At 42.6% G+C, this 128,677-nt stretch overlaps 1 protein-coding gene and 2 non-coding genes across 4 annotated transcripts; all 3 read right to left on the bottom strand.

Annotated features, from left to right (window-relative positions):
• Positions 1-10,246: 10,246 nt before the first annotated feature.
• On the bottom strand, positions 10,247-98,198 carry LOC110526152 (cytoskeleton-associated protein 5). 2 transcript variants are annotated; one of them, XM_036980429.2, is made up of 43 exons: positions 98,035-98,198; positions 95,660-95,760; positions 95,272-95,462; positions 94,636-94,842; positions 94,221-94,392; positions 93,122-93,355; positions 87,482-87,595; positions 87,290-87,394; positions 87,056-87,145; positions 86,264-86,428; positions 83,223-83,351; positions 82,290-82,430; positions 81,525-81,623; positions 81,233-81,343; positions 70,384-70,476; positions 69,886-70,071; positions 68,087-68,181; positions 67,927-67,984; positions 67,554-67,679; positions 67,150-67,283; positions 66,663-66,837; positions 66,246-66,359; positions 66,022-66,150; positions 65,602-65,796; positions 56,032-56,164; positions 55,602-55,690; positions 54,621-54,740; positions 53,105-53,254; positions 49,111-49,314; positions 48,332-48,467; positions 34,816-35,009; positions 31,767-31,942; positions 31,330-31,521; positions 30,707-30,827; positions 30,331-30,510; positions 26,374-26,561; positions 25,121-25,196; positions 15,728-15,916; positions 13,951-14,058; positions 13,737-13,811; positions 13,344-13,506; positions 13,130-13,236; positions 10,247-10,748 (listed from the first exon to the last, which is right to left on the bottom strand). In XM_036980429.2, exons 2-43 carry the CDS (start codon positions 95,714-95,716, stop codon positions 10,521-10,523), a joined length of 5,949 nt encoding a protein of 1,982 aa, XP_036836324.2. In that variant the 5' UTR covers positions 95,717-95,760; positions 98,035-98,198; the 3' UTR covers positions 10,247-10,520. The 2 variants fall into 2 exon arrangements, with proteins under 2 accessions (XP_036836324.2, XP_090094313.1); XM_090238187.1 differs by having other exon boundaries at positions 95,660-95,750; positions 98,035-98,170.
• Positions 48,743-48,851, bottom strand: LOC118965121 (small nucleolar RNA SNORD67). The gene has a single exon (XR_005052452.1). It is a non-coding gene; the product is annotated as a small nucleolar RNA SNORD67 (small nucleolar RNA).
• Positions 52,907-53,011, bottom strand: LOC118965122 (small nucleolar RNA SNORD67). Its single transcript, XR_005052453.1, has one exon. It is a non-coding gene; the product is annotated as a small nucleolar RNA SNORD67 (small nucleolar RNA).
• Positions 98,199-128,677: the final 30,479 nt, after the last annotated feature.

Below are 128,677 nucleotides of genomic sequence, written 5' to 3'. Positions count from 1 at the left end.
TGATCAAAATAATTGAGTAAAACACTTTCTAGAAATCGAAAGTAATCCGATGATGATTAGTTTCATGCCATGCCTTTTTCCCTTACAAAAACCAAAGATAACAAGAGAAGACAAGATGTTTGGTCTTTTTATAGTATGCATGTTGAAGGGATGTGTCATCTACCATCGTTCACATCCCACCACTCACTTCCTGAAGTTCTCAAAAAAATGAGTGAACCCTTACTCACCTCATTTTGTTATAGCATCTTTGGTCCGACGTGAAACCCAGAATGCATTGTATGTCAACAAACATGGCTCCACACACAGCTGGAATTAGCTTAGCTCATCATAATCAGTACAACCTTCAAAAAAAGTATTTTACACACAATGTCCCCATTACAATCTATGCAATAATCGGAATGATAATTACCACAAATTATTTTCTGATAATGATTTATTGATACAAATGGCGCGTGCAGGCAGTCAATCACGTAACCTCTCACTCCCACTCTGAGCCATTCAGTGTTGTTGTTTATGTATGGAGCTAGTGAACTAAGCTGTAGCATTAGCAATGTCTTTCAAAAGGAGACAACTCACAAGTGCGCACATTCTGGAGATTTAAAAAAAATTATGACAATGAGTCTGAAAGTCAGAAATCAGATCCTGACAGTGAGGAGCTGCCCCCCAGCTATTGAGAACGCTGAATCTGATGACCCCTTGACCACTGACAAAGTCCCAGATGCTGGTGAAGGAGGCAGACTGACAATGGAAGGAATACAGGAGTTCTGTGGTTGCTGGGAGGCTGCCAGCCATTTCACCCCTCCTGGACCTGCTGTTTGCCTTGATGAGTCCCAGTCTGGAGTGCAACGCCCCTTGCCATTTCCATCTGAGGCAGAGTGCTTCAAGTTCTTTCTGACAGGAGGTGGTGGGAGACATAGCAGAGACCAATCACAATGCCTTGGAGCTACAGGAGAAGAGAGAGCCAGGAGTCGGGGGACAACCATGTATACCTTCCTGGTGACAGTCCTTCTCATGGGGATAGTAAAGAAGAACTCCCTAGGAGAATACTGGAGCACAGATCCTGTGTTTGCAACTCCCTTCTTTGTCACCCTCTTTTCCCAAGAGTGCATTTCATCAACAATGCTAGTGCCATCCTAAATGACCCATTATACAAAATAAGAAATGTTAACAGCTGGCAGTAAAGTGGCATGACAAACGAGACATCCATGTCCTCTTCACTGTCCACACAGCAACTATGTCGGCCATAGGGAAGGTGGACCACCTGACGGGAGAGAGAAAAATAAAACCAGACTGCATGCTTGACTATAACCTCAAAATGGGGGCAGTGGATAAGGCGGACATGATAAACAGCTTTGTGGAATGCACTCAGAAAACAACCAAGTGGTATAAGAAGATCTTTAAAAAAAAATCCAGGGTAGCTTCAAAATGCAACAAGCCAATACTTCTTTAACGCAACTAGCATTGTTTTACAGAGCTAATAGAAGAATGTAACTAGCTACATAAGCACATTTGAATATAACACCATAAAGGTTAGGAAATTAGGAACGTTACCTCGCGTGCCCGCGGTTATAAGGAATATACACAAATATATTATGCTCCATACACAGTGAGCTACAGTAGAAACGGTATAACACGACATACAGAAACTATAACGTAATAAGGCACTTACTTTGATAGAAACGCAGTCTGGATTTGAACATGGGTGTCTGTAGTGACGTCTTTAGCACTGAGACGCTGTGCCACTTGGGAGTCATAAGGCCAGGGTAGCTTCAAAATACGACACATGCTAATACTTCTCTGACGCAACTAGCATCGTTTTCCAGAGCTAATAGAAGAATGTAACTAGCTACCTAAGCATTGGGTATAACACCATAAAGGTTATGAAATGAGTAGCATTACCTCTCGTGTCTGCAGTTATAATGAATATACACAACAATGTTATGCTACAGTAGAAACGATATAACATGACATGCAGAAAGTATTTTAACGTAATAAGGCACTTACTTTGATAGAATCGCACACATCTCCAAAGTTATTATTGGTAACGAAAACAACTATGACTGATGCAGGCAACAGACGGAAAATGTGAACACGTGTGTGCAGGACAGGAGATGAGCAAATGTCTGCAGACTTGAACTGCACTAACAATTGGGAAGTGTTTGGGGAATTTTGTCCAGGTCAGAAAGGTCCAAAAAATTAATTGGTCCGCAAAAGTAAAAATGACTAGTTTTATGTAAATGAATAAGGCGGATCACACCTCATTTCAAAATGTTAGAGAATAAAAAACTTGCTAGAAAATCATTTGAAATTGACAAATTGAAAACAGCCTATAAATAAAAACAGGCTGCGTGCCTTGGTTTGAAGGCAGCGCAAATTAAATGTACGGTTGCGTAACCATCACATTCTGGAATGAAGAGAATGTTCCTACATCATGTGCATAAAAAAATTCAAGCAGGGGCGACTGATAGAGAAATTTGGAACTCAAGCATGAAAGGGTTAACACTGTCCAAAGAAGGGCCAGATGTATACAGAATGGTGTCGTCTGCCTAGAGGTGGATCAGAAAATCACCAGCCACAAGAGCGACGACATCGAAATATGCAGAGAAAAGAGTCGGCCTGAGAATTGAACCCTGTGGCACCCCCATAGAGACTGCCAGAGGACCGGACAACAGGCCCTCCGATTGTTCATACTGAACTCTGAGAAGTAAGTTGCTGCAGAGCTGTTGGCCCGGTGGGGGTAGCCAGGTGGAAAGCATAGCAAGCCGTAGAAAAATGCTTATTGAAATAGGTGGTGACAGTGTTTCCTAGCCTCAGTGAAGTGGGCAGCTGGGAGGAGGTGCTCTTATTCTCCATGGACTTTAGTGTCCCAAAACGTTTTGGAATTAGTGCTACAGGAAGCAAATTTCTGTTTGAAAAAGCTAGCCTTAGCTTTCCTAACTGACTGTGTATTGGTTCCCGACTTCACTGAAAAGTTGCATATCGCGGGGGCTATTCGATGCTAATGCAGAACGCCACAGGATGTTTTTGTGCTGGTCAAGAGCAGTCAAGTCTGGGGTGAACCAAGGGCTATATCTGTTATTAGTTCTACATTTTTGAATGGGGCATGCTTGTTTAAGATGGTGAGGAAAGCACTTTTAAAGAGCACCAGGCATCCTCTACTGGCGGGATGAGGTCAATATCCTTCCAGGATACCCGAACCAGGTCGATTAGAATGGCCTGCTCGCTGAAGTGTTTTAGGCAGCGTTTGACAGTAATGAGGGGTGGTCATTTGACAGCTGACCCATTAAGCAGGCAGGCAATGAGGCAGTGATCGCTGAGATCCTTGTTGAAAACAGCAGAGGTGTATTTGGAGGGCAAGTTGATTAGGATTATATCTATGAGGGTGCCCGTGTTTACGGATTTCGGGTTGTACCTGGTAGGTTCATTGATCATTTGTGTGAGATTGAAGGCATCAAGCTTAGATTGTAGGATGACTGGGGTGTTAAGCATGTCCCAGTTTAGGACACCTAGCAGCATGAGCTCTGAAGATAGATGGGGGCAATCAATTCACGGGCACAACTGGGGGCAGAGGGAGGTCTATAGCAAGCGGCAACAGTGAGAGACTTGTTTCTGGAAAGGTGGAATTGTTTGGGTACAGATCTGGATAGTAAGACATAACTCTGCAACTCCGCCCCCTTTGGCAGTTCTATCTTGTCGGAAAATCTTATAGTTAGGGATGGAAATGTCAGGGTTTTTGGTTGTCTTCCTAAGCCAGAATTCAGACCTGGTGAGGACATCCGGGTTGGCAGAGTGTGCTAAACAGTGAATAAAACAAACTTAGGGAGGAGGCTTCTAATGTTAACATGCATGAAACCAAGGCTTTTATGGTTACAGAAGTCAACAAATGAGAGCACCCGGGGAATAGGAGTGGAGCTATGCACTGCAGGGCCTGGATTAACCTCTACATCACCAGAGGAACAGAGGAGAAGTAGGATAAGGGTATGGCTAAAGGCTATAAGAACTGGTCGTCTAGTACTTTCGGCACAAAGAGTAAAAGGAGCAGGTTACTGGGCGCAATAGAATAGATTCAATGCATAATGTACAGACAAAGGTATGTCAGGATGTGAATAGATTGGAGGAAAACCTAGGCATTGTGTGATGAGAGAGATTATCTCTAGAAACATTTCAACCAGCTGATGTCACTGCATGTGAGGGAGGTGGAACTAACGGGTTGGCTAAGCCATCTTGAGCAGGGCTATATGCTCTACAGTGAAGTTAGACAATCACTAACCAGAACAGCAATGGACAAGGCATATTGACATTAGGGAGAGGCATGTGTAGTCGAGTGGTCATAGGAGTCCAGTGAGTAGTTAGGCTGGCTGGAGACACGGCGATGCAGACAGCCAGCAGGCCGGGACTAGCAAGCTAGCAGAAGAGCCTTAGAGAGACATCGCGACAGAGGAAATTTGCCTGGCAACAGGGATTTTCTGCATCACATATTTTCATTATACACAGAAAGTTGTAGGGAAGCCCTACAGTAACGTACACACTTTGAAGTTCACTCCAACATGCACTAGTCAATCCATCCAAAACTCTGAACTTATTATAACCAGATCAAAAACAGCTATCCCCCAGAACCCTGTCATCTCTCACCCACCTTCAGGGGGGTCAATCTTAACCAGATGTATCCAGTTCTCAGGGGAAATTGAAAGAGAGCCTGTGACCCGACTGAGGCTTTTGGACGTTAAAGCAATACTCCATCTTAACTCCTCCTCCACATTTACTGGAGTGGTTGAACAGTGCAGAATAAAACCTCCAGGCAGCTTTTTTCTATGCTCAGGAACAGAAAAACAATGCTCAGGCATTTCTTTTACACCTGCTATGTTAGACTCTCTCACCTAACAAGCAGACCACACCACTCGCGCTGCAAAATAAATGTACACATACATGTTATTCAATCATTTAATCTGAACTGCTCGTACATCCACAAGAGTCTGACTAGCCAGGCGTTAAAATACAAATTGCTCCTATTTTTGACGCATGACACGCTACAAGTCCTGCCTCTCCCATCTCCTCATTGGTTTTTAGGAGGGTTACGAGGGTGATTGAAAGATGTACTGAGGTCCACACTCCAGTCCTGTTGGTGGTGGTAATGCACCTTAAAGTTGGTTGCCAACCGACATATAAAGTCCACAGAAGAAGACTAGACACCGACTACTACTAAAGGAGATTAATAGAAACCAGTGGCACAACTTTCACATGTCCCATGTCCACCCCCACATTCTGAAGTAGCATTTTTGTCCCCCCCCAGTTTTATCATTGGGATGTGATACAAAATGAGGCAACGGTGTGCTTTAGCCTCCAAGCTTTCAGGTAGGCTGTTTGGAGCGTTTCTTTTTCTTATTTATTTTCAGTCGGATAATGTCCCCCCCACTTCTAAAACCAAAGTTTTAAAAGCACGTGCATGAGGAGATAAAAACCCCTCAATGGAACGCAGATAACATGATTCATCATGGCAACAGCAGAAAAAGGGCTCGAACCTACTACTTCTCCCCAGTGCAGTTAGAAATATTAAAGAATGTGTATGCAGAATGAGTATATATTTAAGAAAAAAAGCAATACTGTGCCAGCAGCAAAAAATGTGAGCTGGCGTGGCATTAACTTGCTGACCGAGTCAATGCGTGAGTATTAATTGAAAAAAAGAAAAAAGTTTGAGTGTTCCACTTATTCAACACGTATGTGTATGAGCGTTTTAATATTTATGCAGGTGCGACCTACAGGCACAAAATGTACTCGGCAGCAACTGAAGATGAAATATACTCCAAACAGGTAAGGTATGATTTCATTACAAGCAATGGTGATGTTGTTTAGCCTACCCTACCAAATTAAACAGCATTCCGTGGTTACATTCAACATGTGATATATTTAAGTACTTTTTGTGCTTAGAAAATTTCACAAGCACAAAAAGTACAATTTTCAGCCATCCCAACACCGCCAGTGTTTAATAGTGTGTGAGTCTAGAAATGTGTGCTTACTGGATATCAAATTTGACCTCCATTATAGCCAATAGAAAAAAGGCTGAGGGCTGAAAAACAGAAGGGGGGGGGGGGGGGGGTCCACCACCACTCACAGAGGCTGAAGAGATGGCCCTCAGTCAAAACAGTGGGCGACCTATTGCTGAAGGCATCTCTGGAAGAAGCGCAAGAGTGGCCAGAAAAAGGCCATTGCTTCAAGGAAAAAATAAGCCAACACGTTTTGTATTTACCAAAAGGCATGTGGGAGACTCCCCAAACATATGGAATAAGGAACTCTGGTCAGATGAGACTAAAATAGAGCATTTTGACCATCAAGGAAAACGCGGTGTCTGGCGTAACCCAACACCCCTAGAACATCATCCCCACAGTGAAGCATGGTGGTGGCAGCATCATGCTGTGGGGATGTTTTTCATCTGCAGGGACTGGGAAACTGGTCAGAATTGAAGGATGACGCTAAATACAGGAAAATTGAGGGAAACCAGTTTGTCTTCCAGAGATTTTAGACTGGGACGGAGGTTCGCCTTCCAGCAGGACAATGACCCTAAACATACTGCTAAAGCAACACTTGAGTGGTTTAAGAGGAAACATTTAAATGTCTTGGAATGGCCTTGTCAAAGCCCAGACCTTAATCCAACTGAGAATATGTGGTATGACTTAGATTGCTGTACAACAGCGGAACCCATCCAACTTGAAGAAGCTGGAGCAGTTTCACCTTGAAGAATAGGCAAAAATCCCAGTGGCTAGATGTGCCAAGCTTAAAGAGACATACCCCAAGAGACTTGCAGCTGTAATTGCTGCAAAAGGTGGCTCTACAAAGTATCGACTTTGGGGAGGTGAATAGATGTGCACGCTCAAGTTCTTTGCCTTTCATGTTTGTTTCACAATAAAATATATTTTGCATCTTCAAAGTGGTAGGCATGTTGTGTAAATCAAATTATAAACCCCCCAAAAATCTATTTTAATTCCAGGTTGTAAGGGAACAAAATAGGTTAAAATGCCAAGGGGGCGAATACTTTCTCAAGCCACTGTATATGTACATTCATCCTTTTGCCAGTGTTACCTCAGTGACGCCCACCCATCCATCTTTGACACAACTTAGCGCACTGATTTTTCTTGTAGCGGTACAATTCTTTGTAATTGACTGCCGTTACTTTTTCAGATTCTTAGGTTGTCCTTCAGACATTATTTGAAGGTGACTCAGTTATATATTTTTTAAAAATGAGGCCTCCACACTTGTAAAAACCAAATTCAAATTAGGTGGGGCACTTTCTGGGTAAAGTTATACATTTATCTGTCTAATCTTCATCTACCAGTTACTGATGGTGTAATCTGTCTGGTGGAACCTGCCATATCAGACCTCCATGCAGTTGTAAGTACACTTAATACTCCAGATTTTTCATAATGGGTTAGAGTAGAACACACATTGTTAATTTTCATTACAGGAGGATGAAGACACCTTGTCAGCTGCCACAGAGGGAAGATCGAGTCCTATTGAGGTTTACACCTTAAAAATAACATTAACAGTTGATGATAGTGTTGTACCATAATAAAACTTGCACCTTTTTCTAACAGAGCAATGCTGGAAATTACAAATCAGGAAGAGGGTCCACCCACCTCCACAGCACAACATACCTCAGTAGGATGTTGTTCAGCATCGGCCCATGACTTGATGAAATTAAGTAGACCTGGCACTGTGTTTCTATAGTTCCATGTGAAACAGCTGTACAAGGTGTACTTGGATAAATAAATAGAAAAATGATATTTAGAAATTGACCACAAGGCTGCAGATGCAAAAGATAAAAATAGAACTGCTGGAACAGCAGTTAAAAAGGTGGGTGAGGTGCCCACAGGTGGATGATTTTACTTTTTTGAACATAAATATTAACTACTGTACTGCATGTGTGTACTTGCAGGAAATGAGGACGACTTCCTAAAAGGAAGGCAGTCTATTTTACACTGGGGAGGTGATGGGTCAATCAGAAATGATGGTAGCATAGTCTCTGACTGCTCTTCCATCTCGTGCGTCAGCGGGGTGGTCAGGATCATTCACTGGTTGAGTAGGACATTGTTCTCCAATTGTGGGAATGTTGTGGAGAACCACACATACCAATGTCACATGCCCTTTCTGGGGTGACCTTGAGCCTACGAAGGCACTGGAACCGAGCTTTGAGCATCCCAATGGTCATCGCTACCCTGGCTTGTGTTCTGCAGTGAGCCAAGTTATGTTGCTGCGGGCCGGGCTCAGGATCAGGGGTCAGCAAATAGGGTTGGCAGGGGTACCCGGTCACTGAGCAGGTAACCATCAAACTATGATAATACAGTGTAAAGTTTGAGTTGCAATAGCAGGAAACAAAATTGATTATAATAGGATAGCTATTTAAACTCACCACAGGCAAATCTAGCTCTCTGTACACTCACGAAAAACTTGCGAGTCATGCAGACCCAGGCCACATTGCTTCCATGTTGCTGATGTGGACTGCATCACATCACACAGATCTTCAGTGCAGAACAGTAATTAGCTGTATTGTTTAGTATCTTTCATTTGGAATGCTAAAGGCTACTATTTAGGCCTACCTGCACATTAATGCTCCATTTACTGAAGGAGCTGTGACAGGAGTATGAGTGCCATCTATGCAGCCAATCACACCTGGAAACCCTAAAAAATATACAATTAACTGATTAGTGCTTCAAGTCTCAAAGCTTCATACTAAATAAATTATTGCTTAGGCTGATACCTGGAATTGTTGTGGGTCTGTCCGACTTGGGAACACCACAAAAATGTACAGTAAATGTTTCAGTGGAAGAGTCATTTTTCTGACAGCCCAACAGACGGTTGCCTTGGAAATATGCTTAGCGTCACCGATGTTATATAAACTCCCGCTGGCCAAAAAAGTGCAACAATTAATTTGTTCCCGAACTGAGAGCATGTCCACGATGTGTCATATGAACGTTATGAGGGCTGAGAATATTGTTCAGATGAATGACTCGATTGTGCAGAAAAACAGAAACGCTCAAACAGATAATTAGGGAATAAAACATCCAAGCGGGGTCTGATCACTCTCTCCTGACGGTGATTTCGTGCTTCAATATCAACTGGCTCTTCAAGAAAAGGACACGCCATGTCTGACACCTTCAGTCTGCAGCCTATAGCTAAAGAATAGAAACTCTGCGTTAGTTGAAAATCTGCCAGCGAGCAGGTTAGCTTCACGGAATATGTTGCCATAGTAACCGACTCAGAGTTAAACTGAACTGGTTTTGCGAAACCAAAAACACAGAGTTCCCTTCAACTCTGAGTCAGCTGAGTTTTCACTAAACCCGCTTTCTGAAACAGGGCCCTGGTTGTCATTCCTGCAGTCAGTATGCCAATTGCACGTTCTCTCAACTTGGAACATGTGGCATTGTGTTGTGACAAAACTGCACATTTTAGTGGAATTTTGTGCCCAGCACAAAGTGTATCTGTAAGGATCATGCCGTTTAATCAGTTTATTGATATGCCACTCCTGTCAGGTGGATGGATTATCATGGCTCACTAACTGGGATGTAAACATTTATCCACATCTAAGAATGAAGCTTTTAGTGCATATGGAACATTTCTAGGATCTTTTATTTCAGCTCATGAAACCAACACTTCACGTTGCATTTATATTTTTCAGTGTACAATCTGGTCCGGTTGCAGCCACTAGACCTTATTTACATGCCAAGCAAAACGTCTTAAAGCACACTTTACAAGTGTCACAAACGGCTGCTCCAATAAGCCCCTTCTGGTGAACGAGAGGCTTGAACATTATTTGAAGTTCAGTTCATTGCGCATTATGGACTCTAATTAAATGAGCCTAAAGACTTGTTCTTTTGACTGAACGAGTCAAAGATCCGAGTCAGTAAAACAAGCCGAACTTCCCATCACTACTGGGCAGGGGCACACCACCAAAATGTACTTACTGTATAGCAAAACCCTGATACACAAACCCCACTATTGCGTAAAGGCTGATCATTTATCCATTGCCCAAGTTGATCCTTTCACAACAAAAATGTATACATTCATATAATTATTCCTTCGCACATAATTATTTTGGAATTGCCCACTGATAGGGCTTAAAGAACTATAAGAATGTGGTCAAATACGGCTGAAAATGTAAGATCTCTTGCTACAAGGAGTAAAAAATGTAAACGGTCACTCGGTTGGACCTTCACCCCTACCTTTTTCAGCCTTGACCATGAAGAACAATTCAAGATATTTGTCAAACTTTATTTATAAAACACAAAACATAATCCATACAAACATTCACCACACACCTCACCTTCATTGGCAATGACGGATTGCATACATCTCTCAAACACTCCATTTGTGCATTTGTCCTTTACTCCACCAGCATCCCTTAAGAGAGCAGACATCACAATTGCACCCTTATTGAACTATTTTGTCATTGTCAAGCCAAACGTGATGTTTGGCATGACAATTTCATAAGGAGTTGGCAAGAACAGAAACAGACTGGCACTCAGGCTAGTTTATTGTTGGTTGCCCTTGATCTTCTGTAGTCTCTTCATGAGGTCAGCTAGGTTGCCTGTGGAGCCAGAGTCAGCGGGCCGGGTGGGGCTCTGTGGGCGGCGCTGGTCTTGTGATTGGCGGTTGTGGAGGATCTGGGACATCTTGCTCTGGAGCACATCCATAGAGGGGGCCACGGGGGGCTTGGAGAGAAGAGCGGCGCGCTCGTCCTCACCCTCCCTCTGCTGAGGCTACACGAGAGGGGGAATAGGAGAGAAATCCACTCACTATTTACAATAACAGCAACAAACTACTAGAACAGAAAATGTTTTAGTAACCACATTTCCATCCACAGTTCATGTGAGTGAAGTGATATTGTACATACAATTTTAATAAAATCACAGATGGGGCGGAAACAGGCAGTTTGTATAAAAAATATATTAAAAAAAGACAGTATTTGTTCGTCATGGTGGGGTCTGTGTGTCAGTAAAATGTATTATGCGGGAAATGGCAGTGGAAATGCCTTTATGTGCAAATATTGATAAAATAACCACATCGAGGTACATTTGGAGTCACACGATGATATGGTCCACCCACTACGACTCAGAAAACCATGCAGTTAAAAATTAAGCTAAGGATTAAATAAATGATGATTAAATACATTTCACAGGGTGGTGAAAGTTCAGTGATGAGCTTGATGCTGCTTTCCAATAAATCGAGGGTCTTATTTTGGTGACATGATCGATGCTTGACAAATAAAATTCTCACTCTTATCCATAATCCCATGTTGACTAGCCAATCCGCACAGCCCACCCACACTACCCGTTGGGTAGAACACAGGTGCCAAGACCAGAGTAGGCACGTGCTATTTAACGCAACAGTTTGTAACAATTTTTTCTTTAAACGTTTATTATTTTTTTTAAATCGGTAGAGTTGAAAATGGGATGGAAATGCATTGAACTTCAAATTTTTTAGTCTGTACTTGAAAACTTAAGTAAAAAAGTACATTGTGTGCACTAACATCACTGATTTTTATCTGCAACAAATCCATTTGGTGGGAAAATGCTGATATTTTCTTTAAGGATTATAGATTATTCACATGAAAATCTGTCACCAATTGGTCAGATGTTGCTTGCAAATAGGGATGTTAATTGTTGACTGTAAACCATCTGAATACATGTTATCGATCATGTTTGTCAGATAGGTGACTTTGAATAATGTAGTCAAATTAAATAAGAGTGTTAATTCGCTATAAATCCTAATTATCAAAACACCCACCGCATACAGAGCATTATTTAACTGGAACATCACCTGTAGGCAGCGAGAGCTCGCAGCTCCTCAGCTGCGTGGAGCAAAATGCATTCCTTTAAGCCTGGTCCTTGTGCAACATTTCTAAATGCAATCTAGTGTGAAAACAGTTGATGGTTATCATTTAAAAAGTGGGATCCCGTTCCATTGTTACTATATTTATTTCTCAACTCGTAATATCAAGCAAATTGCACTGTTTTATAAACTGAGTAGCTTATCTGGCATGGTTAAAATTAAAATGGAACCACAGGGGGGCACCCTCTAGTCAGCATATCAGTGCAAAGGCAATACGGTGGGGTATCAGACAGACAACTGAAAATAACAACTCAACCCCCGTTAAATTCATTTGTTTTATGCTACAATATTTTTTCCAGTTGGAAAAGCTGATTATGTACAATTTGCCAATAGGCTAAAGTTCTATGGGATAACCTACTACTGTAAGCGAGCAATTTAAAATGTTTTACATTGGCCATTTCATTTGAGTAGTTGAATGTTCAATAATAGCTTCTTGACTGTGATATTGATTTTGTCAAGTTTCAGCTCTTAATGAAAAATGGCAGTGCCTTGTACGCACGCATTTGTATTTTCTGAGGGTCATGTAATTTTACTATTTGGTTGTTAACCCACTAGAGTTGATTGAATAAAATTTTAAAAAATGACCGAGCTAGAGCGGTGTTTGTCAGACCATGGAACATCCCAAAAAATTATTCTTGCAAAAGTCTTATTGCAAAAACTTCTGTCGCGTCCGAACGGTTTGAGCGAAAACTTATGACCAATTTGGAAAGGGGAGATTCTCACAAACATGGTGTTCTCAGTTTTGATCTACAAGTGTCACGGGACTAGTATGAACATAACCGATAACAGTAAAAAACAAAATAAACAAAATAAATAAATAAAAAATTAAGTATGACAACCCAAAAAAGGGGGTCAAATGTGTAAAAATATAAATTTCCTGAGTTTAAAAAAAATATATATCCTAGATTTAGGAGAGACACTCCAAAACCTTGTTTCTTATTATTTAATTGATTAGTAATATATTTGGCCATTTACAAATGTGTTATTCAAATTATTTCTATGGGCTTTAAGTAGTAAAGGCTGAAACCAATATTCCATCAAATGTTTTTTTTTATACCTAAAGGGGTCTTACAATTCAAAACTCAAATTGCTAAATGATCCATAGTACAACCATCTTAAAATAATTCCATATGCAATTTAGAACCCCCCCTCTCCCCATATTACACTAAAGAATTCACAGGTTAATGGGGGTCGGTTAGTCAGCAGCAAGATTTACCGGAATTTGCATCCCTTCTTGCAAATACTGTACCTTGTTGTTGTTCTCCAGGCCATGCAGCTGTCGGAGTATCTTGAGTCGCTCCTGGTAGACTGAGGGTCTGAGCTCGTCTCTGCCAGGAGTAGGCTCCAGACCCACACCTAATGAGGATAAATAATAGGTTAGAACAGGTTGTGTTGAGAAGCATGTGTGTGGACCTGTGGTGAGGGGCTATATCCTCTATGCCTACCCTCTCTGTTGTGTGTACCTGTGGTGGGGTATGGTGTCCTGGCCTTGTCTCCTCTCTCTGTGCAGAGTGTGTTCAGGCTATGCTCTACAAAGGTCTGAAATGTCTGTGGGAGCTTCTTCAGGTGGGAGGCAAGGTCCACCTCAGGGTGTCTCTGCTTAAACTCCCACAGCTTAGACACACCCTACATACACAATTAAAGAGAGTCATGCTGTCAGGGAAACACTATGGCAGAGCATAGAAAAACACAGACCAATAAAACTGGGTAGGAAGTCCCGCTCTCACACACACACACGGCTGATGCCAAACCAATCACCCCTAACCTAAGGCCTATATTTTGTAGATAACGTTCTTGGCTAGTTTGCCATTGGGTTAGATTGTCTGACAGTAATTACATGGGAATCTGAACCTCACCTCTTTGCTGTTCTCCTTGGAAGAGATCTTTTTGAAGATCTCCCCCAACACCTCTGCATCCTTTGATTTGGGAACCTTTTAAGAGACGACAAATAGAAGATATGAGGCTATATACTCAGGGAAAAGCAGCATTCAGAGTGTCCTTGATGGAAATGTAAAACCATCTGTCATGAGGGAAAGAGCCCGTGAACAAACTAGATGTGTAGGAGTGTACCATGTGTGCAGTCTCTGTGTCTGTCTTGGGAGACTTGACAACCCTCTTCAGATGAGCCTCCAATTCAGACTCAGTCTTGTCCTCAATCAGTGACAGATGATCCAGGATCTGTTCATGGAAAAGACAAACATTCAACACAAACAAACATCAAAACTATTGGGATAAATGTTGAAATCAAATTTTTGTAAAGGTATCGCGCCAAGTCCATGAACACCCATGTAATCATGACATAATTGGGCAATCACGAAGGCCAACAACCTGAGTAAACTGTCTGCATGTGCACCATCACGTTTATGTTTATTTTGTCCATCTACGATAATGACAGGTTAAAATAACTGTGAATCAATTATATTAATTTGGGGGCAGGTGGAAACACGCATGAAACATTAAAATGGACATTTAGCTAGTTTGTGTCCTGGGAGAAACACTGTGGTGTTATTTTACCTGAAATGCATTTGGTCCTTTGTTTTTGTATGACTGAGTCAAAATTCTACAAACAATTAAGCCACATAAGGGAAACCTAGTTAGTCATCTTTGATTAATCTCCTCGTTCATCTTCCAAGCATCCACGTGAACACCAATGAGTAGATGGGACAGGCGGGACTTGCAGTGCTCCGAGTGTCTCAAATAGCACCAAGATATATTTCAGTGTTTTGCAACAGGTGGTTGCTGACACACGCAAGCAATGTACATGCAATGAATAACATGTACACTTTAAATTGCGGTTAGGGTGTAAGGCACAGAAATTTTAAATAAGCAAATTATGAGGATCCAGAAGGAGAATCCAATGATGTTTAAATAAGCAAATTACTGTACATGTCCAAAAGTATGTGCTCGAACATATCATTCTGAAATCATGGGCTTTAATATGGAGTTGGTCCCCCCTTTGCTGCTATAACAGCCTCCACTATTCTGGGAAGTCAAATTCTGACACTGATCTTGACAAACCATTTCTGTATGGACCTTGCTTTGTGCACAGAGGCATTCTCATGCTGAAACAGGAAAGTGCCTTCCCCAAACTGTTGCCACAAAGTTGGACGCACAGACTCGTCTAGACTGTCAATGTGCTGTAGCGTGAAGATTTCCCTTCACTGGAACTAAGGGGCCTAGCCCGAACCATGAAAAACAACCCCAGACCATTATTCCTCCATCAAACTTTAGTTTGTCAGACTGCCAGATAGATAGTGAAGCACGATTCATCACGCCAGAGAATGTGTTTCCACTGTTCCACAGACCAGTGGTGGTGACCTTCACACCACTCCAGCCGGCGTTTGGCGGTGTGCGGCTACTTGGCCATGGAAACCCATTTCATGAAGCTCCCAACAAACAGTTCTTATGCTGACGTTTTTCCCAGAGGGAGTTTGGAACTCTGTAGTGAGTGTTGCAACCGAGGACAGACGATTTTTACCACTACAGCGTCCCTGTTCTGTGAGCTTGAGTGGACCGCCACTTTGCGGTTGAGCCGTTGTTGCACCTAGACGTTTCCACTTCACAACAGCAGCACTTAGTTGACCAGGGCAGCTCTAGCTGGGCAGAAATTTGATGAACTGATTTGTTGGAAAGGTGGCATTCTATGACGGTGCCACATTGAAAGTCACTGAGCTCTTCAGTAAGGCCATTCTGCTGCCAATGGTTGTCTATGGAGATTGCATGGCTGTGCGCTAGATTTTATACACCTTTAAGCAACAGGTGTGGCTGAAATAGACGAACCCACATACACTATATAAACACAAAAGTATGAGGATGCAAAGGGGAATCTAATAGCGTGTGTGCCAACCGTGGGCCCTGCCAGGCGGCAGAGTGTGTGTAGCAGAGTTTGGAGCGTGCGGTGGGGCATGTCAGTCTTGAGCTTCTGCAGGCGGTCTTTGGGGAAGAGCTTCATGAAGTTGTGCACATCCAGCAGGATCTTGTCCAGAGTAAGACTGCTTATGGTGTCTGGTAGGAACTTGATCATACGCCATAGACACTACACACACACAGAGAGAGAGAGAGGGGTTTAGATTACATACACAAAATCATATACAGGTCCTTGATGGCATGGAGCTCGAACTCAGTGATGTACTTGGTGGTGCAGACACCCAAGCACATCACTGAGACTGAGCTCCCTGCCATTCAGGACCTCTCAGGCAGTGTGAAAGAAAGGCCCAGAAAATTGTTAAAAACTCCAGCCAGCCTGTTCTCCCAACTTCCGCACAGCAAGCGGTACTGGAGAATCAAGTCGCCAACAGACCCCTGAACAGCTTCTATACCCAAGTCATAAGACTGCTAAATAGCAAAAGAAAACACGTAATTTGCTTACACACAATCTATGCTGCTGCTACTCGAACATACACTGAGTATAAAAAACATTAAGAACACCTTCCGAATATTGAATTTAGCTTTGCGCAACCCCTCCCTTTTGTCCTCAGAAAAGCCTCAATTTGTCATGGCATGGACTCTGCAAGGGGTCGAAAGCATTCCACAGGGATGCTGACCCATGTTGATGACAAAGCTTCCCACAGTTAAGTTGGCTGGACGTCTTTTGGGTGGGTGGACCATTCTTGATACATGGAAATCGTTAAGCGTGATAAAACCCAGCTGCATTGCAATTCTTTACACTCAAACCTGAGAGCTGATTGTCCTATATCGTGGAATTGAACGCTTTAGCAGGATTCTCTTCACAATTGGCTGTGACAATTGCAGCTCAAATGGGTGCAACTTTTGCTGACAATTTCAATACATTTTGGAAGGATGGGATCCACCCAAATCATTTTGGTTCCTGGATCCTTTCACAGCATTAAGGCTGCATTAATCCCTACCATTGTGTCGCTGAGTCATCAATGATTTAGCAAATGTATTATACCAGGGGCATTGGTAGACGATGTAAGTAACCTAATTTATGTCCCTCTAACTTCCCTAAATGCCTCTGCTGATCCTACAGCTATTGTATGGAGCAATCATGCGTCTACAATCATGTGCCCTAGTAGGAAGGGCAAGTCACCTTCCACTAACATAAATAACATGAGAATATCTACTTCTGCTAAGCTTCCCAGTAAAGCAATGAAAACAAGCAAGCATCCATGAAAAGTTCTCAAAATAGCCCACGTGAACACATATGGCTTAAGAAACAAGGTTCATGAAATCAATAACTTGCTAGTAATAGATGACATTGATATTCTGACCATCACTGAAACTCACTTAGACAATACCTAGCAAAAAAGTTACTAATAAGAATGCACCCATTAAGAAAATGACTAAAAACTTAAGTCCACGGGGATTTAAAAATGTTATGGTTGAGAGGGATGAGGCAAAAGGAACGGTAAATAAGTCTGGCTGCACATCCCATTAGCAAACATACTGAAAATGGAGAACTCGTGATTAAACTTTATATAAATAATAAACTACCATATGAAACAAAGAACTTACATTTTGGGAAAAAAGGCAAACTCAGCTCCATTAAATCAGAAGGCTCCTTCATTACAAAACAGACTGATATTGTAAACTATTATTATTATTTTTTTTTCATTGGCAAGATTAGCAAAATTCTGCATGGCAGCAACAAACGCTGACATTACACATTCAAGTATATCAGACCAAATTCTGAAAAGACAAGAACCGTAATTTCGAATTCCATAAAGTGAGTGTGATAGAGGTGAAGAAATGATTGTCTATCAACAATGACAAGCCACCAGGTTGACAACTTGGATGGAAAATTACTGAGGAAAAAAATTGCCACTCCTATTTGCCATATCTTCAATTTAAGCCAACTAGAAAGTGCCCCCTCAAGCCTGGAGGGAAGCACAAGTTACTACGCTACCTAATAGTAAATCCCCTTTACTGGCTCAAATAGCCGACCAATCAGATTGTTACTAACCCTTGGTAAAGTTATGGGAAAAAATGTGTTTGACCAGATACAATGCTATTTTACAGTAAACAAATTGACAGACTTTCATCGTGCTTATTGGGATGGACAATCAACAAGCAGAGCACTTACACAAATGACTGATTGGTTGAGAGAAATTAATAAAAATATTGTGGGGGCTGTTTTGTTAGACTTCAGTGCAGCTTTTGACATTATCCAGAAACGTCTGCTGCTGGAAAAACTTGTGTTGGCTTTACGAACCCAAACCGGCTGCGCGCGCGTGCGTACGCGCCATCGTGCATACATTTATTTTGTCCCCCCACACCAAACGCGATCACGACACGCAGGTTAAAATATCAAAACAAACACCCAATTACATTAATTTGGGGACAGGTCAAAAAGCATTAAACATTTATGGCAATTTAGTTAGCTAGTTTGCACTTGCTAGCACTAGCTAATTTGTCCTGGGATATAAACAACGAGTTGTTATTTTACCTGAAATGCACAAGGTCCTCCACTTCACCAATTAATCCACACAAAAAGGTCAACCAAATAGTTTCTAGTCATCTCTCCTCCTTCCAGGCCTTTTTTCTCCAGACTTTATATTGCGATTGGCAACTTTCATAAATTAGGTGCATTACCGCCACTGACCTCGTTTGTATTTCAGTCACCAACGTGGGTATAACCAATGAGGAGATGGCCCGTGGGTATCTACTTCTTTAAACCAATGAGGAGATGGGAGAGGCTGGACTTGCAGCTTCGATCTGAGTCACAAATAGAACTGACTATTTTAGCCCGTGGCAACGCAGACGCTCGTTGGCACGCGCGAGCAGTGTGGGTGCAATAATTGAATAGATTACTCAATTTATTTTTGCAACGCTCGCGCACGCGACACGAGCGGTGTAGTCAGCTTGTTATATTGACGATTAAACAGAGGGTGTTCTTTAATAAGCCTCTCCAACAATCCAGGAAGATTACTTTTTTCAATCTTTATTAACGACATGCCACTGGCTTTGAGTAAAGCCATTGTGACCATGTATGCAGATGACTCAACACTATACGAGTCAGCTACTACAGCAACTGAAATGACTGCAACACTACATAGATCTGCACCTAGTTTCAGAATGTGTGGCAAGGAATAAGTTAGTCCTAAATATTTCCAAAACTAAAAGGCATTGTATTTGGGACAAATCATTCACAAAACCCTACACTTAAACTAAATCTTGTAATGAATAATGTGGAAAATGAGCACGTTGAGGTGAATAAACTGCTTGCTTGGAGTAACCCTGGATTGTAAACGGTCATGGTCAAAACATTGATACAACAGTAACTAAGATGGCGAAAAGTCTGTCCATAATAAACTGCTGCTCTACCTTAACAGTACTAACAACAAGGCAGGTCCTACAGGCCCTAGTTTTGTGGCACCTTGACTACTGTTCAGTTATGTGGTCAGGTGCCACAAAGAGAGGCTTAGGAAAATTGCAATTGGCTTAGTACAGGATAGCAGAGCTGGCCCTTGGATGTACACAGAAAGCTATCAATAATATGCATGTCAATCTCTCCTGGCTAAAAGTGGAGAGATATAACTAGTGATCAAGTCTATTTGTGAGAGGTATTGAAACACTTAAAAAGCACCGAGCTGTGTGTTTAAATGACTAGCACACAGCTCAGACACCCATGCAGAGTCCACAAGACATGCCACCAGAGCTCTTTTCACAGTCCAAGTCCAGAACAGACTATGGGAGGTACACAGTACGACAGAGCCATGACTACATGAAACTCTATTCCACATCAGATAACTGATGCAAGCAGTAGAAACAGATGTAAAAAATAAACCTTATGGAAAAGCGGGGACTGTGAAGCAACAAACATAAGTGCATACGCACAAAAAATATATAAACTCAGCAAAAAAAAAAAAAACATCCTCACTGTCAACTGCGTTTTTTCAACAAAATTAACATGTGTAAATATGTGTATGACCATAACAAGATTGAACAAGATCCACAGATATGTGACTAACAGAAATTGAATAATGGGGAGGGGGGGGGGGGGTCAAAATCAAAAGTAAGTCAGTATCTGATGTGGCCACCAGCTGTACTAAGTACTGCAGTGTATCTCCTTCTCATGGACTAAACCCTATTTGCCAGTTCTTGCTGTGAGATGTTACCTCACTCTTCCACCAAGGCAAGTTCCTGATGGCCCTAGCCCTCACCCGCCGATCCAACAGGTCCCAGACAGGCGCAATGGGATTGAGATCCGGGCTCTTCGCTGGCCATGGCAGAACATGGACATTCCTGTCTTGAAGGAAATCACACACAGAACGAGCAGTATGGTTGGTGGAGTCATGCTGGAGGGTCATGTCAGGATGAGCCTGCAGGAAGGGTACCACATGAGGGAGGAGGATGTCTTCCCTGTAACGCACAGCGTTGAGATTGCCTGCAATGACAACAAGCTCAGTCCGATGATGCCGTGACACAATGCCCCAGACTATGACGGACCCTTCACCTCCAAATCAATCCCGCTCCAGAGTACAGGCCTTGGTGTAACGCTCATTCCTTCGACGATAAACGCGAATCTGACCACCCCGGTGAGATAAAAATGTGACTCGTCAATGAAGAGCACTTTTTGCCAGTCCTGTCTGGTCCAGCGACGGCGAGTTTGTGACCAAACGCGATTTTGCCGGTGATGTCTGGTGAGGACCTGCCTTTACAACAGGCCTACAAGCCCTCAGTCCAGCCTATTGTGGACAGTCTGAGCACTGATAGAGGGATTGTGTGTTCCTGGTGTAACTCGGGCAGTTGTTGCAATCCTGCACCTGTCCCGCAGGGGTGATGTTCGGATGTACCGATCCTGTGCAGGTGTTACGTGGTCTGCCACTGCGAGGATGATCAGCTGTCCATCCTGTTTCCCTGTAGCGCTGCCTTAGGCGTCTCACACTACAGACATTGCAATTTATTGCCTTGGCCACCTTCACAGTTCTCATGCCTCCTTGCAGCATGCCTAAGGCATGTTCACGAAGATAGATCCTGGGCATCTTTCTTTTGGGTTTTTTCCAGAGTCAGTAGAAAGGCCTCTTTGGTGTCCTAAGTTTTCATAACTGTGACCTTAATTGCCTACTGACTAAGCTGTTAGTGTCTTAACGGCCGTTCCACAGGTGCATGTTCATTAATTGTTTATGGTTCATTGAACAGGCATTGGAAACCCTTTACAACTAAGATCTGTGAAGTTTTTTGGATTTTTACGAATTATCTTTGAAAGACAGGGTCCTGAAAAAGAGCTGTTTCTTTTTTTGCTTAGTGAATATACAAACCTTTATTTAACTAGGCAAGTCAGTTAAGAACAAATTCTTATTTACAATGACGGCCTACCCCAGAAGACGCTGGGCCAATTCTGCGCTGCCATATGCGACTCCCAATCACGGTCGGATGTGAAACAGCCTGGATTCGAACCAGGGACTGTAGTGACGCCTCTTGCGCTGAGATGCTGCGCCACAGATATCGATTTTGTGTTGTAGATATGTGGTAGTGGAGCACGGGCCTGAGGGCGCACACTTAATGTGTTGTGAATTCTGTTATGAAAGTATTAGGTTTAAAAAAAATGTGTAACTACCTTAATATTGTAGGACCCCAGGAAGAGTAGCTGCTACCTTGGCATAATAAATACAAACCAGTGCACCTGGAACCTACTACCACACCCCGTTCAAAGGTACTTAAATATTTTGTCTTGCCCATTCACCCTCTGAATGGCACACACACAATCCATGGCTCAATTGTCTCAAGGGTTAAAAATCTTTCTTAAACCTGTCTCCTTCCCTTAATCTTCAATAATTGAAGTGGATTTAACAGGTGACATCAATAAGGGATCATAGCTTTCACCTGGATTCACTTTGTCAGTCGATGTCAAGGAAAGAGCAGGTGTTCATAATGTTTTGTACAGTGTATACCCTGATGCCTAGTCACTTTACACCTATACATATCTACCCTACCACTCCAGTATGCCTGCACATTGAAAATATTGTATTGGCACTGACCCTGTATTTAGATTACTTTGTGCTCGTATTGTTATTTCTTGTGTGTTTTTGTTCTACCAGACTATTTTTTATAAAAGTACTGAAATGTGATTACCACATTGTTGGGAAAGAGCAAGAAAGGCATTTTAATGAACTAGTCCACATGACAACTAAAAAAGTAAATAAATAAAACAGGACAGTGGAGAAAAAGGAAGCAATATAAAGTTGACAAATAGGTACAGTTGAAGTTGGAAGATTACATACACTTACGTTGGAGTCATTAAAACTCGTATTTCAACCACTCCACAAATGACTTGTTAAAGTATAGTTTTGGCAAGTCAGTTAGGACATCTACTTTGTTCATGACACAAGTAACTTTTCCAACAATTGTTTACAGAATTGTTTATTTCATCACAATTCCAGCGGGTCAGAAGTTTACATACACTTAGTTGACTGTGCCTTTAAAGAGCTTGGAAAATTCCAGAAAATTGTCACGTCTTCAGAAGCTTCTAATAGGCTAATTGACATAATTTGAGTCAATTGGATGTGTATTTCAAGGCCTACCTTCAAACGCAGTGCCTCTTTGCTTGACATCATAGGAAAACCAAAAGAAATCAGCCAAGACCTCAAAAATAATTGTAGACCTCCACAAGTCTGGTTCATCCGAGGGAGGAATTTCTAAACGCCTGAAGGTACCACGTTCATCTGTACAAACAATAGTACGCAAGTATAAACACCATGGGACCGCTCAGGAAGGAGATGCGTTCTGTCTCCTAGAGATGAATGTACTTTGGTGCTTAAAGTGCAAATCAATCCCAGAACAGCAAAGGACCTTGTGAAGATGCTGGAGGAAACAGGTACAAAAGTATCTACACTGCTCAAAAAAATAAAAGGGAGCACTTAAACAACACAATGTAACTCCAAGTCAATCACACTTCTGTGAAATCAAACTGTCCACTTAGGAAGCAAGACTGATTGACAATAAATTTCACATGCTGTTGTGCAAATGGAATAGACAACAGGTGGAAATTATAGACAATTAGCAAGACACCCCCAATAAAGGAGTGGTTATGCAGGTGGGGACCACAGACCACTTCTCAGTTCCTATGCTTCCTGGCTGATGTTTTGGTCACTTTTGAATGCTGGCAGTGCTTTCACTCTAGTGGTAGCATGAGACGGAGTCTACAACCCACACAAGTGGCTCAGGTAGTGCAGCTCATCCAGGATGGCACATCAATGCGAGCTGTGGCAAGAAGGTTAGCTGTGTCTGTCAGCGTAGTGTCCTGAGCATGGAGGCGCTACCAGGAGACAGGCCAGTACATCAGGAGACGTGGAGGAGGCCGTAGGAGGGCAACAACCCAGCAGCAGGACCGCTACCTCCGCCTTTGTGCAAAGAGGAGCAGGAGGAGCACTGCCAGAGCCCTGGAAAATTACCTCCAGCAGGCCACAAATGTGCATGTGTCTGCTCAAACGGTCAGAAACAGACTCCATGAGGGTGGTATGAGGGCCCGACGTCCACAGGTGGGGGTTGTGCTTACAGCCCAACACCGTGCAGGACGTTTTTCATTTGCCAGAGAACACTAAGATTGGTAAATTCCCCACTGGCGCCCTGTGCTCTTCACAGATGAAAGCAGGTTCACACTGAGCACACGTGACAGTCTGGATACGCCGTGGAGAACGTTCTGCTGCCTGCAACATCCTCCAGCATGACCGGTTTGGCGGTGGGTCAGTCATGGTGTGGGGTGGCATTTCTTTGGGGGGCCTCCATGTGCTCGCCAGAGGTAGCCTGACTGCCATTAGGTACCGAGATGAGATCCTCAGACCCCTTGTGAGACCATATGCTGGTGCGGTTGGCCCTGGGTTCCGCCTAATGCAAGACAATGCTAGACCTCATGTGGCTGGAGTGTGTCAGCAGTTCCTACAAGAGGAAGGCATTGAGGCTATGGACTGGCCCGCCCGTTCACCAGACCTGAATCCAATTGAGCACATCTGGGACATCATGTCTCGCTCCATCCACCAACGCCACTTTGCGCCACAGACTGTCCAGGAGTTGGCAGATGCTTTAGTCCAGGTCTGGGAGGAGATCCCTCAGGAGACCATCCCCCACCTCACCAGGAGCATGCCCAGGCGTTGTAGGGAGGTCATACAGGCACGTGTAGGCCACACACACTACTGAGCCTCATTTTGACTTGTTTTAAGGACATTACATCAAAGTTGGATCAGCCTGTAGTGAGGTATTCCACTTTAATTTTGAGTGTGACTCCAAATCCAGACCTCATGGGTTGATAAATTTGATTTCCATTGATGATTTTTGTGTGATTTTGTTGTCAGCACAATCAACTATGTAAAGAAAAAAGTATTTAAGAATAATATTTCATTCATTCAGATCTAGGATGTGTTATTTTACTGTTCCCTTTATTTTTTTGAGCAGTGTATATCCAAATAACCTGAAAGGCCGCTCAGCAAGGAAGAAGCCACTGCTCCAAAACCACCATAAAAAAAGCCACGGTTTGTAACTGCACATGGGCTAAAGATCGTACTTTTTCAAGAAATGTCCCCTGGTCTAATGAAACAAAAATACAACTGTTAGGCCATAATGACCAGCATTATGTTTGGAGGAAAAAGGGGGAGGCTTGCAAGCAGAAGAACACCATCCCAACCGTGAAGCACAGTGGTGGCAGCATTATGTTGTGGTGCTGCAGTTCAAAATAGATGGCTTCATGAGGTAGGAAAATTATGTGGATATATTGAAGCAATATCAAGACATCAGTCAGGAAGTTAAAGCTTGGTCGCAATTGGGTCTTCCAAATGGACAATGACTCCAAAGTTGTGGCAAAATGGCTTAAGGACAACAAAGTCAAGGTACTGGAGTGGTCATCAAAAAACATTTGTGGGCAGAACTGAAAAAGCGTGTGCGAGCAAGGAGGCCTACAAACCTGACTCAGTTACACCAGCTCTGTCAGGAGGAATGGGCCAAAATTCACGCAACTTATTGTGGGAAGCTTGTGGAAGGTCGCCCGAAACGTTTGACCCAAGTCAAACAATTTAAAGGCAGTGCTACCAAAAACTAATTGTGTAGGTAAACTTCTGACCCACTGGGAATGTGATGAAAGAAAAGCTGAAATAAATCATTCTCTATGATTATTCTGATATTTCACATTCTTAAAACAAAGTGGTGACCCTAACTGACCTAAGACAGGGACTTTTTACTCGGCTTAAATGTCAGGAATTGTGAAAACGGAGTTTAAATGTATTTGGCTAAGGTGCATGTAAACTTCCGACTTCAACTGTATGTTTTTCACAAATTGGAACACACATACCTTCATGATGAGTTCAGAGAATTTGGGGGAGCCAGCAGAGGACAGCAGGCTGTCCTGCAGTAGCACCAGAAGAGCACTGGAGAGAAAGAGGTGACAGCACATTAATAAACATAACAGTAACTGCCAGAATACCATCTGATACGTCTTCTTCAATTCTGCATCCTACAAGTGAATACACTAATACAATTTGATTGTTACAGGTCCGTTTTATCCAGTGTGCAGTAAACCACACAGGGGGGGGCATGGCCTTATTTCTATTACAGCACATTGGATGTGTTATAACGTAGGTGCACAGGTCGAGAGAAATGTAAGTAGTTAAGGTGACTGACAGTGACACATGCAATACCGCCTTGCACACAAGCCTGCATCTAGCTGATCTGAGGTGTAATCATTATTCCCAACAGTTGCAAATACACGTTCTATTGGACAAATTCAGGTCGGTCCCACCACGTTTTTGTTTCCTTCCGTTTAGCAACTGAATCGGCGGAATGAATACACCTGTGATCACCCGCACACACAGTTCACTTCCATAGCAGCCAAATACAGCATCACTTTACGTCTTGCATCTATGCGCTTTCCTCTTCTCACCTTCTCCCTTGGTCTTCAGTGCACAACACAACAGCCTGTGAGCAGGCGCAAAAACCTATCCAAGCCAAGCCTTCATACCATAGTGGCTAACCAGCCTACATTGTCACCATATTAATCTTAGTCAACAAACTAGATTTAAACCGCGTTAGTAAACCCACAATCCAATCCATGTGTACAATCATGCAGTAGTGTACAGCAAGCAGTTACACCGGCCGGCCCTGGTAACAATAAATTAATAAAACCAGAAGCTTATCTTGACCTGGAAGTTGCAGTGTTTGATAGCTAACAAATATAATTTATGAGTCAGGTTGTTGAGTCGGACAAATTAGCTGCATTAGATAAGTTCTGCTGCTTGTCTTAAGTTTTTCCCGGAAGTCATTATAAAATCACTAAGTCGATGGAAGGGGGTGAGAACCATGAGCCGCCTAGGTTTTGTATTGAAGTCAATGTACCCAGAGGACAGACACAAGTTGTCCTGCGGCTACACCATGGTGCTACCCTAGAGGGTGCTGTTGAGGCTACTGTAGAGCTTCACTGCAAAACAGTGTTTTAATCAGTTATTTGGTGACGTTAATATATTTAGTATAGTTATCTAAAAAAAGGAAACATTTAATGTTTCACTATTTTAATTTCAAAACCAGTAGAATTCTCCTCCCGACACACACCTGAGTATGTTGGTCTGGTCTGAGGTCTCGAAGAGTCGTCTCAGCAGCATGTTAACAGAGCGGATGAGCTGCTGTCCCTCCTGGCTCTCCTCTATCCGGGGGTCCAGCAGAACTGTCACCAGACCCTGGACAAGGTCCTTAAGCACCCCCATGGAGGCTTCCCTTGCCAGCCGCGCCACACCAAACAACTAGGGAGAGATGGTATAATGTACACTATTATTATAAGTAGACCCTGACGGAAATAATGTGCAAATATGTTGTTTTTGTCTTACTCTCAATCACCTTAAAATGCAGTGTATTCATGTGCGGCTGAACAAAGCCCAATTTATTCAACTACAATCTCTATCACATAAGTCTATATGAAAGATCTAAAACAGACAGAATCTTAAATATGAACAAAAATAAAAACAGGAATGGGAAATTATTTAATTAATTAAATGGCTACAACTATGTTACAGTTTAATAAAAATGTATTGAGAAACGCTGGCTGCGGTTTTTATTTTATAATTTTTTTTTTATTTTTTTTTTTACATAACTACTGCTCACTTAACTACAATATCTAAGTCTAAACCATGCTTGAAACTCCAGTTCTAACTGAATTTGTAAAACAATGCCACTCGCACAATTGGAGTAAATAAATAAGTCGGCAATGGAAAACTGACCCCCCACTAACAAAATCCAAAACAGCTTTTAAGTTCTCATGATTTCATTAAGAATCACTTCCCCTGATTGCTTGTCAGAATAAATGTTTCCCTACCTATGGCTCTCGCAACTTGAATGAAACACACAAGCCGACTAGGTATGTAGCAACTAATATGGCAGCAACTAAAGATTAGCCGACACCACATAAAACACTGGCTGTTTTTGTTCCAATGCAATGTGAAGGGAAGGTCCTGCTTGTGCAATAGCAATATCCATTACAGACAGGTTGTATAGCCTTCATAATATAATTGATCTAGCCATCTATAGTGGGGGGAACAAGTATTTGATAACCTGCAAAATCGGCAGTGTTTCCTACTTACAAAGCGTGTAGAGGCCTGCAATTTTTTATCATAGGTACACTTCAACTGTGAGAGACGGTATCTAAAACAAAAATCCAGTAAGTAATTGCAGCTTTTGCAGTGCACAACACTACGCAGTCAAAGCAGTACATTAAATAAATGGTATTAGTGCTCCAACTCAGTGTGCTCTTCAGTTATCTTAGGTCAACAATGCACTGCAGGATAGCAAGCAAACATGGGGTGTGCCTAACTGATGTGGACGTGTGAAGGCTGGATAAATGGGAGCAGCCAGGACCCTTGTAGTGATGCAAGGCTTCAGTAAATCCCTAATCCCCCCAAAATGCAAAATCAGAGCTCCCCTACCACGTAACGAGACGGAGAGGCCTCCTCTAACTCCAACCTTTTAGGCAAATGATTCCAATTGGAGGACAGTAGCAGCTTCTAATTAGTACAAGTTGAAGAAAATGGATAACCTATAATAGCTGTATTACATTTTCTATCAGACCTGGCTGAGATGTCTTAGAATACAGTTTATTTTGTTTTCTTCACCTATAATAAAAATACATTACCAAAGATATGTGGACACCTGCTCGAACATCTCATTCCAAAAGCATGGACATTCATTTGGAGTTGGTCCCCTCTTTGCAGCTATAACAGCCGCCACTCTTCTGGGAAGGCTTTCCACTAGATGTTAGAACATTGCTGACTGACTGACCTTGCTTCCATTCAGCCACGAGAGCTTTATTGAGGTCGGGGACTGAAGTTGGGCGATTAGACCTGGCTCGCAGTCAGCATTGTAAGTCACTCCAAAGCTGTTCGATGGGGTTGAGGTTAGGGCTCTGCAGGTCAGTCAAGTTATCCCACACTGAGTGACAATTATTTTACTGTTTTCGTGACATCCAAATTGGTAGTTATATTCTTGTCCCATTGCTGCAACTCCCATACAGAAGTGAAGGTCGAGAGCCACGCGTCGTCCGAAACAAGACCCTGCCAAGCAGCACTGCTTCTTGAGACAGCTCGCTTAACCCGGGAGCCAGACGCATCAATGTGTCAGAGGAAACGCAGTAAAACTGGCAAGTGCCCGGCCCGCCACAGGAGTCGCTAGAGCACGATGCCAGACAAACCCTCCCCTAACCCGGACGATGGTGAGCCAAATTGTGCGCTGCCTCATGGGTCTCCCAGTCGCAGCCGGCTGCGCCACAGCCCATGATCGTACCTGGATGTGTAGTGATGCCTCAAGCACTGCCTAAGACCGCTGCACCACTCGGGAGGCCCTGACAAACCATTTCTATATGGCCCTCACTTTGTGCATTTTCATGCTGAAACAGGGAAGGGCCTTCCCCAAACTGTTGCCACAAAGTTGGAAGCACAGAATCTAGAATGTCATTGTATGCTGTAACATTAGGATTTCACTTCACTGGAATTAAAGGGCCTAGCCCGAACCATGTAAAAATAGCCCCAGACAATTATTTGTCCACCAAACTTTATATTTGGTACGATGCAGTCGGGCAGGTAGCGTTGTCACGGCATCCGCCAAACCCAGAGTCATCCATTGGGATTGCCAGATGGTGAAGCGTGATTCATCACTCCAGAGAACGCGTTTCCACTGCTCCACAGTCCAAGTAAGCTTTACAACACTCCAGCCGACGCTTGTCATTGCCCATGGTGATCATAGGCTTGTATGCAGCTGTCGACGAACAGTTCTTGTGCAGACGTTGCTTCCAGCGGCGGTTTCTGTACTGAGTGTTGCAACTGAGGACAGATTTTATGCCCTACGCTCTTCAGCACATGGCAGTCCCGTTCTGTGAGCTTGTGTGGCCTACCACTTTGCGGATGAGCAGTTGTTGCTCCTAGACGTTTCCACTTCACAATAACAGAACTTAATTGACTGGTTCCTCTCTAGCAGGGCAGAAATTTTATGAACTGACTTGATGGAATGGTGGCATCTAATGGCGATGCCATCTTGAGTCACTGAGCGCTTCAGTAAAGCCATTCTACTGCCAAAGTTCAACTATGGAGATAGCGCACACAGCCATGCTATTATATACCAACAAGTGTGGCTGAAATAGCCAAATCCACCCATTTGAAGAGGTTTCCACATACGCTATATATACACAAAAGTATATTGTACCTACAACTCAATAAAATATTTGTTTAACCCCTTTGGGCTAGGGGGCAGTATTTTGACATCTGGTTGAAAAGGATGCCCAAAGTAAACTGCCTGTTTCTCAGGCCCAGAAGCTAGGATATGCATATAATCTGTCGTGAAAGACAACGATTCTCCGTGTTACATGGTACCATTTATTTACATATTAGGGTACCTAAGGTTTGATTATAAACGTTGTTTGACTTGTTTGGAGAAGTTTATTGGTAACGTTTGCGATTCATTTTGGAGGGAAACCGGTGGATTGTTGAATGAAGTGCGCCAGCTAAACTGAGTTTTTCGGGATATAAAGGACTTTATCAAACAAAAGGACCATTTGTAATGTAGCTGTGACCTTTTGGAGTGCCAACAGAAGATCTTCAAAAGGTAAGTCATTTTATTTTATCGCTATTTCTGACTTTCGTGGCGCACCTGCCTGGTTGAAATATGTGGGGCGCTGTACTCAGATAATCGCACGGTGTGCTTTTGCAGTAAAGCCCTTTTGAAATCTGACAGAGGCTGGATTAACAAAAAGTTAAGCTTTTTTTCTGATGTATGACACCTGTATTTTCATGAATGTTAAATATTTATATTTCTGTAATTTGAATTTGGTGCTCTGCAATTTCACCAGATGTTGTCGAGGTGGGTCGCTAGCGGAACGGCAGAAAGGTTCATTGAAACGGCTTCAATTAGGGCCAAATATGAACAATCTCAATTTAAAATTTCTCAATTACAGCAAATCATGCTATTAACAGAATTCATTTATTTATTTTATGACAGCCCTAACACACACACATTTCGTCCCATACTCACTGTAAGCATGTTTCCAATAGCACAGCTGTAAAGTTTGAAGATGTCCTCCCTGGGAAGGCGTGTGTCAGCCATGTGTGTGCTGTGGGCCAGACGGAGCTGGAGGGAGGTAGCGATGAGGAACTGATCTGTGTGACCAACCATCACCTCCGCAATGCTTTCCTGACGAAGCACCTCATCTATCTACAGGGGGAGAGGAGAGAAGGTAATTGAAATACAACTAAGTGAGGGTGAGAGAAAGAAGAGATATGGGTGAGCATGTGGGTGCATTCATGTGTGTATAGCCGCATCCAGGCACACGCGCACACACAATAGCACATACGTGTACACAAATAAACTAAACCTTTGGATTTGTAGCAGAACGATTGTGTGTGTGTACCTGTGCAAGGGCCTTCATGCTAGTGTTAATATCACCAGAGGCCACCTGGGAGATAACCAGGTTGATGGTGGAGGAGGGACCTGCGTGCAGCTCATCAAAGTGGGTGGGAACTGGGCGAAGCCTGTGGAGGAAGGACACCGTCACAGAGGCACAGGACGACAAGTGTAGTGCAGTGCTTGGGCTCTGACATGTAGTGGGTGAATGGGTGAGAGCGTATGTAACTTAGTTGGGCAAGAGTTGCTTGCTGAGTTGCAGCGTTTGTCAACTCAGACCTGGGTTATGAGATACATTACCAACACTACATTATCAAGAGTATGTAGACACCTGCTCATTTAACATCTCATTCCAAAATCATGGGCATTAATATGGAGTTGGTCCCCTCTTTGCTGCTATAATAGCCTTCACTCTTCTGGGAAGGCTTTCCACTAGATGTTGGAACATTTCTGCTGGGACTTGCTTACATTCAGCCACAGGAGCATTAGTGAGGTTGGACACAGGCTGAAAGCCTTATCCACTCATTTAAAGGTCACATACTGTCCACATACTTTTGTATATATAGTGTAACTGTTTGATGCACCAGGTCAGGCAGCTAACTGACAAAGGGGTGTGTAGTAAACTCTTACTTGGGCTCTGGGATGATAACAGGGTCTAGCAAGTCCCCTAGTTTGTGTTTAACCAGATCAGGCAGCACAACAGACGTTTGGTCACTCTCCAGCTGCTCCAGCAGATCCAGGTCCAGATGGAACTCCCCAACAGAGCAAACATGGGAGGGCTCAGCCTGCTGGGACTGGCCCAGAGCATTCAGACGGATCTGACTGGAAGGGGGAGAAGAACATAAGGGCAGACAAAAAAAGCGAAACATTTGAAATCACGTTTGTGCCAGTATTACTTAAATTAACCCACAAAGCTTTCATCTTTTTGTGAAAATATTTCAATGTCAAAGGAACACAGTCAAATAAGGTAGTAGAAAACATAAGTGAAAAGGTGGGTGAAGAGAATACAGCTCGAGATACAAGTAATGTATTCTCGGTACAGATTAATTGAGGGGAAGGTTGCATACCTGAGTTTTATAGGGGGTTGCGCTCTGTTGGAGGGCTTCTGTGGGAGGCTGGCATTGGGGTGAGTGGGCAGAGCCTTCTCTTCCCCCTGTTTGGGGGTAGGGGCTGTGGAGGCTAGGGTTTTCTTCGCTGAGCGTTTGATCCTCTCCTCCAACATGCTCATGTCCTTCTCCGACAGCTAAAGGAGGACGAAGCGCAGTCGGACTGATCGACAATGGCTACACAGCAGTTGGACTGCGCAGAAACATTGACAAATCACAACTCTGTGCAGAGCCCTACATCAACCGATCCCAAGAAACACTTAGGATATGACACCAACACTTGTAAGCACATAATTTGAATTAGAGGTGTGAGGTTTAAACCGCTATAAAATTCAATTCAATTCACAATGCAGAATGGTCCCATTTCGTATATGACCACCAGGGCTAGGCAATTAAATCTACCGCAGTCATATACCCTTGAAAGTGCCTTGGCTACGGCATGTTTGTCTGCAAGGGTACACTGCTGCTTTTTAAATGACGACAAATCCCGCTTCAAAAGCGACAGTAACGTACATCACTAGGCAACCAGAATTGTCAATCAAATAATCGAGCTGCTTGCGCACAGACCACTCTCTCCTAAATAAAGTACTTTAAAGTTAGTTAAATACTGTGACTTAACACATTTAGTATAAAGAAAACATCTGCTGGGAATCAACTAAGAATCAGTATTTTTGGAACAAGAGAAAAATGATTAGTACTTCTAACACAGAACACTTGCATCTTTCATAGTGAGGGCAAGGGCAATGTGGAGGCAGTTTAGCCACCAGGCAGAAGCCTGCACTAGGCTCATTTAAATAAACAATCAAAAGCTGTCTCGCAATTGAATGCTGTATTAACAATTTCTTGGCTTGGAATGTCCCGCAACTTCAGTAAAGGAAGGCTTATCAACAATGAATAGGATAAGATATTTTACATACAACAGCCTGAACTCACACAGAAGAGAAAGCACAGGCAAGCCCAGTTGCACTGATTTTAACAGAATTGTCTTATATATACAGTTGAAGTCAGAAGTTTACATACACCTTAGCCAAATACATTAAAGTTTTTCACAATTCCTGACATTTAATCCATGTAAAAATTCCCGGTCTTCGGTCAGTTAGGATCACCACTTTATTTTAAGAATGTGAAATCTAAAAAAAGAGAATGATTTATTTCAGCTTTTATTTCTTTCATCACATTCCCAGTGGGTCAGAGGTTTACATTCACTCAATTAGTATTTGGTAGCATTGCCTTTAAATTGTTTGACTTAGGACGTTTTGGGTAGCTTTCCACAAACTTCCCACAATAAGTGAATTTTTGGCCCATTCCTCCTGACAGAGCTGGTTTAACTGAGTCAGGTTTGTAGGTCTCCTTGCTCACCCACACTTTTTCAGTTCTGCCCACAAAGTTTATGGGATTGAGGTCAGGGCTTTGTGATGGCCACTAATACCTCGACTTTGTTGCCCTTAAGCCATTTTGCCACAACTTGGAAGTATGCTTGGGGTCATTGTCCATTTGGAAGACCCATTTGCAACCAAGCTTTAACTTCCTGACTGATATATTGAGATGTTGCTTCAATATATCCACAATTTTCCTTTCCTCATGATGCCATCTATTTTGTGAAGTGCACCAGTCCCTCCTGCAGCAAAGCACCCCCACAACATGATGCTGCCACCCACGTGCTTCGCGGTTGGGATGATGTTCTTCGGCTTGCAAGCCTCCCCCTTTTTCCTCCAAACATAATGATGGTCATTATGGACCAACAGTTGAATTTGTGTTTCAACAGACCAGAGGACATTTCTCCAAAAAGTACGATCTTCGTCCCCATGTGCAGTTGCAAACCGTAGTCTGGCTTATTTATGGCGGTTTTGGAGCAGTGGCTTCTTCCTTGCTGAGCGGCCTTTCAGGTTATGTGGATATAGGACTCATTTTTACTGTGGATATAGATACTTTTGTACCCGTTTTTTCCAGCATCTTCACAAGATCCTTTGCTGTTCTCCTGGGATTGATTTGCACTTTTCGCACCAACGTACGTTCATCTCAAGGAGACAGAACGCGTTTCCATCCTGAGCGGTATGATGGCTGCGTGGTCCCATGGTGTTTATACTTGCGTACTATTGTTTGTACAGATGAACGTGGTACCTTCAGGCTTTTGGAAATTGCTCCCAAGGATGAACCAGACTTGGAGGTCTACAATTATTTTTCTGAGGTCTTGGCTGATTTCCTTTGGTTTTCCCATGATGTCAAGCAAAGAGCAGCATTTTTTTGAGTTTGACTTGCCAAAACTATAGTTTGTTAACAAGAAATTTGTTGAGTGGTTCAAAAACAAGTTAATGACTTCAACCTCAGTGTATGTAAACTTCCGACTTCAACTGTATATTGTTTTTCCATTAGGGAATTTTCTTCACGTTAAGGATGCCGATTTCATTTTGACATTCACACCCCTAATTTGAATAGCAAGCAGTTTCATCGGAATACAAAATATGAACACAAGAACATAAAATGGACAGCGTTAACAATGTTGGCATGTATTTGTTAGCACATACAAGGGAGAGACAGTTAAGTCAGGTTGGAGGAGTGCTGTTATTTTCAAAGCAAGGACTTCAAAATTGCTTACAATTCCTCACCGTCAAGTTGCCAAAAAGAATCCTCTATCCATCGTTCTTGGAATTTTATGCTCCCTGAATGTCTAGCTTTCATTTTGGTGATCGTTAGCAAGCAGGACAGAAAATAGATGATGAACCTACATATGTTTATTTATTTTACTCAAACCACCAACATGCTGCATTGAAACGACTTGTGGCCGCGGGCCTCATCTTTAACACCATTGCACGAACATGACAAGTCTATCGGATGGTGGATGGCGGGTCAGATGGCCCGTGTACATACAGAACTAGCGAAACTCTTATGCCGTTTATAGACGTGATCTGTTGCTGGAAGTGACAATGTGTATGTTTGTGTTGTCTCACATCCATAGACTAACTCGTAATGTGGGTGTAGTTTAAGAGTGAGACTGCGGAGTGAAACCTACATGGCCGATGAGTTTGTAGACTTGCTCGCCGCAGACGTTGTAGACCGTCACCACGGTATTGAGGGCTGTGTTGCGGACGGACGTGTCTCGGTCTCCAATGTGTACAGCAATCTCTTTCAGGGACTTGGCGGCAGTCGGCTGGCAGACAGACATGCCGTAAAATCCAATGAGACAACCCAGCTCCTCCAAGCACTCTGAGGACGGGAGAGACAATTCCAGGGAGTTAGATTGATAGAGAACACCATCTTTGTAATAAAATGAGCCAACATTGCCTTTGAATATGAACATTGTGGTATGTAGTCCTGGGGTAGGTTAAGGCATTTAAAGTCATTTTTAATAGTATGACAAAAAAAATCCCTGTTTAAGACTGAGTCACATGGGTGTCCCCCCAGAGAGTATATAGGACACTAATTTAGTAGCTAGTTAGCCATCTAGCTAAGTGGTAGCTTCTTCCAAAAATGAAGCATTCGCTTGGTGACAGCAGAGAATCCCTTCCAGGATCAATAGCCTTGCTGGCTATTTGTTATGTCCATGCAGCAAACGGAGTAGCATTTGAGTTTCTTGTATAGTTAAGTCAGAAACTGTATAAAATGTTCGCAACGCGGTCGTTAGCATTCTACATGCACTTGTTAGCTTGGAAAACAGCAGCCCCATTGTGTTCATTGCTAGTATACCGAAAATCCCAGTAAGACATCTGTAAGAAGGTATGACAATCTGGATACCACCGAAGCCTATTAGCAGCTTACTAATGACATACAGCTATAGCAAGAGAACATTACAATAACTGATCAATTAACATAGGTCTACTAAACAAGACAATAGCAGAAATGGAAACAACTTACTGAAATGAAGGTGAGACCCTAGTTTCAAACTCCGGGTAAACCCTCTGCTTATACCTTTTGTAAGGCAGCAACTGTGAGCTTTTCCCATAGGAAAACAAGTAGCAGCCTTGCTACTACGAGTCACACGTGCACATTTCTGGTGAGAAATAGTGCACCAACCAATCCTTAATGTACACCCACTTGAGCAACAGAGATGGCTAAACCTCCATATTCAAAGTTTAGCTTGTTTACACAGGTCTGAAAATGAGGGCTGGACAAAATGTATTTGCATGCATCATGAACAAAATTCAAGGCAAGTCTTTGAATCCTTAACAAAATGCCAAATTCTTCCAGTTACAATCACAGCAGAGTAATTTTACAGAAAAGGACGTAGGATGATTATACAAAGTGTAAATACATATATATTTCACCATGCATTGTAAATATTTAGATACATCAAGTATAGGTTTGATTCCCATTCCTGGGGAAAAGAAAGTCCTACTGCTGGTCCTCAAATAACGCATACATGACGAAGTAAATCTTAACAGTGCATATTAAACATTTTAATGTACAGTACCAGTGAAAAGTTGACACCTACTCATGCAAGGTTTTTTTTTTTTTTACTGTTTTCTACATCATTGAATAGTGAAGACATCAACACTGAAATAACAGATGGGATCATGTTGTAACCAAATATTTTATATATTTGAGATTCTTTAGTAGTAGCCACCCTTTGCCTTGATCACAGCGTTGCACACTATTGGCATTCTCTCAACCAGCTGCATGATGTAGTCACCTGGAATAAATGTCAATTAACAAGTGTGCCTTTTTAAAAATACAGGTTTTTCTCATTGAGAACATTTTCCAAGAGAGACCTGGTCCAATAGCAGCAGAGGGAACAACGTTTCAGACAAAACTTACATACACTAACATTAAACAAAAACAGTACAACAATTACATAAGTTAAAAACATGAAAGTCTTGACTAACAGCTGTCGTAAAGACAATCACATACATCGATCAAGTGTTTAAACTCCACCAACGAAACTACTTGTTAAGTCCTTGCAGCAAACGGAGTAGCATTTGAGTTACTTGTATAGTTAAGTCAGAAACTGTATAAAATGTTTGCATTTTAAATCATAACAATGCATATTAACTTAAGTTAATTTGGGTAATTGATTTCGTTCTTAATGCATTTGAGCCAATCAGTTGTGTTGTGACAAAGTAGGGGTGGTATACAGAATATATCCCTATTTGGTTAAAGACCAAGTCCATGTTTTGGCCAGAAGAGCTCAAATAAGCAAAGAGAAAACAGTCCATCATTACTTTAAGACAAGGTCAGTCAATCGGAACATTTCAAGAACTTTTAAAGTTTCTTCAAGTGCAGTTGAAATAACCATCATGCTCTATGATGAAACTGGCTCTCATGAGGACCGCCACAGGAAGGGAAAACCCAGAGTTACCTCAGCTGGAGAGGATAAACTCATTAGGAGTTACCAGCCTCAGAAATAGCAGCACAAATAAATTATTCAGAGTTCAAATAATAGACATCGACAGTTCAGAGGAACCTGTGTGAAGCAGGCCTTCATGGTCAAATTACGGCAAAGAAACCACTACTAAAATACAACAATAAGAAGAAGAGACTTGCTTGGGCCAAGAAACACAAGCAATGGAAATCTGTCCTTTGTTCTGATGAGTCCAAAGGAGAGTTTGTTACAACCGCTGTGTCTTTGTGAGACGCAGAGTAGGTGAACAGATGATCACCCCATGCTTCACGGGGGAACCACGCATGCGGAGGTGGTAAGATGGTGCTTTGTTGGTGACACTGCCTTATTTAGAATTCAAGGCACACTTAACCAGCATGGCTACCACAGCATTCTGCAGCGACACACCATGCCATCTGGTTTGCGCTTATTGGGACTATCATTTGTTTTTCAACAGGACAATGGCCCAACACACACCTCCAGGCTATGTAAAGGCTATTTGACCAAGAGTGATGAGTGCTGCATCAGATGACCTGACCTCCACAATCACTCTGCCTCAACCCAATTGAAATGGTTTGGGATGAGTTGGACCGCAGTTAACAAAAAGCAGCCAAGTGCTCAGCATATGTGGAAACTCCTTCAAGACTGTTGGAAAAGCATTCCTCATGAAGCTGCTTTGAGAGAATTCCAAGAGTGTGCAAAGCTGTCAAGGCAAAGGGTGGCTACTTTGAAGAATCATAAATTGGTTACTACATGATTCCATGTGTTATTTTATAGTTGATGTTTTCATATTATAGAAAATAGTAAAAATAAAGATTAATTTGATTGATTGAGTAGGTGTCCAAACTTTTGACTGGTACTGTCTATGTAATATACGGTGCCCTGCATAATTATTGGGGCAGTGACACATTTTTTTGTCTATACTCTAGCATTTTGGATTTGAAATATGCCTGTACACGTACAGTATTCATACCGATCTGGTCGGCACAGGGACGTCGGCCCGCACTGAACCCGAATCAACACAATATATATGTAAAAATAAAATAAGACACTAGGCCTATAGGCTACGTCTACGCTGCGTTGTATACCATTGCCTCGTGAGGCCGGGTGCTTGCAGGCTGACTCCGGTCGTTAGTTGAACAGTGTTTCCTCCGACACATCGGTGGCTGGCTTCCTAGTTAAGCGGGCGTGCGTTAAGGAGCGGCGTTAAGGAGCGCGGTTTGCCAGGTCATGTTTCAAAGGACACATGACTCGAGCTTTGCCTCTCCAGAGTGATGACCAGATTGTTTTTGGATTGCAATTGGATATCACGAAATTGGGGAGAAAAAGGGTAAAATACCAACAACAAAAATTATCAATAAAAAAAAATAGCATACAAATGGTCTTCCAACTGCTTCCCTCACTCTGATCCGACCATATGTATATGGAAATGGTTGTCCTCTGGGCCATTTGGAATGGGTCTCTATATTGAAAAATGCATATTTGTTCGAGGAGGAAAGCCCAAGGTCCGTTTTGGAACGGATCCACATTTTTTGATTTCTACTTAGAAGGCCCAACATTATCCGTCACAACAGACAATGCCAGGAACATTGTGAATGTCGTCACAGAAACTGGACTTAGGCCACAAATAGGATGCTTTTTAATTTGGTGTTTTTAGCCAAATAAAACAGAAATTAACAAGAGTAACTGTTGGCATGTCCTTTCCCCGCTGTACTGTAACTGAACCGTGACCCCAAAATCACAATACGTACTGTACCAAACCATGGGTTTGGTGAACCGTGAAATGATACAAATTAATACGAAGTTAGTGGACTTCTGATACCAGTCCCCCCATTCTTTGGGAGCACAAGTATTAAGACAAATGTGTGTATTAAAGTAGTCAAAGGTATAGTATTTGGTCCCATATTCCTAGCACACAAAGATGACATCAAGCTTGTGAAACAAACTTGTTGGATGCATTTGCTGTTTGTTTTTGTTGTGTTTCAGATTTTGTACACAATACAAATTGTCATTTTTGGAGTCACTTACTGTAAATAAGAACAGAATATTTCTAAACACTTCTACATTGTGAACACTACAATGATTACTGATAGTTGAATGAATAATGTTGAGTGAGAAACTTGACTCACAAATATCATACACCCCCAAAGCATACACAAGTACGTGGACAAAACTTCAAATTAGTGGATTTTTCTATTACAGCCACACCTGTTGCTCACAGGTGAATAAAATTGAGCACAACCATGCAATCTTCATAGACAAACCGCGGATGTAGAATGGCCTTGCTGAAGAGCTCAGTGACTTTCAACGTGGCACCTTCATAGGACACCTTTCCAACAAGTCACTTGGTCAAATTTCAGCCCAGCTAGAGTTGCACCGGTCAACTGTAAGTGTTTTTGTATTTATTAAGGATATCAATTAGCTGCTGCCTTCCTGAGAGTAGGAAAAATTAAAGCAGTTATACAATAATAAAAAATAAACATTTCACAACAAAGTGTTTGTCATCAGGCCCCTACTCCACTACCACATATCTACAACACAATCCATGTGTATGTGTGTCTGTGTTGCTTCAGTCCCCGCTGTTCCATAAAGTGCATTTTTATCCGTTTAAAAAAAATCTGATTATACTGCTTGCATCAGTTACCGGATGTGGAATAGAGTTCCATGCAGTCGTGGCTGTATGTAGAACTGTGTGCCTCCCATTGTCTGTTGGACAGGGACTGTGAAGAAAGCTCTGGTGGCATGTCTTGTGGGGTATGCATGGGAGTCTGAGCTGTCGTTTAAACAGACAGCTCAGTGCATTCAACATTTCAATACCTCACAAATACTAGTAATGAAGTCAATCTCCTCCACTGAACCAGGAGAGATTGCCATGCATATTATAAATGCTTGCTCTCTGTGTACATCCAAGGGCCAGCCGTGCTGCCCTATTCTGAGTTAATTGCAATTTTCTTAAGTCCCTACCTGATGAGTAACCCCATCTTAGCTACTGTTGAATCAATAGGTTTTGACCATGACAGTCATCTCAACTTGCTCAATTTCCAAATTATGTATTACAAGATTTAGGGTTTGTCGAATTTGTCCCAAATACAATAGTTAAGTGTTGCAGTCATTTCAGTCGCTGTAGTAGCTGAAGTGCATAGTGTTGAGTCATCCACATAACTAGACACTTGCTTTACTCAAAGCCAGCGGCAAATTGCTAGTGAAGATTACTTCAATGGGCCTAGACAGCTGCCCTGGAGAATTCCTGATTCTACCTAGATTATGTTGGAGGCTTCCATTAAAGAACACCCTCTGTTTGGTTAAACAGTTAACTCCTTATCCACAATACAGCAGGGGATGCAAAACCATATGTTTTTCCAACAGCAGATCATCATCGATAGTGGTTTTTGTGGCGTGGAAACATCTAGGAGCAACAACGGCTCAGTCGCAAAGTAGTAGGCCACACAAGCTCACAGAACGGGACCGCCGAGTGCTGAAGCACTTAGATAGTCTGTCCTCGGTTGCAACACTGACTACTGACTTTCAATCTGCCTCTGGAAGCAACTTCAGCACACAAACTGTTTGTCAGGAGCTTCATGAAATGGGTTTCCATGGCCAAGCAGCCGCACAAGCCTAAAATAACAATCTTCGTCGGCTGGAGTGGTGTAAAGCTAGCCACCATTGGACTCTGGAGCAGTGGAGGTGCGCACTCTGGAGTGATGAATCACCATCTGGCAGTCCGACAAACACTGGGGTTGGTGGATGCCAGAGAAATCGCTACATTCGAATGCATAGTGCCAACTGTAAAGTTCGGTGGAGAAGGAATGTCTGTGCCTGTTTTTCATGGTTCAGCCTAGGCCCCTTAGTTCCAGTGAAGGGAAATCTTAAAGCTACCGCATGTAATGACATTCTAGACGATTCAGTTTCTTTCCAACTTTGTGCCAACAGTTTGGTGAAGGCCCTTCCCTGTTTCAGCATGACAGTGCCACAATGCAAAGCAAAGTATTTACAGAAATGGTTTGTCGAGATCGGTGTGGAAGAACTTCACTGGCCTGCACAGAGCTCTGATCTCAACCCCATCGAACAGCTTTGGGATGAATTACAACGACGACTGCGAGCCAGGCCTAATTGCCCAACCTCACTAATGCTCCTGTAGCTGAATGAAAGCAAGTCTCCTTGAATTTGCTATACCAAGGTTGTCAAATGCACAGGATACAGAAGGATGTTAACCTCTTTGATCTCTAGGGGCGCTATTTCATTTTTGGATAAAAAACATTCCCGTTTTAAGCGCAATATTTTGTCACGAAAAGATGCTCGACTATGCATATTCTTGACAGTTTTTGAAAGAAAACTCTGAAGTTTCAGAATCTGCAAAGATATTGTCTGTAAGTGCCCCAGAACTCATTCTACAGGCGAAACCAAGATGATGCGTCAACCAGGAAATGAGCAGAATTTCTGAAGCTCTGTTTTCCATTGTCTCCTTATATGGCTGTGATTGCGCAAGGAATGAGCCTACACTTTCTGTCGTTCCCCCAAGGTGTTAGCAGCATTGTGACGTATTTGTAGGCATATCATTGGACGATTGACCATAAGAGACTACATTTTCCAAGTGTCCGCCTGGTGTCCTGCGTGGAATTCGGTGCGCAATTGCCAGCTGCTTGTACTTTTCCATTTGATTGAGGGGAGAAACCATGCTTCCATGAACGATATATCATTGAAGAGATATGTGAAAAACACCTTGAGGATTGATTCTAAACAACGTTTGCCATGTTTTCAGTCGATATTATGGAGTTAATTTGGAAAAAAGTTTGCGTTTTGAGGACTGAATTTTTGTTTTTTTTTGGTAGCCAAATGTGATGTATAAAACGGAGCTATTTCTAATACACAAAGAATCTTTTTGGAAAAACTGAGCATCTGCTATCTAACTGAGAGTATCCTCATTGAAAACATCAGAAGTTCTTCAAAGGTAAATGATTTTATTTGAAGGCTTTTATGTTTTTGTTGAAATGTTGCGTGCTGGATGCTAACGCTAATGCTAACGCTAAATGCTACGCTAGCTAGCTACTTTTACACAAATTATTGTTTTCCTATGATTGAGAAGCATATTTTGAAAATCTGAGATGACAGTCTTGTTTACAAAAGGCTAAGCTTGAGAGATGGCATATTTATTTCATTTCATTTGCGATTTCATTAATAGTTAACGTTGCGTTATGGTAATGAGCTTGAGGCTGTAGTCACGATACCGGATCCGGGTTTGGGAGATCAGAGAGGTTAATAGTACAGTCAAGTGGTTACATAAATATTTATAATTATTAGATGAGGCTTACCAACACACTTGTTTAAACTGGTGGGTGATGGCAAGGAAATGCTATAACCACATCTAGCTAAGTGGATGGGTCATTATTGTCTAGACATGTACACATGTTCATGAAATATAATAGGTCGTAATCACCTGACACACGTGGCTAATTTGATGGGTCATGTAATAATCTGGCCAAAGTGGAGTCTTGTTTAGACATGTAAATAATAAACCGGCATAATCCCAACTCATATACTACCAATACAAACGGTCATAGCTGTAGTATGAATCTGGAGGTAGCTAAAGCTAACAAACTAGGTTCAATGTTAGCCAGCTAACATTAGGCTGTAATTAGCAATGCAAATGGCTTTCTGATTAGAATATTACTACACAGATCATACACAACGTTAGAAAGCAAGTTGGAGGCGTGCATGGCCATAAAGTCATGGGTGAACAGGGAGTAAAGGAGGGGGCTGAGCACACACCCTTGTGGGGCCCGTGTTGAGGATCAGTGAATTGGTGCTGTTGTTTCCTACCTTCACTACTTGGGGGCGGCCCCGTCGAGAAGTTCAGGACCCATTTGCACAGGGCAGGGTTCAGCACCCATGGCCCCGAGCTTAATAAGCTTGGAGTGTATGAATGGTGTTGAAGACTGCTGTTCATTGACTAGAGTGCAATCTTCGATAGGTATTCCTCTTGGTCAGATTGGGATCAGACAGTGTGCAGTGCGATGGCGATTGCATCGTCTGTGGATCTATTGGGGCGGTATGCAAACTGAAGTGGGTCTAGGGAACAATGGTTAAAATCTTGAAGCAAGTGGGGACAGCAGACTTGGATAGGGAGAGATTGAATATATCCGTGAATACTCCAGCCAGCTGGTCTGTCCATGCTCTGAGCACGCGGTTAGGGATGCAGTCTGGGCCGGCAGCCTTGTGATGTCTTACTCACGTCAGCCACAAAGAACCACAGAAAACCGGCCACGTTGGTGGCACTGTGTTATCCTTAAAACGGAGGAAGGTGTTCAGCTTGTCCGGGAGCAAAACGGTGTCCGCGACGTGGCTTGTTTTCCCTTTGTAGTCCGTCTCGTGTCTGAGCCGCTGAATTGCGACTCCACTGTCTCTGTACTGTCATTTTGCCTGTGATTGCCTTGAGGGAAAAACACACTATTGAACCATATTCCCAGTCACCTTGCCATGGAAAAATGCGGCGGTTCACGCGGTCAATGCCGCCATCTATCCACATTTGTGTGTTAGCCACAGTGGGAACATCACCACCAACACTTCCTGATATACTCTATCACCATGTCCGTGTAAACGTCAATGTTATTGACGAGGACGCTCGGAACATAACCCAGTCCAAGTGATCAAAGTAAGCATGGATTCCAATTGGTCAAGCCAGCATTTAACCTGTTGAGTCTATGGGGGCGCTATTTCATTATTGGATAAAAAAACATGCCCGTTTTAAGCGCAATATTTTGTCACGAAAAGATGCTCGACTATGCATATAATTGACAGCTTTGGAAAGAAAAGTGTGACGTTTCCAAAACTGCAAAGATATTATCTGTGAGTGCCACAGAACTCATGCTACAGGCAAAACCAAGATGAAACGTCAAACAGGAAATGAGCAGAATTTCTGAAGCTCTGTTTTCCAATGTCTCCTTATATGGCTGTGAATGCACCAGGAACGAGCCTGCGCTTTCTGTCGTTTCTTCAAGATGTCTGTAGCATTGTGATGTATTTGTAGGCATATCATTGGAAGATTGGCCATAAGAGACTACATTTTCCAGGGGTCCGCCCAGTGTCCTTTGTCTAAAATGGTGCGTAATCTTCAGTTGCGGTCATTTTCTCCTGGGATTCAGGACAGAAAGCACACTTCCACGAACGATATATCATTGAAGAGATATGTGAAAAACACCTTGAGGATTGGTTCTAAACAACGTTTGCCATGTTTCAGTCGATATTATGGAGTTAATTTGGGAAAAAGTTCGGCGTTTGGATGACTGGATTTTCGGGTTTTTTTGGTAGCCAAACGTGACGCACCAAACGGAGCGATTTCTCCTAAACAAATAATCTTTCAGAAAAAACTGAACATTTGCTATCTAACAGAGTCTCCTCATTGAAAACATCTGAAGTTCTTCAAAGGTAAATTATTTTATTTGAATGCTTTTGTTTTTTGTGAAAATGAAGCCTGCTGAATGCTAATGCTAACGTTAAATGCTACACTAGCTAGCTACTGTTACACAAATGATTGTTTTCCTATGGTTGAGAAGCATATTTTGAAAATCTGAGATGAGTGTTGTTAACAAAAGGCTAAGCTTGAGAGCTAGCATATTTATTTCATTTCATTTGCGATATTCATGAATAGTTAACGTTGCGTTATGGTAATGAGCTTGAGGCTGTATTCACGATCCCGGATCCGGGATGGCTAAGTGCAACTGGTTTTAATAGACCTTAGCACGAGTACTTCCTTTTTGAGTTTCTGCCTTTAGAATGACAGCAGCAAAACAGAGCAAGTACTACAGTCAATGTGTTGGTAGAAAGCGACAGCGCTTTTTGCAAATTTGCTTTGTTTAAAATCCCCAGCTACAATAAATGCGGCCTCGGGTTATGTGGTTTCCAGTTTGCACAAAGTACAGTGTAGTTCCTTGAGGGACGTCGTGGTATCAGCTTGAGGGAATATACACGGCTGACTATAACCGAAGATAATTCTCTTGGGAGGTATTACAGTCGGCATTTCATTGTGAGGTATTCTATGTCGGATGAACACAAGGACTTGAGTTTCTGTATGTTATCACAATCACACCATGAGTAGTTAATCATTAAACATACACCACCGGCTTTCTTCTTCCTGGAGAGTTTATTTTACCTTTCTGCGCAATGTACTGAGAACTCAGCTGGCTCTATGACGTGGACAGTATATCCTGAGAGAGCCATGTTTCAGTGAGAGTATGTTACAATCCCCGATGTCTCTCTGGAAGGAAATCCTCGCCCTGAGCTCATCTACTTTAATGTGCAGAGACTGAACATTAACGAGTAATATACTCGGAAGCGGTGGATGTGTCTGCATGCCTCGAGTCAGACTAGAAGTCAACTCCGAATACCTCTTCTCCACAGATTTCGTCTTGGAGCAACCTCTGGTATAATTTCAATTGCCTCCGGGGGTACGAACAAAGGATCCAATTAAGGAAAGTCATATTCCTGGTTGTAATGCTGGTGAGTTACCACCACTGATCTCCAAAAGATCTTTCCGTCTGTATGTAATAACAAAACATTTCCTGGGCTAGTAATGTAATAAAACAAAAACAAAATACTGCTTAGAAGCTAGAAGCAAAGCTGCCATGTCTGTCAGCGCATAAACTACAGACATGGATTGCACTTTTTATCCATGGAAATTTGAATACACAGAGATACCATGAGATCCTGAGGCCCATTGTAAGTAGAGGTCGACCGATTAATTAGGGCCGATTTCAAGTTTTCATAACAATCGGAAATCGGTATTTTTGGGCGGCGTTTTATTTATTTAATTTAAAAAAAATTTTACACCTTTATTTAATCTTTATTTAACCAGTTGGATTTAGGGGGCGCTATTTTAATTTTTGGATGAAAAACGTTCCCGTTATAAACAAGATATTTTGTCACGAAAAGATGCTCGACTATGCATATAATTGCCAGCTTTGGAAAGAAAGCTTCCAAAACTTTAAAGATATTGTCTGTGAGTGCCACAAAACTGATGTTACAGGTGAAACCCAGATAAAAATCCAACCAGGAAGTGCAGCATTTTTTGAAACCACCTCATGCCAATGACTCCTTATATGGCTGTGAATGAGCTACGAATGAGCTTACGTTTTCCACGTTTTCCCCAAGGTGTCTACAGCATTGTGACGTCTTTTTAGGCATTTCCCTTGAAGAATGGCTGTAAGGGACCATATATGGCATGTGGTCACATGGTGTCTCCCGCAGAAAACCTTGGGTAAAATACTGAGGTAGCCATTTTTCCAATCGCTTCTTATGAGAAACCAACTGCCTCGACGGATATATTATCGAATATATTTGTTAAAAACACCTTGAGGATGGATCCTAAACAACGTTTGCCGTGTTTCTGTCGATATTATGTAACTAATTTTGAAAAAAGTTTGGCGTTATAGTTGTAGCATTTTTCGGTCGATTTCTCAGCCAAGCATGGTGAAGAAACGGGAGCTTTTTCGCCTACAAAAATAATATTTTTGGAAAAAAGGAACATTTGCTATCTAACTGGGAGTCTCCTGAGTGAAAGCATCCGAAGTTCTTCAAAGGTAAATTGATTTAATTTGGTTGCTTTTCTTATTTTCGTGAAAATGTTGCCTGCTGCCAGCAGAGCCTAGCATAGCATTATGCCATGACAAACTTACAAATGCTGAAGACTCATGTTAAAAGGAACCACCAGCTTTCATATGTTTTCAGTTCCTTATTCAGAACATGAGACGTTAGCTTTCTTACATAGCACATATTGCACTTTTACGTTCTTCTCCAACACTTTGTTTTTGCATTATTTAAACCAAATTGAACATGTTTCATTATCTACTTGAGGCTAAATAGATTTTATTGATGTATTATATTAAGTTCAAATAAGCAAGTCAGTTAAGAACAAATTCTTATTTTCAATGATGGCCTAGGAAGAGTGGGTTAACTTCTTGACGCTACCCATCCCGTTAAAGGGATCATTTGTCAGCAACCGCTGAATAGCATAGCGCCACAGTCAAATAATATTTCTAAAGAATATTAATATTCATGAAATCACAAGCGCAATATTGCAAAACACAGCTTAGCCTTTTGTTAATCCACCTGTCGTCTCAGATTTTGAAATGATGCTTTACAGCAAAAGCAATCCAAGCGTTTGTGTAAATTTATCAATAGCACAGCATAACATTATGTACACTAAGCATTAAGTAGCTAGGTCACGAAAATCAGAAAAGCAATCAAATTGTGTTTTCACTCACGAGACTCCCAGCTACACAACAAATGTTACCTTTGTTCCATAAAGTATTTTTAAACCATAAATACCTCCGTTTGTTTGTCGCGTTATGTTCAGAAATCCACAGGAAAGAGCGGTCACGACAACGCAGACGTATATTCCAAATAATATCCACAGAAACATGTCAAACGTTTTTTAATAATCAATCCTCAGGTTGTTTTTAAAATATATATTCGATAATATATAATATATCAACTGGGTGTGTAGGTTTTTCAGTAACACCGGGTCAAAAAATGGCCGCGTTACTCTGTAGCGCAAAACTTTTTCTGAGCCCCCCCACCTATCCACTTACGCAATGTGATCTTTCACGCTCATTATTCAAAATAAAAGCCTGAAACTATGTCTAAAGACTGTTGACACCTTAGGGAAACCATAAAAAAGGAATCTGGTTGATATCCCTTTAAATGGATAGGCATGCATAGGAACAGAGAGGTTTCAAAATAAGAGGCATTTCCTGATTGGATTTTCCTCAGGTTTTCACCTGCAATATTAATTGTAACTCACTAAAATATTTGAAATTGTTGCATATTTCATTTATTTTTGTTCAGTATACATCAGAAAGTTAAAAAAAAAACTAATTTGAGATTCAAGCTGCAAAAATATTCTGCAGCCATTAGCCACCCTCCCCACAGTGAGCCACCAGGCCAGTTGTTAGACGCAATCAATTAGGTCATGAAAGCATGCGGAATGATGTGCAAGGTACTAAAGATATTCAATCACAACCTGTAACCGAAAATAAAACTGCGCATGCCCAAAGAAGTTCCGTAAAGTTTAACCCAGTGGTTTAAGCCAGATTAACCCAGTGTGTCTTAATACATTTTAGAAAGACTTACAATACCAAAATACAGATAAAGCTAGAGAAACATTCTAATACAAGGGGTAATGCTCTCATTCGATGCCCAGAGTATTATGTCTTCTCACCGGCTCTCTGTTTGGAGTTCTTGGATTTGGTTCCCTCCATGAGAAAAGGGAACATCCTGCTGGCAGGGTAGACCTTACACAGCATGCCCATGATGGCTCGCACGTCCTTCCTAACCACGTCTTTAGACTCCCCCACCTGAAGGGGAGGGGGGCAACAGAGCAAACAAATAAGTAAACACTCAAGAGGGTTAGAGTTGAAGACCAGTCAGGGCAGTTCAACTGCAATCTGTGACCATTTCCCCCTCTCCTATTTAACTAGGCAAGTCAGTTAAGAACAAATTCTTATTTACAATGACAGTCTACACCGGCCAAACCCGGACGACACTGGGCCAATTGTGTGCCGCCCAATTGTAGGAATACTTGTCAGATTAGAGTTGATAAACTTGAAATATTTTTTTGGGTGGTGGCGGGGGTGAGTCAGATGGTCCCTGTGGACATGGTGTCCCCAGCGAAGTGCGGGACGAGACGCCTGTGCCACTGCAACCAGCGCCACGATACAGTGCAATTTATCACGCTCACACCCCACCACAGCTAATTACATATGTTGGTAGCGAATAAACAACCCCTTATAGTATATAACAGATCTATACACAGGCCAGCACAGTACTGCTCAGCGTGAAAAAGTTATCAGTGAAACACAGGTTAAGTCTCAAACGCCACCCTATTCGCCTTGTAGCGCATTACTTTTGACCAGGGCCCATAGGGCTCTGGTAAAAGTATTGAATTATATAGGTATTGGGTGTAATTTGGGATGTAGCCTTGATACCCCAGTGACGGACCTTGAGGACGAGGTAGGGGATGAAGGAGTTGGCCTCCTGTTCACTGAGGTGGTAGTTGTGCTTGCTGAGGCTGAGGAAAAGGAGCTTCAGGTACTCCAGGGCCTTCATCAGCACACTGGTGTTTGTGTCAAAGAAGCGCAGCGTGTACCACTTCAGGACCAGGTCTAGGCAGGCCACCATTGCCTCGTGTTCTTCCTCCAGACACTGCCCAAGGGATGATGAGAGGAGAGAGAAAAGGTAGAGGGTTAACTTTATTCATTCATACATGTAGGATTGCTTCCAAAATTAAGGTAGGGTCACCATGATGTTTATACTGGTTATTTCCCACTATTCATCAAGTACTATGGAAATCATGTGCGGCTCAGTTGGTAAAGCATGGCACTTGTACCAGGGTGGTGAGTTAGATTCCACAGGGGACCAGTATGAAAGGTATGCTCTCACTACTGTAAGTCACTTTGGATACAATTATTTTAGTATTAGAAGGGATAGCTATGCCTCCCGAGTGGCACAGTAGTCTAAGGCACTGCCATTAGAGATTCTGGGTTCAAGTCCAGGCTCTGTCGCAGCAGCCGCGACTGGGAGACCCATGGGGTGGTGCACAATTGGCCCAGCGTCGTCCGGGTTAGGGGAGGATTTGGCCGGCAGGGATGTCCTTGTCCCATTGCGCACTAGCGATTCCTGTTGCAGGCCGGGCGCAGTGCACACTGACATAGTTGCCAGGTGTACGGTGTTTCCTACGACACATTGGTACGGCTGGTTTACAGGCATTGTGTCCAGAAACAGTGCGGCTTGGTTGGGTTTCGTAGGACGCACGGCTCTCAACCGTCACCTCTCCCGAATTCGTACGGGGGTAGCAGCGATGAGACAAGACTAACTACCAATTGGATACGATGAAATTGAGTAAAAAATAAAAAAATAAAACGGGCTAGCTATGGGATTCCGCTTTTATTGCCAGAGATGTAACCATACTTGATGTGTATGAGGTGAGATGGACAAGCACAAAATGTGGTTGTGGATAGTTAGATTAAGAATAATTTGATTAAAAAGTTTACATGCTTTGCAAGAAGAAAGATTACCCTAATCATCGTACTTACATGGACACACTGAAATCAGGCTACCTGATGGCACACTGATGAATGCAGAAAATAATCAAATCAAAAGAAACGTTCTACCCCAATGTCTGATTCGGAGTTTGGACATAAAGATTGTGAAAAGTACTTCTAAGACGCATACATTCAGTTGTTCCGAACTAACTTCACTTGTGCTAAAGTGGGAGGCTCACTCGGCTGGTGCTAGCATACGTGCAGATCAAATACACAGCTGGAATGCCGTTTAAGGTATATGTCCTAATAATATGAAAGAGTGCTCAGAAAAGCAGGTGTTTTAATCTGCATATTCTGATTAAGACAAGCAGAGTAAGGTGTCAACATGAGTGTTGCATAATCTACCTACTACCATAAATGTAATATCAAATTTCTACTGTGCATTAGGGTTTGGGCAGTATCCAGATTTTCATACCATTTCTGTAAAATACCTGGGAATATGGTATTACTGGAAGTGGACACAAGGGGCGCTATTTAGAAGACAAATATATATTTATTTTGTTACATAATGTCGGCAACAGGGATCTTGATCCAGGAGGGGATTCAATGTCTAGTCTGGGTACCAGTCTTTTTTAGCGAACATCCCACTTCATGTGGGTTCACAGCTCCAATCCAGATGTGTTGGTCATTGCCCTAAACTCTCTCCTGACTCCTTACACTAAGTCAGAATTTGTCCTGCTTGGTGACCAAAACTGGGACATGCTTAAACCACATGACCAAGTCCTAAATCTCTCAGATTATTACCAATCCCACAAGGTACAACTCCAAACACCCAGAAAAGGCTACTCTCCTGGATGTTATCTTTACAAATAACCCTGATGCGTATCAGTCGTGTTTTCTATAATGAGCTGCTTTTACAGCCTGTTTTACAGTCTGTGTTTGTAATGGCTGCTCAGTGAAATGACCTGTCCTGATTGGTCAAAAGCTTACTAAAAAAATGTAATGACCAAGCTTTCCTTCATGACCTGGCCTCTAAATTGGTGTAGAATCAGCTTGACCCCCTCTGTTGAAAAATCTTGGCCCTTTCTTTGAAGTCTTCAGTGATATTTTTAACATGCCCCAATAAAGAAAATTTGAATTAAAAATGGGTTCAGCCCCTGGTTCGACCATGGTCTTGCAGAGTAACTCCACCTCAAGAATTGCATTTGGCGAAAGGCTCGGCACACGCATACTCAAACTGACTGGCTCTCTCGTTCAGGCAAATGAGAAATAAGTGCACTCAGGCTATCCGGAAGGCCAAAGTGAGTTACTTTAAGGACATGGAGAATAAACTATCCTCCTCACAGCCCATGTCCCTTAATGTTGATGTGGTTGTTACTGACAAGCACATGGCTGAGCTCTTTAATCACCCCTTCTTTAAGTCAGGATTCCCATTTGACTCAGCCATGCCTCCTTGCCCGTCCAACATTTCCTCATCTCCCACACCTTCTAAACTTAAACTTGACCCCCCCAAAAAAGTACCCCAAGACTTGATCCTATGCACCACACTCTTCTCAATTGACATCAACATAGCTCAGGCAGTAGGAAGCTCTCATCCATTAAAATGCAGATGATACTCAGCTGTAACCAAGAAGCATGATCTTGACATCTAGCCCCTAGAAAAGCTGGAGCGGCATATCATTTGACACCTTCGATGTCTTAGTTATACATACGACATAGTTAAAAGCAGTGGCGTTACACTACATTTGTTTTTAAACGTTATATTGAAAATTAATCGCTGACATTTCGAAATACACATGACCAAAAGTATGTGGACACCTGTTGGTCGAACATGCCATTCCAAAATCATAGGCATTAATATGGAGTTGGTCCCCGCTTTGCTGCTATAACAGCCTCCACTCTTCTGGGAAGGTCTTCCACTATATGTTGAAACATTGCTGTGGGGACTTGCTTCCATTCAGCCACAAGAGCATTAGTGAGGCCAGACACATCCAAAGGTGGTTCGCATCCCAAAGGTGATCGAACCACAAAAACAGCCCCAGACCATTATTCCGCCACCAAACTTTACAGTTGCCACTATGCATTCGGGCAGGTAGCGTTCTCCTGGCATCCGCCAAAACCAGATTCGTCCAGACTGCCAGATGGTGAATTGTGATTCATCGCTCTAGAGAATGTGTTTCCACTGCTCCAGAGTACAATAGTGGCGAGCTATACACCACTCCAGCCGACGCTTGACATTGCGCATGGTGATCTTAGGCTTTTGTGCGGTTGCTTGGCCATGGAAACCCATGGCCATGAAGCTCCCGAGGAACAGCTCTGGTGCTGACGTTGCTTCCAGAGGCAGTTTGGACAGGCAATTTTATGCACTTCAGCACTCGGCGGTCCCGTTCTGTGAGCTTGTGTGGCCTACCACTTTGCGGAAGAAATTTGACAAACTGACTTGTTGGAAAGGTGGCATACTATGACGGTGGCATATTGATATTCACTGAGCTCTTCAGTATTGGCCATTCTACTGCCAACGTTTGGAGATTGTATGGCTGTGTGCTTGATTTTATACACCTGTCAGCAAAGAGTGTGGCTGAAATAGCCAAATCCACTAATTTGAAGGGGTGTCCAGATACTTTTGTATGCATAGTGTGCCCTGGTATATTACAAGCATACAATGCATGTAATTGCACTCATTGATTGATTTATCATGATGCTGGAGTATGTCTGTGTGTGTTTTGGTGGTGGTGTGTGTGTGTGTGTGTGTGTGTGAGCCAGACAGCCCATGTGCACATTGGTGTCCCCAGAGGTACGGGACACCTGTGCCCCTGCTACCAGCCACCTGACTAAGGGTGCAACGCATCACTCACAAATTCTACTATATCTGGGTCAGTATGTAGCTCACCTGTTATGGCGGTGAAAGCTCAGAGTTGGTACTAGAAGTCTATGTATGCAAATGGTCTCACCTCTATCATGGAGTTGATGGCCTTGATGTGGTGCTGGAAGTCATGGTGGAAGAGTTCCTCCTGAAGCCACTTGGCCACACAGGGAGCCATCTGAACCTTAAGCTGCTCCACATACTCATCGCGAGGAGACCCAAAGTTCCACTTTAACGTCTACAACACACAGGGGATAGATTTCACTCAAATGGCAAATGTGAACTACACGTCTGAATATTCACCACCAAGCACTTTTGCCCATAGATGCACAAACACTAGGACTGACCCAATTTAATTGACAGGCATTGGAAATATTTATTTTAGGCACACGACACCATTCTGAGTTGCGCCTGTCTCAGCCAACTGAATAATCCATTGCAGAAGACGCAGGGATGAAATTGTAAATTTGTAAAATTGTAAATTGTATATGGTTATATTATGTAATCTAATAAGTATATTATTTTATAAATGTGTTTTCAGAATTGTATGGTTTACTATACTGAACAAAAATAAACAAACATTAAGATTCTACAGAGTTAAGTTCATAAGGAAATCCGTCAATTCAAATTAATTCAGAAGGGTCTAATCTATGGATTTCACAACTGGGAATATAGATATGCATCTGGTAGCAGACACTTTAAAAATATTTTTAAAAAGGGAATCACACTGTAGCTCTGGATCGTGTCACGGTATCTCCGCATTCAAATTGCCCTAGATGTTAGTTGACCACAGTTTATGCCTGCCCATAACAAAACCCTACCGCAGGGCACTCAGTTCACAATGGTGACATCAGCAAACCGCTCGCCCACACAACGCCATAGAAGTGGCCTGCGGTTATGAGGCAGGTTGGACGCACTACCAAATTTTCTAAAACGGAGGCGGCGGCGGCGTAATGTAGAGAAATTAACATTCAATCCACTGGATATCCCTGCAGTCAGCATGCCAATTGCACATTCCCTTAAAATATCTGTGGCATTATGTTGTGAGACAACTGCACATTTTAGAGTGGCTTTTTATTGCCCCCCAGCACAAGGTGCACCTGTGAAATAGTGCTGTTTAATAAGCTTCTTGAAATGCCACACCCGTCAGGTCGATGGATTATCTTGGCAATGGAATGCAAGAAATAAGCTCATGAAACCAAGACTTTACATGTTGCGTTTATATTTTTGTACAATGTATTAACATTAATGCACAACATTCACTTTCATTTAAAGGCACTCAGCGATATGATGTAGATGCAGAAAGTAAACAGCATAGTGGGCACGATGATCAATTTCTGCTGTTTTGGTGCCCTGGCTAACCAAGCTGTGAATGACAGAGCGAATTCTTGTATCTCGCTTTGGCTCCCTCGAGTCATTTGTGTCTTAATTATTTCAAACAAGCTCAGTACATATAGTTTATTATTAAAAACACAGGGTGTGTATCTGAAAAATGTTTTAAAGAATTGACCAAATCGATTGGTTAAAAGAACAGGCGACTCTGACCAAGATCAAAAAGACCAAGATCTTTTTTGAGGTCGGGGACAGCCCTATGACATACACACCTTCAAGCTCTTCTCATCTTTGACACGTAGATCCTTGCCGTTGGGCACCATGGTGAAGATGGGACCAGACTTGTCCTCCTCTTCTTTACCCTTACCCAAGGGCTTCTTCCCAGCAGCAGCCTGGAGAGAGGTGGGGGATATAGGTTCAAAGGAGCATCAAAGCAGAGCGATGGGGGCCTGGAAACTGACCCTTAAAGGAATTGGGGAGGGCGTAAGAACAGTTGACTAATAGGCACGAACGCACCAAATAAGCACAGTTGGGAGTCTACCTCTAACACTGTGTGCCTAGAGAAAGAGAGATGATCGTGGTGGAGATTTGTGCACGATTTCGTTAATGGCAGTGTGTGTGCCATAAAAAGAAAACCATGTCCCCGTTCGAAAAGAAACATGCATGTCATCAACAGTAGCAGATAGTACCCTTTCAAGAGCATTTCCTTTCAGGCAGAGGCCTGAGGTACCTGCTGTTTACAGTTACTCCCCCAGGCTGAGCCTTTAGCTTGACTGGCACTAGGTTCCTTGTCCAGACTGGTGTTAATGCTCCTGTTGGAGCTCCTGCTGCTGTTTAGGGTGGAGTTCAACTCCTGAGACCTACACTAGCCATACAAAACACCAGGGTCGTGTTCATTTGGCATGAAATGGAACATAACTGATAAAAAAAACGTAGAGTACCTGGACTTGTAGTACAACAAATGCTAGATTTGCTACAGCTTGCCCTAATTAAGAAAACCCTCCATTCTGGATGACCACAGTCTTAAGTGACTGATTCTTCAAAAATAAATTGTTGATTAATACTTCTATGATCAATATAAATCAAGCACACTGCCTAGGTGGCCATCATCCAAGGAATAATTAAAGTGCAACTTTGGCATGTTCTAGCACCATGATCAAACTCAGACATGAGGTACAGTACATGAAACACAAATATGGATATTGGTGACGCTCCTAAAATGGTGAACACGAGAACAGCTTTGACTCACTCACCTTTCCTTTGGCCGGGAGTGCCCCTGGCTTGGCTTTCTTTGGGTCGGCAACTGCATATTCTTCAATGGGAGCCTGGGTTTTGCTCAAAGCTAAGGGGATGCGAGGGAGAGAAACATGGATTTAAAGAAGAGGCTGATAGCACAAAAAAATTGCAATTTTGTTAGAGATGCCTATGGGTCAGTAGAAGTTGAGTTGTTTTGCTTTTAGTGTTAGCTGTATTTGAGGTCTGGATTGAAGGAAAGAAAGCTAATCAATGTCTACTTATTGCTCAGGGATGGCCAACATCAAGGGCCACATTAGTTCTTCAAAATGAAACACTAAGGCAGGATAAAGAAATGTAACAGTCACGTAATTCACCACGACCTCATTCCGTCCGCCTTTTGCCCTTCCCTGGATTATATAATTCCTTTAGTGCTGTATGTGAACCCACCTGCAAGGGCTTTGGCCGGGTGGACGCTGGATACAGGCTTGGTGGGGGCAGCTTTAGCAGGACCAGCTGATTTAGCAGGCATCACATCCCTGGCCTTGTCCAGCATGGCAACCACTTGGTCCTTAGAGGCAGGCTAGACAAGAAATATATTAAATCATCAATTAACTTCAAGACAGTGTTAATTGCAAGCATATTGGGAGTGGTTTTAAAGATACAGGTAACTGCCAAAATAAAGGAAAAGCCAACACTGTCTTGATAGGGTGTTGTGCCACCACAAACCACCAGAACAGCTTCAATGCGCCTTGGCTTAGATTCTACAAGTGTCAATCTCCATGAGAAATTCCATAATTTGGTGTTTTGTTGATGGTGGAAAACACAGTTTTAAGACTAAGCGATATGGCCTAAAAATCAGAATATACAGTATCATTCAAGGGTTCCTTTATATATATTTTTTTACTATTTTTGACATAGAATAGTGAAGACAACAAAACTACAAACACATTGAATCATGTAGTAACCAAAGAAAAAAATGTTTCTCTAAATATATTTTATTTGAGATTCTTCAAAGTAGCCACCTTTTGCATTGATGAAAGCTTGGCATTCTCTCAACCAGCTTCACCTGGAATGCTTTTCCAACAGTCTTGAAGGAGTTCCCACATATGCTGAGCACTTGTTGGCTGCTTTTCCTTCACTCAACTCATCCCAAACCATCTCAATTGTGTCGAGGTCAGGTGATCGTAGAGGCCAGGTCATCTGATACAGCACTTCATCACGCCTTGGTAAAATAGCAGCCTGGAGGTGTGTTGGGTCATTGTCCAAAACAAATGATAGTGGGACTAAGCGCAAACCAGATGGGATGGCGTATCGCTACTGAATGGTGTGGTAGCCATGCTGGTTAAGTGTGTCTTGAATTCTAAATAAATCAATGTCACCAGCAAAGCACCGACACCATCACACCGCCATGCTTCAGTGGGAACCACACGTGCGGAGATCATCCGTTCACTTAACTAAGTCTCAAAGACACGGCAGTTGGAACCAAAAATCTCACATTTGGACTCAGACCAAAGGACAGCTGTTCACCGGTCTAATGTCCATTGCTCGTGTTTCTTGGCCCAAGCAAGTCTCCTCTTCGTACTGGTGTCCTTTAGTAGAAATTTGTTTGGAGCAATTGGACCATGAAGGCCTGATTCACAGTCTCCTCTGAACAGTTGATGTTGAGAGCTGCAACAATGCAAGACGTTATGTTTGGCGTAAAAGCAACACAGCTGAACACAACATCCCCACTGTCAAACATGGTGGTGGCAGCATCATGGTTTGGGCCTGCTTTTCTTCAGCAGGGACAGGGAAGATGGTTAAAATTGATGGGAAGATGGATGGAGCCAAATACAGGACCATTCTGGAAGAAAACCTGATGGAGTCTGCAAAAGACCTGAGACTGGGACGGAGATTTGTCTTCCAACAAGACAATGATCCAAAACATAAAGCAAAATCTACAATGGAATGGTTCAAAAAGAAACATATCCAGGTGTTAGAATGGCCAAGTCAAAGTCCAGACCTGAATCCAATCGAGAATCTGTGGAAAGAACTGAAAACTGCTGTTCACAAATGCTCTCCATCCAACCTCACTGAGCTCGAGCTGTTTTGCAAGGAGGAATGGGAAAACATTTCAGTCTCTCGATGTGCAAAACTGATAGAGACATACCCCAAGCGACTTACAGCTGTAATCGCAGCAAAAGGTGGCGCTACAAAGTATTAACTTAAGGGGGCTGAATAATTTTGCACGCCCAATTTTTCAGTTTTTGATTTGTTAAAAAAAGTTTGAAATATCCAATAAATGTCGTTCCACTTCATGATTGTGTCCCACTTGGCAAAAGGTCAAAGTTCAAGGGGGCCGAATACTTTCGCAAGGCACTGTATATTGTTTTAAAAATCACTGAAGCTGGAGACATCTCCCTCACTAGCTTTAAGCACCAGCTCACAGATCACTGCACATAGCCCATCCAACTACCTCATCCCCATACTATATTAATTTATCTTGCTCCTTTGCACTCCAGTATCTCTACTCGCACATTCATCTTCTGCACATCTATCATGCCAGTGTTTAATTGGTAAATTGTAATTACTTCACCACCATGGCCCATTTACTGCCTTACTTCCCTTATCTTACCTCATTTGCACACACTGTATAAATACTTTTTCTACCATATTATTGACTGTTTATTCCATGTGTAACAATGTGTTGTGTGTGTCGAACTGCTTTTCTTTATCTTGGCCAGGTCGCAGTTGTAAATGAGAACTTGTTCTCAACTCGCTTACCTGGTTAAATAAATAAATAAATAAATAAATAAATAAAATAAATTTAGGCAGGTTACCTTCGTGTTCTTGGGCACAGGAACTATGTTGGCATTACAGACTCAGATAGGGAGAGGTTAAAAATGTCAGTGAAGACACTTGCCATTTGGTCAGCCCATGCGCACAGTACACGTCCTGGTAATCCATCTGGCCCTGCAGCCTTGTGAATGTTGACCTGTTCGAAGGTCTTAAGTCGGCTGTGGAGAGCGTGATCACAGTCTACCGGAACAGCTGGTGCCCTCACGCACATTTCAGTGTTATTTGCCTCAAAGCGAGCATAGAATTACTTTAGCTCGTCTGGTAGGCTTGTGTCACTGGGCAGCTCTCGGCTGTGCTTCCCTTTGTAGTCTAATGGTTTGCAAGCCCTGCCACATCCCACAAGCGTCAGAGCCGGTGTAGTACGATTTCATCTTACACAGAACCCAAACCGTCTGCGCTCGTGCACCATTGTGAGCTATCGTGCACAAAACTATTTTGTCCCCCAACACCAGACGCGATCACAACACGCAGGTTAAAATATCAAAACAAACTCTGAACCAATGACATTAATTTGGGGACAGGTCAAAAAGCATAAAACATGTATGGCAATTTAGCTAGTTAGCTTGCACATGCTAGCTAATTTGTCCTATTTAGCTAGCTTGCTGTTGCTAGGTAATTTTTCCTAGGATATAAATAATGAGTTGTTATTTTACCTGAAATGCACAAGGTCCTCTACTCCCGACAATTAAGCCACACATAAAACAGACATCCGAATCGTTTCTAGTCATCTCTCATCCTTCCAGGCCTTTTCATCTTTGAACTTATATGGTGATCGGCATCTAAACTTTAATAGTAATACTATGACGACCGGCAAAACAGCTAGTCTCAGTCACCCACGTGGGTATAACCAATGAAGAGATGGCACATGAGTACCTGCTTCTATAAACCAATGAGGAGATGGGAGAGGCAGGACTTTCAGCGCAATCTGCATCAGAAATAGAAAGGAGTTCTATTTTAGGCCTTGGCATTGCAGACACTCGCTGGCACGCACAAGCAGTGTGGGTGCAATAATTGAATAACATGGATTTCTACATTTATTTTGAAATGCTCACGCACGCGACGTGTCCGGTCTGGTCAGCATGTAAGTCCTGTATTGACACGTTACCTGTTTGATGGGTCGTAGAACATAGCGAGATTTCTTATAAGCTTCGGGGTTAGAGTCCCGCTCCTTGAAAGCGGCAGCTCTACCCTTTAGCTCAGTGCAGATTTTGCCTGTAATCCATGGCTTCTGGTTGGGGTATGTACATACGGGTCACTGTGGGGATGACGTCATCGATGCACTTATTGATGAAGCCAATGACTGATGTGGTGTACTCCTCAATGGCATCGGAAGAATCCCGGAACATATTCCAGTCTGTGCTAGCGAAACAGTCCTATAGCTTAGCATCTGCTTCACCTGACCACTTTTTTTATTGATCGAGTCACAGGTGTTTCCTGCTTTAATTTTTGCTTGTGAGCAGGAATCGGAAGCATCAAATTGTCAGATTAACCCAATGGAGGGAAAGGGAGAGCATTGTATGCTTCTCTGTGAGTAGAGTAAAGGTGGTCTAGAGTTATTTTTCCCTCTGGTTGCACATTTAACGTGCTGATAGAAATTAGTTAAACCAGATTTGAGTTCCTGCATTTAAGTCGCCGGCCACTAGGAGCGCCGGCTCTGGGTGAGCGTTACTGTTTGCTTATGGTGGAATACAGCTCATTGAGTGCGGTCTTAGTGCCTGCTTCAGTCTATGGTGGTATAATAGAAAGTAGAGGTCGACCGATTAGGATTTTTCAACACCGATACCGATTATTGGAGGACCAAAAAAGCCGATACCGATTAAAAATCGGCCGAGTTGTATTTATTTGTAATAATGACAATTACACCAATTCTGAATTAACACTTATTTTAACTTAATATAATACATCAATAAAATCAATTTAGCCTCAAATAAAAAATGAACTCAATTTGGTTTAAATAATGCAGAAACAAAGTGTTGGAGAAGAAAGTAAAAGTGCAATATGTGCTATGTAAAAAAAGCTAACGTTTAAGTTCCTTGCTCAGAACATGAGAACATATGAAAGCTGGTGGTTCCTTTTAACATTTGTCTTCAATATTCCCAGGTAAGACGTTTTAGGTTGTAGTTATTATAGGAATTACAATACTATTTCTCTCTATACCATTTCTATTTCATATACCTTTGACTATTGGATGTTCTTATAGACACTTTAGTATTGCCAGTGTAACAGTATAGCTTCCGTCCCTCTCCTCGCTCCTCCCTGGAACTCGAACCAGCAACACAACGACAACAGCAGCGTTACCCATGCAGAGCAAGGGGAACAACTACTAGAAGGCTCAGAGCGAGTGATGTTTGAAATGCTATTCGCGCCCGCTAACTAGCCAGCCATTTCACTTCGGTAACACCAGCCTCATCTCGAGAGTTGATAGGATTGAAGTCAGAAAACAGCACAATGCTTGACACACAACGAAGAGCTGCTGGCAAAATGCCCGAAAGTACTGTTTGAATGAATGTTTACACGCCTAATTCTGCCTATCACCGCTCAGTCAGATACTTAGATACTTGTATGCTCAGTCAGATTATATGCAACACAGGACACGCTAGATAATATCTAGTGATATCAACCATGTGTATTTAACCAGTGATTATGATTGATAGTTTTTTTACAATATAAGTTTAATGCTAGCTAGCAACTTACCTTGGCTTACTGCATTTGCGTAACAGGCAGTCTCCTTGTGGAGTGCAACGAGAGAGAGGCAGGTCGTTATTGCGTTGGACTAGTTAACTGTAAAGTTGCAAGATTGGATCCCCCAAGCCGACAAGGTGAAAATATGTCTTTCTGCCCCTGAACGAGGCAGTTAGCCCACCGTTCCTAGGCCGTCATTGAAAATAAGAATGTGTTAACTGACTTGCCTAGTTAAATAAATCAATCAAAAACTGCAAAATCGGTGGCCAAAAATACAGATTTCCGATTGTTATGAAAACTCGAAATCGGCCCTAATTAAAATCGGTCGACCTCTAGTAGACAGCAATGGAAAGTACAGATGAAAACTAGGTAGATCATGTGGTCTACAGCTGATGATACTACCCCAGCTGAGCAATAACTGGAGACTTTTAGATATTGCGCACCAGCTGTTACATTGAAAAATAACTACTGCGCTGCCCTTCGTCTTACCAGACGCCGATGTTCTATCATGCCGGTGCATCATATAACCATCCAGCTGTATGTTGATAGTGTCGTCGTTCAGCCATGACTCAGTGAAGCATAGATATTACAGTTTTAAATGACCAGTTGGTAGTTAAATCTTCCGTATGGGTCATCAAATTTATTTTTCAAAGATACCGCTAGCAAACGTGCAATGGAAGGCAGTAGGGATTTATTTGATCCCCTGCGGCCCCTTGTTCTCCACCTTCTCTTCACACAAATGACAGGGAAAGAACTATGTCATTCACATCGGGCTCGTTAAAGGAAAAAGAGGATTCTGCCAGATCGTGCTGAGTGATCGCACTTCTGATGTCGAGAAGTTATTTTCGGTCGGTAGCAGCAACATTATGTACAAAATAAGTTTGAAAAAGTTCAACGCAAAAGAAAAAAAAAACTATTGGATAGGAACACTTAAAACGTCAGCCTTTTTTTCCGGCGCCGTCTTAATGGTGTGCATATTGCCCAGCCCTACGCCGTTTCAGGTGCCGCTGCAGAATGTACAATTGTGTTAAGATCTGGTGAGACTGCCATGGCATATGGTATACATAATTTGTGTGCTCATCAAACCAGTCAGTGAACACTCATGCCATGTAGATGGGGGCATTTTCATCCTGGAAGAGAACCCTCCCAACATGATAGAAAATGATTCACCATAGGTTGAGTTGAAGGTGATCACTCACAATATCTGTATTTATTGGCATTTACACTGCCTTCTAAGGGGTTGAGTGGACCTAAACCATGACAGGAAATCCCTGTACTGACAATCTCCTTAACCAGGAAGTGATAACGCAGATCACACCAATGGAGAGAAGAACTGAATGTACTTAAAATATGTCAGAACCCAAAGAAATTGTCCAAAATCCATGGTCAGTATTGCACATCCACATAGAGTGCTATCAGAAAGCAATATGTTTCCCACATTTTTACAGTGCCTTGCGAAAGTATTCGGCCCCCTTGAACTTTGCGACCTTTTGCCACATTTCAGGCTTGAAACATAAAGATATAAAACTGTATTTTTTTGTGAAGAATCAACAACAAGTGGGACACAATCATGAAGTGGAACGACATTTATTGGATATTTCAAACTTTTTTAACAAATCAAAAACTGAAACATTGGGCGTGCAAAATTATTCAGCCCCTTTACTTTCAGTGCAGCAAACTCTCTCCAGAAGTTCAGTGAGGATCTCTGAATGATCCAATGTTGACCTAAATGACTAATGATGATAAATACAATCCACCTGTGTGTAATCAAGTCTCCGTATAAATGCACCTGCACTGTGATAGTCTCAGAGGTCCGTTAAAAGCGCAGAGAGCATCATGAAGAACAAGGAACACACCAGGCAGGTCCGAGATACTGTTGTGAAGAAGTTTAAAGCCGGATTTGGATACAAAAAGATTTCCCAAGCTTTAAACATCCCAAGGAGCACTGTGCAAGCGATAATATTGAAATGGAAGGAGTATCAGACCACTGCAAATCTACCAAGACCTGGCCGTCCCTCTAAACTTTCAGCTCATACAAGGAGAAGACTGATCAGAGATGCAGCCAAGAGGCCCATGATCACTCTGGATGAACTGCAGAGATCTACAGCTGAGGTGGGAGACTCTGTCCATAGGACAACAATCAGTCGTATATTGCACAAATCTGGCCTTTATGGAAGAGTGGCAAGAAGAAAGCCATTTCTTAAAGATATCCATAAAAAGTGTTGTTTAAAGTTTGCCACAAGCCACCTGGGAGACACACCAAACATGTGGAAGAAGGTGCTGTGGTGAGATGAAACCAAAATTGAACTTTTTGGCAACAATGCAAGACGTTATGTTTGGCGTAAAAGCAACACAGCTGAACACACCATCCCCACTGTCAAACATGGTGGTGGCAGCATCATGGTTTGGGCCTGCTTTTCTTCAGCAGGGACAGGGAAGATGGTTAAAATTGATGGGAAGATGGATGGAGCCAAATACAGGACCATTCTGGAAGAAAACCTGATGGAGTCTGCAAAAGACCTGAGACTGGGACAGAGATTTGTCTTCCAACAAGACAATGATCCAAAACATAAAGCAAAATCTACAATGGAATGGTTCAAAAAGAAACATATCCAGGTGTTAGAATGGCCAAGTCAAAGTCCAGACCTGAATCCAATCGAGAATCTGTGGAAAGAACTGAAAACTGCTGTTCACAAATGCTCTCCATCCAACCTCACTGAGCTCGAGCTGTTTTGCAAGGAGGAATGGGAAAAAATGTCAGTCTCTCGATGTGCAAAACTGATAGAGACATACCCCAAGCGACTTACAGCTATAATCGCAGCAAAAGGTGGCGCTACAAAGTATTAACTTACGGGGGCTGAATAATTTTGCACGCCCAATTTTTCAGTTTTTGATTTGTTAAAAAAGTTTGAAATATCCAATAAATGTCGTTCCACTTCATGATTGTGTCCCACTTGTTGTTGATTCTTCACAAAAAAATACAGTTTTATATCTTTATGTTTGAAGCCTGAAATGTGGCAAAAGGTCGCAAAGTTCAAGGGGGCCGAATACTTTCGCAAGGCACTGTACATTACAGCCTTATTCTAAAATTGCTTAAATTATTTCCCCCCCTCTCAATCTACACACAATACCCCATAATGACAAAGCAAAAACAGGTTATTTTACTGATACCTGAAATATCACATTGTTTGAAGCACCTTCGGCAGCGATTACAGCCTCAAGTCTTCTTGGGTATGACACAGGTGAGGAAAAACTTTAGCATTTGGGGAGTTTCTCCCATTCTTCTCTGCAGAGCCTCTCAAGCTGTGTCAGGTTGGACGTGGAGCGTCACTGCACGGCTATTTTCAGGTCTCTCCAGAGATGTTCGAGCAGGTACAAGTCCGGGCTTTGGCTCGGCAAATCGAGATTCAGAGACATTTCCCGAAGCCACTCCTATGTTCTCATAGCTGTGTGATTTGGGTCGTTGTCCTGTTGGAAGGTGAACCTTTGCCCCAGTCTGAGGTCCTGAGCGCTCTGGAGCACGGTTTCATCAAGGACTTCCGTACGTTGCTCCTTTCATATTTCCCTCGATCCAGACTTGTCTACCAGTCCCTGCTGCTGAAAAACATCCCCACAGCACAATGCTGCCACCACCATGCAACACCGTAGGGATGGTGTCAGGTTTCTTGGCATTCAGGCCAAAGAGTTCAATCTTGGATTCATCAGGCGAGAGGATCGTTGCCATTGGTCTGAGTCTTTAGGTGACTTTTGGAAAACGCCAAGCGGGCTCTCATGTGCCTTTTACTGAAGAGTGGCTGCCGTCTGCACTATCATAAAGGCCTGGTTGGTGGAGTGCTGCAGAGATGTTTGTCATTCTGGAATGTTCTCCCATCTCCACAGAGGAACTCAGGAGCTCTGTCAGTGACCATTGGGTTCTTGGTCACCTCCCTGACAAGGCCCTTCTCCCCCTGATTGCTCAGTTTGGTCAGGCAGCCAGCTCTATGAAGAGTCTTGGTTGTTCCAAATGTCTTCCATTTAAGAATGGAGGCCACTGTATTCTTGGGGACATTCAATGTTGCAGACATTTTTGCTACCCTCCCCCAGATATGTGCCTTGACCATATCCAGTCTCGAAGCTCTACAGACAATTCCTTCGACCTAATGGCTTGGTTTTTGCTCTGACATGCACTGTCAACTGTGGGACACTATATAGAAAGGTGTGCCTTTCCAAATCATGTCCAATCAATTGAATTTAGCACAGGTGGACTCCAATCAAGATGTAAAAACATTGATGATCAATGGAAACAGGATGCACCTGATCTCCATTTCGATAAGGTATTTATTTTATTTGCAATAATGTCTAAAAACTTGTTTTCACTTTCTCATTATGGGGTAGTGTGTGTAAAAAGCAATTTTTTCAATTTAAAGTAAGTGAAGGGGTCTGAATACTTTCCAAATGCACTGTACATACAGTAGACTAAAAACAAGACATGCACAATTGCTCTCCTTAGTCCCCTACCTTCAGTTTGCCTGTGGCCTTGTTCATCTTGTCGAAGCCCAGGTGCATCATGAAGACAGGCAGGACATCCTGGGCTCGCTTCCTTACGTCAACGTTGCGGTCCTCCAGGCAGCTGAACAGGGGGGGCACACACAGCATGAGATCGGAGGGCACTGAGCGCATGGTGGGCAGATGCACTGCCAGCCAGCCAAGCACCTGAGGAAGGAAGGAGCGGGAGATTGAATCAGGTGTCACTCAAGAGTTTGGCCAATTTTTTTTAACAGACTGTTTTAGAGGGCGCCTCTGACCATTCCCTTTGAAATGACCTGCTGCAAATAAGAAATACAGGGCAACAAATGTAACAGCTGTGACATGATGTGTACTAAAATCTTCAAATCACAAACCCTATCCATAACACCCACCCCCTTCCCCCACACTCACCTCCTGTCTGAGGAAAGGATTCTCCCTCTTCAGCTCTTCAGACAGCTCTTCTCCTTCCAGCCACTCCTTCATACCAGTCTGCTCCACCCAGGAGTTCAGGGTGGCCATGGCCGCAGCACGAACTGTGTTCTGGGGAAAGACAATGAGAAGTGTGGGTTTGACCATACTTGTGTGCGCGTTTCAGTCTGTGATAGAGATAAGGGGTGTTTGTGACATGTGTGTACCTTAATATCCCCCAGCACAGTGATGACTGGTATGCCCAGGGTCTTGACATGCTGTTTGAGGGCAGGGCCCATGGCAGTGGCCATCTGCTGCATGATCGACAGGGTCTGCTGGACCTGAAACAGAAAGACGCACACGCGCAGAATCATTTAACTGGTCACATGATGATCCCGGTCAAGGCAATAATGACGAAGCACTGATTATGTATTTTAAATTCATGTCAATTCTGGAGACATTGAAATGACACTCCCAGCAGTAGTCCCCCCCACACACTTCTGACATGCAATTGACATGCAATTGAGATCAATGATCATCCGCATGTAGGCCTAAGCGACGGTACGGTTGTGGTCCCGCATCTCTGCAATGTAAACCCATTTAAACACTCCCATCTAGAGAAACACTCAGGATGTAACACTCACCAGGATCTTGTTGGAGTCACTGAGGCGTCCCTTCAGTGTGATGGGCAGGTCTCCCAAGCTGGGCTTGATGAACTTGGCCTCAGAAAGAACTGCAGCCACCTCATTCAAACCCTCCTTACGGATAGTCCAGTTCTTATCGCCCACCTTCGACACCATGTCCTCTGTGATCTTATCACTACAGAGAAACAGAACATATCAGAAGAGCCATTAATAATAAATGGTGCTACTCACGCACTCATAGAAGCAGCTATTGCAAAGATAGAGAAATTCTTTAGTACAGTGTTTCCCAACCCTCTTATCAAGGACCATCAGATGTTACACATTTTTGTTGCAGCCTTAAACTGGCACACCTGATTCAATTAGTCTACGAATGATCAACCCCTTGGCTAATTGAAATTGGGTGTGCAAGTTTAGGGCTAAAACAAAAAAGGTCTGGTGGTCCGAGGTTAAGGTTGGAAGTACTGCTCTAGTACATCGATGTGCTAACCTGATGTCAGTGCGAGGCAGGAGGTCCATGATGTCACCTGCAACCCCTTCTTCCTTGGTCTCTTCTCCCTCCTCCTGCCCCCCTGTCCTTTTGATGGCGCCTCTAGTGGGGGCAGGAGGAGTCTGGCCCTGCATCTGACACAGCAGAACCAAGATGAATCAATCACAGAGCCCATATGGAAACAGTGTAAAATAAACAAGTTGGCATTCTTGCACTGATAATATTTAGTGTGAAAATATTTTAGGCATTTAAGAGGCTATAATTCAATTTCACAATAACAAAAGTACGTGATAGAAAGGCACATTATTTGGTAGATACATTTAAGGATAGATAAAACATACCAGGTACTCCAAGTGTCAAGTAAGCTAGAGATATTTATGAAGATGTGTCAACTAGAATACTACCTTCTCAAACTCTGCGTCGATTTGAGCGAGCAGTGCTGCCTTCTCGTCCTCAAAGAACATACGCAGTGAGGCGCCCATGTACAGGTACATCACCCCCAGCAGAGAGATGGCTGCTGCTCGTATAGCCTGCGACACAAGTTAAAAAGGCAGTCATTTGTTTCACCGTTTTTAAATACCTTAATTGTGAACCAATCCATCTACCAGAGCTCTATAAGATCAAGGAATAAAGGACCCAAAAATGTAAATCTAAGGAAATGTTAAAGTAAAAATGTTTTGAACCATAATCCATACAAACTGACTGACTGCTTCCAAATAGCAGCAGACAAATAAAGCAAGACAGACTCAACAAACAGAAATCAGCAGTAACACTCACAGGATTGGAAGCACCCAAAGCAGTCTTGACATGGTTGATAAAAGCTTTCACATTGATTCTGGAAAAGGAGAGGACATGCTTGATTAATTCAATACCATGATTGAGACACGAAAACACTGACAACACTCCAATGGAATATAAGACCTGGGTGATAACTTACCCTGTGAAGCCAAATTCCTTCATGGCATTGGCCAGCCAGTTCAGTGTCTCAGCTTGGTTTTTCGGGTTCTTCTGCGCAAAGGCCAATGACACAACCTGGAGTAGAGGTCGAGCGATTAATCGGCAGGACCGATTTCAAGTTCATAAGACTTTTTGGACGTGGATTACATTGCAATCCACGAGGAAACTGCGTGGCAGGCTGACCACCTGTTACACAAGTGCAGCTTGTGGCTGCAAGGAGCCAAGGTAAGTTGCTAGCTAGCATTAAACTTTACTTATTACTAGGTTACCTAGCTTGTCCTGCGTTGCATATAATCAATGCGGTGCCTGCTAATTTATTATTGAATCACAGCCTACTTCAACGTCACCAAACAGGTGAGGATTTAACAAAAGCACATTCGAAAAAAGCACAATCGTACCTAACCATAAACAATGCCTTTCTTAAAAGCAATACACTGAAGTATATATATTTTTTACCTGCATATTTAGTTAAGGAATGCATGTTAGCAGGCAATATTAACTTGGGAAATTGTGTCACTTCTCTTGCATTCTGTGCAAGAAGAGTCCGGGTATATGCAGCAGTTTGGGCCGCCTGGCTCGTTGCGAACTGTGTGAAGACCATTTCTTCCTAACAAAGACCGTAATTACCCAGAATTTCACATAATTATGACATAACATTGAAGGTTGTGCAATGTAACAGCAATATTTACACTTAGGGATGCCACCCGTTTGATAAAATACGTAAAGGTTCCATATTTCACTGAAAGAATAAAGGTTTTGTTTTCGAAATTTGACCATATTCCGGATTTGACCATATTAAAAGGCTTGTAATTTCTGTGTGTTTATTATAATTAAGTCTGATTTGATAGAGCAGTCTGAGCGGTGATAAGCAGCAGCAGGCTCGAAATCATTCATTCAAACAGCACCTTGCTGCATTTTCCAGCAGCTCTAAGCAATGCTTGATGCAAAGCTCTGTTTATGAGTTCAAGCCCATCAACTCCCAAGATTAGGCTGGCAATACTAAAGTGCCTATAATAACACCAAATAGTCAAAAGTATATGAAATACAAAATGTATAGAGAAATAGTCCTATAAAACTACAACCTAAAACTTCTTAACTAGGAATACTGAACCACCAGCTTTCATATGTTCTCGTGTTCTGAGCAAGGAACTTAAACGTTGGCTATTTTTACATGGCACATATTGCACTTTTTCTTCTCCAACACTTTTTGCATTATTTAAACAAAATTGAACAGGTTTCATTATTTAGAGACCAGAAAGATGTTATTTATGTATTACGTTAAAATAAGTGTTCATTGTTCAATCAGCATTGTTGTAATTGTCATTACATACTTAAACAAAAAAAGAATTACATTTTTTTATTTTTTATTGTCCGATTGCTCGGTTTCTGCTTTTTTTGGTCCTCCAATAATCTGTGTCGGTGTTTAAAAAATCATAAACGGTCGACCTCTAACCTGGAGTGGTCAGAGGGGTTAGTGGATTTGTCTGCAGTTTGGTTCAAAATAAATCAATGGTGTCAGTTAATATCAGTGAGAGAAAAAACAATCGACAAACTGCATCAGTGGGTAACAGTTTGTTCACCCGAATCATTCTCTCCTTTCTTGAAATAATCACTGACCAAAACAAAAGCACATTGAAGCAAGCCATTGGTTCCAGTTAAAATACTTGGCATTCACAGACCTGGACAATACATTCATTTTCCTTTATAGTTAAAACGTTTTTTTGTTGTGTTCCCTAATGAACATGACCCTGGCCATGTTCAGTATATCCAGTCTATTACCTGTTCAGCAATCCAGGAGAGAGAGCAGGCCTCTCCTATGGCCGTTAGGGCATCCTTGGCCTTCCCTCCACACTTGACGTCTCCCATCTTCTCCACCAGGGCATCCAGCACCACAGAGGCAGACGTCTTAGAGAACCTGCCCCTCTGGGCCACCACTGCCACCACCTGGAGCTTTAGCTGCAACACCTGGAAGCATGTCACAAGACTGAACATTTTGTAGCCTGTTTTAGCGCACATGAACAAACTAATTTTAAATCCAGTATGGAGGTGAAATCGTCCTGTTGCCATGTTTGGACAGTTGATATTGTGAATCTACTATAAAATAGATAGTTTTGATCGCCTGCAGTGGGTCTTATCACTAGCCAATTACTATACCATTAAATATCATCTTGCTTTGGCAAGAGGCACGGTAAACGATTATAGAGATCCAAAACCTTTAGGCAAAAATCTACTGTCTATGGACAACCCCCAGTTGAGTGGGGTAGGTTTGTTAGGTACCTGGAAGTTAGTCTCCTTCCAGCCAGGTTTCTTGGCCAGCATGCGGACCAGAGCCTGACATGGCATCGCACCGATGTCCATCTGCTCCGCAACCTGGAGGGGAGAAGTCAGAACAGAGGGGTTAGCATTCACTTATAAAGGATGTCTTTGAATGTGTAAGCCTGGTGTGGCTCTCAATTAAGCATTAAGACCAGCAGGGTTGTGGTATATGGCCAATATACTGTACACCACGGCTAAGGGCTGTTCTTGTACCAACTCAGTGGCCTTCTAGGTAGTGTCCGCCCTGATATTAGAAGGTTAGGAGTTCAATCCAGAGTCATAGCAAATACTGTAAAAAAATGGTTTAAATAGCGGGAACCGGGTTACTGAGATCTCCCAGCCAAACCTACTCATTTCCCAGGATAAATGGGGAATTATGAACATCATGACATGAATTGGAACTTAAAATGTTATGCTGGCTTCCATAGCCTTCTCTCTATTTGCATGATTAATCACAATGCATCTCATGACAAACAAAAAATGTACTATTGTGACAGGTAGGTCTACATTTGCTGCAGCATTGCTTATGCTACCAAATTCATATAGATGTGAGTTATAGATCTGTCACTCATTTAAAACAAGTCTAAGAGGGGGTAGATAGTGTTCTGTGTGCTATTTCAGTACAAATGTGTGTCTTACTTCTTTCGGTTTTGTACACCAGCTTCAAAACAGCTGAAAATACAATATTTCACATCGGTTTAGATTGACAAAACAAGCAAGTATAGTGTAGTCATTGTACATACTTAAATTAGGTGAACTATGAATTTTTGCAACCAGGAAATGGCAGAGCGATTTCTGCATTGTGCAGATGCAGTTAAGCTGACATATGGAATTGTTTTAAGGTCATACCATGGATCATTTAGCGATTTGATTTTGTATTTTAGGACCCCTCTACAAATCCCCAAAATGTTTTGGGATAAAATATTGAATTTGGCCTCTACTACTGTAGCCCATAGAAACAGATTAAATAGCACATTCAAAAATGGCAAAAAAAAAAAAAAAAAAAGTGAAATGGGAAAAATATATTTACTTATTGGGCCTAGGACAGACCTCAAAACCATATTCCTTAGTGTCTTTTTTGCCATTTATTCATGCATCTGTCCTAGGCCCAAGTATTATTTATTTTACACATTTAACCCCTTATTTTTGTTGGCATAAAACTACCTTCATACAAGTCCCATGACACTTGTGGGGGTCGTAGAGCAAAACGCAGTACACGATCGTGTTTGTGAGAATCTCCCCTATTGTGGTAGGCCAAACCAGTCGAAGCTACAGAAGTTTTTGTGAGGAGACAATTTTTGGAAAATCTCCTGGTCTCACAAACAGAGCTGTAACTCTGCCACTTTCCACCGCAGTATCGGCTGATTAAACAGCATGATCATTACACAGGTGCACCTTGTGCTGGGGACAAAAAGACACCAAAACATGCAGTTTTGTCACAACACAATGCTACAGATGTCTCAGGTTGAGTTAGCGTGCAATTGGCATGCTGACTGCAGGAATGTCCACCAGAGCCATAGCATTTAATGTTGTTTTAAGAACTCGGCAGTACTTCCAACTGACCTCACAACCACAGACAACGTGTATGGCGTACACTTTCGCAGATGTCAACATTGTGAAGAGTGCTCCATGGTGGCAGTGGGGTTATGGTATGGGCAGTCATAAGCTACAGACCACAAACACAACAGCATTACATCGATGGCAATTTGAGTGCACAGAGATACTGTGACGAGATCCTGAGGCCCATTGTCGTGCCACTCATCCGCCGCCATCACCTCATGTTTCAGCATGGCCCCATGTCGCAAGGCTCTGTACCCAATTACTGGAAGATGAAAGTGGCCCAGTTCTTTAATGGCCTGCATACACACCAGACATGTCACCCAATGAAAATGTTTGGGATGCTCTGGATCGACGGAGTGTTCCAGTTCCTCCCAATATTCAGCAACGTCGCACAGCCATTGAAGAGGAGTGGGACACAACCTGGTACCACCTAGGGCTGTTGTTACAGTGACTGTATTACTACCACACCGGCAGTCAAGACTCCTGACTACAGTCAAATTCCACATGACTGTTTACTCACGGTAACTAGGCTCTCCAAGCTCTGATGGTCATTAGTAGCCTACCAAACTTGCCTGGTCGTCAGCACTCCATTGTCCCTCTAATCACTGACAACACACGTTATCGATAATCAAAACACTTCATGAGAGCCCAAGAGCTAATGTTAGGCAACATTTCTATATGCTATGCAATTGAGTGAGAAAATATTTTTGTTGGCTTCTATTTTTAAGAGGATCTTATCAAATTTCTATAGGCTAGGCCTACCACATTTATTTCTGAACTTGCCTAATATTAAGCACATTGCTCCTCTTTACAACAGGACAAAAGCCTATCTGGCCGGCATGAAAATGAACTACGGGAAAAGTGTTCATTCACTATTTAAGTGCATAGATGACATGCATTTTCCCCCCTGCCCAGAGACAGCAGCATGATAATGGTCCATTCTAAATGAAAACTGATTTCACACATTTAGTATATGTAAAGATTAAAATCAAGAAAAGTCTGATGTGTGACAATATTATCACTTGAGAATGATGCCCAGCTTGTATGCATTAAGGCAAAAAACAACAAAGCATTACATGCATAACCACATTGGCGGTCCCTTGAGAATGGTGTTTGCTCGCATTGCTGCACTTTATTTGAAGAAATAGCTAAATAGTTTATCAACATTTTAAGCTAAAACAGCCTGATCTGTTGCATCAGCGTCATTTCTTTTAAGGTTTTGATAATTGGTTGTATTCACTTGGGATCTATAGCATCCCACAAGTTTCCAAAAGTATGTTTGGAATATTTATTTATCATACAGGACAAAGAAGGACCTAACTCGTAGCTACAAAATGTAAAGAAAGCAATCCAATGTCATTTGTTACCTAGACTTCACTGTAAATGACAAAAAAAATACACTAATATTGCAGTTAGTCATGACAGCCTTTATAATAGAATGCTTGTGAACACACAATCTAAATATTGCACTTGGGGGAAAAAAATCTTTAAGTAGAAACGGAATGAAACAGGCATTACATTTTTGCTTTTTTATAGTAGACATCAAGCAAGTGCACAAGGATACGTGTGCAAAAATAACGTTCACCGAGTAAAACATTTAATAATGCCCCCGCACGTGTTACTGTCAAGTTAACACAAACAATATTTGGGCTACACTGCACATTATTAAATTGTACACTTTCTGCCTGTGGACATCTGTTCTACCATGTGTCAGCAGAACATGATACCCTTTGTTGGCATAATCTCATTCAGGCAGAGTACACCTGGCATACCCTTTTTAATCCACTGTATTGAAAAACTGAGAAAGGGGTAAAGTGTGTGGTGTTTCTTTCAACTCTATAGTAGGCTGGACAATAGAACGAGTCCAAATTCACCAAAGGCTGAAAAAATGGCAATAGAGCGTTGGCTAAACTGGAACACAAGCGCGAGCCCAAAGCAAATTAATCTAACGGTTCTCAGAGCCAATTTTGACGAGAATTATGCTTAGAAATCCATTTTGCCCAAAAGGCACAAAAAAAAAGTGTATCCCTTTTTATAGTACCACTACAATTTGTTCTAAGGACAAAACTGAAAAAAAAACACTTGTATAGAAAGTAAACATACGCACCTCTATGGTGTCAAATGCGCTTATGTCTGCATAAGGAGGAAGTAGGTTAGGACTATTTTTGTTTCTAGCGATCGATGACAACGAGATACACTGCCCAGCCTTACATAATTAGAAAGAGATTATCCAGATTAATGGGGGGGTTTCAAATAATGGTACATACGTAAAGAAAGTGCTTTTTAAATAATGAACTAAATCTATGGTGTTTTTGTATATGCGTATGGACCATCAGTTTAATTGTTATGCTGTAAATGTTTTATTTTTGATTGTAATTGATTAAATGAACTAGCAAATATGTTATATTAAGCATTTGAGGAATTACCATTTCAGTAAGTATATACACTTTATTCAGTGACCGTAGGTATATAAAGTTTGATAGTATGATCCATTTTTTTTTTTTAAACAAATGAACTGCAGTAACTAAAATCAACCCAATAGATAGGAGCATAAGACCACAAATGACATTAAAGATCAGTTCTCCCTGCATGTACAACTTCCCCAAACCCTCACAGAAAAACTACCGACGCACACTTTCCTGTCCCTTTCCACACTGCAAATGCAAGAGAAGGACCGAAACAGCATTAACAGATGATCAAATTACTATGATTCAAGATCATCATTTTCATGCTCATGTTTTGAAATTATACTTTATTACTATTCCAACAACTACTATCAATAATCCTGAACATTAATTCAGTCACCTCTGGTCGAGAAACTTATTTTCCTATTACATTCACTGACAAATTCATCAACCATGATCTAGCCTTCTCGCACAAGTAGCCAGCTCCACAAGCTCTGCCAAAAGCTTGTGCTGTCTGCGGCAGCGATCACCCTGCCGTCTCGTGCAAACGAAGGGCACATGGAGGTAAATTTGTTAACTGCGAGGGTTGCATGATGTAAATGATTTGTGGGCTGTTGAGGCAGTCTGTTTTCTATTACTGTTATATGAGTTATTAAGATTACATATATACTAGAGTTGAGGTTAGCGCATTCCCTCCCAAAAGAAACACCGGCATATATATATATATAAACTGCCGACTTCACCTGTATGTGTGCATGTACAGTGGGGCAAAAAAAAGTATTTAGTCAGCCACCAATTGTGTAAGTTCTGTAATTTTCATCATAGGTACACTTCAACTATGACAGACAAAATGAGAAGAAAAAAAATCCAGAAAATCACATTGTAGGATTTTTAATGAATTTATTTGCAAATTATGGTGGAAAATAAGTATTTGGTCACAAACAAGCAAGATTTCTGGCTCTCACAGACCTCTTCTTTAAGAGGCTCCTCTGTCCTCCACTCGTTGCCTGTATTAATGGCACCTGTTTGAACTCGTCATCAGTATAAAATACACCTGTCCACAACCTAAAACAGTCACACTCCAAACTCCATTATGGCCAAGACCAAAGAGCTGTCAAAGGACACCAGAAACAAAATTGTAGACCTGCACCAGGCTGGGAAGCCTGAATCTGCAACAGGTAAGCAGCTTGGTTTGAAGAAATCAACTGTGGGAGCAATTATTAGGAAATGGAAGACATACAAGACCACTGATAATCTCCCTCGATCTGGGGCTCCACGCAAGATCTCACCCCGTGGGGTCAAAATGATCACAAGAACAGTGAGAAAAAATCTCAGAACCACACGGGGGGACATAGTGGAGGACCTGCAGAGAGCTGGGACAAAAGTAACAAAGCCTACCATCAGTAACACACTACGCTGCCAGGGACTCAAATCCTGCAGTGCCAGACGTGTCCCCCTGCTTAAGCCAGTACATTCCAGGCCCATCTGAAGTTTGCTAGAGAGAATTTGGATGATCCAGAAGAAGATTGGGAGAATGTCATATGAAACCAAAATATAACTTTTTGGTAAAAACTCAACTCGTCATGTTTGGAGGACAAAGAATGCTGAATTGCATCCAAAGAACACCATACCTACTGTGAAGCGTGGCGGTGGAAACATCATGCTTTGGGGCTGTTTTCCTGCAAAAGGACCAGAACGACTGATCCGTGTAAAGGAAAGAATGAATGGGGCCATGTATCGTGAGATTGAGTGAAAACCTCCTTCCATCAGCAAGGGCATTGAAGATGAAACGTGGCTAGGTCTTTCAGCATGACAATGATCCCAAACACACCGCCCGGGAAATGAAGGAGTGGCTTCGTAAGAAGCATTTCAAGGTCCTGGAGTGGCCTAGCCAGTCTCCAGATCTCAACCCTATAGAAAATCTTTGGAGGGTGTTGAAAGTCCGTGTTGCCCAGCAACAGCCCCAAAACATCACTGCTCTAGAGGAGATCTGCATGAAGGAATGGGCCAAAATACCAGCAACAGTGTGTGAAAACCGTGTGAAGACGTACAGAAAACGTTTGACCTCTGTCATTGCCAACAAAGGGTATGTAACAAAGTATTGAGAAACTTTTGTGATTGACCAAATACTTATTTTCCACCATAATTTGCAAATAAATTAAAAATCCTACAATGTGATTTTCTGGATTTTCTTTTCCTCATTGTCTGTCATAGTTGAAGTGTACCTATGATGAAAATTACAGGCCTCTCATCTTTAAGTGGGAGAACTTGCACAATTGGTGGCTGACTAAATCCTTTTTTGCCCCACTGTATATGAAAAAAAAGAAACGTCCTCACTGTCAACTGCATTTATTTTCAGCAAGCTTAACATGTGTACGTAGGAACATAACAAGATTCAACAACTGAGACAAACAGAACAAGCTTAAAAGACATGAGACTAACAGAAATGGAATAATGTTTCCCTTAACAAAGGGGGGGGGGTCAAAATCAAAATGAGCTGTCAGTGTCTGGTGTGGCCAAAAGCGGCATTAAGTACTGCAGTGCATCTCCTCATGGACCGCACCAGGTTTGCCAGTTCTTGCTGTGAGATATTACCCCACTCATCCACCAAGGCACCTGCAAGTTCCCAGACATTTCTTGGGGTCACAGATGTGCTCAATGGGAGATCTGGGCTCGCCGCTGGCCATGGCAGACCACTGACATTCCTTTCTTGCAGGAAATCAGCCATACTGCTCGTTCTGTGCATGGTGGCATTGTCATGCTGGAGGGTCATGTCAGGATGAGCCTGCAGGAAGGGTACCACACGAGGGAGGAGGATGTCTTCCCTGTAACGCACAGCGTTGAGATTGCCTGCAATGACAACAAGCTCAGTCCGATGATGCAGCGACACCGCCCCGGACCGTGACGGACCCTCCACCTGCTCCAGAGTACAGGCCTCGGTGTAACGCTCATTCCTTCGATGATAAACACTAATCCAACCATCACCCCTGGTGAGACAAAACCGCAACTCGTCAGTGAAGAGCACTTTTTGCCAGTCCTTGTCTGGTTAGGCGACGGTAGGTTTGTGCCCATAGGCGATGTTGCCGGTGATGTCTGGTGAGGACCTGCCTTACAACAGGACTACAAGCCCTCAGTCCAGCCTATTGCAAACAGTCTGAGCACTGATGGAGGGATTGTGCATTCCTGGTGTAACTCGGCAGTTGTTGCCAACCTGTCCCACAGGTGTGATGTTCGGATGTACCGGTCCTGTGCAGGTATTACACGTGGTCTGCCACTGCGAGGATGATCAGCTGTCCGTCCTGTCTCCCTGTAGCGCTGTCTTAGGCGTCTCACACTACGGACATTGCAATGTATTGCCCTGGCCATATCTGCAGTCCTCATGCCTCCTTGCAGCATGCCTCAGGCACATTCATGCAGATGAGCAGGGACCCTGGGCATCTTTCTTTGTGTTGAGTCAGTAGAAAGGCCTCTGTAGTGTCCTAAGTTTTCATAACTGTGACCTTAATTGCCTACCGTCTGTAAGCTGTTAGTGTCTTAACCGTTCCACGGGTGCATGTTCATTAATTGTTTGTTTCATTGAACAAGCATGGGAAACCCTTTACAACAGAGATCTGAAATTATTTGTATTTTTACAAATGATCTTTTAAAGACAGGGTCTGAATACACACGTAAAGTAATGTGACCATTTTAGAAAAAGGGTACATAGTATTTTGTTGCATGCTATTTTATGCCAATCAGGGTTAAAGTTAGGTTTAGAAAATGTGACCATTACAGCTATAGGTGCATTGTGTTACAAGTCAGGGTTAAGGCTAAAATAGGTTATACCAAGGGTTAGGGTTTTTAAGGCAAGAAACAGTATGGGTTTATAGCTCTTTCTCCTCCCTGTGGCCTTGTGGGTACTACATAACTCATTTGTGACACTTATGAGCTGAGGTAGCAAATGTGTCAGATCTTGATCAAGGAGCTAGACCTATCCATTTCGTTTGCAACTCCATGAGCCTGCTAGCATTCGCTCATTTAGATTCCTACTTAACAGATTTCAACACATATCAAATTACCCAGCAGCCATTTAGAATCAACAACTTACCCCAAAAAATAGGTTATTTCTTAGTAAAAGAGAATGTCTGACTGTTTAAGAACCATCTTGAAAAAGAACAGGGACTCGCATTTTGTTTAGGTTTACACCTTTTGCTGAAAGAAAATATGGTTAACCATGCGCCAGCCATCGTTAACCTTGTGGGTCACAACAACATGTACCCAGGCGAACAGTGAACTGGCTCACAAAGTAGCAGTGAACTTTTAATACATTTCCTGAGGTAAGCCTCTGAGTTTAACGTGGGCAGGTCTCAGTGCCAACAATAGCTAAGCAGATATTGTGACGTTTTACACTGGGCTGGGAATAGAACGTTCGGAAGTCGAGTTGGTGCCACGGTGGTCAACAGAGATGTAATAGGAGCTGGCAGGGTTAAAAACACCCTAAAATAAGGCCTGTTTAGTAGTGATCACTTCAAAATTACAGCAATCAGCTGGGACATATGGTAATATTATGAAAATGGGCTCCACTGCAGATGCAATGAACTAGTTATCAGAAAAAAAGCATTGTTAAAAATTGTGTCCAGCCTATCTATAGTGGCATCCAGCTTAAGTCTAAGCCAGGCCCAACTCCAGCTACACTTGATCCCTGAATCCACTTGTTTAACAAGCAACACCTCATTGACCTAATTCTCTTATTCATTAATTAATTAACCACATAAAGTAGAGGTACTGTAGAGGAAAAACAGTTCAGATAGTTTGTTGCTAGTTAACATTTCACACAGATTGCCAGGGTCCAGTAAGCAACTAACGCATTAGAACTTAAGGAACAGCAGGGAGTCGTAATACTATAGTAAATAGGTTAGGTTACTAACATTAACTCACCTGATGTAACAGCCAATGTTAGTTGTCTGACTTTATTAGCCAGCTAATTATCACACAATAGCCAATTTAACTGATCAGAAAATGTTGGTTAATGCTAGAGGTCGACCGATTAATCGGAATGGCCGATTATATATATATATTTTTTAAATCAGCCGTTTTCATTTGTGCTAACATAATTGCAAAAGGGTTTCCTAATGATCAATTAGCTTTTTAAAATGATTAAACTTGGATTAGCTAACAACGTGCCATTAGAACACAGCAGTGACGGTTAAAAATCATTTAAAAACCTGCAGTTTCCAGCTACAATAGTCATTTACAACATTAACAATGTCTAAGCTGTATTTCTGATCAATTTGATGTTATTTTAATGGACAAAACAATTCTTTCAAAATCAAGGACATTTGAGAAGTGTTGGCAAACTTTTGAACGGTAGTGTACATGTAGGTAGAGTTAAAGTGAATATGCATTGATAACAGTAGCAGCTGTGTAAAATAGGGGGGGGTGGGGGCAATGCAAATAGTCTAGGTAGCCATTTGATTAGATGTTCAGGAGTCTTTTAACGTGGGGGTAGAAGCCGTTTAGAAGCCTCTTGGACCTAGACGTGGCGCTCCGGTACCGCTTGCCTTGCAGTAGCAGAGAGAACAGTCTATGACTAGGGTGGCTGGAGTCTATTAGGGCCTTCCTCTGACACCACTTGGTGTAGAGGTCCTGGGTGGCAGGAAGCTTTGTTCCAGTGATGAACTGGGTCGTACGTACTACACTCTGTAGTGCCTTGGTGTCGGAGGACGAGCAGTTGCCAAACCAGTCAGGACCACTCTTGATAGCGCAGCTGTAGAACCTTTTGAGGATCTGAGGACCCATGCCAAATCTTTTCAGTCTCCCGGGGGGGAAAATAGGCTTTGTCGTGCCCTCTTCACGACTGTCTTGTGTGCTTAGACCATGTTAGTTTGTTGGTGTTGTGTACACCAAGGAAGTTGAAGCTCTCAACCTGCTCCACTGCAGCCCCGTCGATGAAAATGGGGGTGTGCTCGCTCCTCTTTTTCTTGTTCACAATCTCCTTAGTCTTGATCACGTTGAGGAAGAGGTTGTCCTGGCACCACACGGCTAGGTCTCAGACCTCCTCCCTAAAGGCTGTCTCATCGTTGTCGGTGAGCAGGCCTACCACTGTTATGTCATCGGCAAACTTGGTGTTGGAGTCGTGCAGTCATGAGTGAACAGGGAGTACAGGAGGGGACTGAGCATGCACCCGTGTTGAGGATGAGCGTGGCGGATGTGTTGCTACCTAACCTCACCACCTAGGGGCAGCCCGTTAGGGAGTCCAGGATCCATTTGCAGAGGGAGGTGCTTAGTCCCACGGATCTTAGTTTAGTGATGAGCTAAGAGCACTATGGTGTTGAATGCTGAGCTGTAGTCAAAGAATAGCATTCTCGCATAGGTGTTCCTTTTGTCCAGCTGGGAAAGGGCAGAGTGGAGATCAATAGAGATTGCATCCTCTGTGGATCTGTTGGGGCGGTATGCAAATTGGAATGGTCTAGGGTTTCTGGGATAAATTGTTTGTTCTGTATATTTATATGCTTTAAAATGACACTTCTAGTCTGGGTGGGAAATACCGGGTTACCTGGGAGAAAGACTTATTCTCAAGAATAAATATTTGGAAAATATTCAACCCTAGATCTGATGAGTCTGCCTGACACTCAGTATTTAGGAGATGGATTGGGGGTGATAGATTAGCGTCCTGTCAAGGAGGTGTACGCTTACGTCTAACTGCCTCACAATACAGAAACAGGAGATATGCTCCTATGAGCCATTACTACTCACACAAGCCAAGGCTGGGCAAGGCTACTCAATAGACTTACACTGCAAGAACAAATGTTGTAACAGAGTATAGGGAGAAACAAAGAGAACTTGAAAACATAAATGCTGCCGACCTGGTAAAATTCCTCCATGCTGGCCAGCCTCTCCTTCCAGTTGGAGCTGTCCAGCATCTTTACACAGGAGGCAGGCAACACCGCTGCAGCCAGCTCGTCACACACCTCCACCTAAGAACAGTCAATACGTACTTTTGACTAGAGCCCAGGTTCAAATTGCACCCTGTTCCAGAGCTAAATATTAGTGCACCATAGGGGGGGCGCTGTCATTTGCAACTTGTATCTATTTAATATTGAGTAATTTATTGAGGACTATTTGATACTTCAAAATCAGTAAGATGGGAGTACTCACCGAGAGCTCAGTCTCCACGATCTCTTTTGTTTCAGCAGGCTTCTTACTCTTGGCTCCACCTTCTGCCCCAGGCTTCCCTTTCTTAGCAACGCCAACATCCTAGACAACACATCAAACCAGATTTCAGAATAAACAGACAATTGTATTTTTACAAACAGGAAATAACACATTAGGGAAACATTTAAAAAGTACATTGAGAGCAATTTAAAGAGGAAAACCAATCCATCCTTGAGCAATGACCAAACACTGGCTGCAACCCACCATTTAGGAGCCACTGCTGTGGAATAGAACAGCATAGATGACCACAGTCAACAGAGATTACATTATTCCACACTGTATTCATTGCAATATTACCACCAGCAGGTTGTCCATAAGTCCAGCCTCAACATTAAACTCCCCCCACCTTTCATGGTTTTGACCACAGCCTTATATTGAAGCTCTGTGCTTAGCAAAAAATAAACTGTCCCTGGGGCTCTGGGTACTAAGTAGTCACTGGTTTAGTGGATCACACAATAACGCTTCAATGTAAATACCTCCTAGCATCTTTCCCATGGATTTGACTGGTTTTCAAGCTCTATTGGTTAGAGTGAAAAACAAGCTCCTCTACTGTAGTTTATATTGTCCAAATGATTCAAGTTCAATTCAACCCTTCTAAAAGACACCTTCAAACATTTTGTGCAACAAACCTGACAAGGACCACCGTGACATGCAAACCCACTAAGGAGACACGAAACATACAATAAGAGCCAGGTCATGCCGTCTCACCTTATACAAAGGGGCATTTTGGGGGGCCCCTGCGGGTTTGGCTGGGGCCTCAGACTGTGCCTTGGTGCCAGGTTTCCCTTTCTCCGCTCCTCCTCCCTTCTTTCCTCCTGCCAGCTCCACATTGGACGCAATCGCTTTAATCTTTGAGAGGAAAAAATAGCATTAAGAGAACACACTTGGATATTACCAATCTGAGCAACAGGATGGCCCAAGGTCAATAACAATGACATATCTAAAACAAAGAACTCTGATTTATGTAAACAATACACACATTTTCACAAACTGGCTCTGAAAACACTGCAACAGCTATTTTATTTGAAGTTGACCAAAAGCAGGGCTCCGAAGTGATTATTTTGCGTCCATTCACTTGGGACACAATTTTTTTAAATTGATTGCGTCAGTGCGAGCTGCAAATTCTAGTTTGTCATTTAATTCAAAGCTTCATATTTTTGGGGTGCAAATCAGAATATTGATCATGCATTCCTGCTTGTTTAAGTCAGGAAGTTAAAGGAGGCCTACAAACCTGACTCAGGTACACCAGCTCTGTCAGGAGGAATGGGCCAAAATTCACCCAACTTATTGTGGGAAGCTTGTGGAAGGCTACCCAAAATGTTTGACCCAAGTTAAACAATTTAAAGGCAATGCTACCAAATGCTAATTGAGTGTATGTAAACTTCTGACCCACTGGGAATGTGATGAAGAGAAATAAAAGCTGAAATAAATAATTCTCTCTACGATTATTCTGACATTTCACATTCTTAAAATAAAGTGGTGATCCTGACTGGCCTAAAACAGGGTATTTTTACGTGGATTAAATGTCAGGAATTGTGGAAAACTGAGTATAAATGTATTTGGCTAAGGTGTACGTAAGCTTCAGACTTCAACTGTACGCATGTACACACACACACACACACACACACACACACACCTCACCTTGTCAACCTTGAGTTTGTCGAGGTCTGCTAGGAAGGGGTTAACCGCTTTCTCTCCCGCCACCTTCATGGCCGTGCCTAGAGCCATGATCGCAGCATCTCTCACCTCTGGAGCAGGGTCATTCACTTGCTGCAATGAAGAAACAACCCACAATATGTCAAACATCAAGACAGAGCCATATTCAAATGGGGATTTATAGAAATAAGTGTGGGGTTAGGGCTGGGCAGTATTTTACAATATACCGGAATTGGGTTTAAACTAGAGGTTGATTAATTAGGGCCGATTTCAAGTTATAACAATCAGAAATCTGTATTTTTGGACACCGATTAAAGGCAAATAAAAAAAATTAAAAATGTAACACCTTTATTTAATCTTTATTTAACTAGGCAAGTCAGTTAACACATTCTTATTTTCTATGACGGCCTAGGAACGGTGGTTCAACTGCCTCATTCAGGGGCAGAATGACAGATTTGTACCTTGTCAGCTCGGGGATTCAATCTTGCAACCTTACAGTTAACTACTCCAACGCTCTAACCACCTGCCTCTCATTGCACTCAACAAGGAGACTGCCTGTTACGTGAATGCAGTAAGAAGCCACGGTAAGTTGCTAGCTAGCATTTAACTTATCTTATAAAAACAATCATAATCACTAGTTAACTACACATGGATGATGATATTACTAGCTCTTACTACGGTGCGTATTCTGAAAAAGGACCGTCGTTGCTCCAATGTGTACCTAACCATAAACATCAATGCCTTTCTTAAAATCAATACACAAGTACATATTTTTAAACCTGCATATTTAGCTAAAATAAATCCAGGTTAGCAGGCAATATTAACCAGGTGAAATTGTGTCACTTCTCTTGCGTTCATTGCATGCAGAGTCAGTGTATATGTAACAGTTTGGGCCACTTAATTTCCCAGAATTTCTTGACCCAAGGCTCGTATTTCTGTGTGTTATTATGCTATAACTAAGTATGATTTGATAGAGCAGTCTGACTGAGCGGTGGTAGGCAGTAGCAAGCTCGTAAGCATTCATTCAAACAGCACTTTCGTGCATTTTGCCAGCAGCTCTTCGTTGTGCGTCAAGCATTGCGCTGTTTATGACTTCAAGCCTATCAACTCGCGAGATTAGGCTTGTGCAACCAATGTGAAATGGCTAGCTAGTTAGCGGGGTGCACACTAATAGCATTTCAAATCGGTGACGTCACTCGCTCTGAGACTTGGAGTGGTTGTTTCCCTTGCTCTGCATGGGTAACGCTGCTTCGATGTGGTGGCTGTTGTCGATGTGTTCCTGGTTCGAGCAGAGGTGGGAGCGAGGAGAGGGACGGAAGCTATACTGTTACACTGGCAATACTAAAGTGCCTACAAGAACATCCAATATGCAAAGGTTAATGAAATACAAATGGTATAGAGAGAAATAGTCTTATAATTCCTACAACCTAAAACCTCTTACCTGGGAATATTGAAGGCTCATGTTAAAAGGAACCACCAGCTTTCATATGTGCTCATGTTCTGAGCAAGGAACTGAAACGTTAGCTTTCTTACATGGCACATATTGCACTTTTACTTTCTTCTCCAACACTTGTTTCTGCATTATTTAAACCAAATTGATTTCATTATTTATTTGAGGCTAAATTGATTTCATTGATGTATTATATTAAGTTAAAATAAGTGTTCATTCAGTATTGTTGTAATTGTCACTATTACATATAAAATGTACAACTAATATATATATATATATATATATATATATATATATATATATATTTTTTTTTTTTGTATTATTATTTTTTTAATTATTTTTTTTAAATTGACCGAGTAATCGGTATCAGCTTTTTTGGTCCTCAAATAATCGGTATCGGCGTTGAAAAAAAATCATAGGGTCTATTACCTTCTATAACGGTATTTAAATGTTTGGTTTGTTTAATGGGATACGCCGTGTGTAACGTCCATTTTTATAGTTTACATCGATCCTTGAGTCATCTCGCTCCGCTCACTCTAAACATGCCTCTTTCCACACAGACCTAGCCCCACCCCTCAAGAAGTGCATTTGTTGTTCCGCAAACATGACTTGCGTTCAGAGTGCATGGTCAATGCAGAACATGCAACATTGTTGACAATGCTTTTCACATTTCTTCTTAATATAAATCCACTAGTGGTCAGTAATTACACTATTAGTTTGTGTTTCTTACATTTGCAAACTGCTAGTATGTCTTTTCTTAGCAAGTTTGACCTAAATTGTGTTAGCCGCTAATGCTAATTTCTAGTTAGTACGTTTATTAGCTAGCTTGAGTCAGAGCAATTGTTATTAGCTATACAGGCTTTAAACTTCAGCGATGCTGTAGACCTAAATCTGCATGTTTGTGCAAGAGTATCTTCTAAAATCAAAGAGGACTAGGCAAAGCATGAATATGTGAGCTACATGAAGTAGCTAAGAGAAAACTTTCAATGTAGCCAAAGATTATAGGGTCCCCTAGGAAACACAGGTTCGTACCCTGTTACAATAACTTCCCCCTGGCATTTTTCATTGGCATGTCAAAACACTGTATTCAAAGTCCCCAATACTATGTTCTAACTATAGAATAATCATTCTATTTCCATGATTCCAACAGTTCACCGAAGTGTTTGGCTAAAAATAAGGCCTAGATTGTTCACCCATATCATGCAGCCCTACATAGCAGTGTGGAAATTCTCAAATGTGTAGGAATTGATACATTATTTTGGGTTGAAGTAGAATTAAACAGTATAAATCAATCAGAATGGAGAAAGACCATTGAATGCATGTGTTGCCACCCTAGGGTCACGAACTCCTCAAACCAAATTTAGAACTTGTATTATTCAAAAACATAAAATGCATATTATATTTTGGCCATATTGCCCAGCCCTATGTTGGGGGTGTATAATACTTCACCCGACCAACCAATAACCTTAATTTTGTGAACATTTGTGAAGTTTAACTCTGAACATTGCATGTTCACATAATATTTTCCCCCAGTGGACATGTACAGTTAGAGACCTACAGGATGGGTGAGACCAACCTTGAGCAGAGCAGCACAGAGGGGTTTGAGCAGGCTCTTGGGCAGGGTGGAAGGGGTAGAAAGACAGATACTCCTGGTCAGGAACAGAGAGGCCTGCTGCTTGATGGACGGGTTCTTGTTGTCCATCACAGCCAGCATGTCCTCGCTCAGGTTCTGGAGAGTGGTCTGAAGAGAACAATCAGACCATTACCCTGTTTTTCTATTTCACTTTTTTTGTTTTACCCTTCAACAATTTGTGGGTAAAGTGATATGAAATACATGCTGGCTTGTCTGTTATCTTGGTTATCTTGGAAACTTCAGACCCATGCAAAAAGCAAATAGCTTAACTCTTACCAATTAACATAGATCAAGGTGGGATTTGCTCCTCTAATGGAGTCTTAATTACATTTGACTAATTAAACATCGATCCACATTAAAAAGCTAGAGTAAATTCTATAAATTATTATTTCCTTGCTCTTTATTAATATTAAATTATTAATAGGTGTGCATGCCCACAGAGAATCACATGCATTGACCATCTAGACAAGCATACATCTGCTTCTCAAATGACAACTATAGAAAGAAAACAATTACTGTTGATTAGCACAAGGCCTACACAAAGGACCGGAGAGACCAGCTACATAAACAGATTTCACATTAACAGTCAACTATACTTTGTGTTGAGATCTATGGCCCAAGAGATACTGGTGCAGATCCTTCAATAACACAGGCTCACACAGCATTGACCGATTTAAAGTGCATAGTAAGCTATGAACCAAAAGTATAATCAGTTGGAATAATCTGCCCACTCACCGTCAGGAAGACTGCGTCGATGGCCTCTTGCAGGGACTGGACCACAGCAGGTTTCTTCTCCTTAAATTTGTCCAAAATAGTTGGCACCACCTTGAGGAAAAGAAACATTTTAAAATAACCAAATCAGTCAAAATTGGAGATTAGCAAACCGTTTCCGGTGAAGAGTCTTACACAGTAAAGCAATATCTTAAGCATCTCTAGTTTCTCAGTAACCATCTAAAAGGGAGCTCTTACATTGCCTGCATACGTCCCAAAGTTCTTCCTGAGTCCGAAGGCCAATCCAGCCAGGCATTTTGCAGCGAGCGACACCAGAATGACATTGGTGTCTTTACCAATGACCTACAAATAGACAAACAATTGAGAGTTTAAGTGGGTAGTCAGTGCACTGTATACATACTGCAACTTCACTCACTCAGAGTTGCCTACCCTTTTGAGTGCTCGAACCACATCGCCATAGTCGCCATTATCCAGTTTGGGGTGTTTAGCCAGCATCGCCAAGGCCTCCAGGGCCTCTTTCCTCTCTTGCCATTTCTTTGCCTCCTACAGTGACAGAGGGAGACTCAGTCACAGGCCCAATACACAACAATGACAAATTGAGTATCAGCTCCACAGCTTTAGTTTGTGTAAGCTTTGCGCAGGTAAGATTTGATTATAAAAGACAGGCCGTGACCACTCGCTACTACATTATTTACAATGTACTGTTTAGTAAACATTTATGCAGAATGCAACAAATAACATACTAGGCTCACCCATACTGCAAATGTGTCACCTAAATGCGCTATTTATTGCGTGTCCCGCATTCATTTTGATACAGTCCGTCCCTTTATCGGATTATCAGCGGTTGTCAAAAGAAGATTTGGTTCCTCAAGAGCATGGCGTGAATTCATATTAGATGAAAAGCCAAAATGCGTACAACATCCTGGCAAACATTTTGCCCTACTATTTAGGCCACAAGTATGGGAATCCGGACACGACCATTGAGGCTTGGGAATATTTGGTAAAATAGCCACGGGATGGTTTTTCCAACAGTCAAAACTATTTGAAGAGAACTAAAAAGTAATATTTTGTACATACTTTAAATACCTGCAGTCAAATTTTGCAATATGTTAAATGAAGCAGATTGCGTTCACTTCACCAGTCACATTACGAAGCTTACAATCACGTGTGTTTGTAAATAGCACAATGGGAGAAAGCAGGAGCAGGTGAGTCCAGCTATAAAATAGACCAGGGGTCGTATTTTACATTGGTAGCCAAGTGCTTTTTTGCATCAATAGTGATCAGGGACATGCAACTACAGTTTCCCCTTCACAGAAAATATATTAGCACAACACATTAGGCAGAAAAATAGCTGAATTTTCATCAAATGACAACGGAAGTACAACTATTTGGCCGGCAGACACGTAAAATGAGCACACAAGGTCTTTTTTCAAAAACAAATGCGTCGCCATCATATCTGTTTATCATAGAAAGAATGTAGTCAGCTACATTTCCTAATGTTTTTCTTAAAGTTAATTTAACATTTACCAGAGAAAAGTACACTGGCTACACCGAAAATACTTATTCGAGTGGAAAAGTGCAACAAGCACAAAATTATTCTGATGCCAAGCACAAATTACATGAAGCATTTTAGATCTGAGTTTACAAAACGCAGCAAGATAAGAGTAAAAAAAAATCCCTGCACGATAAGCAGAATACCAACCTAAGTTTGACTTGGTAGTTATCGAAGTGGCTGAATTAGATGGGGCATCATATTGCGTTGGCTTTCTGCCGTGTTTGAGAGGTCAAAGCCCTTTGGATGAGTTCTGCATCTTGATGTCCGTGTTTTTTTGCCTGTCAGCCCATCTGCTCCTCCGCCATCTTCCACGATCAGAGCAAGCAGGCCTGTTGCCCTAGCAACTCAAGACTCCACAAACAGCGTGTACACCAGCTCACATGACCCACAGACGCAAAGGTCAAAAGACTGAGGCTCCTGCCGACAAGTCCTCATTTAATTCAGGGTTACTTCAACTTCTTATACTTTCTAGTTTAAATGTCAGTGGAAAAGTCTAGGGTCAAGAAACATGGGTTTGCACACCAAAATGGCAACTATACGCCAGAAAACTGAAGTTCCCACTGATGCTAGCTTTAGCTGAGCAAGACCAGATGGAGGCGGTGGGTACATGTGCAGCAATTCAAGGAGTGAGGGAACAAGTTGCTACCTTGCAAGAAAAGTTAGACACCCACATGGGATCAGTTTGAGCGCTAATAGAAAAGGTGAAACACACTCAGACCGAGGCAAGGGGCTTAAAAAGGGATGTGAACCTCTGCACTTTGGAACTTGAGAAGATGCGGTACAAAATGACATCGCTTGAGGATCAAGACAGACATAATAACGTGATGGTCACGGGGATTGCTACAGACCGGGAGGGAGGTGATGCAACTGCTTTCCCTCAAGAAATCCTTCCCAAATGGATTCCATCATTTTGTACTACTTCGATCCAAATGGAAATTGCCCACAGGATCAGCAACCAAAATGCAAAGGACAACCCCCAGACCATGGTCTTCAAGGTTCAGACACCAAGGCTATTCTACAAGGAGCGAGTGAAGCAAGACAGAATGCCCCCATCCAAAATGCCAGGAGAAACATACGTTGCAGGGCAAACCCTCTTTTCTGATCTATCCCGCCACCCTGTGACTTACTTTCAACAGTGAGCAGCTCTCCATCTCGGCAAGAGGGGCAGGAATTTCAGAAAAGTCTGCCCAGCGACAGGTCTACACCCCCCATGAAACGGGAACAACTGGGAGGTAAAGATGAAGCAAACGTTTATTTGACGACACAACTTTTGTTTTGGACAAGAACTTCTAGTACCAGCACCCCAAAAGATTGTGGGACGCTTTCTTTCACGATTGGAGATGAGGCTTAATATTAGCTCACTGGCAGAGCTGGAGGCTGGTTCAACTGGTTGATTATTGGATTTCATAATTTAGTACCGGATTTTAAAAAAAATATGGTTCACTGTTTGAACTCATGGATTTGTAGCAAATCGGGCAACCTAATGTTTCAACAACACTGAAATGGAGGCATGTTGAAGTTGGACCGTGATTAGTAGGGGGTTGATGTTGCTAGCTTTTGGGGTGATTAGTGTTTATCACCTCGTTGTTAACTTTAGTTAACAAAAAGACTGGCAAGGACACTTCAGGCCGCTTAGCTTACATTTGCATGTCTATATAGGACAAGAAAGTAGCATGTGTATCTATGCACCTGCTGTTTGAGGACAGCTTTTTCCCTGGGCTTACCAAAGAATTGTTAACACTGAGTGTGAATTGGTCATAAGGGCAGATATGAATGCAGTTTTCAATCTCAAGCTTGATAGATCCACGCAAACGTTTTCACATGCCCAACAATCAGCATCATTAGCGTTGAACGCAATGACGGAACATCTCAATATTGCTGATGAGTGGCGAGTTTAGAATGCGGGCATGTTTTTCCTGCATATCACAAAATCATACTGTAGAATTTATAGTTTTCTATTCAAGCGTACTCTAAGTATGTGCGTCATGCCAATAGAAATATTGCCTACGACTCTTTCAGATCATAATCTCCTAGTTACCCAAGTGGATGTGAGCTTTGTGAATAAAACATTTGCGTTTTAATACAAACCTTCCTCAAAACGAATCGTTTGTGGCAACAACAAAAAAATCAAGGACTCGGTTGAGGACCCAAGGTTTACATGGACGGCTAACTAAAGGGTTTATCAGACTACATAATATTTGGCATCTCACCTCAAAGCCAGGAATCACAGAATCAAGTTATTGGAGAAAAAAAATGTATCACTTGAAAAGATCCTGAAAAGGAATTATTCAAATAATGTCAATGATTTGAAGGTGGTTAAATGAACTGAATGATTTAAAAAGAGGAGAGCTGAGCTCATGCATAGAGGTAGAACTATTATTTTAAATGGGAGCAAGCCAAGCAGGCTTCTAGCCTTAATTTAAACAAAGTGAATCTTGTACTTCTATAGACTATTCAATCCCTGTCAAAAGGCTTACTTTCTGTTCCACAGGAAATTAATGCAACATTTCAGTGTTTTCACAAGGAGTTATATAAATCTTCTATCCAGTTGGAGCTAGACAAATGCAAGCAGTTTTTACATAATCTTGATTTGTCTATTGTATGAGAAGCAATCTGCGGATCTGAGCCGAGCTCTCTCATTCGTAGAACTGGAGTCAGCACTGAAAGGTGAAAAAAAAAAGGGTAAGTCACTTGGGACGAATGGCATTCCACCTGAAGTGTTAATACATTTTTGGGGCATTTTAGGAACGATATTATTGGAGACGGCCATTGAAAATTATTTTGGGTTATTTTTATGAGCATACAAACTCTGCATTAATCTCCATTTATTTAAAGTCAGTTAAGAGAAAATTATTATTTACAATGACGGCCTACCCCGGCTAACGCTGTGCCAATTGTGCGTCGCCCTATGGGACTCCCAACCAGACGGCTCTGATACAGCCTGGATTCTAACCAGGGACGCCTCTTGCACTGAGATGCATAGTCTAACACCGCTGCGCCTTTCGGGAGCCCTCTACTGCCAGAGAAAGGGAAAGCTCAAAGATTGTGCAAATTATCATCCAATATCTTGTATTGGCGTTACAGATGGAAAAGTGTTTGGATAAGTTGATTCAAATGGACCAGTCAGGATGTATGAAACGCCACCTTGCAGTTGACAATGTCAGTTGATTAATGCATGTAATACATTAAAACAAAACAGCAGGACAGTGTGCTGTCTCTAGAAGCTGAGAATGCTTTTGACAGGCAGTACTTGTGGACTTGGAGAAATTTGGTTTGGGAAATAATTTTATCGATATGGTTTGTGTGTTATGCTAACCCTGTTGCGATGGATTCTACGAATGGCATACACTCAAGTCCATTCCCTATGTATCCCCAACATTATTAATTTTGTTGCCAAAGCCTTTAACACAACATCAGAATATAATTGCTTCTCCTATACTGATTAAAATGTTCCTCTCATATCATATCCCTATAAATGAGTCACAGTTCTATGCTGACAAACCCTCGCTGGACTGTCATTCCGTGTCAAGTGTAACGCCCCCATTGTACTCTCAGGGCATTAGTGCCAGAGAAGAGGAACTCTGACTGAAAACACAAGACAGTTCATTTGTGCCAGATTAGACTACCGATAGATCAGCGTTCTAACTCCCCCTTGTGATAGTGTGGTGCAATGACAGAATTTACCACAATCTGCCACCATCTACCAAAAATGGTTGTGGCATAAAGTCTAAACTTCTAAAGTAAGAACCACTGTATATGCAGATGACATTCTGCTATATACACACACACACAGCCTTCAGAAAGTATTCAGACCCCTTGACTTTCTCCACATTGTTATGTTAGAGCCTTAGCCTAAAACAGATCTTTCCATTATTTTTTAATCAGCAAAATTGTTTAATGCAAAACAGGCATAAAGCCCATACTGTGACCCATGTATCCTAAATTCACTTGAAATATACAAACATATGCTATGGGATTGTCCTGAGGATTATGAGTTGGAGGAAAGTGTTGTATATTCTCTGACATGATTGTACCACTAGAACCAATTATGCTGTTGCATAACGATTATACAGGTATGCAGCTGAATGAGAAAGAGCGAAAAGTTTGGCTGGCTGGGTTGACTGCTGCCAAAAAATGGATAAATAAAAACTTGTTCGGCGCTGGTTGCCACCACATGACCTTCATATAAGTAAATGGCTAGCATACCTTCAGGAGGTAATTATGTCGAGTTATCCACTGCCGTATGAATAAAGCCAGTTCTAGCACTCATGAAAGATGGAAAATAGCAGCCTCAAATCTCTTACCTGCTGGATGTGATGTAAAATGCTTACTTGAAGGTGTTGTATTAGCAAATTACTTTGCTGTGTATATTCTAGTGTGCATTGGTGCATTGGCGCACCCATGTGTACTAAACCGATAATACCGTAAATGCCAGGATGAGAAGGACGGTATGACGATATGAGAATCTGGATACCGCACAACTAACGGCCATGCTCAGTAAGGTGTGTGCTTACAATCTTCACGTAGAAGTCTTTGGGCAGTTTGGAGAGTATCTCCACTGGGTCCTGAAGCTCATAGGGGTCCACCTGAGGAGCAGAGTCTGCTACGTCCTCACAGTCTCCGTCGGACCCTGCCACGGCCTGCTGTTCCTCGAACTTGGTCCTCAGGTCCTGCTGGGAGCGTAGGAAACGACTTTGTCTGGGGGCCGACGACGGCACCTTCACCCACTCCTCCTCCAGCTCCTTCAACTGGGGACATGCGGGGAGAGAGACATAGGCTTACATATACACAGGCATTGTGGTGTATGCTTGTTTACAAAAAAAGGGCTCTTATATAAAGACACCAACCACAATAATTATCAAGTTTGTCAAAAGCAAAAGGGCCTTGCACAGTCAATTCCCCAGCATAGTGAGTAACCAAGACAAAAACTAATTTAAAAAAAAGTGCAATACGCATCAATCACACCGCTATTTCCTGGTTGCTAAAATACTAAGTTTGCCTAATTTCAGTTTGTGACCAAACAAGCAGTCATTGTGTAGAGAATCATTGTACCATCTAAACCGCTGTGAAATCTCTTTTCTATAATCAAAAATATTGTATTTTCAGCTGGTATAAAATACCGAAAGTATGAATCAAAAACTATACTTAAGAACGGGAAACAGAAAGTGCACAGAACAGATCTACCGTTTCTTAGACTTGCTTTCAATTAGAATGGCAGATCTATAACTACATTTATATGTGAAATTGGTCAGGTTACATACATATACACACACAGCAGCATTATAACAACCTGCCCCCCCAGTGCACATTTTGTTTTTTGCCCTAGCACTACACAGCGGATTCAAATAACCAACTCTCAAACAAGCTATGATTATTTGAATTAGCTGTGTAGTGCTAGGGCAAAAAAAACATTACATGCACCCAAGGAGGGGCCCCAGGGCTGAGTTTGGGAATCCCTGTCCAATAGCAAAAATGTCCTGGGAGATTCTGTCCAAAACACTGTTCAAAGACATCTTCGTGGAAGACTTTCCAATGCACAGCAACAACGCTGAGCCGCTCTTCACATTCAGGTAATGATGAAATACCATGTTTGGATCAACCCTTAACCCTCACCTGTACAGAGTTGATGTTTTGAAGAGGAGGTCGTAGTGAGTCCCTGATCCACCTGTAGACCTCCACAGCCAGCAGTTTGGCCTCATGTCGGACTGCCTTTTCTCTGGACTCAAAGAGCTTTGGCAACACTTTAATTATGGGCTTTAGGGTCACAGTCTTGGATCCAAATTCACTAAGGAAGGAGACAAGCACATTAATGAAGTTTCATTATTGTTTTGCGTTACATTTAATCAAAGCAGGTGGTACATGCAAAACATGAGCATGTCTTAATCCCAAAATTGGGCATGTGTAGTCTTTGGTAAAAGATCCAACATGTCAAGTCTCCTCAATCACCAGTATTTAAAAGTACCAGTATTTAGTGCTTATCCAGGATAAGAACACATTCTTTCTCTACTGCTCCAGTGCTATGTCTCACCAGAGTGCCCTGCGTATGGTCTCCACACAAGCGACGACTACTTTAGGGTTCTTGTTCTCTAATCCTTTGATGAGCTCCTCCTGTACAATGTCGGCTTTCTCAATCTCTATGTACATGAGGCAGATGTCTGAGGCCAGCTCTTTGGCCCGCGCCTTAGGCTGGTTGAATACCTTACACACCACACCTGACAACACCTCACCCACCGTCCTGTAGAGCAACAATAGATAGGTTAAAACAAAAATAGTCAATCTATTTCGCAAGAACTAGGATCCAGGAGTTTTACCTGACCAGAAGGAAATAATCCAGGACATAGCCATAGTTGGTCAGGAAAAACTCCCTGGGCCGTACCCACAAAACATCTCCGAGTAGAATATTGGTCCCAAGGGGCATTTTACTCTTAGTCTTATGGGTAAAAATAAAGGCTATGCATGAAGGCTCTTTTGTCATGAGTTCTAGTCGACTGATAAACCAGTTAGTAACCAGCAGATGTCTTGATAATAGAAAAGGGCAGCGAGTCAGCGCTTCCCACACCATAGAAGGGCAATTGCTTTGGAGATGTTTAAAGTGATATTTCTGTATGATTAATTCATAATAATCTAGTCCTACACAATATTTCATATTTTTTCATCCCCTTACCTAGAAGCCACGTGTGCATTCTCTACATAAGCCAGAACAGCCTCCAGTCCTTTGAGCTGGGCCACTGAGTTTGAGTCCGTCACAAACTTCTTGATGATTCCCTGGTACTTGGCCCATTCTGGACTCGTATCATCAATCCTCTGGAAGAGCTTCAGGGCCTCTTCATACCCATTCAGCCTGGCTTTCCATACCTGGGACAGCAAATAGGGACAATAAGGGGTTAAAAGTGGAACGGTGCTAGAGTAACGTTAGCTATAAAGCCGAGTTAATGTTCTGAATTTGCTTTTATGGTGCATTACCCACAACCAACTGAAATCCAACCTTCAACCTGTATCACAAAAGGGACCATAAAGGAGCAGAAGATGCCGAAGAATAACTGATGAGTCACCTTGTGTTCACATTTCTGATCGACTGGTAACTTCATCCAGTCACTGTCGTCTCCCATGATGATTTGTGTGGATTCACTTCAAAATGATAACCTAGATGATACTGTTGGTAAGGAGAAAACACTTGCACATATTCATTGCAACAAAAATAATTGTAAGGGTCTTAGCTAGAATAGTTAGTCAGAAATATGAATTTCTCTGACATAGCTAGTATGAAGACGTATCATACTAGTTTGCATGCATTTTGTCGTTTGACAAAAACAGACCAGATTCGAACACTGGCCAACAGTTGTAGGCAGGGCAAACCCGTTTTGATGATTTCTGGTATATCAAAGTCAAATCACATGTTTGGAGACATTCAGCAGTTACCTGATTAAGTACAATGCCATTGTAAATTAATGTTGAATGTAGGCTTGGGTGGTATGCAGCTTTTCACATTGTCATAACATCCTTCTCACATCCCAGGATTTACAGTATTAACAGCATATCACACAAGGGGGCACTAAGGAAAAGCCCATAGGGCAAAACATATATTTAAAAAAGAAGTGTTTAAATAACAAAATCACACACTTAGCTAAATGTTAACAAACTAAATGCAAAGACCGGCAAACCCAGCTATTAATAAAAGCATAGTTATAAGCTACCGAAAGTAATTTTCAGTGAGTGTGGACATTTACAAGCAAAAGTGAATGAGAGAAATTGTAATGCATCCTTTTCTGCGACAGGGACTGGAATAATAGTCAGGATAGAGGCAAAGATTAATGGAGCGAAGTAAAGAGATCCTTATGAAAACCTGCTCCAGAGCACTCAGGACCTCAGACTGGGGCAAAGGTTCACCTTTTAACAGGACAATGACTTTAAGAACACAGCCACTCCTGCGTTATCTTGGCTTCGGGATAAGTCTCAGAATGTTCTTGAGTGGCCCAGCCAGAGGCCGGACTTGAACCCGATCAAACATCTTTGGAGAGCTGAAAAATAGTTTTGCAGCAACGCTCCACATCCAACCTGACAGAAGTTGAAAGTAACTGCAGAGAAGAATGGGAGAAACTGCCGAAATACAGGTGTGCCAAGAATGTAGCGTTATACCCAAGAAGACTTGAGGCTGTAGTTGCTGTCAAATGTACTAACAAAGTATTGAGTAAGGGGTCTAAATATTTACATTTAAAATAGTTTAGTACATTTGCTAAATTTTCTGAACCTATTTTTGCTTTGTCATTATGGGATAGTGTGTTTAGATTGAAGTGGGGAAACAATTTAATCAATTTTAGGACAAGACTGTAAAGTAAACATTTTGAAAAAGTCAAGGAGTCTGTAAACTTTCCAAATGCAATGCATGTTCAGAGTAATTTCCAATGGCATTGTACTTGATCAGGCAAAAAGAGATTACAAGACGTGCTGCGATTGATTAATTTTGATAGCAAAAAACACCAAAACCGGTTTGCCCTGCTAAAAACTGCCAACGGGTTTGCCCTGCTTAATAAAAAATAGCCTAATTTACAATGCTGACTAGATAAGAGTAAACAGAGGTCGTATCTAGTAATTCATCAGTAGAATAATTGTCAGAGTAGAGGACCTTGGTGTTGTGCCGAAACCCCTGACAGAATTATCCCCCTCTAATTTCCTGGCACACAGTCAAATACGTTCTATAAAACAATCTTCGTCAGGATAGGCAGCCGAAATTATGTGTGTGTTTTATATTAAAACAGAGGGAGTAAAATGTTAGCATGCAATACACATTTCAGAACTACTATGGCTGAATTTATCCTTACACTTTCAAAAATACTAGTCGAATAAGAAATGGGAGAGATGACGAATTTTAGCAGAGATTTATTTATAGATTAATACAAAAATCCGTGTTGGATTTAGGTACGGGCGACATAGGCAGCGGCACCGGGCGCCCCCGATTGCGCGGAGGGGTCCAGACAAGCTAGAACCGCCACATACACTTGAAACAATTGGCCAAACAGAAAAAAACGCTTTCTAAGATCAGTGAAATGTAGGCTAAACGGACAACGGAGTGAACAGCAGAAATCTCAACTAACAGAACGCGAAAGGGTGGGGGATTCTGACCGGGTGGGGGGAGATTTTCGGCACAACACCGGCGTTAAGAACTTTAGTCAACGGTAACTGTGCTGTTGTTAACGTTACGTTAGATATGGAACTAATTAACTTAGGTAACCTACTAACGTTAGACAGCAGTAGTGCTAGCTCGCAAGTTGTGTATTGTAACATTACGATACTTCACAGCTACTGTAGTCTTATAACCTAGCTTCTGTTAGCTAACGTAAACTATCGGCTCGACTTTATCAGGCTAGTAAAATGCATAATGAAACAAACCTAACACTAGGGACGATAATTCAAGCAATGCCAATCTTACCTCACTCGTCTCTGCAATATGTAGCTAATCGTTTGCGAAATGAAAGGCAATGGGGGAGAAAAAAAAAATATTATTTTACTGCACGACAGCTACCCTGCCTAAACACCCACTACAGTGCAGACAAATTCTCTCATTTGAAAATGTCAGTTTCACAAAGCTTACCCGTGATTGGTTGTGAAAGTGCAAACGTGAAACGCGCTCGATTATTGGATGATTTAAACGCGCTTTTATGCGGGTCAGTGCCACTGGCTCACGTTATTTATTGCCCTGTGTACTTCTTCTTCTATGAAATTTAACGGCGGTTGGCATCCAATTTGTTGCATTACCACCACCTCCTAAGGCTGGAGTACAACTCCCTTACAGTGGGGAGAACAAGTATTTGAAACACTGCCGATTTTGCAGGTTTTCCAACTTACAAAGCATGTAGAGGTCTGTCATTTTTATCATAGGTACACTTCAACTGTGAGAGACGGAATCTAAAACAAAAATCCAGCAAATCACATTGTATGATTTTTAAGTAATTAATTTGCATTTTATTGCATGACATAAGTATTTGATACATCAGAAAAGCAGAACTTAATATTTGGTACAGAAACTTTTGTTTGCAATTACAGAGATCATACGTTTCCTGTAGTTCTTGACCAGATTTGCACACTGCAGCAGGGATTTTGGCCCACTCCTCCATACAGACCTTCTCCAGATCCTTCAGGTTTCGGGGCTGTTGCTGGGCAATACGGACTTTCAGCTCCCTCCAAAGATGTTCTATTGGGTTCAGGTCTGTAGACTGGCTAGGCCACTCCAGGACCTTGAGATGCTTTTTACGGAGCCACTCCTTAGTTGCCCTGGCTCTGTGTTTCGGGTCGTTGTCATGCTGGAAGACCCAGCCACGACCCATCTTCAATGCTCTTACTGAGGGAAGGAGGTTGTTGGCCAAGACCTGGCCCCATCCATCCTCCCCTCAATACGGTGCAGTCGTCCTGTCCCCTTTGCAGAAAAGCATCCCCAAAGAATGATGTTTCCACCTCCATGGTTGGGATGGTGTTCTTGGGGTTGTACTCATCCTTCTTCTTCCTCCAAACACATTGAGTGGAGTTTAGACGAAAAAGCAATATTTTTGTCTCATCAGACCACATGACCTTCTCCCATTCCTCCTCTGGATCATCCAGATGGTCATTGGCAAACTTCAGACGGGCCTGGACATGTGCTGGCTTGAGGAGGGGGACCTTGCGTGTGCTGCAGGATTTTAATCCATGACGGCGTAGTGTGTTACTAATGGTTTTCTTTGAGACTGTGGTCCCAGCTCTCTTCAGGTCATTGACCAGGTCCTGCCGTGTAGTTCTGGGCTGATCCCTCACGATCATTGATGCTCCACGAGGTGAGATCTTGCATGGAGCCCCAGAGCGAGGGTGATTGACCATCATCTTGAACTTCTTCCATTTTCTAATAATTGCGCCAACAGTTGTTGCCTTCTCACCAAGCTGCTTGCCTATAGTCTTGTAGCCCATCCCAGCCTTGTGCAGGTCTACAATTTTATCCCTGATGTCCTTACACAGCTCTCTGGTCTTGGCCATTGTGGAGAGGTTGGAGTCTGTTTGATTGAGTGTGTGGACAGGTGTCCTTTATACAGGTAACAATTTCAAACAGGTGCAGTTAATACAGGTAATGAGTGGAGAACACCTTCTTAAAGAAAAACTAACAGGTCTGTGAGAGCCGGAATTCTTACTGGTTGGTAGGTGATCAAATACTTATGTCATGCAATAAAATGCTAATTAATTAATTAAAAATCATACAATGTGATTTTCTGGATTTTTGTTTTATATTCCGTCTCTCACAGTTGAAGTGTACCTATGATAAAAAATACAGACCTCTACAGTTTTTGTAAGTAGGAAAACCTGCAAAATCGGCAGTGTATCAAATACTTGTTCTCCCCACTGTATACTTTGCTTGAAAAATAAAAATGTACAAAATAAATACCTTACCATCTAACACTACACTCACTCATTTCAAAATTATATAAAATAAAATGAACATCACCCTACTCCACTAATTAAATGTATTTACTCTACCTCATGCCATCACCTTGTAACTCTTCTGATGTCAAGTCTCGCACACCCAAATACCTCTCTGCAGCTGCCACCCCAACCTTAATTTTCTGAGACTTCCGATCCATCCCTGCAGTACAATTGATAAACATTGCTACAAATGCTAAAAATCCAATCTTACTGCAACTTATATAACTTTTTGGCCTATCCCAATATACTGGTATGTCTCTATTACTCTCACCACTCCTCCCCCTTAACCCATCTTCCTCTACTTTCTTCACTGCCTCAGCATATGACAACTTATGCACTACTCTAACCCTGGAAACCTCAACCTGCCTCTCTCGCACAGGACATTGCTGATCTCCAGCTCCATGGACTACAACACATTCCAGTACTTTCCCCAATACTACAGTGGTTCCTCCTTTAAAAGTTGTGATCTTATACCGCGGGACACAGAGGTACCCAGCGTCACCAAGTTAAAGCTTGGTTGCAAATAGGTCTTCTAAATGGACAATGACCCCAAGCATACTTCCAAAGTTGTGGAAAAATGGCTTAAGGACAACAAAGTCAAGGTACTGAAAAAGCGTGTGAGAGCAAGGAGGCCTACAAACCTGACTCAGTTACACCAGCTCTGTCAGGAGGAATGGGCCACAATTCACACAACTTATTGTGGGAAGCTTGTGGAAGGCTACCCAAAACATTTGACCCAAGTTAAATAATTGAAAGGCATTGTTGCCAAATACTAATTGAGTGTATGTAAACCTCTGATCCACTTTGAATGTGATGAAAGAAATAAAAGCTGAAATAAATCATTCTCTCTACTATTATTCTGACATTTTACATTCTTAAAGTAAAGTGGTGATCCTAACTAACCTAAGAAAGGAATTTTTTTCTACGATTAAGTGTCATGAATTGTGAAAAACTGAGTTTAAATCTATTTGGCTAAGGTGTATGTAAACTTCAGACTTCAACTGTACATGTACTGTAGTTATTACCACTGTTGGATTCTGGGTTAAACTTTGAACATTGCTATACTAGAGACATGATAGACCAGAAGTAATACTATAGTATCTGAGGGGCGATAGAGAATGGTTGTTACATCAGAAGTTAATAGTTATCTGTAGCAGACAGATGGCTTTGGAATGTGCTGGGTGGACGGGAGGAAGTCACGGGAGTGCAAAAGGTGATATGGGTGGAGAGCTTTGGAATAGACATCAAGGGTGGTTGAGGTCAGGTCACCTTAAGACAGAACAGTTTATTACTCTATCACTTCGTCTTCCTGTAAGACCATCAAATATATAAGGATTGGAGATGAGGAGTGTCTAAATTGGAGTATATATACTTGTGGTGGTGGAAACATGTGTTATCTGAATCCAGCTGTCAATCCTTTGGGTAAAATTAAACTTGGTTAAGCTTTTCTAGTGTCCGTTGAGTCATTTACTCTGAAAATTAGAACCTAACACCACGCATGAGATCCCCACATTTTAGCCTGTACATTGAATATATTCATTGATCATATACTCTTCCTTGGCAAAGAAAGGTACGGATCAGGTATGAATCTCTGTGAGACATTCTTTTTCAGTCATACCCAATACCAGGTATCAAACTCCATTATTTGAATGATGCTGTGTCTGCATGTATGTATAACAATTATACACTTCAACTTTGTTTACCACTCCTGCTCCTGGGACATCAATGATTGCACATTGTAACTATGCAATATACTCATTATTATTATTCATTATACAGAAAAAAACTCAAACACTACACTTCCTATGCATATTTAATATGTTTAGGTGTAGTATTTCAATGACATACTTAATTTCAACCAGTGGAGAATGTGAAATGCTTTATTGAAAGTTCATTATCCGGGTGTTATAAATACATAATCCATGCATTATAGATATTATAACTGTAATATTATAAATACAAGTTCAAGCTCTACTTAAATGCACATATGGTGTGCATTTTTAAAAAAGAGGAAGAAAGAGGAGGTGGGGAGACAGGTGTAGAAGACAGAAAAGGACAGAGATAAATAGAGGAGCAGGGAAGACAACATGTGATTAATGAATTACAGTGCTACCCTAATAATCGCTCAGTTCATCACAATTAAATAGTGTCTCTAGCAGTGTCTCCTAACCAGCCTTGGGCTCCCAGTTGGCCCAAAGGTTATCTTAAGAGCAGTTGAGGTGGCGATGATGGGACTGGCGTCCTCTTTCACAACAATACATACCTGCAGACGAGAGACAGATTGATAGAGAGAGAGCAGGATTAAGCTTTGTTTTTTTTATTCTAACATTGTCAGTCATCATAATCATCAGGAGGTGAAATGCAAAACTGACCTTGGATCATTAACTCTGGGACTATGACATCTGTCACGCGGGACTAGGTGGGTGCAGGAATCAGACACAGAGAGAGAGTAACGGAGTAAAGTGCTTTACTTTTGCACACCAAAATGATAAGCCCAACACAATACAGGGCGCAGGATACTATACTAGACAACCCAAAACCACAGGGTGTCAAGTAAAGAAAAGAAAATACACCACGACCAAACATGCACACACGTAACAAAAAGACAATCCCGCACAAAACAAGGGTGGGTCAACCTACTACATATAGGGAAGCTGATTAAACCAAAATACACACAGGTGAAACTAATAAGACAAAACCAACAGACAAACGAAAAAGGGATCGGTAGCGGCTAGTAGGATGGCGACGACGACCGCCGAGCACCGCCCGAACAGGCAGGGGAGCCAACTTCGGAGGAAGTCATGACAATCTCTATCTGTATTTCAATGTAAAGCATCTCTTTAATACTACTCTCACCTATGACCATGCTGTGTCAGCCAGTTCAGATGCGGGAGGGGTTCACCAACACAGCTGATATAACCTAGAGGATTTAGGGAGAAGGAGGAGAGGGATGAAGTGAAGGAGAGAGACTGTTATTGAGAAAATAAAAGAGTTAAAGAGACTGTGTTCAACAGGAATCTGTGTGTGTGTGTAGTCTCACCTGGTGGCCACAGAGTACTTTATGCTGAAAAACAGACACATGAGGACAAACAATAGAAGATAATGTCACTACTAGACTTTTACATTACCAGATCACAAATTAATACATAAATACCACTTGAAGTTTGATGATGAGTTGAACATTTGAATCAGTTGTGTAGAGCTAAGGTAACAGCTGGTGAGGTGTCAGGTTCGCCTCTGTATTTAATGGAAAATGTAGGTTTGACGAGGTAATTGCTTAATTAATTGGTGTTAATTGTTCTGAGGGGAGGGGCTAGCCCTACAAAAGGAGCATCTCTTTCAGTTCATGGAGAAGCATTTTGGATTGAGCTGTGGATGGGGTAGCATTGTTTTTAGCTGTCCCATAAGGTATGCGTTTGATGGCAGTACTGTTGTTTTTGTTCCGGAATCACTTTGTAAATAAACACCTTTGCACAGAAAAACTTTTGCGGCTCCGCCATCTTTTTATTTTGATAGAGGTTAGGTTTTCCAGTATAGCCTTCTGGACAACTCTATGTGACACTCGTACATCGCCTTGGTCCGTACAATTGCCCTTATTTTAGCATCCCAAAAACGTAATACTTCCAGATCAACTGTAATGTCAATTCAATTGTAAAGCACAATTTCTCCCCTTTCCAACAAAATCAATTACATTACCTAAACACTGCCCGTTTCTGCATAATTCAAGCAGGCAATGAGCCCCATCGGGTCTTTTTAAAAATGACGGGTGGGGAAGCTAAACTAATGTGTGATAGTGAGAAGGACAGATGTAGTGTGGGAAAATTGCTTTTTCACTCGATCTGTCCAACGTATCACCTTATCGCCTCTAAAATGTAAATAAAACACTATAAAGAGTTTATATAATGTGTCATTACATACTGTACCTATTTGAAGGTTTGTGTCGAATTTTTGAAGGTTTGTGTCAAAGTTTTTAGGGCGGTGCTAAGGTAATCTTAGAAGTAAACAGCGGCTTTGAGAATGATGATCGCATGCAATGATGACGAAAAAAATGATTAGGTATCCCCCCTTGTCCATTTCTTGTTTTTAAACGATGAGAGAAGTGCTACACCTGGTGGAGAGAGATTGTAAGACAGAAATAGTTGCTTTATGCGTGCTGTACGTTACGACGACACGTCAAGATGTAACGGAGGGTCAATTTTTTCAACTTTTCTCCAATACTATAGAGCCATTACCATGTTGATCAACGCTTGAATAGAAACCTAGTTCACACCCCCGATTTTTAAGTCAACACAGTCGCTACAGTCCCATTAGTTTTCTTTGTAGCCTCGTTTGAATGTTGCGGTTACGCACATTTGTACGGAATGGGGTGAGTTTACGTTAGGCCTGGTTATTAAATTGGTAAATAGTAATATGCTCTAAAACACTCTGGTGACAAACTAACTTTGCTGCCCTGTTCACAATTGTCCACATGGCTGGAAGAACTTATTCAAGTAAGTATATACATTTTGAAAATGTAAAGAAATTATGCGATATTAGCTAACTAGCTACAGTGCAGGCTAACTCAAATGAGCTGCTAAATGAGCTAGCTAGTTGGCTACTGTATAGATAGCTGGCTAAGTAGTTAAATATCACCAGCTAACTAACTTCATATTAGCTAGCTATATTGATATATTTATCACTGTAAAAAAACAAACTCCAAATGCATTTGTAGGTAGCTAGCTAACAGCCATAGAGGAGGGGGAAAGGATAATGTTAGCAGCTCCAACTGTCAAAGTGAGAGAGTAGGCTATTCTGGATAGGGCAGGAACTTGTGCGTAGTTCCAGTCCCTAGAGGTGAGGACTGAGATAATAGTAACATGATATTCAGTGCCGTGTAATTTGAGTATAATGAAGTTTGTTCCTTGTGAGGTTTTCTGTCCTCAGATAAAGAGAGATATGAAAGCCTGTCTACAGATGAAGAGGTCCCAATGAAGAGCAGTGGTTCTCAGTCCTGGGGACTCAAAGGGGTGCACATTTTTGTTTTTGCCTTAACACTGCACAGCTGACTCAAATGATCAACTCATCATCAAGCTTCAAGTGGTATTTATGTATTCCTTTGTGATGCTATCCTTGATATGATTCTGTTATTGACACATGCTACACATGCATGTGTGTGCACATGCATCTATCAATCCAATGTTATCATGATTTGTTATAAGGGATATTATACTTTAGCAATCCACAATTACCTGGTGATGTAAAAGTCTAATAATGACACTATCTTCCATATTCCTACAGATGCCTTGTAACTGGAGATTCTTTCAAAACGATTGGCTACAGTTACCGTGTAGGGCACTGCAAGGTTGGGTGACCAGGGCCATCTGGGACTGCTTCCTGGAGGAATCCAGGCGTGTGAAGGCTACTTGTGTCCTGCATAACTTCATGAGGATGGACATGAGGAACAGGAGGGGATCTGCAGCTCGCCGCTGTGTGCCAGAGGAGAAAGTCTGGTGCTCAGCAGGATGTGTCAAGGATGGGGTCCAACAACACAGCAAGAGAGGCAATCCGTGTGCGTGAGATCTTCACCTCCTACTTCTTTGAAGAGGGTGCTGTTTCCTGGCAACACCTTAGACTACACTATGCACAACCAAAGGCTTTTTTAAGAGCCATCCACATTGCAATTATAGTATTCTTCCATTTACTTAGCTATGTCAACTGCAGTTATTCAATTCCCAGTTTCTCTCCCTTTTGATTTCTACTTCTCAGGTGAGGGTGCTGTTTAGGTAAGGGTGTCTGCACAAAAACAAAACAGGCTATTTTAAGTTACCCATATTGAAAAAAAATGAGGTATATAACCCACACCTACACACTCATGTATCAATCTGATTGATGGATTGTGTTGTGCAGTAAGCAGGCTATCGTGTATAACTGTGGCTACTTCCACCTTCAAAGAATAGGCGAGAGGGCCAACCATGGAGAATAGTAAAACACTTCATTATTTCTATAACTATGCTATATTGTTTGTCCTTGTGTGTCTGTGCATGTATTTCAGTATAATGTACCCTCCAGTCACTTTGATTGGACACCAGGTGAGGCCACACACACAGATTCCTGTTGAAGACTGTCTTTTTAACTACCTTTTTTAAAAATCAATAACAGTCTCTCCTTCACTTCATCCCTCTCTCCCCTTCTCCCTAAGTCCTCTAGGTTATCAGCTGTGTCAGTGAATCCCTCCCGCATCTGAACTGGCTACATAGAGGGCACAGCATGATCAGTGGTGAGAGGTCACTTGGTCAGGCCAACAGGAAGTATTATTAAAGAAATGCTTTACATTGAAATACAGACAGAAATGCAGTAGTCCCAGAGTTAATGATCCAAGGTCAGTTTTGCATTTCATCTCCTGATTATGATGACGGACAGTGTTATACATTTTTTTCAAACACAAGACTTAAACATGCTCTCTCTCTCTCTCCATCTGTCTCTCGTCTGCAGGAATGTTTTGATATAAGAGAGGGTGCCAACCCCCAGTCCCGTCATCACCACCTTACCCGCTCTTAAGATAACCTTCGGGCTGATGAGAGACATTATTATGTAACTGTGATGAACTGAGATCATATTAGGGTAGCACTGTGACTCATTAATCATATTCTGCCTTCCCTGCTCTGTTCTTTCCCTTTCTGTCCTTTACACCTCTCTCGCCACCTCTTTCTTCCTGTTTTTATAATGCACAACAGCTGTGCATTGAAGTAAAGATTGAACTTGCATTTATAATATATTACAATTATGATATTTATAATGCGCATATTTATAACACTATTGAACTTCTTTCAATAAAAAGTTTTACATTCTCTACTAGTTGAAATTAAGTCTCATTTGATGAAATACTACACCTATCCTGTGTTAATCAGATCAATTGTCACGACTTCCACCGAAGTCGGTTCCTCTCCTTGTTCGGGTGGCGTTCGGCGTTTGGCGTCACCGGTCTTCTAGCCATCGTCGATTCACTTTCATTTTCCATTTGTTTTGTCTTGTTTTCCTACACACCTGGTTCTCATTTCCCTCATTGTTGCATATTTAACTTTCTGTTCCCCTGTAACGGTTTTCTTGTAGTGAAGGAGAGGCGGACCAAAACGCAGCGTGGTTATATTGATTCATGTTTAATAAAAAAAGATAAACACGAACACTACAAATCAATAAACGTGGAAAACCAAAAACAGCCTCATCTGGTGCAAAACACAGAGACAGGAACAATCACCCACAAACACACAGTGAAACCCAGGCTACCTAAGTATGATTCTCAATCAGAGACAACTAATGACGCCTGCCTCTGATTGAGAACCATACTAGGCCGAAACATGGAAATACCCAAAACATAGAAAAACAAACATAGACTACCCACCCCAACCATACTAAATAATGACAAAACAAACGAAATAAAGGTCAGAACGTGACATAGGGGAGGGTCTGGGTGGGCGTCTGTCAGCGGTGGCAGCTCTGGCGCGGGACGCGGACCCCACTTCACCATTGTCTTAGTCCGCCTTATTGTCTGCTTCCGTGGCCTCCTAACCACGGCGACCCCTCTAAATTACCCCACTGGACTGAGGGGCAGCTCGGGACGGTGCTAGCCAGCTCCGTCAATCACTCCTGAGTTCCATCATTCACTCCTGGGCTGCAGTCACCTATCCGGACCCGTTTCACTGCCTACGCGGAGCCCCACCGGGCCTTCACAACTGGACTGCCGACGTTATCTACCTGAAGGAGATCCGGCTGGCTCCTCTGTCGCGACGTTACCTGAACGCCCATCTGCGGCCCGCTAACCGTTAGCTGTCTTACCGGCTGCTATCTGAATAGACAATCGGACAATTTATTTATTTTTATTATTATTATGTTTTCTTCTCGGGCCTCTATAACTATATCTATTGTTCTTATTTTTGTTGTTGTTGTGTGATTTGGATTAATCCCCTCTACCTCACGGAACCCCACTAATCTACTGACCGAACGCAAGAGGTGGCTAACAACAGACTCCATCCTATGCTAGCTTGCTACCGGTTGGCTTGGCTAGCTGTCTAAATCGGCGTGACCCTCAACCAACCTCTCCACTCACTGGACCCTTTTGATCACTCGACTAAGCATGCCTCTCCTTAATGTCAATATGTCTTGTCCATTGCTGTTCTGGTTAGTGTTTATTGGCTTATTTCACTGTAGAGCCTCTAGTCCTGCTCACTATACCTTATCCAACCTATTAGTTCCACCACCCACACATGCAATGACATCTCCTGGTTTCAATGATGTTTCTAGAGACAATATCTCTTTCTTCATCACTCAATACCTAGGTTTACCTCCACTGTATTCACATCCTACCTTACCTTTGTCTGTACATTATACCTTGATGCTATTTTATCGCCCCCAGAAACCTCCTTTTACTCTCTGTTCCAGACGTTCTAGACGACCAATTCTTATTGCTTTTAGTCGCACCCTTATTCTACTCCTCCTATGTTCCTCTGGCGATGTAGAGGTGAATCCAGGCCCTGCAGTGCCTAGCTCCACTCCTATTCCCCAGGCGCTCTCTTTTGACGACTTCTGTAACCGTAATAGCCTTGGTTTCATGCATGTTAACATTAGAAGCCTCCTCCCTAAGTTTGTTCTATTCACTGCTTTAGCACACTCTGCCAACCCGGATGTTCTAGCTGTGTCTGAATCCTGGCTTAGGAAGACCACCAAAAATGCAGACATTTTAATTCCAAACTACAACTTTTTCAGACAAGATAGAACTGCCAAAGGGTGTTGCAATCTACTGCAAAGATAGCCTGCAGAGTTCTGTCCTACTATCCAGGTCTGTACCCAAACAATTTGAACTTCTACTTTTAAAAATCCACCTCTCTAAAAACAAGTCTCTCACCGTTGCCGCCTGCTATAGACCACCCTCTGCCCCCAGCTGTGCTCTGGACACCATATGTGAACTGATTGCCCCCCATCTATCTTCAGAGCTCGTGCTGCTAGGCAACCTAAACTGGAACATGCTTAAAAACTAGTTGATGCCAGGAGTTCCTCTAGAGGAACACCCCCCCCCCCCCCCCCCCCCGTTCAGCTCAAACCGTGCCGCATGGAACGCAAAAATATTCTTAGAAATATTTAACCTCCACACATTAACAAGTCCAATAGCTCAAATGAAAGATAAACACCTTGTTCATCTACCCAGCATGTCAGATTTTTTAAATGTTTTACGGCGAAAACACACCACACATTTATATTAGACCACCACCGAAACCAAGACAAGCGGCAGCCATTTTGTCCCAGAAAATATAAAATTATAAAAGCAGGATTAAAAAATAAATCGCTCACTAACCTTTTGAAAATCTTCATCAGATGACAGTGATAGGACATGTTACACAGTACATTTTTTTTTTCAATAATATGCCATATATATCCATAAATGTCCATTTACAATGTGCTCATGTTCAGAAATTACTCAAAAATGCCCGCAGGAAATCTAGGTAGCTCGGCAAGATAACGTAAATAGACATCATAAACTTTGGCTAAATATACATGTTCTACATATAGTTTGTTAAGGTGAGTGAATGAGGACCCAAAAGCGAACTAACTTAAGCAGAGCTTCTTTAATAACCAAACATAGGTAGGCTCAGATAGACCGGCAGATTCCGACAGGACAGGACAAGGTTACAGCAAACATGACGATAGTCTGGCTCAGGCATGAAACACAACAAACAAGAATCCGACAAGGACAGGAACAGAAACAGAGAGAGATATAGGGACCTAATCAGAGGGAAAAAGGGAACAGGTGGGAAACGGGGTGAATGGGTAGTTAGAGGAGACAAGGAACAGCTGGGGGAAAGCGGGGGAGAAAAGGTAACCTAACAACGACCAGCAGAGGGAGACAGGGTGAAGGGAAAGGACAGAGACAAGACACAACATGACAGTACATGACAGTACCCCCCCACTCACCGAGCGCCTCCTGGCGCACTCGAGGAGGAAACCTGGCGGCAACGGAGGAAATCCTCGATCAGCGCACGGTCCAGCACGTCCCGAGAGGGAACCCAACTCCTCTCCTCAGGACCGTACCCCTCCCAATCTACGAGGTACTGGTGACCACGGCCCCGAGGACGCATGTCCAAAATTCTACGGACCCTGTAGATGGGTGCGCCCTCGACAAGGATGGGGGGGGGGGGGGGAAGACGAGCGGGGGCGCGAAGGACGGGCTTGATGCAGGAGACATGGAAGACCGGGTGGACGCGACGAAGGTATCGCGGAAGAAGAAGTCGAACTGCGACAGGATTAATGACCCGAGAAATACGGAACGGACCAATGAACCGCGGGGTCAACTTGCGAGAAGCCGTCTTAAGGGGAAGGTTCTGAGTGGAGAGCCAAACTCTCTGACCGCGACAATATCTAGGACTCTTAGTTCTACGCTTATTAGCAGCCCTCACAGTCTGCGTCCTATAACGGCAAAGTGCAGACCTGACCCTCTTCCAGGTGCGCTCGCAACGTTGGACAAAAGCCTGAGCGGAGGGGACGCTGGACTCGGCGAACTGAGATGAGAACAGCGGAGGCTGGTACCCGAGGCTACTCTGAAAAGGAGATAGCCCGGTCGCAGACGAAGGAAGCGAGTTGTGGGCGTATTCTGCCCAGGGGAGCTGTTCTGACCAAGACGCAGGGTTACGAAAAGAAAGACTGCGTAAGATGCGACCAATAGTTTGATTGGCCCGTTCTGCTTGACCGTTAGACTGGGGGTGAAAGCCGGAAGAGAGACTGACGGAAGCCCCAATCAAACGGCAAAACTCCCTCCAAAATTGAGACGTGAATTGCGGACCTCTGTCCGAAACGACGTCTGACGGAAGGCCATGAATTCTGAAAACATTCTCGATGATGATTTGTGCCGTCTCTTTAGCAGAAGGAAGCTTAGCAAGGGGAATGAAATGAGCCGCCTTAGAGAACCTATCGACAACCGTAAGAATAACAGTCTTCCCCGCTGACGAAGGCAGTCCGGTGACAAAATCTAAGGCGATGTGAGACCACGGTCGAGAGGGAATAGGAAGCGGCCTGAGACGGCCGGCAGGAGGAGAGTTACCGGACTTAGTCTGCGCGCAGACCGAACAAGCAGCCACGAAACGACGCGTGTCATGCTCCCGGGTGGGCCACCAAAAACGCTGGCGAATGGAAGCAAGCGTACCCCGAACGCCAGGGTGGCCGGCTAACTTGGCAGAGTGAGCCCACTGAAGAACGGCCAGACGAGTAGGAACGGGAACGAAAATAAGGTTCCTAGGACAAGCGCGCGGCGACGGAGTGTGAGTGAGCGCTTGTTTTACCTGCCTCTCAATTCCCCAGACAGTCAACCCGACAACACGCCCCTCAGGGAGAATCCCCTCGGGGTCAGTGGAGGCTACTGAAGAACTGAAGAGACGAGACAAAGCATCAGGCTTGGTGTTCTTAGAGCCCGGACGATAAGAAATCACGAACTCGAAACGAGCGAAAAACAGCGCCCAACGCGCCTGACGCGCATTAAGTCGTTTGGCAGAACGGATGTACTCAAGGTTCCTATGGTCAGTCCAAACGACAAAAGGAACGGTCGCCCCCTCCAACCACTGTCGCCATTCGCCTAGGGCTAACCGGATGGCGAGCAGTTCGCGGTTACCCACATCATAGTTACGTTCCGACGGCGACAGGCGATGAGAAAAATACGCGCATGGGTGGACCTTGTCGTCAGAGAGGGAGCGCTGAGAAAGGATGGCTCCCACGCCCACCTCTGACGCGTCAACCTCGACAACGAACTGTCTAGAGACGTCAGGTGTAACAAGGATAGGAGCGGATGTAAAACGATTCTTGAGGAGATCAAAAGCTCCCTGGGCGGAAACGGACCACTTAAAGCACGTCTTGACAGAAGTAAGGGCTGTGAGAGGAGCTGCCACCTGACCGAAATTACGGATGAAACGACGATAGAAGTTCGCGAAGCCGAGAAAGCGCTGCAGCTCGACGCGTGACTTAGGGACGGGCCAATCAATGACAGCTTGGACCTTAGCGGGATCCATCTTAATGCCTTCAGCGGAAATAACAGAACCGAGAAATGTGACGGAGGAGGCATGAAAAGTGCACTTCTCAGCCTTCACAAAAAGACAATTCTCTAAAAGGCGCTGGAGGACACGTCGAACGTGCTGAACATGAATCTGGAGTGACGGTGAAAAAATCAGGATATCGTCAAGGTAAACGAAAACAAAGATGTTCAGCATGTCTCTCAGGACATCATTGACTAATGCCTGAAAGACAGCTGGAGCGTTAGCGAGGCCGAAAGGAAGAACCCGGTATTTAAAGTGCCCTAACGGAGTGTTAAACGCCGTCTTCCACTCGTCCCCCTCCCTGATGCGCACGAGATGGTAAGCGTTACGAAGGTCCAACTTAGTGAAAAACCTGGCTCCCTGCAGGATCTCGAAGGCTGAAGACATAAGAGGAAGCGGATAACGATTCTTCACTGTTATGTCATTCAGCCCTCGATAATCTATGCAGGGGCGCAGAGACCCGTCCTTCTTCTTGACAAAAAAAAACCCCGCTCCGGCGGGAGAGGAGGAGGGGACTATGGTACCGGCGTCAAGAGCTACATACAAATAATCTTCGAGAGCCTTACGTTCGGGAGCCGACAGAGAGTATAGTCTACCCCGGGGGGGGGTGGTTCCCGGAAGGAGATCAATACTACAATCATACGACCGGTGTGGAGGAAGAGAGGTGGCCCTGGACCGACTGAACACTGTGCGCAGATCGTGATATTCCTCCGGCACCCCTGTCAAATCACCAGGCTCCTCCTGTGAAGAAGAGACAGAGGAAACAGGAGGGATAGCAGACATTAAACATTTCACATGACAAGAGACGTTCCAGGAGAGGATAGAATTACTAGACCAATTAATGGAAGGATTATGACAAACTAGCCAGGGATGGCCCAAAACAACAGGTGTAAAAGGTGAACGAAAAATTAAAAAAGAAATGGTTTCACTATGATTACCAGAAACAGTGAGGGTTAAAGGTAGCGTCTCACGCTGAATCCTGGGGAGAGGACTACCATCCAGAGCGAACAAGGCCGTGGGCTCCTTTAACTGTCTGAGAGGAATGTCATGTTCCCGAGCCCAGGTCTCGTCCATAAAACAGCCCTCCGCCCCAGAGTCTATTAAGGCACTGCAGGAAGCTGACGAACCGGTCCAGCGTAGATGGACCGACAAGGTAGTGCAGGATCTTGAAGGAGAGACAGGAGTAGTAGCGCTCACCAGTAGCCCTCCGCTTACTGACGAGCTCTGGCCTTTTACTGGACATGAAGTGACAAAATGACCAGCGGAACCGCAATAGAGACAGAGGCGGTTGGTGATTCTCCGTTCCCTCTCCTTAGTCGAGATGCGGATACCTCCCAGCTGCATGGGCTCAGCACCCGAGCCGGCAGAGGAAGATGGTAGTGATGCGGAGAGGGAGGCGACGGAGAGCGCGAGCTCCTTTCCACGAGCTCGGTGACGAAGATCAACCCGTCGCTCAATGCGAATAGCGAGTTCAATCAAGGAATCCACGCTGGAAGGAACCTCCCGGGAGAGAATCTCATCCTTTACCTCTGCGCGGAAACCCTCCAGAAGACGAGCGAGCAAGGCCGGCTCGTTCCAGCCACTGGAGACAGCAAGAGTGCGAAACTCAATAGAGTAGTCTGTTATGGATCGATTGCCTTGACATAGGGAAGACAGGGCCCTGGAAGCCTCCTCCCCAAAAACAGATTGATCAAAAACCCGTATCATCTCCTCCTTAAAGTCTTGATACTGGTTAGTACACTCAGCCCTTGCCTCCCAGATTGCCGTGCCCCACTCACGAGCCCGTCCAATAAGGAGAGATATGACGTAGGCGACACGAGCAGTGCTCCTGGAGTAAGTGTTGGGCTGGAGAGAAAACACAATATCACACTGGGTGAGGAACGAGCGGCATTCAGTGGGCTCCCCAGAGTAACACGGCGGGTTATTGATTCTGGGCTCCGGAGATTCGAAAGCCCTGGAAGTGGCCGGTGGATCGAGGCGGAGATGGTGAACCTGTTCTGTGAGGTTGGAGACTTGGGTGGCCAGGGTCTCAACGGCATGTCGAGCAGCAGACACTTCCTGCTCGTGTATGCCTAGCATCGCTCCCTGGATCCCGACGGCTGAGTGGAGAGGATCCGAAGTCGCTGGGTCCATTCTTGGTCGGATTCTTCTGTTAAGGTGAGTGAATGAGGACCCAAAAGCGAACTAACTTAAACAGAGCTTCTTTAATAACCAAACATAGGTAGGCTCAGATAGACCGGCAGATTCCGACAGGACAGGACAAGGTTACAGCAAACATGACGATAGTCTGGCTCAGGCATGAAACACAACAAACAAGAATCCGACAAGGACAGGAACAGAAACAGAGAGAGATATAGGGACCTAATCAGAGGGAAAAAGGGAACAGGTGGGAAACGGGGTGAATGGGTAGTTAGAGGAGACAAGGAACAGCTGGGGGAAAGCGGGGGAGAAAAGGTAACCTAACAACGACCAGCAGAGGGAGACAGGGTGAAGGGAAAGGACAGAGACAAGACACAACATGACAGTACATGACATAGTTAGAAAGATACACTGCTTCTTTATGCAACCGCTGTGTTAGATTTATTTTTAACGTTACAGAAATCGCACACTATTCCATATGCTGAGACAGCGCTCAGTTCCAAGCTACATTTCCACGTAATGTTGGAGTCAACAGAAACACAGATTTAAGCATAAATATTCCCTTACCTTCGATGGTCTTCGTTCAGAATGTTCTGGAAGGGTTCATACTTACCCAATACATCGTTTGGTTTCAAGTCTTGCGTCTTTGTATTAGCTACTGCTAATAACATCAGCTGAAATGCACCCAAAACGTCCTCTGGTCCGGAAACGTTGCGCATCAAAACTTCAAAATTACATATTATATGTCGACTAAACAGGTCAAACTAAGTGCAGAAGCAAGCTTTATGATGTTTTTAACACACAAAACAAATTTCAATTCAACCGGGCATCGTTTGCTCTTCCCAGGAGTGCTGGAACAAAGGAATGGCTGTGACCAATTCGCGCCCTAACGCACAGGTTTTTTTCTCGCGACACTTACTCAAATCACTCCCATAGGGCCAATTCTCGCGCGATTTGAACGATTGAACGCTCTAAAGAAAGAGGACATCTAGTGGAAGAGATGGAAAGTGTCCCCAGATCCATAAGTGGTCGGGAAGGGTGGGGGCCATGACGTCAAAGTTGCTCCAACTTTCATGACCACAAAAACTAGTTTGGAAGAATGCATGCCCTGTGAGTTCTGCTATACTTACAGACATAATTCCAACGGTTTTAGAAGCTTTAGAGTGTTTTCTATCCAATAATAATTATTATATGCATATATTAGTTTAATTTTTTTCCCAGTTTACTAGGGGTACCCAATTTCTCCAAAGGGGGCGTAAATCTGCCATGCCCTCAAAGAGTTACCCCAGCAATCCTACAATCTAAACTTGATGCCCTCAATCTCACACAAATTATCAATGAACCTACCAGGTACCTCCCCAAAGCCTTAAACATGGGCACCCTCATAGATATCATCCTAACCAACTTCCCCTCTAAATACACCTCTGCTGTCTTCAACCAAGATCTCAGCGATCACTGCCTCATTGCCTGCATCCGTAATGGGTCAGCGGTCAAACGACCTCCTCTCATCACTGTAAAACGCTCCCTGAAACACTTCAGCGAGCAGGCCTTTCTAATCGACCTGGCCGGGGTATCCTGGAAGGATATTGACCTCATCCCGTCAGTAGAGGATGCCTGGATATTTTTTAAAAATGCCTTCCTAACCATCTTAAATAAACATGCCCCATTCAAGAAATTTAGAACCAGGAACAGATATAGCCCTTGGTTCTCCCCAGACCTGACTGCCCTTAACCAACACAAAAACATCCTATGGCGTTCTGCATTAGCATCGAACAGCCCCCGTGATATGCAGCTGTTCAGGGAAGCTAGAAACCATTATACACAGGCAGTTAGAAAAGCCAAGGCTAGCTTTTTCAAGCAGAAATTTGCTTCTTGCAACACTAACTCAAAAAAGTTCTGGGACACTGTAAAGTCCATGGAGAATAAGAACACCTCCTCCCAGCTGCCCACTGCACTGAAGATAGGAAACACTGTCACCACTGATAAATCCACCATAATTGAAAATTTCAATAAGCATTTTTCTACTGCTGGCCATGCTTTCCACCTGGCTACTCCTACCCCTGTCAACAGCACTGCAACCCCAACAGCAACTCGCCCAAGCCTTCCCCATTTCTCCTTCTCCCAAATCCATTCAGCTGATGTTCTGAAAGAGCTGCAAAATCTGGACCCCTACAAATCAGCCGGGCTAGACAATCTGGACCCTTTCTTTCTAAAATTATCTGCCGAAATTGTTGCCACCCCTATTACTAGCCTGTTCAACCTCTCTTTCGTGTCGTCTGAGATTCCCAAAGATTGGAAAGCAGCTGCGGTCATCCCCCTCTTCAAAGGGGGGGACACTCTTGACCCAAACTGCTACAGACCTATATCTATCCTACCATGCCTTTCTAAGGTCTTCGAAAGCCAAGTCAACAAACAGATTACCGACCATTTTGAATCTCACCATACCTTCTCTGCTATGCAATCTGGTTTCAGAGCTGGTCATGGGTGCACCTCAGCCACGCTCAAGGTCCTAAACGATATCTTAAAACCTGTTAGAGCTCTAGGGGCGCTATTTCATTTTTGGATAAAAAAACGTTCCCGTTTTAAGCGCGATATTTTGTCACGAAAAGATGCTCGACTATGCATATTCTTGGCAGTTTTGGAAAGAAAACACTCTGAAGTTTCAGAATCTGCAAAGATTTTGTCTGTAAGTGCCCCAGAACTCATTCTACAGGCGAAACCAAGATGATGCATCAACCAGGAATTAGCAGAATTTCTGAAGCTCTGTTTTCCATTGTCTCCTTATATGGCTGTGATTGCGCAAGGAATGAGCCTACACTTTCTGTCGTTCGCCCAAGGTCTTAGCAGCATTGTGACGTATTTGTAGGCATATCATTGGAAGATTGACCATAAGAGACTACATTTTCCAAGTGTCCGCCTGGTGTCCTGCGTCGAATTCGGTGCGCAATTGCCAGCTGCTTCTACTTTACCATTTGATTCAGGGGAGAAAGCATGTGTCCAAGAACAATGTATCAATGAAGAGATATGTGAAAAACACCTTGATAATTGATTCTAAACAACGTTTGCCATGTTTTCAGTCGATATTATGGAGTTAATTTGAAAAAAAGTTCGCGTTTTGAGGACTGAATTTTCAGATTTTTTTTGGTAGCCAAATGTGATGTATAAACGGAGCTATTTCTAATACACAAGGAATCTTTTTGGAAAAACTGAGCATCTGCTATCTAACTGAGAGTATCCTCATTGAAAACATAAGAAGTTCTTCAAAGGTAAATGATAGAGTTCAGTGTGTCAAATCGGAGGGTCTGTTGTCCGGACCTCTGGCAGTCTCTATGGGGGTGCCACAGGGTTCAATTCTTGGACCGACTCTCTTCTCTGTATACATCAATGAGGTCGCTCTTGCTGCAGGTGAGTCTCTGATCCACCTCTACGCAGACGACACCATTCTGTATACTTCCGGCCCTTCTTTGGACACTGTGTTAACAACCCTCCAGGCAAGCTTCAATGCCATACAACTCTCCTTCCGTGGCCTCCAATTGCTCTTAAATACAAGTAAAACTAAATGCATGCTCTTCAACCGATCGCTACCTGCACCTACCCGCCTGTCCAACAGTGCAATCCGTTTTGTCACCAAAGCCCCATATACTACCCACCATTGCGACCTGTACGCTCTCGTTGGCTGGCCCTCGCTTCATACTCGTCGCCAAACCCACTGGCTCCATGTCATCTACAAGACCCTGCTAGGTAAAGTCCCCCCTTATCTCAGCTCGCTGGTCACCATAGCATCTCCCACCTGTAGCACACGCTCCAGCAGGTATATCTCTCTAGTCACCCCCAAAACCAATTCTTTCTTTGGCCGCCTCTCTTTCCAGTTCTCTGCTGCCAATGACTGGAACGAACTACAAAAATCTCTGAAACTGGAAACACTTATCTCCCTCACTAGCTTTAAGCACCAACTGTCAGAGCAGCTCACAGATTACTGCACCTGTACATAGCCCACCTATAATTTAGCCCTATCAACTACCTCTTTCCCAACTGTATTTAATGAATTTATTTATTTTGCTCCTTTGCACCCCATTATTTTTATTTCTACTTTGCACATTCTTCCATTGCAAAACTACCATTCCAGTGTTTTACTTGCTATATTGTATTTACCTTGCCACCAAGGCCTTTTTTGCCTTTACCTCCCTTCTCACCTCATTTGCTCACATTGTATATAGACTTGTTTATACTTTATTATTGACTGTATGTTTGTTTTACTCCATGTGTAACTCTGTGTTGTTGTATCTGTCGAACTGCTTTGCTTTATCTTGGCCAGGTCGCAATTGTAAATGAGAACTTGTTCTCAACTTGCCTACCTGGTTAAATAAAGGTAAAATAAATAAATACAAAAACAGAGGGGCGGAAACTCGGGACAGAGGGGCGGAAGCTCTGGACAGAGGGGCGGAAGCTCTGGACTGAGGGGCTCTGGCGCCTCTGGGCTGAGGGGCTCTGGCGCCTCTGGGCTGAGGGGCACTGGCGGCCCCTGGCTGACTGGCGGCCCCTGGCTGACTGGCGGCCCCTGGCTGACTGGCGGCCCCTGGCTGACTGGCGGCACTGGCGGCCCTTGGCTGACTGGTGGCACTGGCGGCCCCTGGCAGACTGGCGATGCTGGGCAGACTGGCGGCACTGGCGGCGCTGGGCAGACGGGCGGCACTGGCGGCGCTGACTCTCGGGCTTCCATCCACGCCGCCGTGCTGCCTCCTCATACCAGCGCCTCTCCGCCTTCGCCGCCTCCAGCTCTTCTTTGGGGCGGCGATATTCTCCAGGCTGTGCCCAGGGTCCTTTACCATCCAACTCATCCTCCCATGTCCATTCCTCTTTTCGCTGCTGTTGCTGTTGCCCGTTACCACGCCGCTTGGTCCTGTTGTGGTGGGTGATTCTGTAGCGGTTTTCTTGTGGTGAAGGAGAGGCGAACCAAAACGCAGCGTGGTTATATTGATTCATGTTTCATTAAAAAAATAAACACGAACACTACAAAACAATAAACGTGGAAAACCAAAAACAGCCCTATCTGGTGCAAAACACAGAGACAGGAACAATCACCCACAAACACACAGTGAAACCCAGGCTACCTAAGTATGATTCTCAATCAGAGACAACTAATGACACCTGCCTCTGATTGAGAACCATACTAGGCCGAAACATAGAAATACCCAAAACATAGAAAAACAAACAGACTGCCCACCCCAACTCACGCCCTGACCATACTAAATAATGACAAAACAAAGGAAATAAAGGTCAGAACGTGACATCCCCCCATATCTTTGTGCACATGGTTACTAGTGCGCGTCGGGTTTTGTACCCATGTTGGTATTTTCTTTATGCCGTTGGTTTTGAAATTAAACTGCTCCGGCTATTACCTAGTTCTGCTCTCCTGCGTCTGGACTCTACTGCCACCAGTTACACACCCCTTACATCAATGCATATGAAGGAAATTAGATATTGAGATGAACGTGTTTTAGAGTATTTACATGATGCATAGGAAGTGTAGTGTAGTGTTTCTTAAATTCTATTTCTGTATATATAAATGACAAATTAGCCTTAAACTAGTTAAATCATGTTTCTAGTCTATTGCATAGTTACAATGTGTAACCATTGATGTCCCAGGACCAAATTGGTAATTGTAATACATACATGCAGACACAGCATAATTCCAAGACTGGAATTTGATACTCCTGGTATTGGATATGACTGAAAAATAATCGCAAAGACATTCATTCCTGAACCGCACATTTATTTGCCAAGGTAGAGTACATAATCAGTGAATATATTAAATGTACAGACTACAATGTGGGGATCTCATGCATGGTAATATATACATGTACAGTATTAGTTCAGAACCTAGCTATGAACATCAGCTATCATAGCCAGTTGTATCAACTTCAAAACAGTCTGAATGACATTAATGAAACCAATGGTTGAGTAGAGTATAATATAACTTTGTGCCAAGGATGCAAGTCATATATACATGTAGATATTATGCATGAGATCCCCACATTGTAGCCTGTACATTTAATATATTCACTGATCATGTATTCTACCTTGGCAAATAAAGGTGCAGGTTAGGTATGAATATCTTAGATTATTTTTCAGTCATATCCAATACCAGGAGTATCAAATTCCAGTCTTGGAATTATGCTGTGTCTGCATGTATGTATTAGAATTATACACTTCAACAGTGTTTACCAATTTTGGTCCTGGGACATCAATGGTTACACATTGTATCTATGCAATCTACTAGAAACATGATTCAAGTAGTTAAAGGCTGATTTGTAATTCATATATACAGAAATAGAGTTTAAGACACAGTACAAATCAATTTCAAATAAAATAAAACAACATTTTATTGGTCACATACACATGGTTAGCAGATGTTAAAGCGAGTGTTGCGATATACTTGTGCAGTAATATCTAACAAGCAATCGAACAATTCCACAACAACTACCTTATATACAGTTGAAATCTGAAGTTTACATACAGCTTAGCCAAATACATTTCAGTTTTTCACAATCCCTGACATTTAATCCTAGTAAAAATTCCCTGTTTTAGGCCAGTTAGGATCCCCACTTTATTTTAAGAATGTGAAATGTCAGAATAATAGTTGAGAGAACGATTTATTTCAGCTTTTATTTCTTTCGTCGGTCAGAGGTTTACATACACTCAATTAGTATTTGGTAGCATTGCCTTTAAATTGTTTAACTTGGGTCAAATGCTTCGGGTAGCCTTCCTCAAGCTTCCCACAATAAGTTGGGTGAAATTTGGCCCATTCCTCCTGACAGAGCTTTTTCCAACTCGTTTAGAAGCCAACTATCACATACTTCAGACCTGGCCCAAAATTCACAGCCCTTTCTGTTCAAACCATAATAAAAACGTAAAACACGTAGTTACGTTCTAGCTTCGGGTCCAGTTCTGACATTATGTGTAGGCCTAGCTGAGGCGACCCCGAATCCCAAGTTTCGGCTCGATAGGTCCTTTGGTGCCCGAGCTAGACCTTAATTGGTGCTGAAAATCCACTTTTCTCCATGCCTTGCTATGGGGTCCTTGAATGAGCTATTGGACAGAAACGTTGGGGTCCGTCTCTATGGGCAGAGCCGGTTTCAATGCACCTAGTCTTGCGACTCTGGGACTTTTCTAAATGTCATCATTTTCGTAATGGTCAAAATTAATTGAAGTCATTGCAAATGTACGAGGCTGTTTCTCGGTCCGAGAACCTTCTAGAGCCACTTAACTCACCACGCACTATCGACCTGAGCTCTGGAACAGGTTTCTAAAGTTTCAGATCTCTAGGTCTGACGGTTCTTTAATAGTTCGAACAAAGTTAACTATTGCAGGTACTGTCTGTCTCTACGCACCCCAATGTGTCCCTCCTTTTAACCACTTCCGGTTGCTTCAGGAAGCTTAGAATCAACACAGGTAGACCTCATAGTGGCCTGATGGATTGTCATCGAAGACAGGTTCATAAGGCATTCATAACCCACACAGGCTTCAGGTTGAATTTAGGGGTGCAGGCAATGTATTCCTATGGGGAGAGACGTAATTGAAAACTGTTTGATGTAGACACCTTATTTTAACTGCTAAGGGTTAATGCCACACGGTCAAGGTTAGGCTTGCACAGATCGGGAGGACCTCAGGAACGTACCTGAGGTTGAATTGTGCTTCTCACCCTAATGGTTCTCTCACTGTCACCCAAAAGCAAATGACGTTTAGGGCCAGGCTTCATTTTGGGCCTACTTTTTCTCATGGTCGCTGTGCCTAGACCGAGCGAGCTACGGTCAAGCGGGGCATCTCGTTGAACTCGGCACAGCCTAGAGATTATGATAATGCCATTGCAGGCTCTGTGTGTCTTTAAGCACCGCACTTTGCCACTCCATCCTTGCGTGTGAGAGGTTTTTCTTTGACATCTGTTGGGAGATATGACTGATTTACAGTTCATGAGGGTTACCTAGTCACACATATTATGTTTTGGAAAGATCTGACCTTCTTAACCCTTTGTAACAGACACTGTGACCCCAATTAAAGGCACTTCCGGTCGGCACAGGAAGCTATAAGTAAACACATATCTTGTTTGGCGTATGCTCTTACAGAGTCCTGAGTTTAAAGACTTTATGTTAAGAATTGACTGATCTACACAGGGTTGAATGCAGTCATTTTCACATTTGCAGGTTATGTACATCAAAATACATTTTGGGCGAATTTAGACACTTCCGGTTGCTACAGGAAGCTTAGAATCGACACAGGTAGACTTCATAGTGGCCTGATGGATTGTCATTGAAGACAGGTTCATAAGGCATTATTAACCCACATAGGCTCTAGGTTGAATTTAGGGGAGCAGGCAATGTATTCCTATGGGGAGAGATGTCATTGTAATCTGTGAGATCAAAAACCCCTGTTTTACTGTTAAGGGTTAATGCCACACGGTCAAGGTTAGGCTTGCACAGATCGGGAGGACCTCAGGAACGTACCTGAGGTCGAATTGTGCTTCTCACCCTAACGGTTCTCTCACTGTGACCAAAGAAAATTACATTTAGGGCCAGGCTTAATTTTGCGCCTACTTTTTTAGGGCATCTCGTTGAACTCAGCACGGCCTTGAGAATATGGAAATGCCATTGCAGGCTCTGTGTGTCTTTAACGTAAAGACTTAAAACTCAAAATTCTATAATTGCCTACCCCAAGGAGGATATGTGTTCACTTTCAGCTTCCTGTGTAAACCGGAAGTGCCTTAAAATGGTGTCATAGGTGTTGTTTCGAAGGGTTAAAAAGGTCAGATCTTTTAAAAACTTAATATGTGTGATTAGGCAACCCTCATGAACTGTAAGTCAGTCATTTCTCCCAACAGATGTCAAAGAAAAGCTCTCTCTCTCTCACACACACACACACACACACAGAAAGGATGGAGTGACAAAGTGCGGTACTTAACCTGTAGTGACACCCAGCCCGTGAACGGGACCGTTATCATCATCTGACACTAATTAGCATAACGCAGCAGACATAAATCTTCCTAGAAAATCTTCCTATTCATGAAAATCACAAGTGAAATATATTGGAACACAGCTTAGCCTTTTGTTAATCACCCTGTCATCTCAGATTTTCAAAATATGCTTTACAGCCAACGCTAGACAAGCATTTGTGTAAGTTTATCATAGCCTAGCATAGCATTATGCCTTGCTAGCAGCAGGCAAACTTGTCACGGAAATCAGAAAAGCAATCAAATTAAATCGTTTACCTTTGATGAACTTCGGATGTTTTCACTCACGAGACTCCCAGGTAGACAGCCAAAGTTAATTTTTTCCCAAAATATTATTAGTTAGTTAGTTTGTTTGTTCTTCACGTTTGGCTGAGAAATAGCCCGGAAATTGCGGTCACCACAACGCTCCATAATATCGACAGAATCATGGCAAACGTTGTTTAGAATCCATCCTCAAGGTGTTTTTCTAATATCTATTCGATAATATATCAGTCGGGACAATTCGTTTTTCACTTTGACCGATTGGAGTAATGGCTACCTCTGTATTTTACGCGAGAATCTCTCTCGGAGCCACCATGTGACCACTTATGCAATGTGGCTGCCTACGGATATTCTTCAACAGAAATGCATAAAACTACGTCACAATGCTGTAGACACCTTGGGGAATACGTAGAAAGCGTAAGCTCATTGATGGTACATTCACAGCTGAATCGGGAGTCATTGGAACGCAGTGCTTTCAAAACCTGGGGCACTTCCGGATTGGATTTTTCTCAGGCTTTCGCCTGCAACATCAGTTCTGTTATACTCACGGACAATATCTTTACAGTTTTGGAAACGTTAGAGTGTTTTCTATCCAAAACTGTCAATTATGTGCATATTCTAGCATCTTTTCCTGACAAAATATCCCGTTTAAAACGGGAACGTTTTTTTTCCAAAAATGAAAATACTGCCCCCTAACACCAAGAGGTTAAATCCTCTTATGGCTGCAATCCCCGTACAGGGATCAACATCAGGGGAAATTTCAGAGTGACAACTAAAAATACAACGTCATAACATTAAACATTCTTGAAAATGCAAGTGTCTTACATCCTTCAAAAGATTAGGATCTTGGTTATCAAACTAAATTTTACGATTTAAAATAGCTATCACAGAGAACAAATACCATGCGTTTGTTTGAGAAGAGCAATCAACAACAAAAACATTTTCCGCCATGACAATTTTTACACATTCACATCTGAAGCTAAAATTATGACATTCTGATATCTTGCTCTTATTTCTCTTCCTGAGGGTCCCAGTGATCAAATGAAGTGCCGTTTTCTTTGATAAAATCCATTTTTATAGCCAAAATCAAAACATTTTGTAACCCGTTTGTGCCGTGAATTCCATCTCTATCAATTTTTTACGGAGCATTCGACGTAATTACACACGGTAAACAATCGTTAGTCATGGTTGGTTTCAGTGCATTCCTCTGGATGTTTGCAACACAGCCAAACATCATTAAGTGAACTGATTTGAAGACAACGGAGCAATGACTACCTTGCGCACCAATAATTTTAGCGAAGCTTCATTGATTGATTGTATTTCTGCCCAATGACCACTGATCTTCTTGAAATCTAGCTGGGTAGATAGCCAATGAGCTGAGGTAAACGCCAGTATGTAATGGTTTTGGGTTGGACCACCATTCCTTGTTTGTAAATGCACGCGTAACGACCTCCATTCTCGCCTTGACTATCAGAAGAGTTGCTGTGACACTTGTTACGCGCAGCAGTATTTTGGAGTTGTATTTTCAACGATTTCATTGAAGACATCTTGCCAAATACATTAGGAAAAGCGAAGTCAGTCTAAAGTGAAAGTGAAAAAGTGAAAGTGAGACAGATTTTTTTTTTGAGGAATATTTGAGTGTTATGATTCAAACAGGAGCTGAAGAGCTGTTTCTGCAAGGACAGGACGTACTTCTGGACGGGTAAGTGCTAATGCCGTTTTATGAAATATAAAAATATATATATATACAGTGGGGAGAACAAGTATTTGATGCACAGCCGATTTTGCAGGTTTTCCTACTTACAAAGCATGTAGAGGTCTGTAATTTTTATCATAGGTACACTTCAACTGTGAGAAAATCCAGAAAATCCCATTGTATGATTTTTAAGTAATTAATTTGCATTTTATTGCATGACATAAGTATTTGATCACCTACTAACCAGTAAGAATTCCGCCTCTCACAGACCTGTTAGTTTTTCTTAAAGAAGCCCTCCTGTTCTCCACTCATTACCTGTATTAACTGCATTTGTTTGAATTCGTTACCTGTATAAAAGACACCTGTCCACACACTCAATCAAACAGACTCAAACCTCTCCACAATGGCCAAGACCAGAGAGCTGTGTAAGGAAATCAGGGATAAAATTGTAGACCTGCACAAGGCTGGGATGGGCTACAGGACAATAGGCAAGCAGCTTGGTGAGAAGGCAACAACTGTTGGCGCAATTATTAGAAAATGGAAGAAGTTCAAGATGACGGTCAATCACCCTCGGTCTGGGGCTCCATGCAAGATCTCACCTAGTGGGGCATCAATGATCATGAGGAAGGTAAGGGATCAGCCCAGAACTACACGGCAGGACCTGGTAAATGACCTGAAGAGAGCTGGGACCACAGTCTCAAAGAAAACCATTAGTAACACATTACGCCGTCATGTATTAAAATCATGCAGCGCACGCAAGGTCCCCCTGCTCAAGCCAGCGCATGTCCAGGCCCTGGATGATCCAGAGGAGGAATGGGAGAAGGTCATGTGGTCTGATGAGACAAAAATAGAGCTTTTTGGTCTAAACTCCACTCGCCATGTTTGGAGGAAAAAGAAGGATGAGTACAACCCCAAGAACACCATCCCAACCGTGAAGCATGGAGGTGGAAACATCATTCTTTGGGGATGCTTTTCTGAAAAGGGGACAGGACGACTGCACCTTATTGAGGGGAGGATGGATGGGGCCATGCATCGCGAGATCTTGGCCAACAACCTCTTTCCCTCTGTAAGCCACGAAGATGGGTCGTGGCTGGGTCTTCCAGCATGACAACGACCCGAAACACACAGCCAGGGCAACTAAGGAGTGGCTCCGTAAGAAGCATCTCAAGGTCCTGGAGTGGCCTAGCCAGTAGACCTGAACCCAATAGAAAATATTTGGAGGGAGCTGAAAATCCGTATTGCCCAGTGACAGCCACGAAACCTGAAGGATCTGGAGAAGGTCTGTATGGAGGAGTGGGCCAAAATCCCTGCTGCAGTGTGTGCAAACCTGGTCAAGAACTACAGGAAACATATGATCTCTGTAATTGCAAACAAAGGTTTCTGTACCAAATATTAAGTTCTGCTTTTCTGAAGTATCAAATACTTATGTCATGCAATAAAATGCAAATGAATTACTTAAAAATCATACAATGTGATTTTCTGGATTTGTGTTTTAGATTCCGTCTCTCACAGTTGAAGTGCACCTATGATAACAATGACTGACCTCTACATGCTTTGTAAGTAGGAAAACCTGCAAAATCGGCAGTGTATCAAATACTTGTTCTCCCCACTGTATATATATATTTTGCAATGAAATGTGTGGTTTGTTTGTGTGTGTGTGTGTGTGTGTGTGTGTGTGTGTGTGTATACGTATGTATGTGTGTGTATATATGTATGTGTGTGTGTGTATATATATATATTCCATGTCAGATATATATATTTTCCATGTTTTTATTCAAATGGAGTAGAACAGCAAACACACACATGGCCACTGTGCCTGCTACTCCTCTCCATTTCCATATGAAATAGCCAGTGGGTGCTGTTCAGGGGAGGGCAGGCCCACAACAATGGCCAGAGTTGAATGGAACAGCACTTAGCCTTAGTGACTGTTCCCTCTGCTCTATACAATACATATCTGTTTATTTTATGTGATGATAAAAGGCTCATACAATACAAATAGTTGTTTTAATGTTTTCTTTCACAGTGATAGTGACTCCGACTGGGAGCCCCCGGTGCCAAGCTGCCCGCTCTACCTCTGCCCCCTCTACTCCTGCCTCTAGTGGTGTTCACATGCCACAGTTCTTTACTGCAGGCATAACTGTGCCTCAGGGCCAAAAGGGCACAGCATGGAGGCGTCGTTGTGTTCTGTGTCGCATGACCTGCACCACTTGTTCAGTTTGCCTCTGCTTTACATCAGAAAGAGAATGCTATGGGTGAATGCCAAAGGGTGTACTGTTTTTTTAAAATAGTTATTTTCAAATATTTTGTAAAACATTTTTTTGTGTGTGTGTTAGAATTGCCTTTTGTTATGTTGTATATAATTATTTGCACTGTTGTATATAGTTATATGTAATTTCACCAATTCGGCCAGTTGGTTACATTTGGGCAACCTGTGTGGGACACCTGGGTGACTTCATGCTAAATGTCATGTAGCTCACCCATTCCTGAAGTTATCAGTCTGAGACTTTGCACACCTACAGTTGCCCTCTTGTGTTATCCATCAAAATTATCTCCAGCATCCTATCTGACTGTGTGGCTATTCTAGTACACGTGAAAGATGATGCTACAACAATAAAAAAACAGAACACGTATGCTCTTTCTTTCTCTTTTCTTCCACTAGATCTACTGTGTTATATTCTCCTACATTCAATTAACATTTCCACAAACTTCAGAATGTTTCCATTCAAACGATACCAAGAATAATTAAATCATTAAAAATCCTACAGTGTGATTTTCTGTATTTTTTTTCTCATTTTGTCTGTCATAGTTGAAGTGTACCTATGATGAATATTCCAGGCCTCTCTCATCTTTTTAAGTGGGAGAACTTGCACAATTGGTGGCTGACTAAATACTTTTTTGCCCCACTGTACATGTTGTGTTTTCGCTGTAAAACATTTAAAAAATCGGACACGATGGGTAGATTTACAAGATGTTTCTTTCATTTGCTGTATTGGACTTGTTAATGTGTGAAAGTTAAATATTTCTAAAACATATTTTTGAATTTCCCGCGCTGCCTTTTCAGAGGAATGTTGGGGGGGGAAGGGCGTTCCGCTAGCGGTACCTGTGTCCTTGTCACGGCTGGCTGAAGGACTGGACCAAGGTGCAGCATTGTAAGCGTACATTTTCTCTTTATTAAAAATGACGACGACAAAACAAAAAACAAAACCAAACCGTGAAGCTTTGGGCTATGTGCCCTGAACAAAGTCAAAGTTAACTTCCCACAAAACAGGTGGGGGAAAATGGTACCCAAGTATAGTTCTCAATCAGAGACAACGATAGACAGCTGTCCCTGAATGAGAACCATACCAGGCCAAGACATAGAAATACAAAACATTGAACAAAGGACATAGAATGCCTACCCTAGTCACACCTTGGCCTAACCAAAATAGAGAATAAAAAGCCTCTCTATGGCCACTGCGTGACGGTCCTAGACAGGTTCATGCGG

This window comes from Oncorhynchus mykiss, chromosome 6 (assembly GCF_057628025.1).
Source record: "Oncorhynchus mykiss isolate SJ-2025 chromosome 6, ASM5762802v1, whole genome shotgun sequence".
NCBI lineage: Eukaryota > Metazoa > Chordata > Actinopteri > Salmoniformes > Salmonidae > Oncorhynchus > Oncorhynchus mykiss.
The sequence above is the reverse complement of the archived record's forward strand: the minus strand, read 5'-3'. Positions and strand labels throughout refer to the sequence as shown.

Excerpts from the sequence above, each read along its gene's own strand:
- LOC110526152 (XM_036980429.2), bottom strand. The coding sequence starts at position 95,716 with ATGGGAGACGACAGTGACTGGATGAAGTTACCAGTCGATCAGAAATGT. Across the intron at positions 87,596-93,121 it reads AAGACTTCTACGTGAAGATT|GAGGCAAAGAAATGGCAAGA; the intron begins GTAAGCACACAC and ends CTGTCACTGTAG. Across the intron at positions 87,395-87,481 it reads TGGTTCGAGCACTCAAAAGG|GTCATTGGTAAAGACACCAA; the intron begins GTAGGCAACTCT and ends GTCTATTTGTAG.